The 144,179-nt window shown below is 41.5% G+C and overlaps 1 protein-coding gene across 1 annotated transcript; it reads left to right on the top strand.

Annotated features, from left to right (window-relative positions):
* The first annotated feature begins 24,643 nt into the window (after nt 1–24,643).
* Nucleotides 24,644–131,317, top strand: LOC101400125 (steroid sulfatase). The gene is made up of 10 exons (XM_004440747.3): nt 24,644–25,021; nt 47,933–48,073; nt 51,323–51,444; nt 51,530–51,652; nt 53,068–53,491; nt 65,067–65,203; nt 89,684–89,821; nt 106,455–106,614; nt 113,660–113,781; nt 128,232–131,317. Exons 2-10 carry the CDS (start codon nt 47,937–47,939, stop codon nt 128,603–128,605), a joined length of 1,737 nt encoding a protein of 578 aa, XP_004440804.1. The 5' UTR covers nt 24,644–25,021; nt 47,933–47,936; the 3' UTR covers nt 128,606–131,317.
* Nucleotides 131,318–144,179: the final 12,862 nt, after the last annotated feature.

The raw sequence follows: 144,179 nt of genomic DNA, 5'->3' as shown, positions 1-144,179 counted from the left end.
CAGCTGTTGTCTTATGTTGAGCACCAGGAAATAGATTCTACAAAAAGATCTATGTTTGGAGGATTTGGGGGGGATGAATTCTCAGGATCAACACTTGTGGGGAGTCAGGAAAGGAGGGTGAGGCAGAGGGAGGAGTTGAGCTGTCATGCTGTTGCAACAAAGACCTCAGCCCCTTTCAGAGGGAGCCCTGGATCCAGGATGGTCCCTCATAATTATTCCACTTTGAGGCAAGGAGGGTACACCTTTGGGGACCAGCCATTGTCTTTGGGCTACCACAGGGCTAAATGATCTTTGGGCTATCACAGGAGTAGATGACATCACCTTGGGAAAGGTGGCTTTCTTTGGCTGAGGGCCAGTCCCAAAGGCATACTAGCGCAGTCAGCCATCAACATGACCATTAGCTGGGGGAAGGAGACCTCAGTCTTCACCTGACATCTACGCTCACACTGCAGCCTCCACCAAGGATGTTCTCTTTGCACATTCTTAACACCGTATCCTGCTTCTTTATGTTCAGAAGATGCTTTTCACCCCATTTTCCTTAAGCTTCTTAAATTCCTTCAGTCAATCTTCTGAATATTCACACTGGCCTTCAGTGTTTACTTCTCCGTGGAATATTCTCCGTGGAATATCGCTCTACTTACTTTTTCACGAGTAAGTATAGTTATCAGTTCATCCCAGTTTGCCCAGGACTGTCCCAGTTTGAAACCTGGAACTCCTCAGTCCCAGACAAACTCAGATGATGGGTCACCCTCTGGCAAACCAATCAGTGGAATTTCAACAACTTGCCTTTCCATTTCTTTACCAAGTTACCAAGTGACAAAAATATTTTGGTTCCCAGGGCGCTTTCTGTCTTGGAGTTAAGGAAAAGGGATGGTGGACTCTAACTCCTTCCTTAGATCACTGTCATTTTCAGCAGTATACGACTGAAACCTCACTGGAGAGAGGATGGGAAAGGGGATGAGAATGATGAAAAAATGACCAAGTAAATGACAGTTGTGACGATTATAGATAAACAGACTGGAAGGGATAATGAAGCATGCTTGTTATTTTTGAACTCACAAACTAATCAAAATATAACTTCCTAGTAATAAAGTAGATGTAACCTCTTGATCTTCAGTCGTCTTGTTCTGTGACTATAATTTGGATTATAAATTTTGTCTCTAGAGACTTATTTTCACCCAACTTATCATAGTGATGGTGGAACCATCATTCATAGTTGCTATGTATAATGGTTTGAACAAACTGGATATGAGCCCCCCCACCTCCCAGCTTATTTGTCTAACTCTGTGATCTCACCCACTTTAATGATTATTAGACCAACAGTCTAATGCACAGTGTCTAAACCTTGGCACTAGTGACTTTGAGACCAACTCATTCCCTGTTGTGGAGAACTGAGTGGATGGTTCTTTGTGTTGGGGTCTGTCCTATGCATCGTAGGAGATGTAGCAGTATCCCTGGCCTCTACACACTGGATGCCAGTGGTACCCACCCAATTGTGAGAACCAAAAATGTCTCTAGACATTGCCTGATGACCCCTGTGGTGCAACAATCACCCCTGGGTAAGAACCACTCTAATAGTATTTTGAAAAATGTCTTCTGAGCATGGGCCTCTAGATTTCCCTTGGTGCTGTTTTCCTTCTGCAGGTATCGTCCCTTGTGGCAATACCACTATTGTAGGCATTGTGACTTAATCCCTTTAGATATGTTTCTTCTTCATTACTCACTGAGGGTAGCGAGCAGAATGAATCAACTATGGGTCAAAGGGCGTCCATGCTGATATCTTAAAATCTATTTCTGAAAATAAAAGGTGTGGGCAAGAGGAAGGAAAAGGATGCTTTGGATCTTTCCTGCCCCAAGATGGGAGTCTCCCAGTTGTTCAAATCCACGTCCATACCATCTCATTCTTGCCAAATAATGTCGTGGTGAGTGGGCGGGAGAGATGATTCTGCCCAGCAGTTTTGTCATTCCTGCAGCGGGAGGTTAGAGATCAATGTTGACAGCACACCGTTCCATTTCAACAAGAATCTAACATGAAAAGCCCTGCTGGAAGATTGATTACAGTTTCAAATGCCATCTCTGGGGGAAAAATAACATTTCTGGGACACTGATTGAACCTAAGAAATTGTTGCTGGGAGCTTAACTTCAATAAAGCAAGATCCACATTTGCAAAAATCTGTAGATTCGTAATTTTGCTCTAATGTGGTGTTCTCCAGTGAATATTATTTACCAAGTGGGATTGTACATCATATTTTAAAAGTATAAGCAGTAGATTTATACATTAATAAATTGTTCCAAGGCACATGCTAGTTTTTGTCTAAATATCAACAACTAAAAAATATATATTCTTCCGTAGGTTCAAAGCCATCTTCTTGGCTGTCTTCTGAGATCATTTTCAATGCATTTGTAGGGCTCTATACTACAGGTCAAAATACTTTTTCTGTAAAGAGCCAGATAGTAAATATTTTCAGCTTTTTGGTCCAAACAATCTCTGTTGCAACTACTCAACTCTGACGCTATAGGTCGGAAGCCGCCGTAGATAATAAGTAAACGAATGGGTGTGGCTGTGTTCCAGTATGCTTTGTTTATGGACACTGAAATACGCATTTCGTACACTTTTCACATATCACAAAGTACTCTTTTTTCTACCACTTAAAAATGTAAGAAACATTCTAACTTGGCTACAAAAACAGATGGGGGTACAGTCCCGTACGCTGTAGTCCGCGACCCCAGCTCTGTTCAGAAAATATTTATGAATATTTTCAAACAGGTGGCCCCTGCCCTGTTGATCCTTGGAGCCTGTGGGAAGGACAGATATCAAATAAAAATAAACTCAATAAATCTGTTATCACAAATAGTGATAACTGCTATCAAGGGAAAAAAAGATGCTGTGAGAGTCAACAATGGGGGAACCTTCTTTATACTGGGTAATCAGAGGGGGCCTCTCTGACGAAGTGGCTAGTTGGCTGAGCCCTGTGGATGACTAGGAGTTAGGCAGAGTGGAAACAAGAAACATGCAGGAAGAGAAAGCCTCTGGGCAAGAAAGAGCTAATTTCCTTTAAGTGTTTCAGCAGTGGGTATTCAGTATATGATTCTTCTTCTTTTGAATGAATTCACAGGATGAGCCTGATGCCCCCCATTCGTCTCTGCTGAGAGCCACTCACGTCGCTGTGCCTGCACGTGGTGGTCTCCATAACGTAAGATCTTTGGAGGACAATCGCCAAGACTGTCTTAACTTGTTATCAGAGTAAGGATAAGAAACGCCTGCCTTGTTTTATTTCACTTTGAAAATATCATTGCCTATGCACAAGACGTTTGCCTCACCCAGACGTGCTGACTAAGTCAAATACAAGTGTTGGGTGACCTTTATAATGGTTTTTGGAAGATTCCGATATTGTAAGGGTAACGTGAATTTGAAGCTGCTCTGCTGTTCCTTTCCTTCAGAAAGAACTTTCCAACAAAAGGTCACTTTGCCGAAGGGGAGCATCCATGGGGGCAAACATTTTCCTAGGGAAAAGCTGTACTGGGCCAATGGGGGCAGTGTACACAGTGTAATAAGGAAAAACAGATGGCAAATAATGTGAGAAGTCATGGAGAATGTAGGGGTGGGGATTTTATAAATGGTTTGATCCATATCCTGGCCCTTTGACGTGACTCTAGTTGAATCAAGAAAGCACAGTGGGGGACTGGCCCCATGGCTTAGCGGTTAAGTGCGCGCACTCCGCTACTGGCGGCCCAGGTTCGGATCCCAGGCGCGCACCGACGCACCGCTTCTCCGGCCATGCTGAGGCCACGTCCCACATACAGCAACTAGAAGGATGTGCAGCTATGACATACAACTATCTACTGGGGCTTTGGGGGAAAAAATAAATAAATAAATAAAATTACTAAAAAAAAAAAAAAAGCACAGTGAGAAGGCTGATGGTGTACCCATTGAACTCAACTGCTTTTCTGCTTCAACAGCTGAGGGACAGAGCAGGCTCCCTTCCTGCCGAAAGAGCGTCTTCCCCTGGTGGAGGTGAGTGATGTGGGACAGAGCGGGCTCCCTTCTTGTGTGAAGAGCGCCTCCCCCTGATGGAGGTGAGTAGTGTGTGGTGGTGTTAGGGATAGGATGAGAGAAACAGCTTTAAAAGACCCTGAAGGTGAGAATGCCTCTTCTACAAGCTTCTCTCAGACAGATGCTGCATCTTTATGTCATTCTGCTGTTATGATGTCAAAGGGGGCACTGTGTGGCGTTCAGATCCTGCCCCCTGTAGCAGCAGGCTCAGAGAAATGAGCACAGAGATGCTTTTAAAGAAGATATTGGTTCGCATTGGTATGGAAGGGCTCCCAGAGATGGAACTGTGTCCTGGAATGAGAGAGACCCAGGCTTTGGATCCCAGCTGACCACCCGCTAGCCTCGTGTTCTCAGGAAGCTGATTAACCTCTCTGCATCCAGGTTTCCTCCTCCATAAAATGGAGATAAAAAGGACGGGTCATAAGGTGGTTATGAAAAGTAAGGGATGACCTTTGTTTGGGGACAAATGTGATGAATATGTGGATGATCCTGCCAGCCAAGGTGATGGGAACTGAGACCAGGGTTGCAGGGAGATTGAATGATCTTCAAAACACAGCTTTGGACTCTTGGGTTACTAATGGCAATTGCAAGGAGATTTTGCCCTGCAGAGGGAATTTGGCCAAGTCTGGAGGCATTTTTGGTTTCATAACTTTAGAGGGGCTTTGCTACTGGCATCTCGTGGGTAGAGGCCAGGGATGCTGCTAAATATCCCACAATGCACAGGACAGCCCCACAGCAAAGATTTATCCAGACCCAAATGTCGATAGTGGTGAGGCTGAGAAACACTGCTCTTTGGAACAAGAGACTTGAACTTAATCTTCTCTTTCTTCCTAGAATATTCAATGGTCTTTTACTTTGAGGGATCTGAGTTAGAATGAGAATTAAAGGGAACAAAAATACAATGACCTTTTGGGATTTTTTTTGTCTCTATTAAATTTAAACCCCACAGCAGACGATTCTCCTACTGGAAGAAACATCCATGAAGGCTTAAAGCCTCTGCTTGTATTCGTTCTTAATGCTGAACAGCTTAACAGATTCATTTTCTATTGTTATTTCTGTAATTTGTTCTTTAAAAGGATCGTGTGTTCCTCTTCTCTGTTTCAGAAACAAACTTTTCGGGGGTTTTAAAGAGGAGTTTATTTTCTAAAGTTATTGTTAATGCGGGAGCCGGCTTTGATTTCTGACCCAGCTTTCAAATCTTTAAGCACCTGCTAAGTAGAGTTTTATTTTTATTCCTCTGGAAAACAACTGTGCATTTTGCGGGGAAAGGCTTTGAGTACTTTTTCTTTTTCGTTATTTTAGTCTAGAGGGGAGATTGACACGCTTTAGACCCAGCTAGAAGAGCTCAGAAAAAATTGACAGACTCAGGGGCTAATTAAAAGTATGCGGCTGAAAAGGCCCATGATTAATTCATGATAAACTAATACCGCATTCATTATCCTTTCTTAATGTTCTGCTGTAAAGTGGGAGTCTTTTAGTGGGGACTAAAATATCTGTTCCTAAATACCTAATAACGATATCCATTATATCTTACCAACATAAAGCCATCCTCATGGGATATTTCAATGTACTTGACAGTTCAGAATTCACGGTTCTTGAATACAGCATGTTAAACTCTTTCCCTCTTCTTAAGTGGATGAAGGCTTTCATGATAATCAAGAAAATACTTTTATCTTGTCTCTGGTATTTTTAATTTGTTCCCCTCCAAAAAAGGGTTAGTGATATTAAAATAAAGTTTACTTTTAAAATAGAAAAGAAGAAAAGAGGAAATTTTATTTTTCTGAGATGTCATTTTATTTGACGAGACCTGCCAGCAGTCTGTTGGCTTATTCCGCTTAAATATATACTAGGATAGTCAGTAATTTTTTTTTAATCCTTTGGTGGTGATGAAAGGTTTTTCAAGTGGACTGTAAATCCTTAATAAAGATATTTTATGGCTGCAAATACCCATGATAAAAAGCACATTTTTGGTCAAGATAATCGCTGCCAAAAAATTTATAGTGACTGTGCTGTGTGTCTCAAAGAAAATGAATGAGAGAAGGTTCGTTAAGAGGTAAATTGTGAGAGAACATGGAGCAATCTGGAGGTTGTACTCTACACCAAGAGATCATCAATAATGGGGCACCTTGGTGTCATGTACCTCCTGAAATGAGGCAAAAAGAAGGGCAGAGAAAGCCTTGTGTGATGGCTCTGCCAAAAAGGCTCGACCTGAATCTGTCCACAAGGAAATAAACAGATTAATCCACAGCGTACCACATTGTATAAGATGATTGACCTGGAGTCTCCCAAAAAAGTCAGTGTCATGAAAAACCAAGAAAGGTTGGGGGACTGTTCCAGATTTAAAAAGACTAAGAAACATAACAACAATACCTGAACCTTGAGTGGGTCCTGGATTGGAAAAAAGAACCAGGTGGTGTAATTATTTGAGGATGGTCCAGGAGGTGAGTTGATGGAATCAATGTTAGTCTTCACAGTTGATATTATGGTATTTTGCTTACGAAGGAAAATGTCTTTATTCTGGGAGACCCATGCCAAAGTATTTGGAGGGTGAAGTGTCATAATCTATGCAGCTTACTATGAAACATCATGATACACAAATACTTTCCTTATCCTTTCTTAATCTTCTGATGTAGAAAAAAATATATATGTATGTGGATGCGTAACACAGATGCAGACACACATAGAGACAGAAAGAAAGCAACCAGATGTGACAAAATGTAAGCAATTAGTAAACCTAAGTGAAGGTGTATACCTGTGTTTATTTTTGTTCTTTCAACTATTTTGTAAGTTAGAAAATTTTTAAAAAAAGGTTTTGGGAAAAAATAGGTATAAAAGTTTATTTTGCTTCTCCTATTGGAGGAGATGTTTTAATTCCATTGATTTCATTTTTAAAATTTACTATGGAACCAGTTCATAAAAGGCACAGTTCGTGTGCCCTCCTTTATCTGAATCAGCGGAGCCTGTGCTGGCGACAATGCTCATCATATTCTGGTCCCATTTGTGGTAGAGCACCAGATTGTGTGGTTGTGGGTTGTACCTGGCAAAACTTCATCCTTGTGACTCTAAAGATGATGAATCCATGTTTCTTTGTTGGGTGGTATTTACGAAATAACTCTGGAGCCTGTCATCTGGCTTTTGAGCACATGGTAGACTCTTGTCAAGAGATCCATTCAGAACTTGTCTATGGTAATTCCTGTGCCACCTTCCAGACCTTCCCAACTCCTCCTTTCTTTTACCTGAGAGGGGTTCTCGTGACAGTTTAATCACTACTGAATACAATTGTGGGTGTTGTCTCAGGATGTATATAAACAGTTGGCTGGTTCATGCCTCCTACTCTGCATTTGTCTCTGCATGGTTTGCCGAAGCAGGGTTAACTCAGGCGCTATGGGTCTGTGGATCTTTGCATTACAGCAGGAGTAGCAAAGCCCAACTTGCTCCTTCTTGACAAGCACAGCCTGGCTGCAGAATTTAGATCAATAATTTTATTCTACATTTTAAAAAATAGCATGTAGAAATACCTAAGGAATAAAGGGTTCCATTTATATGAAGACATCCAGAAACACAATCCAGGCAAACACTTAATTTGCAATCTTTACATCCATTCCGTGGAAAACATTTAGAACATTGGACCCGATATGCAGTGCTTGACAAACTGTTCCCGTTGGAACCCTAAGGACTCCCCAGACTGCTGCTACGAGCCTCCTCAGGTCTGGGGGGAGTGGTCCGAGTTGATTCCAGCCACTTCTAGCAAAGCAACACAGATTTTCATCTATATTGGACTTTCTTATGGACAGAAGATCCTGTGACTAAGAACAATGGCGTATGCTGATTTCTCTCCTTGTCCTGTTTTATAACTGAAGACTGTACTGAATCTGAAAGATGTTCATTTATTTACATAAAGATGAGATGAGTCTGTCCATGGCCTCAGCTGTGTCTTAGCCATGATTTCTTTAGCAGCATTACTTTGTAGCCACAGGGATTCACAACAACATCAAAGAGATGCATGGATTATCTTGGAAGAAATTGCATTTAGCCTCCAAGATCTCTCTAATGCAAAAAGATCCGAAGCCCCCTTGCATTTGCTTCTCAGGTGTCTCTTGTCTCTCTATTCCTACCTGGCACACCTTGAGATGAAGAACCATCTTCATCTCACATGTGTTCAGATGTGAAGAACATCTTCATCTCACTGGCCTCCAATGGTCTGTCTGCATCCATCAAGGCCTCTCTTACCACCAGCAGCCAGAGGCACCTTCTCAAAACCCAGGCCTGATCCTGCCACTGGGCCTGTTAGAGCTCTCCAATGACTCCCTGTTAGAAGGCAGATGAAGTTCTGGTACCAGGGCTGGAAGGGTCTGCGTTGTTGGGCTCCTCTGCACCTGCCCATCCCCCAAGCATCTGGCTCCCCCTTGCCTTCCCTCTCCCCTGCAGGCACATTCTCTTACTAAATCCCCCCTGCCAGCCAGGCACTCTTCCCTCTCAAGGCCTCCACACAAGCCAACTTCTCCTTGTACTAGGTCTCCAGCTAGGTAATGCCCACTCTGTGCGCCACACTCTCTCATCCCATTTGCAGTCTCATTCCACTGCTTATGTGATTATTTGTCCAGTATTGATGATTCGAATCTTATCTTTCTTTGCAAACACATTGCAAGCTCTATGAGTACAGGAAACATATAACGCTCCCCACTATATTCCAGCAATGTAGGGTGCCTTGCAGATGTTTAGTAAATAATTGTTGAATGCATGAAAAAAAATGGTGCCAATGTCATATTAATGTTGATGTTAAATGGTACTCCTTGGATTTCAATCAAATAAGAAGGTTACATGCAAAAAAAAAAGAAAAATCACCTTTCTGATATGATTTGGCCTCTGACTTACACCAATGTAAAGAATGATCTTTAACTCTATACAAGATTTCTCAATCTTTGTCTTTTCCAAATATGATGAAGCCTAATATCTGTTAAAGATTATCTCCAATTAACTACCCCAGGATTCCGGAGAGAAACAAAAGCATCTGATTCCTGGAAGAAGCAAGTAATTTTTTTTTCTTTGTAGACAGAAATTTTCTGCCATTTTCCACTGCATCTGCTTTAGTTGTCTTGCTGACGATAATTGAAGAGGTGTATCAGGTCCTTAATTTATGCTGCATGTGAGGTGTTCTGTTTATGATGATTTTTTTTTCTTTATAAGACTTATATTAAACTCTCCATTTTAGGAGTGAGTTCTATGGAAAGATAGTCTACTATATAGTTCTCAGTATAAAATATCATGTTATTTGAAGTCAACCAGGAAATAATCTATATCACAACTTCAAATTCTTCATCATGTTTCCATACAAAATGTTGGAAGACAGTAAAAAATGTCTGTAATTAGATTGATTTTATAAGTTTAAGGGCATGGGCTTCTAATTTTAAGGCGATAATCAGTTGATGATGACTGGTTGGTATATCTCCGTTAACCTATACTAGTGTATATCTCTACTGTTATTAAAATCAACTCTAAGTTTGATGATATAGTGGAAATTTACCATTGAATATCCTGTTTTCCTAATGCCCTGCTTTCGTAACTTAAAACATAGGTTCTTTCTCTGAATTCCACATTTTTGTAACCATTCTTTGGTCTCTGGAAGCCCTTAGATTTTTTCAGTGTGTTTCCAGATCCTGCAAGAATTTGTTGAGTGTGTTTAATTGTACAATATTCCATACCAGATGAATGGGGAGCCAGTTGATTTTATTTATCTGTCAAGTTTATTTGTTTCAAGTTGTCATATTCGGGGTGGGGATTGATCAAATGCATAGCTAAAAGTATATTTACAATAATGAGTCAGAGACCGTGTCCTTGATTAGTTATGTTCTTTGCTGTTTAAAATAAGCATCAGACTAGTTATTCTGGGAAAAAAAACATTGACTCCAGAATAAATTTACCTTTAAAGGACATTTCTTTTTGCTAGAGATAGGAAATTGGCTAGTAACGTTCTTAGCTTTTGGGGACATTACCATACAAGTGCAAAAGATAAGTGTGTTAAACACATTTAATAATACTGAACATCATACTGATACCTAAAAGTAATTTTGAGTTCCTATTTCAGAAACCACACTTTTGAAGCATTAGAGAACTTTTTGAACTTCAGTATTTTTTTTTGGATAATACTGGTCTTTAGTTTATTTGAAATATTATTGTAGGTCATCTTCATTAGGAATGTCAAGAACTAGATTAATCTCCGTCTCTAGTTTTCTTCTTAATAATTTGAAAATATTATCTAAGTAATACTTTTTGATGTCTGTTCTTGCATATTGGAAAGCAGTCAATAGCTATGATGTAATTCCCCTAAGAACATTTTGTATCAGACTTGCAGGAAATTTTGAAATTCTATACAGTGACTCTAGACTCTCGAATCCTCTTACAATGTCTGTGACATTAAAAAGAAAAAACCTTCAGCTTTCCCTACCTTACTGATGTAACTAATAGCCTCACATTGTGATTTCGAGAGGCAGAATGAGTGGAATGGGAGCAGGCTGCAGCCTAAAAACAAAGAAATGAGTTCCCTGCGTTCTCCTGCTGTCTTTGGACTTTTGTTGGGTCAAGCATGAAAGAGATGAGTGTGGGGAAGAGGGAGGAGGCAGGATGAATTTTTGTTGATTTATTTAGTGGTGGTAGTGAGTCTCCAAGAGTAAAAATGGATGCGCTAGAGCCGTGGTTGACACATTTCCCCAGCACTCAGTCTGGTGGTGCAAGCTTCTCTGGATTCACACCAAGAATTAAAGTCTCAGCAGATTTTGCAGCCCATCAGACATACCTGCCCACAGCTCAGCACCTCTGGGACTCTCATTTTTTTCAACCACTTTGCCCCTTTTCCCCTCAGCACCCCAAGCCATATCACGTGCCCCTTATCCCCCGTGCTCCATGGTGGTATCTGTCATTCACATGCGCTTTGCTTTTCCACCCACAGTTTGAAGGAAGCCATCTGTAAAACCACATATGGGTTTTATGCACACACACACACACACACACACACACTGGTAGATATATATATATATAGATATATATATATCTGATATGTAGATATATATATAGTATATGTAGTAGTTTCTGTTTCTGTGCCCTTGTGGTTTCCATGTTGAGAATATTCTTGAGGGGACTCGTTTATGGTGAAATGATCTGAGTCAACAACAAAGATACTCCTTTAAGAACATTCTCAACATGAAAATCCAAACCCATTTTGTGTTTTTTCTTAGGCTCTCTCTTTCTCTCTCACACACATACCCTCCGGACTTTCTTTTTCTCTTTTTGGCAGAAATATGGTTAATGAGTCATTATTATAACTACAGAGAAAAGTCGTCAGGCTCTTTGTCTGTTGGGGAAGATTTCACTTTACATCCTGTCTCCTTTCTGGTTGTGCTGTGGGAAGGATGTCCTTTGATGACATCCATATTACTCTGCAAATGCTTTCTTCTCGATAAAGATCTGCCTGCTGGCACTTCATGCTTTGCTTGTACAGTAGTCCCTCTTTATCCCTGGTTCTGCTTTCCACTGTTTCAGTTACCTGTAATCAACTGCAGTCCGAAAATATTAAATGGAAAATTGCAGAAATAAACAATTCACAAGTTTTAAATTGCTCGCCATTCTGAGTAGCGTAATGAAATCTCACGCCATCCCGTTCTGTCCTGCCCAGGACATGAATCATCCCTTTGTCCACGAGATGCACGTTTTAGAGCCACCCACCCATGAGTCACTTAGTAGCCGTCTTGGGTATCAGGTCATCTTGGGTATCAGGTCGACTGTAGTGGTATCGCTGTGCTTGTGTTCAAGTCACCCTTATTTTACTTAATCATGGCCCCAAAGCGCAAGAGTAGTGATGCTGGCAATTCAGATACGCCAAAGAGAAGCCGTAAAGTGCTTCCTTTAAGTGAAAAGGTGCAAGTTCTTGGCTTTAACAAGGAAAGAAAAAAAAAAAATGGTGAGGTTGCTAAAATCTACAGCAACTTTTATTACAGTATATTGTTATAATTGTTCTATTTTATTGTTAGTTATTGTTGTTAATCTCTTACTGTGCCTGATTTATAAATTAAACGTTATCATAAGTATGTATGTATAGGAAAAAACATAGTGTATATAGGGTTTGGTACCATCTGCAGTTTCAGGCATCCGCTGGGCGTCGTGGAACGTGTCCCCTGTGGATAAGGTGGAATACTGTTTTGGGGGGATCCCAAGCTGCTTTAGGGAACCGTGCTAGAGGTTTGGTGCATTTGTCTTGGAACATTGATTTAAATGCTATATGGGTTTCAGGGACGTGGAACCAGCTGTGATATGATGTAAGAAGGGATAAGACTTTTGAGCGGGGAACTTGAGCCCTCCTCAGGCTAAAGGCTTGCAGTGTCCCGGCTAGGACGGACCCCTGAAATCATGACCACTGGGGTTGCATTGTTCACTTCCTCCTCTGAAATCCATCATGCTCTCAGTTGGAAATAATCGATCTACCTATTATGTCTCTTCCTCTTTTAATCAGACACCCTGGTGGTCATTTTCTTTTTTTCCTGCTAAACATATCAAAAAAAAGATTGCAATAAATGTTAACTATTGATGAAGGTTCCGAAGGTATGCCAGATGCAAGGTTTTAGACCTATGGTGTGTTTGCTGCTGTATTTTCAAAGGCTGGGATACTATAATCACAGCCTTCTTCCACGAGGGAATAAACTAGAGATTAGCAATCTGTGTTAATTCAATTCTCTACAACAAGTGTTTATTAAGCATTTACCATGTGCTTCTGCTTAAAGAAAAAGGACTTAAAAAGATTTCTCTAAAAAGGGAGTCATTTTTTTTTTCCTGATTATATGACAAGGGCCAGCTGCACAGTATTTGACAGAACATTAGTATTTAGATAATAACAACAATAAACAAACACATAGAGACAGAGATTGGATTGGTGGTTACCAGAGGGGAAGCGGGGAGGAAGGAGGGCGAAAGGGATAATTCAGCACATGTGTGTGGTGATGGGTTGTAATTAGTATTTGGGTGGTGAACATGATGTAATCTATGCAGAAATAAAAGTATAATGATGTACACCTGAAATTTATACAATGTTATAAACCAATGTTACTGCAACAAACAAAAAATTAAAAAATAAAATAAAAATCAGAGCTCATCAAACTGGAGTTCTCTAAATCAGGATCTCTTCAGACCAACTGGAATCCCAGGTTCATTTTCTTTTTACTCCCATTAGTACAAATGGTCATATTTGAGAAGTTTTGTAAATTTACTATGACACTGTCTCCATCAGCAGAAAAACAATATGATTAAACTGTACTTTGCAGGCTTTATTTTTCTGGTTATAAAAATAAGTAGAACATTTGTTAAATACAAGAATGTATAAAAAAAATCATACAAAAACCACTGGTAGTCTCACTCCCCCAAAATTAATTGCAAATGAAGTTAAATCATCTTTCTTTCCAGTTATGGATATGCATGTCTATATGCACATATGTGCATAAAACATACATGTCTGTATATAAATATAAATAGTATTTTTAAAATTTGTGATCATGCTCCCTTTATTTAATGTCAGATCTGCCTTTTCCACCCTAAAATTATACCATGAAGCTTTTCTTCATGGCAAAATATTCTTCGAAAATCAAGAATTTTGAGGGCTGCGTAATATTCTATTATGTAATTTATTTAACCTTTCTCCAATTCTCCTAGCTTCACAGATTTCTAACTAATGTTGGTAGGAAAATATTGATAAACAACATGTGTGTGGCTCTCAATATTTTCGTAGGGTAAATTCCTAAAAACAAAAATACTGATTCTAAGAGTGTGAATCTGTTGAGACACTAGCTATCCATTGTCAAATATGCTCCCAAAAGTCCGTCCATGTTTGCACGTCCACAACCAATAAGCCAGATTCCCCCATTTTGCCACCTCTTTTCCAAGATACAGTGTTATCACATCATAATATTTGCCAAATCGATAGGTCAAAAACAGCATTTTCCTTGTGTTTTAATTTTAATTTTTGATCCCTAATGAGGTCAGACATTTTTTATGTTAATGTATAATTGTTTTCTTGTTCATCATTTGACATTTTGAATTTAGGATGTTGATTGCTACCCCTTCTCTCCCATCCTCCCTCCCCTCCTTTTTTTTCTTAACCAGTTGCTTATAATATCCTTCTCCATTCTAAGATCATGGATAATGATAATATATTTCCTCTGAGCTACTTTGTGCCCACACATTGTTCTCCATCCTCGATTCTTCTCAAGAGCAATCCGTTGCCTGTTGTTGCAGAAAATACTGGTGGGCTTGGACATGGGTTGTGTCCAGACTTCATGGAAAAAGGAAGAAGAAATTCTGGATTTGGGACCATCTTCCCATAAAATAGAGCCTAGGGCAAGCATATGATCATCCAGGCTAGCGCAGCGACGAGGAGTGAAGTTCATGCTCTTAAGAGGTTGCTTTCATCCAGTTTGATTACACTGGAAGTAGGGAGTGATTTTCACTGCCCAGCCACCACCACCCTGGTTTCACAGTGGAAAAGAGAAGGAACAGGAATTGAATTATTGCAATTATTACTAACGACGTTTCACTGTTCCCTCAAGCTAAACGCGACATCTCTATCGGTTGTTCTTTTTCGGGGATCTCATTTAGGAGAGTGCAGCAACCAGAAATACAGTCAAGTGGGCATGAATGTTTTCTCCCCACACTAAGTAGCAGGTTCCTTGGAAGCGGAGACCACCATCCTGAGCTGCAAATACGAGGCACTCCGTGTGTGTGTGTGTGTGTGTGTGTGTGTGTTTGTGTGTGAATGGGCTCCATCCATTGTGGCTCTGGGCTCCGTGGTTTGGCTGGTGTAGAACTCCAGGTTGGAAATCATTTTTCCTTCTAGATTTTGCAGGCTTTGCTTATCTACTGTTCAGTGTGGCTGTTGAAAGACCAAAGCCATTAGGAGTCTCATTTTTTTGGATGTAACCCATCCACCTCCCCCGCCTCTATACCTTTATGATGTTCCTCTTGCCCTCAGTGTCCTCAGAATCCATGATAATGGGCTCTGCTCTGAGTCTGTTTTCATTCATCGTTTTGGACACGTGGTGATCTGTTCGATATGGACAGTGTGTCCTTTACTTCTGAAACCATGTCTCATATCATGACTTTGGTCATTTATCCCCCACATGCTTTCTCTTTCTTTATTCCTCTGGTTGGATCCCTGCTTCTGATATCCCCGTTTTCGTATCTTTTTTCCCGCTGTTAGCAATCACCTGCCTTTTTGTTCATTTGCCTTTGAGATGTCCTCAACTTGATCTTCCCGGCGTTCTGCTGAACTATTTCATCTATCATATGCTGCGTTTCCAAAAGTTCCATTTTGTTCTCTAACTGTAGTTTTTCAAAGCATCCTTTATCTATGTACTTACTGATTGATTGGTTGGGGATTGATTGATTTTCTTGGTCCTTTTTGTCTCTGACCTTCATGTTAGAGGTTCCTTTTAAGTGTATTCTGGTTCTTAGCTTCTGCTGATAGTAAGAAGGGAGGTTCTGCACAGCTGAGTTGAAGCCGTGTGCTGATGGGCATGATTATGTCCTTGTGAGTCTTGTCAGAGAGCTGGCCTTTACATCCGTGGCCTCCAGCTGTCAATATCCGTTGTTGGGGCCATCTACTTTCTGCAGAGAGGAATCCTGTCTTCCAGAGAATCAGGACCCCCACACAAGGAGGCCCCTGCTCTGTGGGGCAGGGTGGCCCACCCCATCTCAGTATCAGGTCCCCATCTGCAGCCCTCAGGTTTCAGCCTTTTCTGGGTGCTTACTCAGAAACCTTCCAACATCTGGTTGCCAATCTCCAAAAACCTGTGGAAATTTCTCATCTGCTCTTGTCTTCTCTCTGTCTGCCTTTGTCCAACTGGGTTAATAGATTTTAACGATTTCCTTCTTGGAATTTTAAGTGCAATTCAAGGATCATTGATTATGGTGCATCTGCCATTTTACCCTCAAAGCTCTCATTTGCTGTCAACCTCTCTGCAGAATAGCGATATTTTCTTTTTCAATAATCCCTCTTTTACGATGAGGAAATTGAGACTCAAAATATTTAGGAAATTTCCCCACAGTCACGCAGGTAATGTGTTAGAGCTGAGGCGGTACCCACTTTGGTCTCACTCCTAACTCTACGTCTACTAATTTGAGTCTCTGATAGCCATTCGAGCCCTGTGACATTGCTCATAGTCCATCATTTTTGACCTAGAAGAATGGCTTTTTCAGATGTTTTATTGGATAAAAGATCTTGTCCCATTTATCAATAATTAAAGCTTTTCTTTTTCGTTACAAACAGAACTATAGGATCCAAGAGTGTTAAATAATAGACATGGGTGTCCTTTGTTGAAAAAAATACAAATTCTAAGTTGAAGAAAGACCTAACCAAAGTTATGCTGAAAAGTTTTGTTGTGAATTTATTTATTATTTGATATATCATACAGACCCTATGGTTATCAGAGAAAATCATTCATTCATTTAGGTTTGGCAGGAAAATTGATATTCTTTTCCTGTAATCCATTTTGAAAGCTTAAAATTTTATTAAAAATTACACCTGTTTCATCATGTAAAGGAAACACATTTTTAAGAGCTGCTGATTGATTTTTCTGCATTACTCAGAATTACAATTTTATTCAGAAAATAACTAGCACGATTCCCTGAAATCACCTTGGAATTGCACACATGAGTTTTGTTGCATTGTTTTCAAGCATTTCCATGATATGTGCAAACTATAAGGGTTAAGACACTACCAGGAAGTGGAGGTTTGGAGAATATTTGTTATCGTTTTTTTTTTTTTTATGAGGAAGATCAGCCCTGAGCTAACATCTATGCCAATCCTTCTCTTTTTGCTGGGGAAGACCGGCTCTGAGCTAACATCTATTGCCATCCTCCTCCTTTTTTTCCCCAAAGCCTCAGTAGATAGTTGTATGTCATAGTTGCACGTCCTTCTAGTTGCTGTATGTGGGACTCCCGACATGGCATGGCCCGACAAGAGGTGTGTCGGTGCGCGCCCGGGATCCGAACCCGGGCCTCCAGTGGTGGAGTGCACACACTTAACCACTAAGCCACGGCCCCGAATATTTGTTATCTCTTAACAACTTAGTCAAGAAATTCTCTTATGAACACTTTCAGGCAGGGGAAGGACTGAATTTACAGCTTTCCCTATTGATTGAATTCATAAATATTAATTTGAAAAGTTTTAGTTTTTCTAAATGATGTCAGAAAAAGGTTTTGTAGGCAATGATGAAATAACCAAACCCCAATATTAAAGTTTCACCAGATAGTATGGACGTATTGGTAGACAGAGGAAAGTTTAGAGTTCCAAGTATTTTAATGTTGTAATCCGAATTGGAGCTTTAATAGAAAAAGATAATTATGTACAAATGGACTTGCATGTACTCTTTCTCACATTTTTGTCAACTTATTCATCATTATTAACTGGTCAGGAATCTAACAAGTAACTGAAGAATCATGCTGTAATTTAATGGAAAGGATCATTTATGTGATAACTTATGGCAGGTCTAAAATGATACACACGTCTATTAAAAATCATGACCTATCCACAGATCAGTTCATGACAAATATTTTCTCAGTTCCCCTCTGTCCTAGGAGTTGAGTTGATTGTGGGGGCACAGGAAGAATGATTTCCTGGAGTTCATAAAACAGCAGGAAAACAGTCATTGAATTGGATGCTATTGGAGCCATCACAGAGTTTGAACGGCTCCTTTCCATATGAAAGGAACGCCGCAGTTTGCCTCCCAGGCAGTGATCCGATGGGGCAGCATTGCTGTACTTATGGTATAAACATGCAGAAACAAGACGCAGGTGTTAAATTTCTCTCCAGGAGATAGTGAGTTTTCCTTATCCTTCATCTGTTTGTATTTTATTCTTTTTTTAAGTACGTCTTTTTGCTTGTTTTTATTGTGGTAATAAAAGTAAGATGTTTATTGTAAAAAAAAAAAAATCCAAAAATCAGAAAAATATAAAAAAGGAAATAAAAATACCATAATCCCTTTACCCGTACTAACCACTTGAATTCGTTTATATATATATATAAATATATATATATATATATCTCCCTCCAGAATTTTCTAGGAATAATATATAGAGATGACAGTTTACTGTTTGTTCCATGGTATAATATAATTTTTGTTTTTTAAATTTCATTTTGAATTATAGATTCACAGGTAGATATAAAAAGTAGTACACAGAGGTCTCTCCTATCCTTGACTCAGACTTTCCCAATGGTAAAGAATATTGTTTGCAACAGACATATTTCCTGTACTTCTAGACCTGGAGACTCCTGAGTAATTAAAATTATTGCTCTTTCCACTTCCTTCCTCCCTCCCTCTGTAACTTGCTGACTTTCCTCTTTCTTTACTAATTTCCTCCCTACCCTCCTCCTTCCTCATATTCTTCCCTTTCTTTCTGTATTAATTTCCTGTGACTGCTGTAACAAATTACCACAAACTTGGTGGCTGAAAACAACATAAATTTATTATCTTAGGATTTGTGGAAGCCAGAAGTCCAAAGTGGGTCTCATGGGGCTAAAATCCAGATGTTGGCAGGGCTGGTTCCTTCTGGAAGCTCTAGGGGAGCATCTGTTTCCTTGCCTTTTCCAGCTTCTTGAGGTTCCCACATTCCTTGGCTCCTGGCCCCTTCCTCCATCTTCAAGGTCAGTAGAACTAGCATCTTCCCATTTCTTCCCAACTCCCTTTTATAAGAACCTTTGTGATGACATTGGGCCCGCCTGGATAAGCCAGTATCATCTCCCCATCGCAAGATCCTTAACTTAATCACATCTGCAAAGTCCCTTTGCCACATAAGGTGAGATAGTCACAGGTGCTGGGGATTAGGACACGGGCATCACTGGGGGCTGTTAGCCCACCACACTTCCCTTTGTTTTTTGTGCTCTGAGGTTGGTCCCTCCAGACAATACACCCTGGGCCTTTGTTAGATGCCATAGCGTGTAACATGGAGTTGTAGCTCAATATGCATTTGTAGACAGAATGGAAAAAAAAAGAATTGGATACAAAGATGAATACTGTAGGTCTTCATTATTTTCATATATGGGATATGTAAATACATTGATAAACCAAATACCCCTACCCTAAAATCTCTCTAGCTTTGGACAGGAAAACATTTGCTTTAACATGTATACCCACTGAATTCATTTTCTATTGTTTCATAACAAGCAGTAGCTTCACAGACCACTCATATATTATCTCCCAGCCTCTGTGGGTCCGGAGTCCAGGCCAGGGACAGATGGTTCCTCTGCTCATCAAGGTGTCAGCGAGATTACATTTCCATCTGAGGCTTCAGATCCTTTTCCAAGTTTAGTGAGTGCTGGCAGGATTCATTTCCTTGCAGTTGGGGTCTCAGGTCCCCATTTTCTTGCTGGCTGTAGGTCCTGGGCCACGTTCAGCTCCTAGAGGCCACCCATGATTCCTGGGCACATTGCCCCTGTTGCAGTTCACATCATAGCTGTTTGCTTCTTCTTCAGGACCAGCTGGAGCATATCCCTCTAACTTCTGGACTCAGTACTTTTTAAGAGATCACCTGATTTGGTCAGGCCCACCCAAGATAATTTCCCTTTTGAATTAACTCAAAAGTCACCTAATTACAGGAAGGGCATCCATCATAGTCACAGGTCCTGCCTCCGCCTCAAGGGGAGAGGATTATACAGGGCATGCACACCAGGGGGCAGGATTATTGCTGGCCATTTTAGAACTCTGCCTACCTCCCCACATTTCTCTGGCTTCTGTGGATTGGACCTCATGCCCCCATAGAAAGTTGTCCTCCAAGCTAAACACCCTCCTTCTCTTTCCAACCACTATTTCTTATAGTCCATGATGTGGTACGTCTGTAGCATGCTCCAGTTTCCTGGCCCTCTCATCATTTGCTGAGATTCCCAACAGGCATCAAGGTGTCTGCTGGTGGGGTTCGGGAGAAGGCTGGACTGCTCTTGGACCCAGTCGTCACTGCCTGCCTTTTTTTCTCTTTAATCTCAGAGCTGGAGCAGACCTGCCCTGCCCCGCATGGGTGGAAGGTGTCTCTCCAAGTCTGAAGGCGGGGTGGGGTTTGAATCCAAACCTCTGCAGGTCTTTCTCCTCCCCTTCCTCCTGGGGCTTCCCCCATACGTCCATTGAGCACATAGTTGTCTGCCTGTTCCTTTCTCCTTCCTCATCCTTGGACCAGCCAGAACCATTCAGTAATGCATAATTGAATGCAATATGGGCTATGATAATATTAGGTGTATGCACATAATGTTGTGGCTTAGTGGAAGATTTGAATTGAGAAGGGGACTTGGTTATAAATGCTTACGTTTGTCTCAAGATAGACCAGAGTCTCTTAGACTTTATCTCACGAAGAGTTTGCTATTTATAGAGGGGATTTTACATAATGCTTACATATGCCTTTGCACCTTCTTACCCTCAGAATTGTTTTAAATAGATAACTCCTCTACTGATCCTGAAGATAATCCCTCTGAGATAACCAGAATACTTTCTTATTTACATACGTATAAGCCATACTTCTTCCTCTTTGAGGTAGATGATGAGGAATTGTACTAAGCGGTTTTCTAGCTAACAGAGCCTGTGCTGTAATGAATTTGCATGATGTAATTGTAATCGGCATTAAATGTAATGCTTGCTATTTAAGTATCTACACACCTCCTTCTTATTGAAAATGCTACAATCGAAAGTATTGTTTAATCAACATACATTCTTTTTTTGTGTGTGAGGAAGATCAGCCCTGAGCTAACATCCATGCCAATCCTCCTCTTTTTGCTGAGGAAGAGCGGCTCTGAGCTAACATCTATTGCCAATCTTCCTCCTTTTTTTCCCCAAAGCCCCAGTAGATAGTTTCATGTTATAGTTGCGCATCCTTCTAGTTGCTGTATGTGGGACGCCGCCTCAGCATGGCCGGAGAAGCGGTGCGTCGGTGCGCGCCCAGGATCCAAACCCGGGCCACCGGTAGCAGAGCGTGCGCACTTAACCGCTAAGCCACGGGGCCGGCCCCCCAACATACATTCTTAATGTTTCTTTTTTATGTGTAAACATTGTATCTATCTCTGACCTCGGGAGAGGAAGTATATGCCACCACCCTCCCAGACAGCTCCTTACATTTTTGTGTGTCCCAGTTGGCTTTTTGCTTCCTCCCACCCATCTGAGCATATTTGCTCTAAAGATTGTCTGGTTCGTTGATTGACTACATCAACTCTTTTGGACCTTACTATGTAGAGGACTTCTCCATAAACTTACATCACAGAAGATACTGTGGATGAGGACCGAGAGGGCCACATGCAGAACTGAGTGTGGGAGGCTCAGCGCTTGGGGTCCAATTCCTTTGTATTGGGTGTGGAAATAGAATCCCAATCATAGAATCCGGGAACTGACCACAGGAGGCCGTTGGGGTCTTGGCCTCAGAGGCAGGCACCGGGGCGCTGGAACGGGATGTTAGCAGTAGAGTTATTCTGTCAGCTCTTGGGTGCCGCTCTGGCTTGTATGTCCCATTAAGCGTCCTCCATATTGGTTTTTTAGGGTTCAAGGAACATCCTGTGACAGAGACCTCCGTATTTAGGGTAAATCCGAGGAGATAGTTGTAGAGACCAGTTGGGAGATTAAGGTGACTGAGGCAACATTCTGGACCCACGTGTGGTTCTACAAGATCATTGGGAGATGGAAAACGATTTCTGGAATATTCCATATCTTTTACCAGACACCTGTTTTTGTGCATTTCCTGTGGGGACATAATTATTTTCTTTCCATGGATGGAGTTTCCTAAGAGGAGAGTAATTTTATTTTATCAAAAATATCCTTTCAACATTCAGCCTCTCTGAATTGCCCACCAAAAAATATCACAGGCAGCCTCACGTTGTAATTTAAGGTGGTCATTTCCTGCAGCCTGGACATTTTCTCTGGAATCTTACTCTTAAGTTCTTTGCAATTGCTGCTTAGAGGTAGGATCTCTTGGTGTTATAACTTCAGCCAACACAGCGCCTTCTGCAGACATGTTATATCACATATGGATTCATTTGGAGATAGACTCCCAAGAATTCGGAAAGCCCTTTTCGGATCTGACCCAGTGTGGCTCACATCACCTCTTCATTTTGCCATCAAAATGATACATTCTCTGATCTTATTCTCTTGGGAGGGGATTAAGAGGGGTCATTTCTTCTGGTTGGACGCAGACCCCCAAGGTTGGACAGGCTTGTCTCTGAATCTGTACTTTTTAGCCCTGTGCCCTTGAACAGGTCTCTTAGCATCTTAGAGCCTGGTTTTCTCCTTTATAGAGGCTGTATGGTAATTGTGACTCCATCATAGGGTTCTTCTGGGAGGATTAGATATGGGGCCGCCCTCTCACTCATCATGCACACCGGGGCACTTTTGAGAAGGAAAGGAGGTGCGGATAATGGTGACGCTGGGACAAGCAGTACAGCCCTGGCATGGGGTGGGATTTGTAACAAGCTTGCCACGATGCCTACACCACCGTAAGAGGCAGTGGTAGGTATTGCTGCTGCCTTCAGCTCATCTTTGTCTTCATCACCATCATTTACGTGCAGCACACAGGGCTGTACCTGGTGTTCAGTAGGCACACAATAAATGCTATTTACCTTTGTTTCCACCTGAGAACATCCACTTTTTCTGCTCCGAGTCGCATTATTTTTTGTCCGGTTGCAGGGGACACCCAAAGCAGAGTTGGTAACTGAGGAAGATGTATCTATGCCTGTCCTCTCTTAACTTTTCCATGGAACCATCCCCCTAAATCCTCCATGTACTCACGGTGGCCTTATCATCTCCAGCTGACCGCAATCGAACTCTACTCTCTAGAAAGAATGACTTGCTGTCTTTATCCTTTGGTGGAACTCTGAGTCAGTAAAATCCTTCTCCTATTTTTTTTTTTTAATGTTTTCCCTTGGGTTGTGGAATGAAAGGAGTTTACACATTAGTGGGTAGTGGTGAGGTGGAAAAGGTATTTTGGAGGCAGATAAACCAGGGTTTGATACATGTCTTCATCTCTTGTACTCCTGGACTAGTACGGAGAGCCGGCCCACTAAGCCTCATTGCTCTTCTAGGGGGATGGGAACAGCACCCTGTGATGTGATCTGAGAAACAAGTGACTTAATGACTAGCTAGGACACTCAATTCCTTCCTGTTACCCCTCAGAACCACTTTCCCTCCCCACCCTAGCGTCTTCCCTGGAGGAAGCCCCATAGGAACTATATCAATGGAGGACTCTCTCGTCCTTTGGCTGTGGTGTGTTTGGCCAAGGAAAGCCAAGAAATTGGAAGGGAAGGGGAGTCAGGTCCTTCCCTGCAGGGTTGCCCAGGAAGGGCTGCATTCTGGACTGAGGTTCCCAGCTCCTACCAAGGGTCCTCACTGGCTCTGGTTACCACTCTCTCCCCTTTGGGCACCGGAGTGGCACTAGCCTTTGGGGCCAACACTCTCCCTGCTGGCTTCCCTAATCCTGTCCATACCACTGTCAATCATCTCTTTAGTAAACTCCCCTATAATTTTGCTATTCTGCATGTATCTTCTCTTTCCTGCTGGGATATCTCACTGATTCTGGGCCCTTCCTGGCGCCCCCAGGAAAATGGCAGCCCATTCGTAGACCCACAAGGCCATCCATGGTAGCCCTGAAGAGGAACAGGGGCTGCTGGTTTGAAGCTCAGGTGTATAACAAATAGATTGGAATATGTTGCTCACTCAAGCCGATCAGAGATGTTTCCCAGAGTAACTGAGTAACAGGTTTATCTGCCCTACAACCTAACAGTTATGTAACTAACATCTCACGAGATGGAGCAGGCGCACACCTGCACCAATTTTCATCAACATGATGTTGGTTAAGTGGCATCTGGCTTTCTATAGATGCTGAACAGCCAGGATGCTATAGCAAGGGCTGTGGTTCTGTTGTCTTTCTGATATCTCACAGCAATGGAAGGCTGGTTTTATACAAAAAAATCCAACTTGAAAAGGGCTCCAGCTCTGCTGGTCCAAGAGTCTCCTGCAGCCCACCTGGTCTGTGTGGTGTCCAACAGAAAAACAAACCCAGACTCAGGAAGGAGAGACTTTTTCTCCAAGGGATTATTGCAAGAAGGAAAATGCTCTGACCATAAGGACTGCAAGCTCTTCAAAAGTTAGGCAAATGGTTTTCATTTTATAGAGAGGAGTAAACAGGCTGGAAAGAAGCAGATGTGGGGAAGTGGGGTGAAACAGTGGCCTGATTGAGCAGTAGATCCCCGAATGTTTTACTGTAAGGCCAGTCTGTCCTCACGGGGGCTGAGGGTGGGCCAAAGTTCAGGGCTCTGGGGGAAGGAGAAAAGCTGAGCTAAAGTTTGCTTAACAAACATTTTATTCTGATTGATCAGTGGGGACAAGCAATTCGGTGAATCATTTACAAGACAACAAATGGGAATGCGGAGAGTCTGTGTCTGGCCTTGCCCTCTGTGTGGGGGCCATCCATGAGTCTTATGTGAGTCATATGCGGGAGGGAGATTCTTTGCAGGGAGCCATTTTCCAGAACACAGAGGTGAGAGCATTTCTTAACCGTTGCTGTTTTCTGAGATCAGGGGGTTGGGGGGAGATTCAGCATTTTCAGTGGTATGACTTGAGCGTAACAACCTCTTCTTCCAAGGATTGTTGTTGAGCTGCAGGGGAGAAAATAATCAAGGAACACACCAAGAGAATGTGCGCTTAGTCATATCTTCATCGTATGACCTGCACAAGCAGTGCTGTTGGCCAAGCCATGGCAGCAGAGCAAAACCATACGGTAAAGATTTATTTGAGAGGAATGCCAAGACTTGGTTGGGCAAGCTCTGTTTCCAAGGAGAAGGCTCCTGCTGGGAATATGCTTCTTAGACTCCTGCTGGTGGAGACACCATGAATGGAGGGTAAATGAGTGAAGTTGCTGTCTCCTCGACCATCAGCCCAATGGGTGGAAGCCAGAGATGCCTTGAAGATAGTAAGTGTGCTTTGCTTTTAACCTTGAAACAAACTGAGTTGGGAAGTTCACGGGAGCTGCCTGCTTCTGTTGGGTATTCTCTCAACGTGCATTGTCGTGTGTTTGTTTTTAAAATCTGTTGTTGCTTGGTAATTTCTATTGATTGTAATGATTTTCTGTGAGGCTTAGCAAGGGAAGGTGTAGAAGGGGTTAGAAATGGGGCTAATTAGTAAGATGCAAATCACTTGCATGGCTGTTTCAAAACATTTGAATGGCCCATAATTAAATATGTTGCCAAATTATTTGTTAATTATCATCTTCCTATCAAGTTTATTTCATCAAGATCTCATCCGCGGTGTAATAGGCAAAGGAAAGAGCATTGTGCAGATAGATGCTTTGCAAAGATGGACAAGGGTGCTTGTTTGGTTGGGTTCCTTTCTTACTGGGTACCCTTTTATTTTTCATTTCTGCTTCAGTATATCATAGACGATGAGTTTGCTTGTGGACTGACGGAAACTCCTGGTTGGGAAGGATTACAGCGGTAGTCCCTTTGCCCAAATTCCCTACTTCTTCGTGAAGTAATCCCTTCTACGATATCCCCGAGAGATGGGGATTTTCAGTCTCCGCCTGGTTGTGGCAGGGGAAAGATGTGCTTTGACAGGCTGGTCATTTTGTGGTCTGGCAGCTCTTAGAAGATTGTGTTCCTTGTTTTGGACACAGTCCTAGCTCTGGCCTCTGAGACAACAGCTAAATCCTTGCTCTCTTTCACAGACAGCCACTCAAGCAAATTCAAAGACAACTCTAATGCCTTTTGTGCTCGGGGTGAAATGTTACCAATTCCTGAGTAATCACTTCTGTATAATGGTTTTTGTACCCTGAAGCATCCTGTTTCCTGTCCCCTTGATGAGCCAGTTTATGTCTATCCCTCTTAAATAGCAGTGATCTGAAGTGAAAAATATTATTCCAACTATAGTTTCAAGTGTGCAGAGTCCAGTGGAACTTCTCTTCCTTGTCTCAAAAACATTTCCCTATTAATGTACATAAAGTAGCATTAATTTTAGCCTTTGTGACTTCAAGTCGCTCCATCGCTCACCTGACTTACACTTTGTTGGCAATTAACATCTTCATACGAGTTGCAGTAAGGCCACATCTTAATATCAGTGTTCTTGTGCTGATGATTATGTTTCTTAAATAAATGGATTAGGGGTGTCGCCATTGACTTGAATTTTGCTGGTTTTCATCTTTTGTTCCACTTATCAGGGTCTTTCAGAGACTTCATTCTCTTCCAAAGCACAAACTAACCTGCACATGTTGGATCAATACCTCATAGTTTATTCATACAGATCGTTGGTATAAATTATTGAATAGAGCAGAGTCGCATAGCACGTTCTCGAAAACCTTTCACATTCGCTACAACTCTTTTGCAAATCATCACTCTTCTGGAATGTCTATGTAGCCAGCTACAACTAATAGATACTGTAACCTGAGATTTTCAGATTCCGGGCTAGAGTTGCTATTCATTCTACTGCTGATATTACCAGGAGTGAGAGGTCTGGTAGTGTTACCTTAAGGGATGAGAGGCCTGCATTGTTTCTAGCAAGCTCGGGATGGTGCCAGACAATCCCTGTTTACCTTCTAAAGTGCACACAAACCATCTATAGAAATATTAACTCTGGAATCTTGTGGCAGGTACACCTTAACTAGTCTCTCGTTTCTAATATCTTCGTTTCTTTTACTTAAAAATTATATGGTTGTTTTTAAAATGATGTCATCATACTGCATGCCCCTCTAATCAGTAAATGTATGTCTGTGGATGTTTACCTTATGCATACAGCGCACCCTGTGACTATATTGGGTGCCCTTTGTTTACATTTGCATAGGTACCATCTTAATAAAAAAGGCACTGCCATTATTAGCTAATTAATTAAGTAGAATTATATTCTGTTGTCAAGTACAGTACTCTCTTCTTATCCATGGGGGATACATTCCAAGGCCCCCCGTGGATGCCTGAAACTATGGATGGTACTGAACCCTATATATATGTTTTTTCCTATAGTTACATACCCGTGATGAAGTTTAATTTATAAGTTAGGCAGAGTAAGAGATTAACACCAATAATAATAAAATAGAACAATTATAACAATACACTGTCATGAAAGTTATGTGACTGTGGTCTCTCTGTCTTAGAATATCTTATTTTACTGTACTCACCCTTCTTCTTATGATGATGTGAGATGATACGATGCCTACGTGATGAGATGAGGTGAGATGAATGACATAGGCACTCTGACATAGCATTAGGCTACTACTGACCTCCTGATGAAGGAGGATCTTCAAGCCATGACTGTGTCGATCGTTGGATGTCAGGAGCAGACGATGTCGATGGTTGGGGATCCAACAAAGGGATGATTCGTGTCCCGGGCAGGACAGAATGGGATGGTGCGGGATTTCATCACTCAGAACAAAGTGCAATTTAAAACTTATGAATTGTTTATTTCTGGGATTTTTCATTTAGTGTTTTTGGACCATGGGTAACTGAAACCACGGATAAGGGGAGACTACTGTATAATCATGTTGCTGTTTGAACATGGATCTTCTTGGTTTACTATTGTTATAATGGTCTGTCAGCAAGTGATAAAAAACTTGAAGCTTATGTAAACTCAACATATGACACTCCTTGCCAAGGGCATGTCTGCCTTATAGAAGATGTTCTTCAATTAGGACACCCCCAGTGGGATTGAGCACAAAGAATAAAGCTCTGTGTGGGGAAAGATGCCCTCAGCTGCAAGTGTGATATCTTGAATCTTTTTCAAAATAACATTTAACCCAAAGACAATCATTGTCATTAAGTGTCTTGTGTTACCCAGGCTTTCACAATGTTCTTCATCTCAGTACAAAGAATGCTCCCCTAAAGAGTGGACTGGAAGATAACATTTACCTGAATGCACATCTTCCTTTCAGTCTGCACGTTTCTTTTAGAACTTTTTATTCCAAAGATCGGATCTACTTGTATATTTACTTCAAAAGTACTTTTCAGCTGAAGGCAATTTTGAACTGCTCCCTATTAATCCTATTAATTAATTGACAAAGTCTATAGATATTGTTTATCCAGAAGGTACCACCAATGGAAGACAATGAACACACTTAAATTCTTTTATGGATCCTTTATCATATTTATTATGATGATGGATGTTTTAGAGGCTGTGTCTGATAATTTTAACATTTGCATATCGTGTGCTACTTTACATGTCCTATATATACATATACACACACCTATGTATATATATATTTACAGATATATGTGTATATATATTTTTTTTCTCTTTGAGATCTTTTTTTTTTTTTTTTGAGGTAACATTGGTTTATAAATTATATAAATTTTAGGTGTACATCCTTATATTTCAATTTATGTGTAGACTACATCATGTTCACCACCCAAAGACTAATTATAATCCATCATTGTACACATGTGCCTTTTTACCCCTTTCATCCTCCTCCCTACCTCCTTTACCTCTGGTAACCGCCAATCTAATCTCTATATCTATGTGTTTCTTTGTTATTGTTGTTTTTCTCTTCCTCTTATAAGTGAAATCATATGGTACTTGTCTTTCTCTGTCTGACTTATTGAGCTTAGCGTAATACCCTCAAGGTCCATCCATGTTGTCACAAATGGCACAATTTCATCTTTTTTGTGGTTGAGTAGTATTCCATTGTGTATATATACCACATCTTCTTTATCCATTCATCCATTGATGGGCACTTAGGTTGCTTCCACATCTTGGCTATTGTGAGCAATGCTGTAATGAACATAGGGGTACAAATATATTGAATTAGTATTTTCATGTTCTTTGGAAAAATGTCTGTTCAGATCCTTTGCCCATCTTTTGATTTAAAAATGAGTTATTCATTTTTTTGTTGTTGAGATGTATGAGTTCTTTATATATTTTGGAGATTAACCACTTATCAGATGTATGGTTTGAAAAAGTCTTCTCCCTCTTGTTATGTTATCTTTTCATTTTGTTGATAGTTTCCTTTGCTGTATGGAAGCTTTTTAGTTTGATGTAGTCCCATTTGTTTATTTTTTTCTTTTATTCTCCTTGCCTGGTGAGACATCGTATTTGAAAAGATGCTGCTAAGACCAAGGTCGAAGAGCACATCGTATTTGAAAAGATGCTGCTAAGACCAAGGTCGAAGAGCATACTGCCTGTTTTCTTCTAGAAGTTTAGTGGTTTCAGGTCTTACATTCAAGACTTTAATCCATTTTGAGTTAACTTTTGTGTATGGTGTAAGATAATGGTCTACTTTCATTTTTTTGCATGTGACTGTCCAGTTTTCCCAGCACCATTTATTGAAGACTTCCTTTCTCCATTGTGTTTTCTTGGCTCCTTTGTCAAATTTTAGCTGTCCATAGATGTGTGTGTTTATTTCTGGCCTTTCAATTCTGTTCCATTGATCTGTGTGTCTGTTTTTGTGCCAGTACCATGCTGTTTTGGTTACTATAGCTTTGTAGTATATTTTGAAATCAGGGAAGTATGATACCTCTATTTTTGTTCTCTTTTCTCAGGATTCCTTTGGCTATTCAGGGTCTTTTGTTGTTCCATATAAATGTTAGGATTCCTTGTTCTATTTCCGTGAAAAACGTCTTTGAAACTTTGATAGAGATTGCACTGAATCTGTAGATTGCTTTAGGAAGTATGGACATGTTAACTATGTTAGTTCTTACAATCCATGATCATGGAATATCTTTCCATTTCTTTGTGTCATTTTGATTTCTTTTAACAATGTTGTATAGTTTTCAGTGTACAGATCTTTCACCTCTTTGGTGAAATTTATTCCTAGGTATTTTATTCTTTTTGTTATGATTGTAAATGGGATTTTCTTAGTTTCTCTTTCTGTTATTTTGTGGTTAGTGTATAGAAATGCAACTGATTTTTGTATGTTCATTTTTGTACCCTGCAACTGTACTGTATTCAATGAGTATTTCTAATAGTTTTTTTGGTGGATTCTTTTGGGTTTTCTGTGTGTAAAATCACATCATCTGCAAATAGTGGCAGTTTAATTCTTCCTTTCCAATTTGGATCCCTTTTATTTCTTTCTTTTGCCTGACTACTCCGGCTAGGATTTCCAATACTATGTTAAATAAGAGTGGCAAAAGTGGGCATCCTTGTCTGGTTCCTGTTCTTAGAGGGATAGCTTTCAGTTTTTCACTGTTGAGTATGATGTTAGCTATGAGTTTGTCATATACGGCCTTTATTATGTTGAGGTACTATCCTTCTATACCCATTCTATACAGCGTTTTTATAAACGGATACTGTATCTTGTCGAATGCTTTCTCTGCATATATTGAGATGATTATGTGATTTTTATTCCTCATTTTGTAAATGTGGTGTATCACATTGATTGATTTGCAAATGTTGAACCGTCATTGCATCCCTGGGATAAATCCCACCTGATCATGGTGTATGATCCTTTTAATGTAATGTTGTATTCTATTTGCTAGTATTTTGTTGAGGATTTTTACATCTGTGTTCATCAGTGGTATTGACCTGTAATTTTCTCTTTTTGTGTTGTCCTTGTCTGGTTTTGGTATCAAGGTAATGTTTGCCTCATAGAATGAGTTAGGAAGTGTCCCCTCCTCTTCAATTTTTTGGAAGAGTTTGAGAAGTATAGATATTAAATCTTCTTTGACTGTTGGGTAGAATTCACCGGGGAACCTGTCTGGTCCTAGACTTTTGTTTTTTGGGAGGTTTTTGATTACTGTTTCAATCTCCTTACTGGTGATTGGTGTATTCAAATTCTCTATTTCTTCTTGATTCAGTTTTGGAAGATTGTATGATTCTAAGAATTTATCCATTTCTTCTAGATTATCCAGTTTATTGGCGTATAGCTTTTTTAGTATTCTCTTATAATCCTTTGTATTTCTGTGGTGTCTGTTGTAATTTCTCCTCTTTCATTTCTGGTTTTATTTATTTCAGACTTCTCTCTTTTTTTATTGGTGAGTCTAGCTAAAGGTTTTTCAATTTTGTTTATGTTTTTAAAGAACCAACTCTTAGTTTCGTTGATCTTCCGTTGTTTTTTTTTTTAGTCTCTATTTCATTTATTTCTGCTCTGGTTTTATTATTTCTTTCCTTCTACTGATTTGGGGCTTTGTTCTTCTTTTTCTAGTTCCTTTAGGTGTATTGTTAGATTGTTTATTTGAGATTTTTTTCTTGTTTCTTGAGGTAGCCCCTTGTTACTATAAACTTCTATCTTTGTACCACTTTTGCTGTCTCCCATAAATTTTGGTATGTCATATTTTCATTTTCATTTGTCTCTAGATATTTTTTTATTTCTCCTTTGATTTATTTATTGACCTAATAATTGTTTGGTAGCATTTTGTTTAATCTCCACATATTCATGGCTTTCCAGTTTTTTTCTTGTAGTTGACCTCTAGTTTCATACCAGGTCAGAAAAGATGCTTGGTATTATTTCAGTCTTCTTGAATTTATTGAGACTTGTTTTGTGCCCTAATATGTGATCTATCCTCGAGAATGTTCCATGTGCATTTGAAAAGAATATGTATTGTGCTATATATATTTTTTAATGACGTAAATTGAGCATAGAGGAATAGTGGGCACTAATATGTACCCCTAGAAAACATCACACTCCTTTGTCCATATGACCACTTGTGTGGGCTCCTCTGTCAGTATAGATGTTGTCTGTTGTAGCTTTAATTAGGTTCAGTTCTCCTCTGGCTTCAAATGCTTTGAGAGGGGATCCACACTTGCCCTTTAACAGAGCTTGGGATCTGAGTACCAGTGAGGCTCAGAGGACTTCACTATGCTTTACAGCCTGGATGCTGGCTTGTTGGGTCTTTGAGGAATTCTCCCTGTTCTGTCTCCTGCCCTGGATTTGGTAATCCCACATTTGCATCCTGGCTGGGGGACAGGGACAGATGTGACTGCTCATGGTGAAACTTGGAGTGCCCTGGAGGGATGCCTCTCCCTTTGCTGCCCTGCCCCAGCCATGGCATCCTGCCATCCATGTGATCAGTGAAGACTTGCAGGAATGAGGTTGAGTGCAGATGGGCTATCTGGCTGCACCTCCTCGAGATCCTGATCTGCCATGTCTGCCGACCCACATGCAGCCACTGCACACCCCTTTCCACTTCATCTGAGTGTTTCCTCCTCTTTTCTTCATTCCTTCCACCAGTGATGAAAGCAACTGAGGGTCTCCTCTTTGTAGGAAGGTTCACCACATCCTGGGTTCTAGTTCGTTTAGGTTTCATTGCATCCTCAGCTTTCTGATGGGTTAAAAAACTGTGATTTTATTGAGAACCTCATATGCTGATGAGAAGGTAAAATGGTGCAGCCACTGTAGGAAACCATCTGGCGGTTCCTCAATTAGTTAAACATAGAATTTCCATGTGACCCCGCCATTCCACTCCTAGATAGATACCCCAGAAAACTATATAAACAGGTGTTCAAACACAAACCTGTACATGAATGTTCATAGCAGCACTAGCGAAAATATCCCTGAAGTGGGAGCAAAACAAATGTCCATCAACAGATGAATGGGTAAACCAAATGGGGCATGGCCCTATGCAATGGAATGGCATTCAGCCATAAAAAGAAGCAAAATGCTGACACATGCTACAGTGTGGATGAACCTTGAAAACATCATACCGAGTGAAAGAAGCCAGAATCAAAAGGCCACATACTGTATAATTACATTTATATGAAATATCCAGTATATGAAAATCCATAGAGAAAGCAAATTAGTGGTTGCCAAGGGCTAGTGGGAGGGAGAAATGGGAAGTGACTGCTTAATGGTTGCAGAGATTTCTTTGGGGGTGATGAAAATGTTCTGGAACTAGGTAAAGGTGATGGTTGCACAACATTGTGAATGTGCTAAAAGCCACTGAGTTGTACACTTTACAGTGGTCTAATTAGTGAACTGGATATTATGAGAATTTTACCAGAGTTTAGAAAGTAATTATGATTTTGAGGTTTAATGCTTTATCTTGTCACTGTGAGCTTGGGCGTCCCTTTGGCTTTCTACATCTTAACTGGCAGTGAAAGCTGGTTGCTTTTTTCATATACAATAACTTCTCTTTTTTGCTTTAAATGTTTTCAACTATCTGCATGTCTTGAGTGGACAGAGCCTAGCTGTCAACATTTGCATTCTGGGATGTTGTCTCAGGGAATTTAGGATCCGATGGCAAAGAAGTAGACAGTGCAGATCTGAGGAACCAATTCAGACCTAGAGCCCAGACGTTGGGAGCTGGTGAAACTGGTGTGAGTCAGAAGCTCTTGGGGAAATAGAGTAGAGGCGAGTGGAGGGGTGGTCCCCGAAAGCAGGCGCCATCTACAGGATACATGAGTGAGGTGGCTGGAATGACCACTCGGTTCCTGTTCTACTAACACTTATACATGTGTTGTGGTTAAGAAAAGAGATTTACAGGACTTTATTCCATTTATTTTTAACCACCTTGAGACATGGAGGATGGTTTCAGAGAAGGCAAAGTGACACACATTAAGCTCTGTTGGAATTTTTGTCTTCTTCTGCCTTAGCTTGTGTCTGAGATCTTCTATCCAAGAGGAAGAGGCTGGTAAGTTTGAATTTCATTCAGTTTTTTTTTCCTTTTGCCTAGACCGGTGAGGTAGATGCAGGGACGAGCAGTGTCCCACTTTAATGGGAGAATGAGAAGGCTGTGGCTGCTCACCCAGACCCTGGTACTGGGAAGGCTGATTCCTTAGGCGGAAGGATGGAGGTCAGGCACAGGTCAGGGGGCCATGGTGTGAGCCAATGCTGACAACCAAACACACAGGGCTCTTTTCTGGAGGGTTCCATCAGCTAATCATAGATGTCAGGGAGGCTCACATTACCCTGAAGTGTTGTGGCAGGTTCCCTGCAGACTCACAACCAAGGATGTGATCATTACATCATTTTGGACAAGTTTTACATTGAGTCTTCCTCTGGCTGGATTTTGAACCTGGGAGAACATTCTGATCAGGCCATGCATTTCAGCTGCCCGCCATCTTAACTACCAAAGCAATTTAAGCAAATACCTCTGCATTATGCTTACAGATCCTCACAGCCATATGCATGTGTTTATAGTCACTAAAAAGCAGAGTGATTATGTGATAGCGGGGGGCGGGGGGAGGGGGAGGCGGGCGGTGGCATCCCTAACCCCTAACCTCCCTGGAAAGATGCCCAGGCTCCTTATCATTTCTGTGAAGTGCCTTTAACGCGGAGGGTTAGCCAGCTTGCTGAAGTGTGAGGTTAGGAAGAAGAGCAGGCTGGCCGTCCACTTAGCAGGGATGTCCTCGTTCCGAGCCGTCTTTGTCTTGTTCCCTAAGCTGGTTGTTAAATTGGTCATGCTTGGCCCCGGTTCCTGATAGCTAAAATGATGTTTTTCTTTTTCATCTCAAGTCACTGCCTGGCTGAACAGTTCTCACTCCCATAAAGAAATCTTTAGGACCCCAGAGAGAACCATCCCAGAGGTCTTCTGATATTTACAGCACAGATGACAACATCAGCATGTAAGGAAGCACTTCCCTCCATTCTCAGACCCTTGCTTTCTCTTCTCCTCCAGACTCTCTGGGTATTCGTTTTCTCTCCTTTTACTCTGCTGCCCATGTTGTCGCATGGTTGCCTGTAATGCAGGCCCGTTCCTTAATACCCAATGTTAGAAGTTCAGGTGTGACCGGGTTTCTCTGTGGTGTTCTGGTCAGGGGATCCTGGAATGTGCGAATATCCCAAACCTGTCTTGACCCAGGCTCTGTTCCTTCCCTTGAGGCCCCTGAGAAAACTCTGTGTGCAGAGATGACCTCCGCAGGGAGAGTACAACTTTATTATGGGCTCCAGCCTTGAAACCCAAAGAACTCTAGCAAGAGAGACCAGAATCTGTCCAGAGCTTCTTTCCTGCATATGCCAGGCAGCCCACCATCACCTCCTCATGTGTTGGAGGAGGTGAGGGAGCTCTCTGGGGTCTCCTTTATCAGGGCACTAATCCTATTCATGAGGGCTCCACCCTCATGACCTAATCATCTCACAAAGGCCCCACCTCCTGATATCATCACCTTTGGCGGTTAGGATTCAGCATATGAATTTGAGGGGGACATGAACATCCAGATCATAGTAGTTTCTATATATGTTTTTCTTACAAAATCCTTCTATAATTCTCTATTACCAATAAACAGGTCATCGAAACCTGGCCTTCGCACCCTTTTCTCCATATACCACTGTAATGATCCATCTGTTCACTCTTCTCCAGTACTGAGAACTCTCCAGCTATGGTGACGCTCTCAACATACCAGAGAGGAACGTTTTAGGATGTTCACATACCCCAGAATTTTGAAGACCACTCTAACACACGGTTTTCTTCATAAAATTCAGTAAACTGTATTAGGTTAAGGTTAACCTAAGGTTAAGTAAGGTTAGGTAAGCCACGATGAGTGGATTATGGCAAAGCATTTAGATTTGGAGGCTGAGTAGAGGTATTATTAGGCAGAGCAAGAGAGAAATGGCTTCCTTCCACACAGTTGCCATATGGTGAGCACCGTTTACATCAGTGCCTTGGCCAAAGCACAAAGGTGCCACATAATGGACCTTTGGGATCTCGCTCAAGTAGTTAAAACTGAAGTTGCAGTGGGAGAATCCCGTAACTCACTCAAATTTATTCCAAGTGGAAATGTACTAGCATAGAGGAGGCGTACGCTGTCGTAACAAACGTTATTATAATTAATTCCAGTTGGCTTTATCCATGGTAGGCATCTCCTAATTGCAGAACTTTGAGCCCCCTAAAGAACAACTGTTTTAAAAACATTTAGTCTTTCAAAGCATAGGAAAATGAAAAGAAATTGAAGTACTAACAGGGATATGCCGTGTCAGTTATCCTCGTTTGTGAATGTGCTAGATGCTCTTGATAATGCAACTCAATCACAAAATTCAGCTTTGTTCTTTAGTTTGGAGAAAAATGCAGTTTAGTGTTAAGATAACCTATGTTCTTAAAAGGCAATCCACTCATTATAAATATACTTTTCACTTTTATTTCACTAAAAATGACACTTTATCAAAGCTCCATGACATCAAATATCTTCTGGGGAGCATGATAACATGACTAAATATTTGCTTTTGATAATTATGAATTATTATGTGCAGAGTAGGTGAATTGCTAATCTTCTTTTGTCTTAGAAGTAAGCCATTACATGTAAACATCTAGCTACAAGAGATTCAGCTACTGAGAAGGAAAATAATGAATCAGCAAAGAAAATTTTATTCTTTTGCAAAATTTGGGAGAACATTGAAATATTAACTTTTAAAAAGCATTGATATTCATAGACATTTCAATATATTAATATAAGGTGATATATATATGTGTATAATCTATTTATCAACAGAGACAGATATATAGTTGGTCATTCTATATATATATAATATATTTGTCATTCTCTCTACATATATATATATATAGTATACATAGTGTGTACATACACATGTGTAGTATGCCAAAAAAGCATTTTTGTTTTTCAGTTGTTTAAGAATTCAATGAGAAATTACATGATGAATAAAAGTTTTCATTTGAGTTGTACATAAATGAAATGTCATATTCAGGGCAAAGATAGCAGCATACAGCCCAGAGTGATCAGACATGTTATAAGTGTGTACATTATGTAGTTATTTAAGAATACGTAAATGTTCACAAGTTTTAATCCTATAAATAACCGAGAAAAAGAACTCTGTAACAGTGGTCAAGAGTCCAGGAGTGGAGTTAATGGTGGTTAACTATTTGGTGACTTGTTTTCCATGTTTTATTTTTTAAAATTACATAATTACCATCAACAGATGAGTGGTGATGAAACCAAATGTTGTGTATCCATACAATGGGATATTATTCAACCTTAAAAAGGAATGAAGTCCTGACATATGCCACGTGGATGAACTTTGAGGACATTATGCTCAGGCAAATAAGCCATCCACAAAAAGGACAAACACTATGTGATTTCACTTATCTGAGGTTCCTAGAGCAGTCAAGTTCATGGCGATAGGAAGGAGAATGGTGGTTGCCAGGGCTGGGGGGAGAAGGTAATAGGGAGTTGTTGTTTGATGGGGACAGAGTTTCAGTTTTGCACAGTGAAAATTGGTGGTGACGGCTGCACAACCATGTGTACATACCTAATGCCACTGAGCTGTATGCTTAAGCAAGGTTAAGATGATCAATTTTGTTATGTGGATTTTACCCCAATGAAAAATAATTTCTAAATTACATAATTAGTCATAAATATTCAAATAACCCAGCCTTGTGTAAAGTAAAATTGAATACTTGCTCCTTCAGCCACACGCTGCCCCAGCCCCCATCCCAGGTGGTTACCACAATCACTCTTGGCTGGGCAACTGTCATCACCTTTCTCTGTGGATGGATCTGGAGCCCAACAGAACTAGACTGTGAACCCCACTCTGTCACTCACTTGCCACATGTCCTTGAGTAGATGATTTCACTTCTCAGCCTTGCTTTCCTCATCTGTAAAATGGGGAGAGTGACAGAACCTGCCACATTGGTTGTTAGAAGCAGACTGCGGTCTATATAAGAAGGGCGCCTCTAGGCTAATGATCTGATACCAACGGCAGGGTGTGAGTTGTTATTGCTGCCTTTGCTGTTGGCATCTACGCTGCCCTACTTCTGGGGACGTCTGCTCTTGGTGTTGCTTTTCCCACTGGGGTTGAATCTGTACTTTTCTGCTATTCTGAACTCCAGAGGAGGGGCTCCCTCTCAGCTGCCTTGCCTAAGCTTGGGTATTTCCAAGATCTCAGGACAGTTACTACCTTTGCCTGAGAAATCCCCCAACTCCTGGACCCGGGCTGGAGGTATCTAATCTCATGACAAACTCACTCACATCTGTGCCATAAATCAACCAGAGCCCAGCCGGGGCACCTGTCTTTCAGCATCTCTCTATCTCTAGATGAACAGCAGTCTTGCCAAGGTACCAAGTGCAGGTGGAGGCAGCCAGAGATTTACCCTGACAGTAGGGAGGAGTGCTTTTTAAGAACTCAAACAGGATGGGTTGTCGAATGCTCTTCAGACTCTGTTTCTCACAATTTTCATAGAGTGTTTTGCTTTGTGTCGATGCTTTCGGAGCCTGCCCCTCTCCTATCTAATTAGAAAAAAATACGGAGTCAGTTCCAGGCCGACTTAGAGAAAAACCATCAGGCTGTGGGAGCATAAACATTACAGGATTTGGGACATGATAGGACCCTTTTATCATACAACGCAGAAACAGAGACCTGCGAAGACTGGGTGACCTGTTCTAGTGTTGACAGCTCATTAATGGTGGCACCAGGATGGAGAGCATCATATCTGGACTCCTTGCATACGGCCCTCCATCTTCACCTCATGGGGCATCAGCCGGGCCAAGGAGAGAGAAGAGAAGTGAGTGGGGCCAGGACAGTCTTTGATCTTGTAAAACTCGCTGTTACCCCAGCTGTTCTGAAGATTTCAAATGTGAACGTAGAGGTTGGGCAAGACTTCCTCTTTTTGTTTGTTTTTTTTCGTGAGGAGGACTAGCCCTGAGCTAACATCTGATGCCAATCCTCCCCTTTTTTCTTGAGGAAGACTGGCCCTGGGCTAACATCTGTGCCCATCTTCCTCCACTTTATATGGGACGCCCCTTAGCATGGCTTGACAAACGGTGCTTCGGTGTGTGCCCAGGATCCGAACCTGTGATCCCCGGGGCCGCCGAAGCGGAGTGCGCGCACTTAACCGCTTGCGCCACCAGGCCGGCCCAAGACTTCCTTTATTTAAAAATACTTTTTCTTTATTAATACTCCTAAATTAATATAACTGACTTCAATTCTACTAAGTATAATTGAGTGTATTGAGATATACAAAGACCAGAGCCCCGGCTACTGTCGAAGGGTCAATAAAAACAGATGTTCGTTCAATAAATAAAACATGAATATTTGTTTTAGAAAACTCACAAGCAATTTAAATAGGTATTTAAATCTATAGAAATACCTGTTTAAACACACATTCAGATAGGGTTTTTGCTGTCCTGATTTCAGACTGTTTTTCTTTATGAATTTAAAACAGGACATCGATTAGATAACACTTTGTTAACCAAATTTTATTTATTGTATGTAGCTTGAATTGAACAAAAACTGCATTTCTTCTAAATAAATATGGCTTTGTAATGTAGATTTTTCTCTATTTTCAATAAGCCTCTTTCCCCATGGAGCAAATAGATCAGGAACATTTTTATTGTCGTGGTAAAGTTTCCATTATAGAAGTGCAGGGTTAATTTTCTTTTAATGAACAAATTTAATGTAATTACATCTCTAGTTATGGAAATGTTCTTTTGGCTCTCTCCTTCATCATAATTTTGTTTTAGGAATAGCTACTTTCTCAAAAAGTGTTTTCTTGCTTTGTTGCCAAATTAAGGTGGTCCAGAAAAATAATTTTTTAAGGGGGAAAATTATGCAGTTTTTCGGAAGCTAATGTGCTATGCTCTTAATATTTTGGAGCACTTGCATTTAATTTTTAAGTACTTTTAACAACTAGCTCTGTTTTAATAGTTTGAAACAGCTTTATAAGCACCTTGTTCTAATCCACGCTTGTGGGAAAAAATAAGGTCGGTTTACTGCAGACAGTAATAATTTATATGCCATGGGATTCTAAGTGGCTATTAACAAACAAATTTTCCAACATTCTTAATTGGGCAAGATGAAATTTCTCACCCTAGGCCTAATATTATCTACCCCAGGCACATTTTAGAGGTATAATTAATGATATACTGTCACAGTGAGCTAACCAAAACCATTTGGCAATTCAAAAATTAGTACAGATATTAATAATTACTAATGGGCTTTACCCCATTGGGTTTAATTTTAATAAAAAAGTTCTGCGCCTCAACTAACCCTCTTATCAAAAAGCACAGAAAATTGGAATGAATTTTTCCCAAAGATCACACATATATACAATTGATTCTTACTGTGGTGACGTGTTAACACGGAGCAGATTCATAATCTTAAACCCCAAACATTTTCTGTCTTCATTGTTCTCTTTCACAGCTAATGGCCCCAGTATCTTTCCAGAGAGCAGGGTGAAGTATCATTGACTGCCCTCTCTTTCTTACACCTCATATCCAATCAATTACCAAGTTCTATTGATCGCATCTCAAATCGGTTCTGTTCTCTCCTGCCTGCCCCCACCTAGTCTGGGTACCACCTCTTTGTAGTGTCATGCCCCTTATGTTCACATCCACCCCAGTCTCTGCCCAATCCATCCACTGTGGAGTAGCAGAATGACCGTCTGAGAATGCAAACCAAATGTACCTGTCACCCGCAGGTTGAAATTTTGCCTGTCTCGCCATCACTTCTGCATAAAGATAAATGTCCTTAGTGGGCTGACAGTGCCCTCCATGTCTGACCCCTGCTGTTTCTTGAGACATTTCTCCGTCTCATAGTGAGAGTTCTGTGTGGAAAAACAAAAGCAAACAAAACACCAGGGCACATGGTCGTTGGAATGCTGTGCACTCAGCCATTTACACAACAAGCACAGAAAAAAGGATGTGGAGAGAAGCATATGACCCGAGTGGGTCTCTGAATAGTTAGTTGGCTTATATTTTTTTCTTCTGTACCTTTAGAATAAAAGTAAAAATACAACAAAACAAAATTTATTTCAAAAAATCGTATTTGATTTTTGTGTATGATAAAAGCGTACTAGCCCAAAGTAGGCCTATGAACCTGGATTTTTGGGCTGGATTTTTTGGTGAAACTTTACTTAAGACTCACACAGAGACAGAATTTGGCTCCATTTAATCTCTCTTTCGACCATATCCTTCTGGGATACCATAAGTACATTTTTCCATTCCTGGCATTTTCAACTTTCAGTTGTAAAACAAAAATTCATTTTTCACATAGTTGGTGAGCTGAGCAATGTATCTTTAAATTTCTTATATAAATTCCGACCACTCATTACTAATGAAACATGTTCTTAAAATACATTCAGCATGACCTTTTGAGCCGCCACCATGGAAAGCTTTTTTCAGGTTCTCATTAAGACAACTGAACTTTCCATCTTAAGCTATTGTATTTTGTTTTGGTTATCTACTGCTATGTAACGAATGACCCCAAAACTTTCTGCCTTAAAGCAACATACCTTTGTTATCTCAGAGTCTCTGGGCATCAGGAATCCAGGCACAGCTTGGCTGGCTTCTCTACTGTGATCAAAGTGCCAGTCAGGTTGGTGTTCTCATCTGAAGGTTTGACAGAGGCAGGATCCATTTCCAAAGTCACTCAGATGGTTTGGGGCAAGATTCAGTTCCTTATAGGTTATTGGCCTGAGAGCCTCATATCCCTGCTGGCTGTTGGCTAGAGGTCTCCCTCAGTTCCTCATCACAGGGGTCTCTCCAATGTGGCAACTCACTTCATCAAAATCAAGCAAGAGGAACATTTCAGCTAGCAAGTCAGAAGTCATAGTCTTTTGCAACCTAATCACAGTAGTGATGTCCCATCACTATTTCTGTCTTCTGTTCATTAGAACCAAGTCGCGAGGTCCAGCCACACTCAAGGGGAGGGGATTATACAAGATGTGAATACCAGAAGGGGTGTCATTCTGACCATCTTTTGGTTGGCCTCCCACATCTTTGTTTAAAATTCTATTAGAGTACTTACTATAGTCTACACAAAATTATAATCATAATGCTGAGAATGACTACAACTAACAAATGTTGGCCCCTAACTATCATTCCCTTATTGAATCATAGTACTAAGTATATAATTTTATCTTCACAATAATACTTATAAAGCATTATTATGATTATCCCCATTTTACCAAAGAAAATACTGACAAAAATGCTAGGTGGATGGTTCTCAATTTCACCTCTACCAAGCAGGGGAGCCAGGGTTGAAACCTCATCTGCAGAAGCCACATTTCCCACTCCATCACTCATTTTAGTGGGCTCTGTACTCATGGATTCCCTCGTTTGGCCGGTCAGAGCCTTGCAGGGTGATTCTGGGTCTCATTCAACCGTGAAACCATCATAAGACTGTCACAATGTCTTTTATCCACCTTTTGCCCCATAAGCTTTCGTTGAATTGGAACGGATTTGGTTGAACTGTCAGTGAATTGCTTTTGTTGCAAAGGTATAGATAGATTAAAGCACTCCTAACAAGTTGCATTTGTCTAGCGCTTTATCATTTTGGAAACATTTTATTTCTTTTTCTTTGGGGGCAGGCAGGGGATTGTTCTCTGTTTTTCCACCTCTATTGAGGTATAATTGACAAATAAAATTGTGTATATTTAAAATAAATACATGATGATTTGATATACATATATATTGTAAAGTAATTACCACAATTAAGTTAACACATTTGTAACATCACATAGTTACCTTTTTGTGTTTGTGTGTGCATGGTGAAAACACTTAAGATCTACCATTTTAGCAAATTTCAAGTATACAGTACAGTATTATTAATTGAATTCACCATGTTGTATGTACATTGACCCCCAGAATTTATTCATGTTATAACTTAAAGGCTGTACCCTTTGACCATCATCTCCCCATTTCCCCACCCCCCCAGCCCCTGGCCACCATCATTCTACTCTCTGCTTCTATGAGTTCAACTTTTGTTATTTTTTAGATTCCACATATGAGTGAGATCATACATTATTTGTTTTTCTCTGTCTGGCTTATGTCCCTTAGCATAATGTCCTCCAAGTTCATCCATGTTGTCACAAATGGCATGATCTCCTTCTTTCTCATGACTGAATAATATTAGATCGTATATATATACCATATCCTTATCCATGCATCTGTTGATGGACGCTTAGATTGTTTCCATACCTTGGCTACTGTGAATGATGCTTTAGTGAGCATGGGAGTGCAGATATCTCTCCGAGACTCTGATGTTGTGGGAACCCTTTATTGCCATCATCTCAGTTGATGCCTTACGACAGAGACTCCATCTTAGTAAATGTGGATGAGAGTGAGGCATGAGGAGATCATGCTTCATGCCCAAGATGTCATAGCTGCTTCCCTGAGCCAGGACCAGACCCCTGACTCTTAATTCTCCACTCGTTCCTCTACTCCTCTACAAACAGAGAATAAAAGCCACGGAAGGGAGAGTTAAGGGGAGAGTTAGGAATGAGAGAGTGGCTGCCGGAATACCAAACTGAAGAGTCACATTTCCCTGCTTGGTTATCTTTAGAGGAAGGGAATCGTGGGAGCCGAGTTTGCTTTTATGCAAAGGGAAGATCCTTGAAAGGGAAAGAGGTGAGATGGGGTGGATGGGAAGTAGGTCAAGAGAGAGAGGAAGATATTGCTCCAAATTCCCAATGTGTGAGAGTGAGGATGCTTTGATCGGGGTTCAGAAAGGCGCCTGGCAAGGTGACCATTCGCGAGGATAACTGTGGATGAAAAGGTTAGATGGGGAGAGATGTGCCACCTGGACCGGTACTGACAGGTCAGTAACAGGTAAGGGAGAGATGGAATGCTCAGAACCTAGTCTTCTCTTGAAAGAGCCTTATCCAGATCATTGCCATGTGCACAGGAATTTAAGGGCATCCATAACTGGTGGGGCATGTTATGGCCGAGGAACATTATCTGTTAGCATTTAAGTTGCACTTGTGGGTGCAAAGGAGAAATTCGCGGTTCCTCAGATGGTTGGAGTTTCGAATCATTCCCTAGAAGCCAACCCGCCCACAGATGAGAGCAAAGGAGATGAATAGTAATTATGTTATGTATAGGAGTGATAACTTCACAGACAATTTCATAGCTGATCGGAAGGATGAGAGGCTAGGACTGACTCGGTGGCTCTTAACTGGGCATGATTTTGACCCCTGGGGGGCCATTTGGCAACGTCTGGAGACATTTTTGGTGTTACAACTTGGGATGGAAGGGCATGCTACTGGCATCGAGTGGGTGGAGACCAGGGGTGCAGCTAAACTTCCTCCAGTGAACAACACAGCCCCCCACAACAGAGGACTCTCCAATCCCAAATGTCAGTAGTGCCAAGGCTGAGTGCCCTGTTGACTAACTCTGAGAAGGCTAAGTCAAACATAATTCAATAAACACGTGCTCCCGTGTTACTTTGTCACACAGGTGACTTGATGAAGAAGCACAGTGCCTGTTGTGTACTAAGCACCCAGACAACTCTAGTTTTAAAATAAGAACATAAATTTATTTATTTTCTATATTAAGTAAAACATGAAAATATTAGCTAGCTAGAAACAGACCCCCACAGCATTAATGGCTCTCGCCTTCTCTAGTGTGAATGTTATACGTGGCATTCTTACAAGGACAGGAAGGTATTAAGCATAGTCTTTTCTATATTACTGGTATTAGTTATGGATTTGCTTGCCATTAAATCCACTTAGGGACACCCGATGTGCCAAACCTAAGCATTTCGTAGGCATTACTATTGGGCGCCTTTAGGAATCTTCGAAACTTGTAGCGTGTCTCACTTTATATTTAGAGACGGATGCTAATTTTTGAATCCGGCTATTGCCCGTAAAACCTTCCAACCATTTAAAAAAACAGTTCACGGCCCAGCTTAATCACCTTCTTTGGTTGAGTCAGAGTGAGGAATTTCTAATTCGATGTCAAGAGTAAACGTCAGCTCTTGAGTTTATGCCGTTTTGGGTGACACTTGTTCAACCAGCCGCTGCCCTCATGGTGCCTACAGTCCAGGTAGGGAGGAGAGCAACTTTCCACTCTTGCACCCACAAAGGTTGTCAGTGGTCATTTCCTCATTTGCTCAGTCAACAAATGTTGACTATTTAGTGTCAGGGAGTGTGTTCAGAGAGGAGCGCATTCCGGCGTCCTCCGTGACTCCAGGGGGGCTGTGGGCGGCGAGCGAGCTGGAGTGCTGGAAGAGTAGATGAAGGGTAAGGTCAAGGTGGCTCTGCGAGTGCACACGTTGATGGGTACCTTTGTGCTCCAAAGACCTAACAATGAGTCAAAGCCTAAAGAGAGAACAGAGGCATAGCAGCGCTCACAAGGGGCTCTGACGCCCAGCGAGGAACAGAAAGACAAAGCGATGAGTTCTGGCTCCTAGTCTCAGGGTCGGAGCGGGTACAATCACAGACTTGGCTCTGGGAGGTGTTGGGGGCAAGAAGCTGGCTCGGGCTGGAAACGGGGGCTGGGGGATCCCACCTGCCAGCACTTGTGAGAAGAGGCTAAGAAGAACATTGATGTTGAACATGGTCTGGGGCTGTGGTGTTTCTCCTCACACCTCCCTGCCACCCATCTGGCAACTGAGCCAGGCCTCTCCCTGGCCTGGAGGGGCAGCCTGGTGAACAGCTTCCCCACTGCCACTGCCAACCTAAGCTCTGGATCCAAACTGATAACCCATCACGGGGCAGCAGAACTTCTGGAGTATGGAAACAGAGTGAGAAGAGAGGAAACGACAAAATAAACTAGACAGCCAAAGTCCTCCTGGATGAGAGGGAATCGTCCAAGGCTTCTGGTTCCAGCTGGAAGGTTGAACATGCATGTTGGGCCCCTTCCAAGAGATGGACAGAGAATGATGGAAGATGGCAAATCAATGGCAGAGTAGGCACTGACTGAGCAGGAGAGGGTAAGGGGATACCTCCCTGCCTATTGAAGAAGCCAGCAAGAAGCGTGATTTTAGCACCACAGAAAGGCCCAGGAAATAGAAGCTGCAGATACCTCTGAAGATGGGGTGAGGAGTGGGACTGAAAACCAAAGGACTATTTGCATGTCTTTATGGAAGAGGTTGGATTTCTAGATCTCAGTCCCAAATCTGCAGAGCCAGACAACCCCACACACACATCCCAGCAAGACACAGGCTGGTTCTCTGGAGAAAGTGCATCAGGAAGGCTCCGAGCTCTGGACATCAGGCCCAGCTCAGGCCACAGGGAAGACGAAGGGTTGGAACTGGAAGACTAGTGAACTTCCCTGTCATGAAGGGAGGGCATGCCAGCTCCTTCCCTTACTCTAGCTCCAGAATGCAGCCAGCCACCAGGACCCACACCCCAAGCGGGGGATTGAGGGGTTGCTCGGTGGAGAAACAGGCCCATGAGAAAAGGCTTACAGGGCCTGACTTGGAGCCATCAAGGCCAATGACAGGCCACAGTCCCACACACACACACTTACAGGCCTTTGAGCCAGCTTCCCGGGTCTCCCTGTTGAATATGAGCAGACTGCCGAGGACCCCAGGTATTTGAGCAAAGCCTTAACATGACAGACACGAAAACGTGAATGCCTGATACGTGCCAAGGACCGTTCTGTGCTGTAGGATTGAACAGTGACCCAAACACACACACAACACACAACACACCTGGTCGATGTACCAGGTGAATTGGTTTCCCATAACGTTGTAACAAACTAGAACCATGTCGGTGGCTTAAAACAACACAGATTCATTTATCTTCCAGTTCTGGAAGTCGGAAGTCCAAAATGAGTCCTGTGGGGCTAACGTCAAGGTATAAGCAGAGCTGGTTCCTTCTGGAGGCTCTAGGGAAGCCTTGCCTTTTCCAGCTTCTGGAGGCACCTGTATTCCTTGGCTCGTGGCCCTGCATCACATCGTCTTTCTCCACCTTGCTTTCATTGTCATGTCACCCTCCTCTTCTAATATCCCTCTGCCTCCCGTTTATAAGGACACTTACGATTGTATGGGCCAACTGGACAATCCAGGATAATTTCTCCATCTCAAGATCTTTAATCCCATCTGCAAAATCCCTTTCGCTGTGTAGGGGAACATATCCACAGGATCCAGGGATTTGGACACGGATGTCTTTGGGGACAGGGCCATTATTCCGCTTCCCATGCTGGGTGAGGATAAGCACTATGGAAAACAGGCAGCAGAGAAAGAGAATGGGGAGGACCAGTGTAGGAGTGGCTGGGAAGGCCTCCTGAGTGGGCAGCCAGATGTCTGCTGAGGCCCAGGTTGTTTTCTCAGGTGTGTGCAGACGAACCATGATGGGATTCTTGCTCCACGTGGCCATTGGTGCCTTGGGTGTAGCCCCACAGCTCCAGTGGGATCTACGTGTCCTGGCCCCCTCACATCCCCATGAGTTCCTCATGCCATAGGTTCTGCTAAGGTCTTCCCTCACTTCCCCGGGTCCTGAGTTCTCCCAGCATGAGCAGGAGAGCTCAAGTGGGTGCATCCTTCAGTCTAGCCCTGTGGACATCTAACTGCCCTGTATTCAACCAAGGTGATAGGGCCTGAGGATGCTACTGGCCCCCAGCTGCTCAGAAGCTTGCAGGCTCTCTTCCTCTTCTAATATTCACTTGGAAATTCTATGACATTAGAGAGAGAGTTTCAGGTGTGTGCGCCTCAGCGTCATCCTCCTCCAGATTCCTCCAGCCTGTTATTTTTGAAAGGAATGACTTGCGGTACAGTGAGTGTGTGTTGTGATGACAGCCGTCAAAGATGGCCAGATTCCCTTCCTTGGGTGCATGCACTCTGACCTATTACCAAACACCCAGAGCTGCCCAGGCTACGAACCTCCTGCTTCTTGAGTTTTGGAAAGTTTGCGTATGTTTTTATGTTTCCCTTTGAAAAGCTCCTACACCGGCACTCATAGCTCATTTTAGAAAGGATGTGACATTGAAAATTTGATTGTAATGACCTGTCTGTCTCTCCAGTGCTCAAACAGAGAACTTTTAGCTAATTACAGAACCCGCCTTCTGTAAAGAGACAGCGAGAGGTGGTTGTATTTCCGTTTTTCTAAACAGAACCAATGTTTTGGTCTAGGGTAGAATCGAGAGGCCGTCGCTGTCCACGGAAAAGGAAATATTTGTTTTGGAAACAAACACACAGGAAAGAGGATAAGATTCTTTCTTTGGAGCACACATTGTCTGGGGTGGACAGGTTGTAAGAATGCCCTCTTCTGAAATGTGGGCGAGGAGAGAGGAAAGTTCTAGAGAAGGAGGTCCACCTCGCACCAACGTCCTTCACTTCTCTCTTTCCCCTTGCCCTTTGCAGGAAGATGAAGATCCTCTGGCTTCTGCTGTTGTTCCTGTGTGACAGCCAGAGCTGGGCAGCGTCAAGGCCGAACTTTGTCCTGCTGATGGCTGACGACCTTGGCATCGGAGATCCTGGGTGCTATGGAAACAAGACTCTCAGGTTGGGTGACACGGCTGCTATGTAAACACATGGCTCTGTTCATAGGCGGCGGTCCCCAGTGATGGTGAACACACATTCACAGCATTGCCGAGCACAGCCCACATGGAAACATTTACAGCCCTCCACACTGCACACTTCAATGCATGACTTCATATAGACACATATGGATCTGGGCGTAGGAAGGCAGGGGTGGCTTGATCTGTTTCAGTAAGTGTAGTCAGTGGGATAGACTCAGAGAGATCCCTCGGAAGATACGCATAATAAATCTTTCTTGCTCGCCGCCACTGTGCTGCTGCTTTGATATTCTCCCTTGTTTCTTCCCTTTGGTTCACCTCTTCTGTGCTGACTTCTCTATCTGGCATCTGACTTTGTCCCAGTTGGTGCCCCATCCCATCTCGGCTTGTCAGACACTCACTGTCACCTCCACACCTTCCTTCCCCTCCTTGCCCAGGCTGTTCTCAATCATCAGCCAGCTACCCTGGCTGGGGACAAATGTCAGAAGGACAAGTATCATGTTGGATGAGGGCAGAATTTTCACCAGCCAGGGGCGACTGCAATGGTAGGAAAAACACAATGGGAACTGGACTCAGGGACCGAGGAGGGCGTTTGGTGTCTAAGCCAAACCAGCATGAAACCAGCTTAATGTAAGATATATTTTAAGGACCATTTGGTTTAAAGAGGGAAGCTAGGGGCTGGCCCGGTGGCGTAGCAGTTAATTTCATGTGCTCTGCTTTGGCGGCCCCAGCGTTCGTAGGTTCGGATCCCGGGTGTGGACCGACGCACTGCTCATCAAGCCATGCTGTGGCGGCGTCCCATATAAAGTAGAGGAGGATGGGCACAGATGTTAGCCCAGGGCCAGTCTTCCCCAGCAAAAAGAGGAGGATTGGCAATGGATGTTAGCTCAGGGCTGATCTTCCTCACAAATAAATAAATAAATAAATAAATAAATAAAGGAAAGCTAGTTCTTGTGTAGTAGAATATTGGCACTAGCGTTGCATTTTCTCTTTATAATAAGGAGGAAACCATGACATAAAAGTAGTTCTGTGGAGAGGTTCATGTCACAAATGATCAACACAAACTAAATTAAAGAAGAAGGGGAAAGAGATCATTTGCTTTTATTAGAATTTTCTCGTGAGATCTCTGAATACTAACTGTCTGAAGCCGGGATGGACCCATTGCTAAGTGCCATGGGACACTGATTTATGTTCATGCCATTTCCTCTGGCCTCTTCTTTTCATCATGACAGTTCATCTTGAGAAGTGTGTTTCATCAAACAAAATGTGTCAGATCAAACAAAAATGAAGTAAATTATTCTTTTGAGGATAAGGAGGCTTGTAAGCCATAACCAAATATATATCAGTTCCAACCCGAATCTTCGCATCAAATGTTACTTGTCATTTTTAAAATGTATGCTTACCTAGGACATTTGTTAGATTTGTAAAAGTATGTACGGTGTTAAGATCTGCACTCAGTGCTGTCTTAAAACTTTAATTGACCATGTATGTTTTCTACCCCACCTTTTGCCTCGTTTTGTAAAAAGTTTAGATCTTACTTTTTGACATTTGTGACATAAACCTTGTTAATAATTTAATTTTTCTTGTCAGGGTTATAATTTCTATTTTTTTTCATCTTATATATTATTTTAAATAACATATAATAAATATAATTTTAATATAATATTAGATATAACATTACTAAAATTTACTAAGGGAATAGATTACTGTTCCTACTATGTTGTCTTAGTTAAAAAATTACAATCACGCCTTTAAGGTTCAATTTCTACCAATTATCAAAAGGAAAAAAAGCCTATAAAATCCCAAGGAAGAATTCGTGTCAATATCTACCCTAAATCTGTCTTACTCTCCATATTAGATTTCAATTCTTTCTAAATTACGTTTTTCACTTTATATTTTATCATATCACACCCCAAAGAAGTCAAATTTTTTCGATAGCCCAATGTAGGCACTAGGACGTTTAAGTCAAATACACATGCAGATTCAGTCTTCTGAACCTTCTAAATCTAGTGATTTAAGGCAAAACCAAATATTGACAATTGAAATATTGTCCATTAAATGCATAAACTAAACTCATAGATGAGAGACTAGTTTGACATGACAAATGCGATGAAAAGATCTTCTTTGCATTGTGCATTAATGCAGAATGTGGCTGTGGGGCCACAGTGAACAAGTGGCATGCTCCCACTCCACAGGCCGCCGTCTTGGAGGAGAGCACAATTAGCCATGCCATCCCTTCATAGTGAGGAAGCTGCTGTGATAGGGGAGTATGACTGATTCCCTACACATGGAACAGGCCCCTTCCATAGGCCATAGGAGGCCCGTGAGAATTCCATCTATGCCCGAACTGAAGGACAGAAGATGACCAGCCTGGCGGAGAGACAGGGTCCAGGGTTTCCAGGGGAGGATATGGGATAAGAGCTTGGCATGGTACAAGATCTGAAACACGTTCATTTCTGAATGCCTAGGAAGTCTGGAATGAGTTCCTAAGATGATTGGCCAATCTATTCCTGGAGCAAAGGCACTAGAAGGACTTGTGTTGCATAATGCATCATCCTAGAAGTTAGCCCATAAATAAGTATTTATTAAGCATAAAAAAACACGAGCCAAGAAAGCATGTGAGTGATTCACAGCATGTCGTTTTTTCACAATAGCATGTGTCTCTTTTTCCTGGACCATATTAACCCATTTGTTGATGTTCATTGGTAAATACACATGGAGTCCCATTATTCCCTTCTCCCTGGGGGTGTGTGGAAATTAGGCAGAGGCTGGTGAGAAATGGTTGAGGGCCTCCCTTTGCCTGTGGTTGGGAAGAGAGGAATCAGGCTGCCCTCAGGGCTTTCTTGTTTAGGGGCACAGAGGTAACTGTGGGGACAGGGGTAGGGGAATAGTGAGGCCTTGACCCTCACTCATGTCTCACTCTTTCTCCTTGCAGCAGCCCATTATCAAGACTTGGTCCGTCTCTGCTAAGCCAGAGCTAAGGAGAACAGGAGCTCGGAGTCCCCTGAGGGCATGGGTGGGCCCCCTGGAGAAGTCAGACCTGCATCATTTAGACCTCAATATGGTTTCCTTCTCATTCTGAGTCTCGGTTTTGGGTCACCTCTGCCTTTCCCCGCCCCTCTCCCACCTCACACAACCCCGTGCAGCTCTCATTTCCTGGGAATATTGGGAGGTGACTCACAGAGAAAGCTGCTTTTTCAGGGTCATCCTGAATGACGTAATTCTTTGGTTCTAGGACTCCCAATATTGACCGATTGGCCGAAGGGGGAGTGAAACTCACTCAGCATCTAGCGGCATCACCCCTGTGCACGCCGAGCAGGGCGGCCTTCATGACAGGCCGGTACCCCATCCGATCAGGTAACCTGGCTCCATCGCTGTGACCGTTGTCCTCCTCAGGGCATCCCCCAGCTCCTGTCTTAATGGTTGATTTCTCCTGCTTCAGGAATGGTATCTCAGTCCAGAGTGGGAGTTTTCCTCTTCTCGGCCTCTTCTGGAGGACTTCCCACCAGTGAGATTACATTCGCCAAGCTCCTGAAGAATCAAGGCTATTCAACAGCTCTGATAGGTATGGGCAGCTGAGAAGGGGGAGGCAAGGATGTGGGCAGGGTGAGAGGGAGACTGGGGAAGGCACGAGGGCAGGCTCCTTAAGGATGACATTGCAGACACAGTCGGCACAACTTTAAATAGGGAAGAAATGATTTCAATTCTAAATTACATTCAATTCAATTCACAATGTGCCTGTCTGGGCTATTTGTATGTGTAAATATGTGTCAGTATGTATGTATGTATGTGTGTATGTGTGTAGATGGATGGATAGGGAGAGAAAGAGATAGGTAGATAGATAGATAGATAGATAGATAGATAGATAGATGATAATGAAAGACAGACAGACAGATGGAAGAACAGATGTATGTATGGATGGATGGAAAGACAGAGGAGATAGGTGATAGAGACAGATAGGTCAATAAATGAGGTGGACGGATGAATGGATGATGGGTGGGTGGATGAATGGATGAATGGATGATGGATGGATGGATGATGGGTAGATGGATGGATGGATGGATGGATGATGGATGGATGGATGATGGGTAGATGGATGGATGGATGGATGGATGGATGGATGGATGGATGATGGATGGATGAGATAGACAAGATAGATACATAGGTAATTATACACACACACAGAGCATAAAAAACAACATATACACACCATGCTATTGATAAAAATTTTCATTTTACATTTCAATACTCAAATTGTGTCAGAATTTGTCTCAGTTGATATTCCTATGGATTCTGTTCCATTGGTAAGGATGACATTCCCGTGGATTCTGTTCCTTCTTCCTTTGTACTTGGTAAGCATGGATCTGTAGGTCATCAGATGAATCGTAGAAAATCTCATAGGAGCAAAATGACCATTCTCTTTCCTCTTACATCTTATCATAAAACCATCATCCTTTTTTCTTTTGTGAGGCCCGTATTAATTTAGTATAATTAACATTTTATAAGAAATGTTCATAGGTGTTTAAAATAATTGCTGAGTTATGAGTGTGATTTCCTCATGCCTCAGAGGTTGTTTTTTGAGAAAGGATTCGTTTCAACTTTTAACATTCAAGGAACAAAATCAAGTTGGTTCTAAGACTTTAATTTTAAGGAAATGTCTTTAAAAAGATATCTGCCCCAGAAAAACTTGTGTTTTTCTATGTAGTTTTGTTTTCTGCTTATTAAATATGTTAGGTGTTTGTCTTTTGTTGTCTTTGTTTTTTTCAATCACTAAATTAGTTTCTGTTTTCTGGTAGAGTGAGTAGTTAATACCGTATTGTTTGTGGAACAGTAAGTGAAAACCTGTAGGGTCCTAAGGAAGAGGACTTGGGCTCATAAATATGCAGAAAGATCCTACTTTTCAGCATGTGGGAATCTGAAGCTGATGTTCCAGTCAGGGTGTTTGTTGGGACTAAACCTGTCACCCAATTGTCTTGTCAGGGAAGTGGCACCTTGGGACCAGCTGTCACAACAAAACCGACTTTTGTCACCATCCTTTAAGCCACGGCTTCGATTATTTCCACGGGCTCCCTGTGACCAACCTGAGAGACTGCAAGCCTGGAGAGGGCAGTGTATTCACCACAGGCATCAGGGTGCTGGTCTTCATCCCTCTCCAGGTCATTGCCATTGCTCTCCTCACCCTGGCGGTGCTCAAGTGCCTGGGGCTGCTCCATGCACCCAACCTGCTCTTCTTCTGCCTTCTCTTCCTGGCGGCCATGATACTCGGCCTCCTGGTGTGCTTCCTCTATTACTTCCGGCCCTTGAACTGCTTCCTGATGAAGAACCACGAGATTACGCAGCAGCCCCTGTCTTACGACCACCTCACGCAGAGGCTGACGGAGGATGCGGCCCAGTTCATGCGACGGTTGGTATCGCCTCTTATCCTGATCCTGCCTGCCCATGAAACATAACCCTCAGGTATTTCCATGGAGGTGGAAGAACCAGGGGGCTCCTTCTAGCCGCATTTCCCCTTCTGAGCTTGGTAGACGTCTCCAGCCAGGCCCTGTGGAGGAAGGACGTGGACAAGGAAATGATGCATGTTGAGTTGGTACCAACCACAAGTGGGTTCATTTGCCCAATGCACTATGGAAGAACCAGATGCTGAGGCAAATGTCTTTTGCAGAAAGAAAGGACTTTATTGCAGGCCAGCCAAGCAGGGAGACAGGAGACAAAGCTCTCAAATCAGTCTTCTCCAGTGGCTTTTTTGTGGGATATTTATCAAGGAAGTAGGGAGTAGAAGGAAGGGAGTAGGAGGGCGTTAGGGGCTGAAGTTTTAGGAGTCCTCTGCACAGGCGCGACTGCTTTTCATATTTCTTCATGGGTCACATGTGTAAATTCGGGAGAGTTCCATGTGTTGCATGCAGTGGAATTTTGGCCTATGACATCCAAAGTTTGCCGATCGGTCATTCCGGTCCCTCAATGCACCTGCATGATGTTTAGTTGAAGGACGCTGTCAGCAAGTTATTTATCTGCAGTGTCCTTGCCATTCTGCAAGACAAGCTTAGAAACTTTGGTTAGTGTGTTTCTTACTTTAAGCTTGTAGGTGTGGGGTACGGTTTCAGGGTGGCCTTAATGCATTGGGCTCTCCCCAGAATGGCTTTGCCAATATCCCTCACGTCCTGTACTTCTGAAGCCATGCCAAAAAAATGTCTGCTGGATGACCGAAAGGGGTTCAGATGTCACTGTGGTCTTTAGTCTTCAAGTGTGCAAGCAAGAGAGGAAAGGTCACTATGTGTTGGATAAGAGTAGAGGTTGTCCTTGTGATGTAAACAGTGTGGGGAGATCCAAAAGATTCTAGGCAAATTTCTGAGCAGAACAACTCTGTGAGGAAACGGGGTGAAGTGAGTGATCTCTTTTGGGGTCTGTTAGGTCCGCTTTAGTTCACAGTGTTGGGGGTTGCAGTCAGCAAAGGGAATAACCATCAGCTGAGGGATTGACAGCAATCCTGAGTAGAGTCTATAGCAGGAACACTTGCTATGGAAAACAAGCAAAACTGTTTTGTTCCATTTGTAACTTTAGAGAAAAATGGAAATTTCGTCTGAACATCAGACATTTGGTCTTTGTAGTTACTTGCCATGCCCATGCGGAGAGTTGGTCTAATGTAGGCCCCAAATACTGGAGAAACCAGTCGCTCCTGGGAAAATGGCGCGATGAAAGACATCCTGTGATTCTTAAGGAGGAAGACTATTAAAACCAAAGATGGCCAATCTTACCTCTAGAGATTCCTATTGAGTAGTTCTGAGGTAAGACTACACATCTCCATTTTAACAAGCTCTCCAGAGATTCTAAACCAGTTGTCCCATAGGACACTCCGAGAAATACTGGAGTATGCATGGATTTTTGCTATGAGGGCTAAATGTCAGAATCACTATTACGGCCCTAGATTTTTCTAGAAGTTGATGCTGCCAAGTGTTCCAATGCCAAAGCTTTAACTTTATAAGATACACAGTTGACATCATCATCCAGTAAGAAGTACACAGATATTTCACTGAAACAAAAGTTTCCCGAAATGATCTTTTTCTTACTGGAGTGGTCACTTCTGATTCTTTCTATCCTATTCTGTTTTGTTTTATTTAAAAAAGAAATTATCTGTTTGTGACGCTCAGTTGTGGTCATGACTCAAGCATGGGTCACAGTCATAGTCTACATACGACAAAGCTCTTACCTCATGGGTTAACCTTAGTATATGTTATAAATAAGAGAGCAGCCACTCCAAGATAGAATGGTGTGCCATGGGTTGGCAGACCTATCCATTTAAGCTGAAACACCACAACAGTCTACCATTTGGCAAATTTGCTGAACACTCTCATAACACTCTACATCACATAGCAATCTCTCAGAAACATACAGGGAGGAGATTGATATTATAATGCCCGTTATAAAATGACAGGGTTCAGAAATGATACTCAGCTTCTAGGGTGAGTCACTTTTTTACAACATGTGGTATTTTGACAGAAATGATTGAATCTATAATGTCTAGGAAGACTCATATAATGACAAGGCATTTGATTGGGTTCCTCAGTATATGACTTTGGGAGGGGACCAAAACAAATTTGATTATCATAAGGATATTGTAGCCCAACCGATTTGTCTTGATTATATTGAGGATTCTGCAATTTTCTTCCAGAACTAGAGCTTTAAGGTGTTCTAGCAACACCATAGTTGGAGGTTATGATTATGGTTACTGAGTTATAATGAAAGGGTTTATTCTTCAAAATAGATGATTCCAGCGTAAATGGCTGTTGCCCATATTGGAACAATGCATGCATGGTGAATGTTAGTGAAAATACTAGCATTTGTATACCACAATGCTATTCACAAAAAGCTTCTTACATACATTATCTGAAGGTACAAACATTTAAGGCATTAGGTAAAATTGTCCTCCTGCGTTATATTAGATATCTGATTCGCTGAATGTGAAATCCAAGAATCTTGAGAGAATTGCTATTAATATGCCACCCAAGGGTCAGAACAATGGTGAGACCACCATATTTATAAAAAATGTTTTTCAACGATCTGAAGACACGTTTGTATGTATTAGTTTGTCACCAGAATATCCTGAATAATTTAGGCGGGTTTTACCACCTTTGTGAGAAATGGATTTAGAGTTAGTTAGAAGCAGGAGAAGGGAACCCTCATCAAAGCAATGACAATGTTTGTGAAATTTATTCAGATACTTTTGAATTCGAACTTTCCCAGTTGAAACTGGTGCCTTATTTCGATGTATTAACATGAAAAACAATTTTTGAGTACACAGCTCCCCCTCAGTTCATATGTCAAAGGCAATGAGGAAAATGATTTAAACTCTTATTTCTAAAATTTATATTCTCTCTCTAAGCCTTGTTGCTGAAATGATTTATACTCAAGGGCTTGTTCTCGAGATGCTAACTTGAGATGTGAAGATCTCAATGACGGGGGCGGGAAGCAAAGATACTTCATTGGTTTGAGATGCTCTCAAATGAGGTCTGCCTAGACAAATTTGGGACGTGCCCTGAGATTACAAGCATGGATTTCCAAGCTGAGGAGAGTGATGGTTTGGAATATGTAACCATGCACCCTAATCCCTCATCCTAATTTACACTTTTAGAAATAAAGTTTATCTTGGGAAGATGCTTCTGCTGTTGAAGAGCTAGATAATTAGCTGACCACGTGTTATAAGCTGTGTGGTAATTCAAGAGACAGGTCATCCCTAATACACTTCAATTAGCAAGATGTCCTTGTTGCTTTTACAGGGAGGAATGAATGCAGATTTTTAGAGATCCCCAACCCTCCTTATGCACCTGAATGACGGATCCTGCAATTATCACAGCTTTCTCCCTTTGCCGTTACTATTTTCAGTGCTCAGTGAAACAGGTCGAACTTGGGTGCACAGTGCGAATGGTGGCACAGCACGGGGCATGTTCAAGTGTAACTGACACTTGCCAAGTGGTTGCCAGTTATGCACCAGGATATACAAGTCATCCTGGGCATATTTCACACTCATCACCTCTTTCACACTACAAAATGACCTTGCAAGATGGGTAAAGAGATGTCTTCTTGCAGAGGAGTTTGAGGCTCAAAAGTTTTGAGTGATAGCGAAAGCCCTGCAGCTAATAGTAGAGACTGGACTAAAAACCACAGCTAAATCTCAGGGGAGGCTCTCACCAGGGGTAGAGTGGACCTTAAGGAGGTTAGTGCCTTCTTTGCTCTGCCATCTACTCTGTCAACTTACTGATAAGGTCCAAGTACGTATTAGTTGGAAGAAGACCAGGAAATGGAACAGGTGTCTCACCACCCCTTCTCCAAGTGTAAGAGTCCAGGTCTAATGCCCCAAAAGGAGAATGCATCCTGGTAATTCTTATATAAGCTCTAAGGTCAGTAGTACAGTCATTACCAGGGTGATGGAGAAGGATCTGGGTATTCTGAAAAGAAAATAAAGGCTACATGGTGATGGGTGAATTTAGCCAGTTAATTTTATTCCCAAAGTAGTTTTTCTTTAGTTCAAGTCAAGGCTACATTTAAAAAGGTGTGATGCCGGTGGTTAGAACGAGATTCACATTTGACGTCGTCCTCAATAGAGAGAGGTGAACCTTGGTCATTCTGCTGCTTGAAGAGTCAGGCATGTTGGCCCCTTTCCGCCTTGAATTTGCTGAAAACAATGCCTCATTACTGGGAAAAACATTTCAGTTGAAAGAAACCACTCTGTTTTTCTCTGCAAATGCACACATGTTCACTTTGAAGAGGAAATTTCCAAGAACCATGATGACTTTGTAGACACCCACATAATGTGTGTGGTTTATGGTATCCAGTTACTGGATTTATAAATTCATATGAAATTTACCATGAGTATTCTGTTCTCCAGGCCCCAGTTTATATGTTTTATCAACATATTCAATATATGTGTGTGTGTATTTTAAGAGGCTATAATTGGAAGTGAAATAAATGCTAATAATTTTCAGTTAAGCCTAATATGGGACATCTCTTATGTCTTTAGCAATGGGTCTACTGGAAAACAAATCCAAAATCTAGAAATGACATAGAGTTCTATTTTTAATTTCTGATTGCCCAGAGTGGTGAGATCTCCTTTTTCTGACTTGAACAAACCCTGATCCCTGACTGTTCTCCACAGGGAAGCCACCATGACATCAGAATTATGGAAAGTGTGAGGAACCAGGGGAGACAACATCTACATGGCAAGATTATGCCGTTAGTGGAGGGTCGTGGGGAACAGCCCCTTCTACCATTTTCTGTGGTCTTTAGTTTTACAGTAAATAAATACTTCTCTCTACAAGCATTGCTTGTGTAATCCGAATGTCCTCAAATCTGTGACAGCTGATAAATGTATCATTGGGAGATATGACCTTTTCTCCTCTTCTGCCATCACAATTGGACACAGAGTCCTGAAATGCATTTACAAGGTACCTCCAACCCAGCCTTTCACATTTCCAGCTGGGCCATGGTGTAAGTGGCCATGATGAATAGCTGTGACTTTGCACAAAGCTTCTTTTGAATAAAGGGATCATGGGATGATTTTATTAGCTTAAATAAGAGTTTAAGGCAGAATGGAATAGGGGCGATATTGATTTTAATTCTCGGTGAGAAAAGTAAATCAGATTAAAGATTAAGGGCAGTAGACAGGGACACACACATGTTCAGAAGTGGGAAGGTTAAATAATTAAAGAATTGCCTTGCTCAATAAAGGTAGATACCACTTGACTGGTTTCTAATTTTCATGGGCCACCAGGATACCAATTTAGGAACAGAGAGATTCTTTGGAAGAGCCCCTTATCCCAGGCCAACCAATGCTGCAAGCTGAATACAGTCATGGAAGGGATGCTTGTCTTTCGCCATATTGGGTCCAGGTCCACAGCATTCCCAACTTTATGCAGCGTGGATAAAGGACTCTCAGACCTTCCTTTTTTCATCAAACCCGGAAATCACTTCTGTGCCCTGGGATTATGACCTAAATTGGAGTTAGGAAGCATGAGCTTTGCTATGTCAGGCATTGAAGCACAAAGACACAGGGGTCCATGTTGGTGAGGAAATGAGTGATGAGTGGGGCCCAAGGGCACTGGATTTGATCCAGCTCATTCAGAGTGGTGACTCCAGCTAACTGCTGTCCTGCAGGAATGCACGCTAGAGCTGCTGACTTCCCAACCTTCAAGAGAAATCAGAAATACCTATTTTTTGCAGGGGGAACAATTTTAGGAGAATTTTTTTTAAAGGAAAACTTCTCAATTTTTTAAATACTAGCTCATTTTTTAGCACTTGGTCCCAATGTTGAATGAATTGCTACGCTTTCCGTGCCTTAGAATGGATACCAGTTATGGTCTCTTCCCAGGTTCTCTCTGGTGAAGCATGAGGGTCTTCTGCCTCTGTCCTTCATGGGCTTCTCTCCCCGTCTCCAGGCTGGGAGTGAACCTGAAGAATAGATAATCTATCTTTATATTGTGCATCAAAATAATAACAGAGGTATTCCTAACAGATCAGATTTACTCTGATGGGATTGATATAGGCTATCTTGTTTGTTTTTCTTGGAGGGTCCATCCAAGAGGATGCTCTCCCATCCTTTTAGGGCACTCCTGAGCTGTCTGCATTGCTCACTCAGCCACACTTCCTCTAGCTGCTTCCAGAACAAGTAATGATGAACCCTTAGGCTCGGTGGTCCCCATTCGCTGCTCACCTGCATTGTCCCCAGAGATAACCTATGAAGACTCTTGTGTCCACCTATCCAGGAGCTCCTCCAGAGAGGAAGGGTCTTGGTCTAGAAAGCTTCTAGACTCTACCACTGCGGGGAATGGGCAGTGCCTCTTGTCAATTTGTTATGAATCTTATAATCTTTGCCAGGGACCAAAGAGAACACAGGTGGACTTGAAGAAGAAGGAGGAGGAGGAGGTGGAGGATAAGCAGAAGCAAAAGAAATCATTATTCAGACCATTCTCATTCTCTTCCAGTAGTTCAATATCTAGAAGTTCAGTATCTTCTACTGTCTGGGTTAGGATACTTAATGAATTAATGCCAGGTAATTTAAAACCAGAAGCATCAAAACATCCTCCCTCCACCTGTTCTATCATGGGGCTCGTGGATGAACTCAGGCACTTTAATGCAAGTTCAGAATGGGCTTGGGGAGTTGAGGGTGATAATGGATGGTGTCCCTAGTCTAGCATCCTCAGTTTATTTCACAGTGGGTAAAAAGCCATGTAATCTAAAGTAACATTACAGAACCACAGGCAAGGCTGTCTGTAAGGCATCCTCTCACAAAGAGAGACCAGTGTGAAGCCCCACAAATGAGGCCAATGTAGGGAAGCTGGGATACTTGTCGTAGCTAGAAGGATGCAGGCAAGATTGAAGTCAGGGCAGCATTTTAAGTCTAGTTACGCAAATTGACATGGATGTCTATTTCATCTACTTATGTTTTTGTGGGGAGGAGCTGGCTTTCATAGTTTTTGTGTCTTGGTTTTTACTTTTTAGATATATCTTCATTTTTCTATGGTTATGAAAGTAACGTCTGCAACTTTAAAAAATTAAAGCAGCATAAAAATGTATAAATTAGAAAGTTAGAATTGTTGCTGGTCTTCACTGCTCCACCCTAACCACTTGCCTTCCCCAACCCAACATACAGCAAAGCTGACGTGTTCGTGATATGTTTCTGGGCATCTTTCCGTGCATATGGGTTTTTATTGAAAAACTTATTCTGAATTATTGAATGAATAGTGTGGGGCCACATGCCGTAGAAACCGTGCTTTTAGCTCACCAGGTAAATTCCCAGGATATGTCTCTGACATTGTCCATTTCCTTATCTCTGAACATCGTACATGGGAATAGCTCAGACCCCAACGTTCTTATGGAAAGCATTCACATACACGGGCACACTTTGTGAACCTTTGCCATCGGCCTCTCTCCAGGAGCAAGTTCTGACCCCTGCCGGGTTGAGATATGTTCTCCTTCTCTCTGTCCATCATCTGATGCGCTCTCTCATGGCCCCTAAAGCAGCTCAGACCAATCATTAATGCTCTTGTCTGGACTGTGGGTTGCTGATGGCAGGGTCCGGTCCAGATCACCTTTGTATTTTTAGTGCCTAGTATCATGTCAGCAGAACATTCTTTCAGTAGATGCGAAATGCGTTGATGGAGGAAATGAACAGTGGGATGTATACATCTATCTGCTGTACACAGTGGTGGTCACACGAGCTCCACTGGGTGGCTATTGAGGCCATTATCTGCTTCATGCCATACTCTAATCACCAGCATCCGAGGGCTCTCAGAAAGAATCCACAGATATTCCTATTTGCATTCCAATTACTTCCTCTGCTGACTCAAGTTGGGACACCAGGTGAATAATAAAGGTCAAACCCTCAGCTGAGAAATATTATATTCAAGACCTCCGTGGCAGACAGAAAAAAATAACACCATAGCCATCTTCTTGCCTAGATCTTTCACTCTCGCATTTATAGGATGTAAATCCTTTGATTCTGAGATTGAAATGATTGCAGGTTGCTGGGAAGGCGCAGAGCTGCCTTCTGTATTTTTAACAAATAGAGGGAAGGCATGTAGCGGCTGAAAGTTCTCTCTTTTCACACAGCTTGCAAGACAGTGGCAATAAATTTTCAAAAGAGTTGTTTACTGAAGTGCTCCAGCTAATGAAAAAGGAGTTAAGCTGCTATTGAGAAATCTCCCTCCCACCTACTCGTTGAAGTGTCATTCAGTTTTCAAGGTTGTAGAGACCAAGGGAGACCCAGGCATCCTGAGCAAGCCTGGCCGGGACTGAAGTGGCCTTTCCTGCTCTCTTGAAGGATATTGCTAAACGAGAATTCCTTCGCCTGCGAGCAAGCTGTCAGTCACCCCCAGGTGTGTGAAGGGCAGCCGATGGTTTGTGTCTGTCTAGCCCACATTCCACCGCTGAATATACCTCTATTCCGGAATGGTAAATCTTCATGGTATGGTGTTTTTGCAAGCTGGGTATGCTTTTCTACATTTTCTGGGTTTGTTTTTGTATATAAAACCTGATCACTCTGCTTGGACACCCAGGACCTCGGCAGGTATCTGTGCTGTTTAGTCTACTGAATGAAAACTGGTGCTTTGCAGGGAGATGATAGAAAAAGAATTCTATAAATATGCATATTTTTATAATAAACGCATTGATGGCCTTTGCACCTTCCACTGAGGGACCTTTGCATTCCAAGACAAAAGCCACATTCCGTGGCTTTGATTGAACTCCCAGGTGGTGCGTCTTCCACTTGAGTGCTCTTACTACCCTCATTGTGAATGGCGTTTATCTTGGGCTCCCTTATTTGCTTGTTGTGCCAATTTGATCATTTATTTTTTCACGCTCACCTCACATTTAAAGTGTCCCGATCACGTGATCCTGCCAAAAATGTTGACTGCTGCCTCATTCTTCTTCTTCTTTTTTTTTTTTCAAGCTGTTGAGAATGGAACAGCTCTTCAGTCTCAGCAAATTCTATCAGTTACATCCTGTGTTTCCGGCCATGACCATATACGTGCTTGGAAGATTGACTTTTTACGCTTCCTCATCCATTTTCCTGAACTTTAAATCCAAAAATACATGGGAGAACAGATGAGAGTGAAATTGTACCCATACATAATGTAGCCGTCTATTTACGGACGAGTATAAAGAGTGTAATTTCATGTTCATTTTGGGGAATCGAAGCCAGTGTTTAGGGCCATGATCTGCTTCTTGAGAATGAGGTGCAGTTTGTCCAGGTATGAATAAATTTCCCCCAGAATGACTAGGATGGAGGCTTAACAGGCTGCCCTGTGTGGCAACAGTCCATAATATATCATGGCTTATTTTCACTTCTTCCAGGTTCTTCAAGGGCATCTACCCTTAGAAGTAGCCAAAGGGATACCTGAATGCCTTGGTAGACATCCACATGTGTAGATCCTCAGCGAGGATGATAGCTCCAGTGGTTCCATCTGGTCATTTATGTCTGTTGTTTTCTTTCTGAGTAGTGATGGTGAGAGGTATGGACCAGATATTATGGGTTCTAGTTCTCATGCCTTCTAATTCCAGTTAATGGGAGAATTGGGACAAGCCACTTATAAACTTTTTTTTTTTTTTTGCTTTCTTAAACATGAAATAATAACGAAATTCCTTCGTTTTATACTCTTGGGGAAAAAAAAGAAGTGACACAATTCTCCTCCAAGCCCTGGAGCTGTAAAGCACTACACAAATGATTAACAGTAACTTGCTGAATTTGATGTGTTTTCAGAGAACAGGAGGTGCCTGGCTCACTCAAAGTGTGATGTTGTGTGCTTATTTTGTTTCAAAAGATGAGGAATAGATCAATGCAAGGAGCGACCTTAAAAGGAAAGTGATAACCTGTAGATCTGAGGAGCTGACCCACGAGGTGCTGTGTGGGCTGAGGGAACCCAAACTATATTCATGCTAGGAAATTAGAAATGCATTTAGGAAAGTATGCATCCGCTTATTTATCAGAGGTCAAGTTACTAGAATTGTGATACTCAATTCTAAATTTGAAATGTTTTTGGTTATCTTGAGGAGTTAAGGTATGAAGTAAATATATAAAAGCAATGTTGATTTAATTAAATAGATTATTTCTTAAAAACTTTTGCTGGTTGGCAAAGATGCTCAACAAGGGGGATGATCCCTTCAAAATGACCGAGACTTCTGACTTAGGTTAGAAGCCCAGAGACATATATATATATATAATAATACCTACTCTAGAGCAACTTTTACATAAACCGTGTTGCATTGATGCATTCCCTAAGTTCACTGGACTGCTGGGTGCAACTGCCAAAGCTGAGAGAGCTGTTGCAATATTTCATCGATTAACAGAAGTTTACTGTACTTATGCTACCTGCAAATCACCGTGCTGGTGCCAGGAACACATAGATGTAAATGACATGCCAGGTCTAGTGGGAGAAGGAATGCACACAAATTATTCTTAGGTAGTGCAGCAAATGCTTTATTAGAAATTGCATTCGTCCATCCATCCATTCATTCACTCACTCCTTCATTTGTGCCCCAATAGCCTTCAAAAGGGCACTCACTCAGTACTCCCTTTTAGCCAGAAAGGAGTTGCCGATGCTTTCCTGGACAAAGATAAAGATTGAGTCTATTATGTGAAATCAAAATGCAGCAATTAAGTGCATTTCTCAGAGGTCAACTAGATGTGAAGAGGAAGTGATGTGACTTATTGATCCCTTTCAGAGACTTGGGCATGAACCTCTTGACCTTCCCACAGTAACCGGGCTCACAGCAGTTGTCAAAGGGGCCACATGTTGACAGTGACTCATAACTCTTGAGCATCTGTGTGTTCTCACCAATTACAAGAGACTCGGTTTAGGTGCACTCTGAGTTAAGAAATGCTTTTGCAATAACATGAAACTCTGCAGATTATAGATTTGGGTCAGTTCGAAGAAAGTTCCATTTAACCTCCAAGATTTCAGTGTTGACAACTGCGTGTTCATTTTGGGAGATTTGTTCTATAGTGGAAGGGGGGTAATATGGCAGAACACAGAGTTGAATTGGCAATAGAAAGGTGTTGATATAAGAAATTGACAACTCAAGATTCTGTCTTTACTAGGTAGTAGTGTGTGTGTGTGTGTGTGTGTGTGTATTCCAAAGAGAATACTCTTTTGAAGGTGCTTGATTTCCTATTAATCGCTGTATAGAAAGGGAAGAATAGAATTCAAGATAAAAAGCAGCCCGTCTCCACCACATTTCTTCCTGAGTTGTGTCATCAGAGAATGTCTCAAGGACGTAGCACTTCAGTCTGCTAATCTGTAGAGGGTAACAGTGAGTTGCTTCATAGAGACACTGTGGAGACTTCCCTTTCTCTGCATAAAAGGTACAATATTAGGCATCATTTTGTGGTGTTTTCTGAATTTTCAAATGGCATTGTGTAATAATAGTTTGATCCTAATCAGAACAGTGGCAAATGTGTTTATATTTCTCTTGGGATTTTTTTTTTGCCCCAGGAATGCCGAGACACCATTTCTGCTTGTCCTGTCTTACCTTCACGTGCACACGGCCCTCTTCTCTTCCAAGGACTTCGCCGGCAAAAGTAAACATGGCGCTTATGGGGACGCTGCCGAGGAAATGGATTGGAGTGTTGGTATGTGTCTTTATCTTCGATATATACTTGAAAGGTGGCTGAGTCTTTTCCTCCTTCTAGCTTATTTCCTGTGAATTTCTACCTGTGTTCCTGATGCCTTTATAGAAAGCAAATATGGTTTGTTTGTTTTTTTCCCGAGAAAGGTAACCAAACAAATACTAATTCTGAACAGTAAACAGAATACAAAAGGCATCTTCAGCCCCAAGTGCGTGATTGAGGTTGTCGATGGATGCATTGCCAGGGAAAGTCTGGGCCTGTGGGCCGGTGATCAAAGACATTGATGGAGAAAAGGATCCAAGGCGTTAGTCCTTAGCATCACTTCTTCTAGTAACAATTAGATATGAGCAACACCTCGTCTTTAGCAAAGTTAGGTAAGTGGTGGATTTGGGATATCTGGAAGAGTCTCTCAAGGCAGCAGCCGAGGGGTCTTCCATGGGTGCTCTTATCATCGCTGCAAAAGTCCATTGTGTTTCCTTCTTCTAGAGGTTGTGTTCTTCCTGCTGCATCTCTGAGGACTGCAAAATTCCCATGTTCTTCTGTTCCCCTCCTTCTTCCTCAGCAAATTACCCTCTTCCTGAGGAATGTGGCATTTTGTCAGAGGTACTGAGAAGACTTCTTATTGAGGCTGTCTTTAAACAATAAATCTTTCTCATCTACATGACATAGTCGTGGCCATGCTTTCCTCGAGTTTCTTTTGCACAGCTAAGCAGTCTCGGGTCGATTCCATAGTGTGGAGGAGAAGTCTTAGTAGCGGGTTAGCAATAGGATGGAAAATCAGTGGGCTCCGAACTTCTCGTTCACTTCCTGTCTTTTCTAGTGATATCGTCTCTCAAGATGACATTGTTGGTCCATCTGGACAAAATTGTCCAAAGGTCACCAGTCAACCAGGTTGCTTAGGCTTTTCATATATTTGCTTTCTTTTCCTTTTTTTTCCTTCTCTCTTTCTTGTTCTTCTTTTTTTCTGTGGACTAAATTAATAGTTTTTAACTTTTTAATCTAAGTGTTTTGGAAATACTTGAACATTGCCACAGAGTGTTTTTGGTTGGTTTGTTTTAAGCAGCAAATTGAATGTGATGATGGTCACCTAGTGTGGTGATCGTAAGAACAAGTTTTGTTTTGTCTTTTAAATCATGGAAGGAGTACCATCTTAAGAAACAAGAAAACAAGACCCTTATTCTAGCTTCTAGCTCTTCAACTGTCTCTGGAGACTTGAGAGATGTCTTCAGTCTCCAGGTCTCAGGGTCCATCATCTTGACATGAAGGATTCAGACAAAGCCAGTTCTAAGTTTCTTTCTTCTTGAACACTCTGTCATCCTGTGAAATAATATAAGTGAGTACACATGGTGAACACAAGGAAAAACAAAACCAGAGCATTCCCCCAAATGAGATTGATAAGAAAAATCCATTATACTTAGAGCTTTTACATACAGCAATACAAGCCTGCCTCCTTTTATTTTTCTTTCAAAGTGTTGCACGTAAGTCAATTTACATTTTCCACACTGTGGTAGTGTAAATCAGTAGACTATTTTGTAGTGTGAATCAGAAACTAAAGGAATAGTTTATCTCTTTAAAGAACACTCTATTTTAATGTAATAGGTTTCTTATACAACTCTAAGACATTGCTTGGCTAGCAAGCAAGTTCATGCTGGTATCATCACCCTTACTGATTAATTTTTATTTAATTTTAATGGCATATATACCTACACTGACTCATTAAGAAGTCTAACTTCCAATGTTTTTCTACTATGAGTCCCTCTAGAGTAGAATGGAGAGTATTTTTCAATTTTCAAGATCTGTATTCAATTCTGATATAATATTAATAGATGATTGTGTTCTTTCTTTTTTTGCCAAAAAATAAAATCCTTCCCCTAAGCCACTACGTTAATTTCTCAGGATATTTCTGTGATTGTAAGTCCAATACGCCCAAGCGTTTTGAGGAACATTCCTTCCCTCCAAGAAGAGCCTTTCATTATTACACAGAAGGGTGTAGCATTCTGAATAATTATGTAATAAGATAAAATGGGGATATTTGCTCAAAAAGAAATGCTCCCTGCACAAGGGGTAGCTGAGATAGAAAGAATTCAACAGAGAGGGCAGACCTCTGTCAGTCAGAGCGTTTTCTTTCAAAATTTTTGGAGGCAGCCTGATTATATGGAGCATAGCTTTCTTCCCTTTCTCCAGGTACCTGTAAAGGCATATTTGTAACAAAGAACCTTTATTATTTAATTGTCCATCTTGGCCAATTCCACCCCATGTCATCACGGTTTACTGCCTTATCCTTAGCTGTGGGATTGCTCTATCTTGTGTTGTTATAATAACTGAGGAAAGACTGACCACACATATACGAAAGGGGCGTTGCAGTAAAACCACACGGGGGGGAGCTCTAATACCGCTATGCCATTCGAGGGGTGGTCAACACTCTAATAGTCACAGCTACCACCTGTTAAGTGCATGTCCCACACCTGGCCCCAGACGGGCCTCACATTCATTCCCTCCCTTTGTGCTGTCAACAGTCCATGCAGCAGGTAACATGGTCATCATTCTTATTGTACCGGTAAGGCGGCGAGGCTTGGAGAAAGTTAAATACACTTGCCTCGGGTTACAGAATTAATCAGGGATGAGCAGGAATTCAAATGCCCAGAGCCTGAAGTCTATACTACCTCATTCCACTGCCTTCCATGCAATGAGAAAGGCTGCGTCATAGTGGTGTACAGTCAACAGTGAATCACAGGGAAAGAGCTAGTTCATTCATTAGGCACGTTTATTGGATGCCGACTGGGTGCCTAATTTTTTGAGGGGGAGGGAAGGATGCAATAATGATAAGACCCTTGGCTTAAGAGAATTTAGGGGCTACTGAGGGATTTAAGATTCTTCCAGGAGATCTTATAATATCACAGAGCAGAAATGGAGGAATGGATGTCCCAAGCAAGGTGGCAATAACGTACCTGAGCAGTTTGGAAAAGGGAAGGGCAGGCGCCTGTGGCCAGTGGATGCAGCCAGCCCCATCTTTTCAGCAAGACGCACTGACAGTCGAATCCTTTGGGCAATCGTGCAAAGTCTGATTTTCAATCCCTATTAATTCTGAACAACGGAGCACTGGGGAGGAACAAATGGGTAAAATCTCAGTGTTTTCAAATGCTCACCAAGGATTTTGGGGGCGTGTCATTCTAGCTGTTTTTCTGGAAATGGAGTGACATTTACCAGAGTCCTATGAATGGGTCAGGGGTGGAGGGGGGTGTAGAGGGTGCACGTGGAGGGATGGACGTTGTTCCCACCAGTGGTATCTTATTTGTGGCTGGTACCTTTGCAGTGGTCACAGCTCGTCTGTCAGGTGGAATTTTGCATGCAATCAGCATTTATTTAGAGCCCTGTGCTATTAATAGAACCACAGGAAGGAATCACAAATCAGTGCTTGCTCAGGATCAGACTAGCAAATTCTGTATCCTACAAAGAGAGATGCAAGTCGAGAACAATTAAGGTGAATGCTAAAATAAATCTCTGGCTTCAAATCAGACCTTTGTATTAAAAATATATGTAGATGCTTGCCACTGCTAAGGGTTGGGATCCAGTGGCTTATGTGGGATTCTTTCTTTCAAACAAAAACTGTAAGCCTTTTCTTAAGTGGAAGAAACACAAACCATCCTAGTGGGACTCCTGAAGTCTTCAGAAGGAGTTTGATTTCCGGTTGTTCAGGATCTGTAATGTGGTACCCCCTAGTGGCTGTCTCTGATAAGGCAACCCTCAGTTTCTCCTCTTGGTGTCTTTCCCTCTGGGGCGCTGGACCTTCTGTGGGTGCAGGATGAAACAGAGAACCAATAAGAAGGAAAAATAATGGATGGATTCATGGAAAATGAACTGAGGGGAGGGTACAGAATGAATTCCTCTTTTCCATGCCTGACATATAGTTAAGCATGGGCGACATAGCATCAATGGCCACACATCAAATCTGTCTTGAGGAATGGAGAATAAATTGGAGGGCCTCATTTAGCAAGAGGTCAGGAGAGTCACAAGAACCTCAGGAAATACAAGAAAACTCTGCAAATGAGGAGAGTTGGATATTGCAAACATACAGTATAATTCTAACTAGGGTTTGGCTCATTGGATATGAGTCTAATGGATTATCCATTTAAAAATGGACTCTTTCTAAGACCATTGAACTAAAATAGTTGTGGGAGCCTGAAATGCAGTGTGTGATAAATAGCCCCTCCATTAATAGGTTTGTTTACCTGGGCAAAAGTACTCTGGTTGAGTTTATGTAGAAGATGTCTACTCTTAGAATGCTATAGACCAGGCCCATGGTAGCTGCTCCACAAGTAATTTTTAAAGGTGAAATCATGGGGACCAGGTGCCTGATATTTGCAAGGCCCTATCCAAGGTGCTGAAATGGCTAGGAAAGCATGGCTTCTGTTACATATGTGGTCCAACTGTGGGATTGGATAAGATTGCTTTGCTAGAATATTAAAAGTGGTTGAGCAGCTTGTGACTCAAGATTTATCTCCATCTAAATCCAGGGTAAAAGTTTAGAAATCAACCTCCATGTTTTTATTCCTGGAAAACTAATGCTGCAGGACGTAAAAAAGCAATGCCAATATTCTCTTTTTCATTCTTTCATTCTTTTGTTCCCTATAGAATGTAATCTGAGCCATAAGGCTGTGTATTTCTCTTGGGATTCAATATGTCAATTTTCTATGTCGAATTTTTTGAACGCTCTTATTCTTGATAAATGGGACCTTCTTTAAAACATGAAAATAATGTGCTCACTTCTGATGCATACTGAAAATGGAAGGCCCACCAGAACATTCAAAGGAAGGGCAAAACAGGGAGAATCCCTGAAAGAAAAATGAAAGAGCCACCAGAGACAGAAGAAAGACTAGGAGAAGTGAGGTCATGGAATTCAGGGGTGAAGAGCATTTCAAAAACGGTGATCAACACCAGCTAGGACATCTGAGGCATCATTTAAAGAAGGGGTGAAAAGGGACCGGTGGATTTAGTTACTATCAACTTGAGGATTGTAGTGGCTTGCAGAGCGAGTGATGTTTGAGGAACTGGGGGTCAGCGAGGTTGGCTATCCCTTTCAAGAAGCGTGGAGGAACTTGGGCAGAGGAATGACTTACTGGACTGAGTCTGAGCTCAGCTCTGCTTGGAGGGAGACCAAGAGTCAGGGGTTGGCATCAGTGTGTGGAATTGTGCAATTTTCAGTCCAGTGCTGGGGCAGAGAGAAAGATCATTGAGTTGACTGATGATTGAAATTTTGCCGGGGAGTGTCACAAAAGATGAGTGGGCATGGGAGTTTGGGTGATGAGCAAGAGAACAACTGAAGGAGGTGGCAGACTCTGGGAGGAGAATGAGGAAAGAAGGGGCTGGTGGCTTGGGGTGATGGATTGGAAGTCCAAGCAAGATTGTAGGAAAGGTGTTGAAAGGCCAGAACAAGGTGAAAGTGTTTACATTCAGAGGTAGAACAATTCCGAGTGTTCACAGACCCGTGACATGCATTTAGGACAACGAATGAAGGACTAGAAGGCAAATTCCTTGTGTGGAGCAGATCAAGGAACTGGGAAGGCAGGGCGTTCAGCTGGCGCCTTCATTGTGACAGCACACAGGCCCAGGAGGGCAAGCTCGGCCGTCCTGTGATTGCTAGGGCTGATTACCTTCCTTTGCTTTCAGAGCAGAGGTTTATGAGTGGGCGGGGAGTGTGGAAGGATAATGGTCCACTTTACAGAGAGGAATGTAGAGCCATTATGGACCACATGTTCATTAACTGAGTTTCCAGTTTATCAAACACTCGCTCAAAATTGAGGCTTGGAAATTATTTCAGTGGTTAGTCACCAGCCCAAGTTCCAGGTTTTTAACAGGTTTCAGGGAGGAAGGGAGGTAATTCATGCCCACGGGCTTCCAGCTCTGTACAGCAAAGCCCTATCTGTCTCCTCAGTAACATGAAGGCTATGTGATGAGAGAAATGCTCATAACACACGACTCACAGTCACTTTGCAGCTATGGTGTGTGTCACGGTGAACTGTGCTGGGGATGCGCTTTTATGTGATCTGAACCAGAACGTAGAAGTGTTCTGTCATAAAACTCTTATGCTTTAGAAGGAAAGCAAGCAGTCTTCTGCAGCAAAAGTTAGATATGGAGTAAATTCTTTTTTTTTCTTTTTGTTTTTTTGCTGAGGAAGATTCGCCCTGAGCTAACATCTGCTGCCATTCTTCCTCTTTTTTTTTTTTGTATGTGAGCTGCCACCCCATCGTGGCCATTAACAGATGAGTGGTGTAGGTCCACACCCGGGAACCCGAACCCAGGCCACCAAAGCAGAATGTGCCGAACTTAACCACTAGGCCACCGGGGCTGGCCTGGGAGTGAATTCTTAAATGTCTTTTTAGTTTGCATTTTTGTTTAAAAGTATGCTCTGTAGAGTTTAAATAAAAGTAAATAGTGTGGCCCTGGCTCCAGAGTAGACAGAATGATGGAAAAGAACAGGAAGCCCAGAAAGAGAATCTCATGTAAATTTAAAGGTGGCATTTCAAGGGAGATGGCTGAGAAGAGATGACACATTAATTGCAGTAGGATGATTAAACTTTTGGGAGACATTATAGTTACCTCACTGGTGCCTGGCGCTGTAGTAAGTGTTTTCCATGCCCTTAAAAGATGTGATGATGGTGACAGTGATGATGATGAAGATGAAGATGGTGATGATGATGATGATGGTGAAGAAAATGATGATGAATGATACCAATAATGATGAAGATGATAATGAAAACAATGAAGATGAAGAGAAGGAGGAGAAGAAAAGGAGGAAGAAAGTGCTGATGGTCAAGATGAAGTCAATTTTACAGGGAACTGAGGTCTAGAAATGAGGTCATATATGGTGGCTAGGATTTTAATCTTGTTCTGTCTTCCTTACTATATGCTATATGTGCTATACTGCTGTTCCCCATTTATCTAAATAAATTCCCCATGCAGATTGAATTTGGAAAATGGAACTGCTAAAGAATGCAAGAAAATATAGTGGGATCTATTTATCTGGTATATAGTTGAGAAAGGTCTTTCTAAGCATAAAAGCAAAGGAATAAATAATAAAAGAAAAAAATTGCTGGGTTTAATGACATAAAATCTAAAATTTCCTGATGTCAAAAAAGCAGTAACAGACTAAAAAGACAAATGACAAACCAGTTAAAAAGCATGTGCAGCATCTATGTAAAGTAAAAAGAAAATCCTCACGATAGAGAAAGGGCTCATACAAAGAAATTGATAAAAAGATAATACTAGAAAAAGGAATTATTTATACTAATTTATTGTATCAGCTAACTACACATTTGCTAGCAATGATCATTACGATTTAAAACAAAACAAAAAAATCTTTGCTAATATGATGAATGAAAGAGGGCAACTCTTTTTGAAAAGTTATATATGCTGCATTATATTGATTCCTGAAGAGGTCAGACATTTTCCTTGTTTTGTTTTTTTTCAATTAAACAAACAAACAAAAAATGTATTGAAATTTATCAAGTGGGGTTGGCACGGTTTCTTAAGCCCTGTACTCTGAGGATGACGTGGTGAAGAGCTACGGCACCCGAATCTTGCACAAGTTTGCCTCTGCTAACCATATCACTTTGCTTAGCTTACAAGATGTGTTTTAAATATTCAGCCAACACTTTCTATTCCTGAATCCCAAGGCGTTTATGACGCAATTATTAAAACACTACTCAAGCAACAAATTGGATTTCATTTTCACACTGATGCTTTTCTTTATTGAAAATTCCCTTTTTGAATTTTCAAAAGACTTCAACTTGTCTGGGAGTGTGTGTGTGTGTGTGAGAGAGAGTGTGTTTGTGTGTTTACACATGGTCCTTTTGCATTGTTTCTCTTCAACTGTATCCTAAATACACACTTTTTAAAAATGCGTGAGTTTGTAAAATCTGCCTAATTCAATAACTTCAGTGTGATGCTAATTCCCCAAAGTGGAAACTGAAGTTAAAAAAAAAAGGAAATCCACTAGTTTATCCCAGACTATCAAATCTTGAATGTCTGCTTGGAATGGCAGCTGAGCTCTGAATCAGATAAAATATGACCTCCAGTCCTATCATTGTAAGCTCTTGTGGCCGAGATCGTCATGAACTAGGGCCTGCGGACCGACAGGATCTTCCCAGGGACTTGGGACAGGGCCTGGTAGTACAGCACCTCTGCCTAATGAACAGATTTTTTATTCAAGCAGATCTAGACAGGAGAGAAATGAAATCGTTTCCACTACAGACCCCTGTTTCCCCGAATGCAGGATACATAATGAGGTTTTGAAATGTCTAGGAAATGCTGACAACCCATTAATTGTAAAGGAATGGCTAGTACAGACCCACCTAGGTATAATTTTCTTTCCACGATTGTCAAGCTTGTTTAATGAGCAGACAGTATAAAAATCACATGCTCGATGCAAAGGTATACGCTAAGCTTCAGGACATGTGCCAAAAAATTGAGGGGAATGTGCTGTTGTGCTGTTGGGGAGTTCCTAATGTGTGCTTTCAAAATGCAGGGCTTCCTCAAATAGTACATGTGATGTTGTTACTGGAAAATACTTTTATTTAGGTTCATATTCCTTCCAGCATTGAAGGAAAAAAAAAGAATTTATGATAAATGAAAATAAAATTACCCATGCTGGGATTTTCCATTCTTGTCACTCTCTGAGATGTATGTTTGGGGAGTCTTTAGTGCCAACTGAGCCTGGGCTGGAGGACAGTGACCAGTGACATCCTGCTTCCTTCTGCGCTTCTATGTTGGGGCAGTTTTCTGTTCCTGCAGGGGCCGTTCTGCATCAGGACAAGGGGACAGCTGGGTTCTAGGCTCTGCTAGTTCAAGAGCAGAGTTCTGTGGTGCCTGTCCAGGAGTATTTCACACGTCCCTTTGCAAGAGAAAAAAAGTTCTTAATTGTTGCCTCTGTCATCTGTGTTTTTTTTTTTAAGTTGAATATTTTCGCACTGTGTAATTCGTTTTCTTTTCTTTTTTTTTTTTAAACTAGAAACGCAAATAGCTTTATTTTTTTAAAGGAAGTATTAATTTCTTAATTTCAGTTATTGTATGAGGGTAAACTTGTACACAGGTGTTAATGGGTAATACTTGAAATTGGATACAAAAATAAAAGTTCTCACTTTATAGAAGCTACTTTCTTATGGAGGCAAAATACTTTGCTTATCAAAATCCTTCCTTTGTTTTTTTTGTTTTTTTTTGTTTTGTTTTTTTAATTTTTTGTCTATTGCAGTAACATTGGTTTATAACATTGTGTAAGAAATAGAAGTATAATGAAGTACACCTGAAATTTATACAATGTTATAAACCAATGTTACTGTAATTCGTTTTCTATTACCAAAGTAATCCATATTAAACACAAATAGAAAGGGAGTGCCCCCTAGGATCACATCCCTAGTAGGTTACCTCATTCACGGTTTACTGTGTTGGTTTCATTTTTTATGTGTTGCCAATGTTATATAATAGTATTCAGATGTGATCTTTATTATTATTGAGTATTTTACACAAGCTCTGTACACTGTTTTACAGTTTTCACTTAACTATATACTTGGGCGTTTTTCAACTTCAGCATTTCATTTTTCGTTTCATCTTTCTTATACCACAATTTACTTAACCATTCCTCTGGGAGGGACATCTGAGTCCCACCAAGTTTTTGTTTTGTTTTTCTATTTCAAGTGATGCTATAGTGAATATTCTTCTCCGTATATCTATGTGAACTTGTGGGAACATTTTTCAAAAAAAAAATTCTCAAAATTAAAATGCAGGATTAAAGAGTATTAAAAAGTGGAATTTTGGTAGATAGCGCCTAAAATGTCTTACCCTTTTTTCCCTCAACAATGGGACACCCATTGATGATCTGTGAGAATGCTAATTTCCTCATAATCTTAACAAATCTAGATAGTGTGATTCTAAAAGTATGTTTACTTTTATATTTATGAGGTGAAAAATGCTATTTCACTATTTAAATTTTTCTTTCTGTTGCACGTGGAGTTGAGACTATATATTTTAGTCCACAGTTGTCTTTTTTCTCCTAAGAATTCCCTGTTCATATTCTTTGGGCACTTTTCTATTGGATTGTTTATCTTTTTCTTATTGATTTGTGGGCTATTTACATATTAAGGACATTAATATTATTCTTGTATATTGCAAATAGTTTTCTACATTTTTGTTTGTCTTTTCATTTTATTTATAGAGTCTTTTTTGATGAATTCCTATGATCAAATTTGATAGCCTTTCCTTCATGACTTTGGGGCTTGATGACTGGCTAAAAAAGACTTTCTTTACCCACCAAATTATTTACCTTTTCTCTTGTATTTCCTCCCAGTGTCTTTATGGTCTCATGCTTCACAGTTAGATAGTCTATGGAAAGGAACATGTGTGTGTAGGATCGTGTGTTGTCATTTGCTCATTATTATGGATACTGGTCTTGGTTGGTCCACACTCTTGGCTGGTATGGGACCTCCTAGAACTTCAGGAAGATGGGGTTTGGTGGCCTGATGCTGCACGTTGTCGCTGGGCAGTAGACCTCAGGTCAGGCCCTTTCTGCAAGGTCTAAGCAGAGTTCAGAATAATGACGCCCCCACAGCCCACTGTAAGCCAGGTGGCTGTATTCCGGTGGTCTCTTCCCATGGAGACTGGCACAGGACGATTCATCAGGCAGGGTCTCCTCTGTGAGTGGCAGTGTGGTGGGCTCACACCTGTCCTGTCACCATGGAGGTGGGTGTCAAAGCATTTTAGGGCAGGCCGGGATGGCGGCCACACCAGCTCCACTACCTGTTTCTCTCTGGCGTTACTCTTTCGCCTGGCCAGGGGCACAAAGCCTTGGGATCACTCAAGAGAGGGGCTGTCCCCAATTGCCCCCAAAGGAAGATTCCTCCTTTGCTCCCCAATGTCCTCCCGGGCAGTGAGGAGGGAGCAGCTGGCTGCGGCTCTACTGCCTCCTGCCCTCACCTGTGTGATCCCACCTGCGTCCTGAAGCTCCAGGTGTGTGCCTGGGACTCCGCTCTGCTTTCTCTTGGTGGACGCGCATCAGTTATGTTTCTTCTAGATTAGTTGTGTCACCTTTGCAAAGAGTTAGAAAAGGGAAGGAGGTGGAAACTGGTGTATAGCCACCATGTTTCCAAATCTTCAAAAACCAGAGTCTTTTGAAGTGTTAAAGCTATCTTGATTTTTACAGTTAGAAGAGGAAAAAAAGTAAGGGATCATTAGAAGACATTTATACCACATGATTGTGTGATTTAGTCAAAAGCAGGCAATTCATGAGCTGAGCCCTTTCACTTAATAAGACTATTCTCAAAAGGCTGTTAAACTGTTCTTGGCTGTGTAAGTTAGAGGTTTGATGTCGTGGACTGGCCTTGCCTTGCCTCCCAGCTCTTCTGGTTTTCACTGCCACTTGAGACTTTGTCCCGTTGTCACACCACCACCTCCTACATCGCTAATAATATTGATGCTACTGATAATAAGCATACACATCTTCACTTGGTGGCCACTTACTCTCCAGGCGTTATGTATTCGTTGTAGTCCTCATGCAGTCCTCTGAGGGTGGGACTATATTACCCATTTTACAGATGTCTAAACTGAGACACATAGGGTGGAAGTAGCTTGTCCCAGGAGACTCTCACAGCTTGCAAGTGGCAGAGGCAGAATTCAGACCCAGGTTCATGTCCTTATGCCCCACGTGGTGTTAAGTGGGACATATGGGTTCTGCATACTGATGGCAGTAGGAGTGCCAAGGAAGGGCATAGACTTTGGGGCCAGACACCTGAGGTTCCATATAGCTCCACCACACCCTGGCTGGTAAACCTGGGCAGGTTACCTCTCTCACTGGGGCCTCTATTTCCTCATCTGTAAAATGGGATTATAACATTGCCTTTCCTGCTGGGATGTCTTGAAGAATGCCCGGGATACATTAAGAACTCTACAGATGTTCGTCATTATTATGGTAGCTCCACACACAGCTTCCATTGACTTCCTTCTCTTATTGTGTGCCTTGACTTCACCATCTCTCCTCTAAGTATACTTTCTTATGCTCTTTTGGGGAAAAAAGGGAGCAAATGGCCATAGATGTCCCAGGGCACAGTTTCATGTGTTAGAGTCTTGTGACCTTTTGTTGGTTCCATATCTAGCCATGAGAAAATGGAATAAATGGGATCTTTCCATAGCCTTTGTCATCTGAGATCCTTGGAGCAGTCTCTCTGCCCAGTCTGAAGGAGCTGCTTTTCCAAGAAGCCTTGTGGAGTGGCAATTCAAGATCGTTCACAGAGTCTGCTCAGAGCTAACTGTCTGTGTTCTCTGGGCTCACCCATTTGGACTGTATCTCTCAACCTGGTGGACAGAGCCCTGGGTTGGGGGCAGTGATGACTTAATGTTCTTCTGTTAACTTAGGGATATAAGCATTTGAGAAGGTAAGTGTCTTGACAGCAGGACTCTGTAAGTCATTTTATGTGCTCCCAGGCAGTAGAAAAAACTGAAGGCAGGTTATAAAGTAGCATATTTTCATCAATGACTCCTTCTCAATGCAACATAGATCTTATCCATTGGGTACCCCAGATACCACTGGTGCAAAAAATTAAAACAGAGCAAACCTCTGTTGTTTCCAGAGTTAACTGGGTGCTTGCTATACTTAACACAAAATTTCATTCATTTAAGGTCAGTCACAGCAGGCGCACCCATTGGCTCTAATTTAGAGGAAGGTGGCCTCTGAGCTTTATTACTTAAATTTTAAAACAAATCCTCAGTGACGTTCATCTACATAATCTCCTTTTAGTCAGCCATGGCAAAATATGACTTCTGCACATGTTCACATCCCCAGTTTATAGGAAATTGTTAGAGAAAGAACACTGTTGTCATAATATTTTTTCATTCGGAGGTAAAGCAATAGCCAGAAGAGAACAAAAATGACAAAATTACAGCATTTTCAGTCTTTTAACTTTAATCATTTGAAGGTAGAATTGCCTGTCAAATACTGTTGTCGACATTGCTATTTCTCGCCTGCCAAATTTCATCAGTTAACAACCGTCTCATGAAGGCATTTATGCATCTGATTTTTAGCAAGTAAATATACCATACTTTTGGAAGAAGAAAACCTACAGAAAATAAGCTTCTTTGACAATCTTTGAAGCTTTGAGTACCGACTGTGTGAAAAACCATTTTGCTTTGTGTACACAACTTGACATTTCGGTTTTGTTTAGTGCTGCTTGCAATTAAGCAAAGGGGAAGAAGAGAAGAGAAAGGACATTCTAATTTATTTTGAAACAGAAGGAATCGCCATATTCGCAGATAGGGTAGCTGTGTCCATGTTAGTAATTCTTTGTCATTGTCTCCTCACAGAACTTTCGAAGTGGGCATCCCAGCATGGGGGATGCTTCTGTACAAAACACATCTGTTCCAGACAGGAGCGAGTCTTGCTCAGATGCCATTGGCCAGCGAGGGTGACAGTACACTTGGTTTGGGTGAAAGAAAAGGAATCTTTGACCAGAACAGTATAAGTAGGCTTATGACAAACACAAACATTAGTGGGTACTGACAGAATCCACACTGTAGAATACACATCCATCTGTATGTGGATTTGCGTGAACATGCAGACACCAAACTACAAGTAATATACTACGTATTTTCTCCCACCCTGTCTCACCAAAAGCTAAGAAATACCTTAACTACCTGTGGCTCTGCAGATGGTCTCTGCTTGCTTTTCTCCATAGCTTTCTTTTTCGTGATCTTGTTCTGCATTTCATGCCATACGCCATGGTGACCATCCTCAGAATGGCCATTTCCTGGCGTAGGGTCTTTATTCTCATGGAAGAAAGTTCTGCTTGCAATTACTCCAAAGTCCCACTTGAAGCCTTTCTTAATTCGAAGAACTGACTGCTCTGACTTTACTGCTGAACAGGTCTAGGTGGTATTGGAAATGGAGGTCATTGGGCAGGGTCATCTCTTCCCATACACATTGTCTAAAATACCAGTTGCCTGCTATTTTACATCAGTTTCTCCTTCTGCTCTTAAAGCAACCGTGACAGAGGTTGTAGGGTTGCCTCTGTTTCAGGAGGGAGAAGAATGACTTCCAGATCTACGACTGCCTCAACACTGGAAGTCAACTCTACAAATCTCATTGGCTCTCTGTTGCTGTCTACACCGCGGGATCAGAGATCCGTACATTTGGGCAGCCTCCTGGTGTCTGATAGTTGACCCACTCATGCCCACAGAACGTGAGCCCCTCAAACATGTTTATCGGCTTCTTTACTTGGTACTTCTTGAAGAGTAGAGGAATGGAATTCCTAACAGAGCCTAATTCCTAACAGAGCTTAATGTGTGGTTAAGACAAAGGCAAGTTATGGCCACAGGGGACGTAAAAATTAGAACTGTTGAATTGTCCCTCTTTGCGTGTCTTGTATGGGTGGTGGTATTGAAGTTCTTTTCCACTCTATTTCCCCATGACCTCTGTCTGACTCATTTGCCCACCAATTCAACACACCACATACGTGCTGTAGTCAGTCCTGGGCTCTGTTCGCACTGCATTAATTTTAAATGCTTTATTCTTGCAGATTAATCCTTATCTTCAAAAATGCGTTTTTGCTCCATTAACCTATTCTTGATCTGGTATGTGTGCTTCAGGTATGCGTATCTGGAAAGCTTAATGTAAGTCAGGGTATCAGAAAATCCAGTGATAACGGGGCAGCAAGAATAAAGGAAATATACACTGTGTATGTTTTTCTTCCTCTTCACTTTCTGCATGAGTTTCCAGTAAATCTGCATTTGACACAAAACAGTAAATTTTCTGCAGAATGAGGTTTTTGCAACCTTAGCCTAGAGATAAAAACACTGAATACTAGGACAGTTAGAAGGATTGGGAGGGGGCACCAGGCAGGACCAAGGCAGAGCTGGCAAGCCAAACAAACTTTCAGCCATAATATTTAGTTGGAAAATCATTGTGTAGAATATTGATTTTGGTTCTCTAAATTAATTTAGCTTATAAATCATTAATGTCTGGGTTTCATAAACTCTGTAACAATGTTACCATTTTTACAAAGCCTGAAGCTTAATTTCATGTTCTGGGCCCTGAGACGTATATTATTTTACCTTGAATGTATATCTCAAATTAAAATGAAAAGTTTTTAACACTGTTTTATAAAACATTTCCATAAAGAAGATAACATCATAAATTATCAAGGAATCAAGTTGCCCAATTAATTCCAACAGGATTAATAAAATATGTGGTAGCATTTTAATAATATGAATAATAGCAACAACAACCACAGCAATAATAATAAACATTATTGACTAACAATAGCTAAAATGTAAAAGCATTTGGTATATTCTAGTTACTTATCGAAACATTTTATGTGGATTGTTTAGTTTACTCCCCACCACTACACTACAAGACATTTTAATCGTCATCTCTAGTTTCCAGGTGAGAATGTGAAGTTTCGAGAGGTTAAGTAACTTGTGTGAGATTGCCCAGCAACCACTATGTTACCCCACTTCTCAGTAGCATGAAAAGATTTCTGGACCATTGAGTTAATTGAGACGTTAGACCTGTCTGCTCCTCTCCAACTGCAGATCGTCTCTGAGACAAACCTGTTCGGATCAATGACTTCCAATGGTTTTCTTCCAACTCCTGTGTCCTAGGATTCCATCAAGTCCTGTGTTCTTCAGTTTGCCTCGTATGCTATAGGGTATAGATGTGGCTATCATAGGGAAGTATTAGATACTACTTACTTCCTCCACCTTCAGCCCCTTCCAATTAGCAAATTTAATTTGCTAGTTAAATATTTCAAGGCACAGAAAGAAAAGATATGTTAGGATTCGGGAGACTGTGTTAAAGCAATGTTCAAATAATATTCCACTGACTACCAATGTCTATATTTGAAAGGTGAGGTCAAATTTAGAGGTCTGGAATAGATTTGAATACCTGTTGCTTTTAAGTCATGACGCAATTAAGACTCATCAAAAAGTCGAATGCAATAGTCCCCCTTCATGGATTTATTCCACCTGCTTGAGTTAGTTGAAGGAATCAGATGAAGTCATATATTTAGAATAGCACGCTGCCTGGCATGCAAGGAGGGCTCAACAAATGCTAGCTGCTATCATCATCATTATTATTATTCTGTCTTTCTCGGATGTGTAAAGCATCTTTGCTTAAAATCTACATTGGCCCCCCCCACATTACATTGAGTAGAAAAATCATGGATGAGAATAAAGTCTATGATGGAAAAGTCAACACGTATTTGCACCATCTGTGTTTTTTTATGTTATTGCTACTATGTCCCCTTATATTTGAGATGTCCCTGTGGACTCTCCAGAATCATCCACCTGCCCATCCGCTCTCCGCAAAAATCAGCACATCCCCCTGGAGTCAGGAGGACATTGCAGGGGAGCTGCAAATAGGCAAACTGCAGGTCACATTGATTAGGAGCAAAACCTAGGAGAGGAGCCTGGTGGGGTGTCAGGCAACATGTCCAGGTTTTAATCTGAGTGGTGAGGAGTGCTTGAATCTGTGATTAACGTGCAGGGTGTCAGCGAAGGGAAGCATAATTTTCAATTTTGTATCTTCAGACTTATAGATGGTAAAATCCAATGCAAAAAAAAATCGAGCCCTAAAATAAAAATTAGTATGGACGGTATGGTAGAGCATCACAAATAAAGAAAATTCTGAAGGGATTAGTTTCCTTGATAGTTGTTGCTTGTCTCTGGATATTCTGTACTCACAGCCCAGCTCAGACAGGAAGTTTGTGGCTATCTGATGTCTCTGGCATCAGATGTTGCTGGAGAAGTACTGGCTGATCTGTTTCCAGAGCTTTGCGTTGGCTTCCATCATGGCTATGGTCCCTTGGGGGACTGGGCAGCTTGGTACTCCATGACAAAGCCTGGATAACCTCCCAGGGCAAGTCCAGCCAGTGGCCATTCCAAAGAGCAAACGGCTGCACCAGAATCCCCAAGCCTTATTGTCTGCAAGACAATAGAGTCCAGGAAATAGAGTGGTCTAGCTGGCTCAAGAGTGGGAAGACTGTGTGTTCACTCTGAGCGCTGCCCTTTCAAAATATTTCCTGCCAGTCTGACGGCCTGCCGTTTGGGTCTGCCAGCCCATTGTAATGGTGTGATTCCAGGGAAGCGGTGACCACAGGCACTGACCCAGAGTGGCTTCCTCCAACTTGCAGGCACGCCGACTTTGCGTTTTCTCCCAGACACACAGGTGTAATGCCATTGATCAGACACAATGACCCTGTTCTTCTGTGTGCCTTGGCCTCATCGATGCAGGAGAACACTGGCGTGCTCCAAGAGAATGAGAACTAGCTGGAGTTATGCAAATTATTTGCAGCAAATGCAGCACACTGGAAAAAACACAAGTTATTGTTAATCCAGGAAGATGGCTGAGTAGAGCCTTGAAAGCAGCCCAGATGGTGAGAGCTGATGCGGGAGCAGGGGGATAAATCACATGTTACCACTGTGATTAGGGCAGAGATGGGTTTAATGGAGGAAATCACAACATTATCACAACAACCAGGTACCACACAAAATAAGGATGAATGTCCTGCAAACAATATGAGCGCAGACAGGAACTCACCAAAGAGGGAAACGCCAGCAAAGGGAAGAAAGGGACATTAGTAGAAAGGCGGCATTTCAGTCTTACAGTTTTCCGTTTCTTAGCTACCCTAATGATCCTAATTATCCTTTTATTACGTTTATTTACTGTGTATAAAAGTTATGTGTTCAATTGTCTGTAGTTAAATCTCATTATCAGTGTAGTTCTTGAAATCTGTAAAATGCCAACCATCTCCTTTTATTATATGTCAACATTTATTAAACATTTAGTCACACATAACCTGTGTTCTAAAAGTATGGTCCTCGGACAAACACCATTTAAGAGCTTTTCAGAAATTCAAGTTCTCAGACCTGACTCCTCCAGATTTACTGAATCAGAATCTTTGTTTTAGCATGGTCTCCAGTGGATAAACAAGCACACTAAAATTTGAGGAACACTGATATATAATATGAACACCCTAGGGAACTTATGTTCTAAACACAAGGTCTTGATTATTAGTTTGGGTCAGCCAGAAGAACAACAACAAAAGAAATGCATAAATTAATGCATAAAGTAGCTGAATCAATTCCTTAATATCACATTTATTTACGTTTCCATAGCTATTTGGAAAATGATTAGAGAGATCTTTTAAACATGTTTGGAGTGAAATATTTGTGTAACTTAGGAGATGTGGAAGTGAGTGAAATATTAAAGGGATGATCCCAAAGTTAATGGACATGGTGAATCTGGTTGAAGAGAAAACACACGAGATCTGGCACTGGGTACGTTGATGTGTAATTCACCCACGGCTGTCGGGGAAGGGTTTATCCTTTTCTTAAAGGCCTTCAAAGAGGATGGTTCCATGGCTGCTCCATCATCTGCTTGTGGCAGGCATGTTGCATGCTACATAAATTGCTTGTGATAAAGTTTGAGCCCCTTTTCTCTTGCTCATTCATTGGTGGAGATGGGAGCCACCCTTCTCTCATCACTGAGGATGTGGAAATACCCTATGGATGTGGTAGAATTCATGCTCTGGCTCCCAGTTTCTTAGTTCCTGAAACCGTCTTGCAAGAGTTTCATTTTCAATGCCTCCTTAGACCTGGATTTCCAGGTGGCGTCTAAGTAGTTGAGTTCCAGACTACATTTCATGCAACAGTTGCATTGGATCCCAGGATAATAAGGAGAACACCACATCTTCTATTTAACTATTGCAATATTTTGTCTGCTTCTCTCTAAAAATACCCTCAAATCAAGAAACAAATGAAAAGCCATAGCAAACAACACCAACTCTCCCCCCTCGCACTCCCCGAAAGCCAGCCTGTCATTTTTGTTTCTTGACCACCTTATGGAATGCAGATAAATAATCCGATATTAGGACTTCCATTTTTGGTCATATACTATTTTTTTTCTTTTATATGTAGGCTTTTGAACTTGATTTTATACTATAGATAACTTGTATGCTTGTAAATGTCCCATCTGTGGGATCCCATGAGCTCCATGTTATGGAGAAGATCAGGACTTAACGTTTTGAAAATCTCGACCATTTATTTTGGGAAGGAGTACTAGATCAAGTTTACCTGCATTAAATGGACATTGCTTCCCCCTGGAGACAATAAATCTATTTGTATGCTGACAAATATGCCCTGATGTATGGGATGTTGGTAATGCTTCTAAGCCTACATAAGCTAACAAAGAATTGCCTTTCTAGGGCCAATGACAACAGAATTTCTCTGTGCCATTTAATAATTCAGGACAGCATCAGAACATAGGTTAACTAGCTTCCCAAAATGACACCAAGCATTTCACGTGCCTCATGGAGAGTCATGGCCACCACCAGGTCCTGCAATTAGATCCTCTCCTTTGTCTTAAAATTTTAGCCTCAGAGGGAATATTTGAGTCCCACCATTAACCTGTTGATCAGATAAAGAACCTACATAGTTTTAGGGGAACTTTTTAGGGTTTCCTGTGTTTTTTAGAGTTACATTGAGTAGGTGGAAATTCTTTCTTAATTATGCATGGTGGGTGGCTGCTTAAGGAGATATTTTTTTCCTTAATGAGCCCAATGCTTCCAAAAGGGCAAAGAGTTACTTCACGGCATTTTGCTCCAATATTTTGTCTGAGTCAACCTACCTTGTAGAAGAAAAGGGAAAGCCAAATCAGCAGAAATAGCAAGGCTTCAATAATGCAAGCCCATTTTTTAACTCCATTTAAGAGCTAAGGTGCAATGAACACTCGTAGTGTGACAGTCCTGGGCTAAGTGTTTTGGATGCAATTTTCCTTCATTCCTCATGGCAACCCTCTACTATTATACCTTATCATCCCTGATGCAGAGGCAAAGAACCCCACTGAGCAAGCCGGGGACCCAGGATTCAAACCAGGTCTGCTTCTCTCAGGACCCAGAAGCCAGAGCTTGAGCGCTTAGTTCAATGCAATAGCCCCTCTCTCATGCAAGACCTAAAATTCTGCCTGTGCATTGAAACCCTTCTCTCTCCTGCATAGCATATCCCCGCCCTGACTCTAAATATTGGATTAACACTTGTTTGTGGGGGGAATAAATGGAATGAATGAGCTCTCTAGAATTTAGGCTTCCTCTGCAACCCACATTCACACCTGAAGGAGGAAGGAGTCAGATTTTCACATTTCGAAGTTTTCTCCTTTGGAATTACAACAGTCTGGTAGGAAGTCCTCATTTTTTGGTAAGCTCGCTCTTGTTGTCTCCAGTGAAATAACAAAATGCTCTTGAAATGGCTTATTCCCTGTATTTGTTTCATTCAGGGAACAACGTGAGAAAGCTTTGGAAATAGAACATTTCATTTATAAGCTATCCTGCAGCCCACCATCGGTAATTCAAAACTCTCCTCCTATATAAATTGGTATCATTATACCTTGAGAACCTTACTGAAGAATAATATTTGCAGACCTCTGACTTGCAATGTATTGCTCTGAAAGCAAGAATAACACGACAGCATTTGTTTCCACAGGAGGTTTTCTTCAGAATTTTTAGGAGAGAAATATGTTAGACCTTTATAGGATCAATCTTATGAAAAATTAAATGGTTAATGGGCTTTGGGCTTTACAAATGAGATTCTGGCATAAAACCTAAACTGTGTGGGATCTAGAGTGTGTCTTTTGGGAAAAAAAGAACTAAAAGGAAATCATAAATCTGACAGTTTTTCCACAGGTTGAGCCAAAATCTCCACCATTTGTACATGCACGGTAGCCTCAGCTAGATTCTCTTGTATTAATCCCAACCCAGTCCTATATGGTGCTTTTGATGAAATGATAAGTAAAGTTATCCCTTGAGGCAATGAATAAGAAAAATTGGTGGAGAGAAAGTAAATTTCTTATCAGGGTCATCTGAAATATTGGAATTTGGAGGAACTATCAAGGGAGGAGTGTTAAGATGGAAAAGGATGCAATATATATTTTAATAGCAGGAATCTCTATGATCAGCGCAGCTGCAGGTTTATCTGGAGAGGAGAGTAACCTGGAGGGGAAACTGTAAATAGATGTAACCGGCTTGAACAGAGGAAACGAGTCATCAGGAGGCTTTAGGAGAAGGCGTGGCCTGATACTCTGCCGTGCCCCAGCCTTTAGCGCGAAGCTCGTGTTCAGTTGGTGCTTCGTAAACACATTATTGAATGCACGGATGAGGAAGTCTAGGGGTCAGCATTGTATTTGAAAGGCATGTCTTACAAATTAGTAGACTATTATTTTTTTAGCAGTTTTAGGTTTACAGAAAGTAAAAGTAGAAAGTACAGAGGGTTTTCATATATTTCCTTTCTTCTGCACACAATTTCCCCTGTGGTATTTTGTATTAATGTGGTACATTTGTTGCAATTAATGAGCCAATATGGATACGTTATTACCAACAAAAATCCATAGTTTGCCTGAGGGCTCGCTATTTGAATTGTACATTCTATGGGTTTGGACAAATTTATAGTGACATGTATCCACCATTACAGTGTCATACACAATACTTACCCTGTCCTAAAAATCCTCTGCGCTCTGCCTATTCATCTCTGCCTCCCTCCAAGCCTGTGGCAACTACTGATTCTTTTACGGTCTCCATAGTTTTGCCTTTTCCAAAATGTCATAGAGTTGGAATCGTGCAGCAGGTAGCCTTTTCAGATTGGCTTCTTGCACTTAGTAATATGCATTTAAATTTCCTCAATGTCTTTCCATGGCTTGATAGCTCGTTTCTTTTTAGTGCTGAATAATATTCCATTGTCTGGATGTACCACAGTTTATTTATCCATTCACCTACTGAGGGACATCTCAGTTGCTTCCAAGGTTTGGGCAATGATGAATAAAGCTGCTGTAAACATCCGTGTGCAGGTTTTTTGTGTCCATAGAAGTTATCGTGGAAACCACATTTTTTCAAAAGGCACTTCTTCACAGGATTATTATTATTTTCTTCATGCTAGGATACTTCTAAATATATGAAAGGTGAATTTCATTTGAAATGGAGGTGCATAGTCGCGTGTGCTTTTGCAAAATACTAATTACAACACAAAGAAGTAAAACTCTCAATACTCTACTCTCTGCCCAGTCTGTATTATTTTATTTAGAAATTGTCATATGAGCCAAAAGGGGCATTTTTCCTTCATAGTATAAGCGGGGGTTATATCACCTTATCACTTCTTCCTAAGTCTACTCATTAAACTACTTACCATTTTCAAAGGGATAAGTCTTAAATGAGTGTCAGAGCCGAATAACCCCAAGCCCAAGTGCACAGGTGGTTTGCCTAGCTGGACCAATAACACCATAATAAATGTCTGCCTGATAATGATTTATCATAGGAGACAAACTGCTGAAATGGCCCTCGTGCATCTTATTCCTTGGTTCTGAGTATGACATTCATGTATATAATGTGGCTTCTAGGAATGTTTATTATTTGAGTTAAAAAATTGAGAAAGATTGAACGTACTCTAGCCTGTGGCATTTGCAATCAAATAGCAAAAATATGTCTTGTAACAAACGACTTGTGTCTTGCTTTTGCATCAGAAATCATCTCTGCCACCTCTGTGGAGAGTTGACTCTGCAGTCCTTCTCTCCCTTTTCTGGGCCAAGTCGGTGAGGGTGCACCTGCAGGGCAGAGGGCCTGTCTCCACTGGGGCGTGACCTACCTGCTGGAGAGCATGTATCCATATTCGGTTGTTATTTCTGCTGCAAGTGATACCTGGCATCCTTGTAGAATTCCAGTTGATGCAAAATTCAGTTCCCATGTCGAGACTAATGATGCCACACCCACAGCCAGAGGATGTGAAAAGGTTTGTTGGCCACATAATGAGGCTCGCTGGGGAGAACAGGGTAGCTTCTAAGCTGGTGTGGAAGAAGCTTAAGAGAGATGGGCAAGGAGACTGATTCAGCTTTCATGGTAGGTAGGAGTTGGGGATTTGGATGAGGATTCCTGCATGCCGGCAGGAGCTTGCCTAGTTTGAATCTCCCATAGGCACTGGAGGAGAGAGCACCCAGGCTGTCTTATCAGCTTGGGGGGCACATGTGGAAGAGGGAAAGGTGAGGCCTAAAATCTCTTAGCAATGAAACATCAAAACATGGAGTCACACCTGTTAATACTCTCAAGTATAACTGCGTGCATTAACTTAGTAAATTAAACTAGCAGTATTTCGAGTACATAGATCTCTGTGGAAATTATAAATTGTATACCTCTGGTTTGACTATCATTTTCTTCTGATTTGAGAACTGGTGATAGCTTCCTAATCAGAGTCCGTGTTTCAGCCATTTCTCCAATCTTCCACTAGCTTCTATTTTTTTTTCTCATGGAAAATTTTAAGCATAAGCAGAAATAGACAGAAAAGTACAGTAAACTCCCATATGCCTTTGATCCACCTTTAATGGTTACGAACTCATGCCTAACCTTGTTTAATCTCTACCCCACACACACTTCCGTTTTTCATGTATTAATTTGAAGAAGACAGCAGCCATCGTATTGTTTCATCCGTGGGTATTTCAGTAGGTGTCTCTAATTTTTTTTCCCTTAACGTCTTTTTTTACTGCTCTGATTCTCATTGAGCCTGTCCACTTAACTACACAGGGTTTGAGAGTCTGGGTTTTGGAATCAAATTTAACTCTTACTTTCTGGCTCTCCCACTTGCTATGTGGCCTTGAGTTGGTTGCTGATCTTTTCAGACCATTGTTGCTCCCATCTGTAAAATGGAGCCAGTGCTATTTACCCATAGGTTTTAGTGTAGTGTAAACAAGAGAACGTGTGATAAAGTCCTTTGCACATAGAGGGGGCTCAGCAGATGGTAGCGGTTATTCTTATGTTGATATTGTTATTATTTTGAAGTGTTGTTTTTTGGGGGTAGTAATCAATGATAGTTTTGGGGAAGGAAGGTGAGGACAAGAAAAGGAAAGTATGAGGACTATTGATACTCAAGATGGACAGTTTTAGACTTGGGTATCTACTGTAAGTGTTAAAAGAGGACGTTCATCATAAAATATTTGTAGACATATTTGTTCATGGAAGAGGAACATTGATGGTTTGTTTTTTTTCCATTCAAGAAGTAAAAATAGTCGACTTCATAACCTTAAGACTATGGCCAGCTGGTGACTGCAACAATTTGGCTTCTCTCTTTTGACACCTTCCTCCAAGTGGCTCATAATCCATGAGCCTGATGCTTCTAGAGTAGTTTAGCAGATCTCTCTACAGAATCACTCCATGATGCCTAGAGTTTCAAGTGATGCTTATAGGTGACACTTAATTCAGTGACTGAATCTTCTTGTCTTCGCCAAGAACCCTGCCACAGTTAGTCCTCCTGATTACGTTGCATCTCCTGTTGGGATCAGCATGGGAGAGCTCCAGTGTACCAGAGCATCTCCTTCCCACCTTGAGAAATTAACGGACAAGTTGATGAGAGCAAATAATCTCCCTTTCTTTTGTAAAGATTGAACTGTTTTAAAATTGAGTATTTTCTCTCCTTCAGGGCAGATCTTGAATGTTCTAGATGAGTTGAGACTGGCTAATAACACCCTCATCTACTTCTCATCGGACCAAGGAGCACATGTGGAGGAAGTGACCACCAAAGGAGAAGTCCATGGAGGGAGCAACGGAATCTACAAAGGTGAGAAATGCTGATGTTGATAAGCTCTGTCCTCCTGGCTCATCTGGGTCACCTTCTCCTTGATCTTAGAGCTTTGGCATTGTCCCTCTGCCTCTTGTAATATACAGAGCTTCATTGTGCCACAGGCACTGAACAGTCAGATGGCCACAGTGGCCATTTCTCGTATGGTCCCCACAGAAATTCAAAGCACACATTCTAGGTCAAGACATTAGAATGAGGGTGTTTTCACCCAAAGGTAAATACAGCCCCATATTGTATAGCTGATTAAAACAAGAACCCCTCTCTCACCTGTGTGTTAGTTTTCTATTGCTGCTGTAACAAATTAACACAAACTTCCTGGCTTAAAGCAGCACCAATTTATGAACTTACAGTTCTGGAGGTCAGAAATCTGAAATGGGTCTACTGGTCTAAAATCAAGGTGACAGCTGGACTGCATTCCTTCTGGAGGTTCTGGGAGAAAATCTGTTTCCTTGCCTTTTCCAGCTTCTAGAAACCACCCACATTCCTTGGCTCATGACCTCTTCTTCCATCTTTACTTTTTTTTTTTTTTTGAGGAAGATTGGTCCTGAGCTAAGGTATGTTGCCAATCTTCCTCCTTTTTCCCTTTGTTCTCCCCAAGGCCCCAGTAGATACTTGTATGTCATAGTTGTACATCCTTCTAGTTGCTCTATGTGGGATGCCACCTCAGCATGGCTTGATGAGTGGGGCATCGGTCTGTGCCCGGGATCTGAACTGGCAAACCCCGGGCCGCAAAAGTGGAGTGCACAAACTTAACTGCTATGCTGCCCTTCTTTCATCTTTAAAGCCAACAATGCAGTGTCATCAAACCTCCCTCTCTCTCTGACCTTTGCTTCCATAATCCCATCTCCTTCACTTACTCTGACTCTCTTGCCTTGGATTTTAAGAACCATTGTGATTATATTGGACTCACTCGGATAATCCCAATTTTCCCAATTCAAGACCCTTAACTTAATCACATCTGCAAAGGCCCTTTTGCCATGGAAGGTAACAGTTTCTGGGGGATGAGGATGTGGACATCTTTGAGAGGCCATTATTCTTCCTACCTCAACCTGCAATAGCATTTTGAGCTGATACTTCATTCTTGATGCAGCATCAGCTAAGTCACCACTGTGGTGGATCAGGCATCACGCTAGTCCTTGAGGATCTTACATAAGACCCAGCTACTGAGCCCAAGTTACTTATACAGTGTACGCTCTGCAAATGCAAGACATACGTATCTAATTATAATAAAATGTGGCCTGTTTCACAAAGACTTAGATGAGATGCCTAAAATGGCATATCAATGCTAAGGGTTAATACACCTACCTGAATCTGCAGTGGGTGTGAGTTGAACGTACCACAGGAAAGGATGAGTAGAAGTGACCGTGCAAAGAAGTGAAGTGTGGTGTCCCAGACAGTGGGGGGCACCTGAATAAGACAGGAAGATGCACAAGACATAGAAAAGCACGTGACCATCAAATTTTGCTGGCTTAAAGCGATAAAGTGCTTTCACGCTCTTTCATTATTTATTCTCTCGTGTGGATGTTTCAGAGATTCCCAGGGACTCTGGAAATCAGAGTTTACCTCCAAAGATATGAAAGGATAATATATGGAATGCTTTCATCTATTAATTGGTTTAGCAATGTTGATTGAGCTGTGTATCTGGCACTGGGACAGAGGCAAAAATAAATGCAAAATATAGTCTCTGCCCTGAAGGAAGATTAGCTGGTGGTTAATTGGGTGGGTGGGTGGTGGTGAGAAGCCTAGGGAGCCCCATGCGGTTTAATAGGGCATCAACATTTGTTTGTACAAGATGCTAGTAGTGCACGCAGCAAGGAGGGCCTCACTCAGCTGAGGGGGCCCAAGAAATGTTTCCAAAGGAAGCAAGGCTGGGAAGGAGTTAGGCACAGTGTGTGCTCAGTCTCTTGTTCTCCTTGTAGCTCTTTCCGTCCTCCCAACCACTCATCCTCTTTAGTAGTGCTGGCCATGAGGAGAAGCAGCAAATGGCTTGTTCTGCAGACTGCAAGGAGTTGAGTAATGCCGAGTCACACCATGCCTGAGGCAAAGAGATGGAGAAAAGGTAGTCTGTTATCCCTCCCAGTGGTGGCATGTAGCCTATGAAACTTTATACTTCAAAAATATTATGTGCATATCTGGGATCCTATTAAATTCTAAGCACCTTGGGGCAGGGACCATTTCTTAGACCTTTGGTTGCCTGGAGTCTAGGAGGAAAGGATTCCTGTTCACTGCTGGTCTGGACAACCTAGGAGGAAAGGATTCCTGTTCACTGCTGGTCTGGACAACCTAGGAGGAAAGGATTCCTGTTCACTGCTGCTCTGGACAACCTAGGAGGAAAGGATTCCTGTTCGCTGCTGGTCTGGACAACCTAGGAGGAAAAGATTCCTGTTCACTGCTAGTCTGGACAACCTTCATAGGATTTTCATACTGCTTCCTTCCTTTGCATCCCATTGTTATCTCACCACTGCAGGACACAGGAATGATATTTAATGTGGGTTAAATGAATGAACTGGTATGTTTAATGTGAACGGGATTAACCCTACTAGGCTGCTACTCTTTCAGCCAGCCCTGTTCTATTTGCAGCCTTATTTTTCAGCAATAAGAAGTGAAAACTTGTATTCCTGTATATTAAGACTAGCTGTTTCCGTTGTATTTCCATGAGGTTATGGCCTGTGTGGAGAGAGTTGTTTTTATTTTCTTTTATAGATGACAGCGTCTCTAAACATGGAGTTACAGACTGCATTTCATGCACTGGTTCACCCATTTATTCCTTCGCCCGCGGAAAGCCTGTTGGGTTCCCAAGTAGCTTAGTGGCTGCCGATGAGACACGTACATAAATCACAGTAATGGAAGTGGTTAGAAAGTAACACGTTATTTAAGAAAGTTACATCTACAAGGCTAGGGAGCCTCAGTTCTGGGAGAGATGACCGGATGACCGCTGGCTGATGAATCTGAAGAAGGCTGAGGGCCAGGAGGAAGTGGCGCTGGCATTTGCCTTTGATAGCTGACTCTTGGGAGACATAGGTGGTATGGGTGGGAAAGAGAGTGTCCAGGGTCCTGAATGATGGTTGGGAACCGGGGTTATCATACAATCCTAAACGTATGGCAATAGCTGCTCCATGATATTTTTTCAGAAACGTATTGGATGTGTTAGAAATGTTTTGTTTGACTGCTGGAAATACTACCAATGTATGACACTGTATTAATAGCTCAGCCACTACTCTATTGCGAAGCATTATCCCTGTGTCACATTTAGTTGAAATCAAGTTCACAGTGAAACATTGTTAAAATGCAATGCACTAAAAGAAAGATGCAGTTTCCTTCAGCTGTGGGAAATGACCAAAGACCTCTAAATGTCAAGACATCTTGTTTTCTAAAGCTGTGGACACAAACATACTCCTATGGTTTATGCAAACACAGAGGAATCACGCTATTTAAACTCCCTGATCAAAAGAGCATTTTTTTCTGAACAATAATGATGTCTACTCTCAATCAAAACCCTTCCAAAAGATCTCTACTGTTTGAGCCAGTGATTCTACTTTATTTCCCAATCAAATCTGTTTCACTAGTGAAATCTATGGGCTAGCTTGATAGAATGGCTACAATTAAATCATCTTTCCACAGAATTCAACAGGTTATTCCTTTTAATTGTAGGAACATTAGATCCCTGCTGTGGTTTGCATTTAATAAATACTAATTTAATATTATAGGGGTGGCGGAATGGTGACACCCCAAATTGTTTCTCTTACTTTTTCGTAATGAAATGTGTTTGCAACGTTAGATTTAGATATGGATTAGATTTAGATATGGATAAATTTATATTTAGATATGATAAATTGTATCTTTGTCAAAAGGCTCCAGCATAAAAAGAAATTGGGAGATAGAGGGAGGGTCCAATGTGCACTTTGAATATAACTCGAGTCAAATTTCAGCAATCTTGGCAATGTCTTTCATATAATAGTTCCTGAAATATTTACTTCTGAGAACCTTCTAAAATAAATTTCCTTCTTCTGTCCACATGTTCTGAATGATTGTGTCAATCTAGTAAAACCATTTTACCAAGTCATAATCCATGTTTCCATTTAAGACCTAAGGAAGCCTTGTCTCCATTGGAGCTTCTAGTTAATTTGACAGTGTTCCCATACTGCATTATTAGGATTTTCATTGAGAGCAAGATCAATAAATAAATAACAACGACAAAAATCCCATCCCCTTTACGTTAGCCTGTGACCACTTACAGCTGTTAAATGTTAAACTCCCATCAGGGCTGTTGAATGTTGAAAATGTCCACATTGCTACTTTGGGATGCGGGAATAGGAACCCCTGCTTTAATCTAACAGAGGATTTATAATTTCCTTACAACCCTCAACTATCTCTAGGAAACTCAGGTTATGGCTCTCAGTTTGTGTAACTGCACCATCGGCAGGGATGGGGTCCATTTAGATCAGTTAGGTGGGTGAGTCTTGAGAAGACTCTTTATTCTGCACTCTTACCTGTGTCAGGGCATCGTTGAATAGGAGATCAGGACAATTGTCCTACCAATTGCAGTTTTCTTATCAAAGGAGCAGGGGTCACCAGCTTCCCTTGATGACTAAGTCAGGGTTTTAAGCCCTGGGGCTATCTTTGCAGAGATGGTGGGGAGGAATTTATGGAAGCTCCCTCTCAACTTGATTGCCAGCTCCTCCTCCTCTGACCTACCTCTCAAAGTTGGAGACCTCCAGGGCTCTGTCCTGGGCCCCTCCCTTCTTTATCTACACACTCACCTTTGTGATCTCATCCAAACCCATGACCTCAACTAGCATTTGAGTGCTGGTAACGCCCATGCCCAGCCCTGACCCTTCCTTGGAACCCCAAACTCCTCTGTCCAGTTGCCCACATGACATGGGATATGGATACTCAGTGGGCACATCCTATTTAACAGATGCGTTCTAGGGATTTTACTTCCCAAGCCCACATGTCACCCGACCTCACTAATCTCATTTAACTGCACCACTCTTCACTCAGTGACTCAACCCCCACAGCTGGAGTTCTTTGACTCCCTAAAGCCTATTTCTTTGACTCCCCCCCAAGCCCCATATTCCAACAGCATGTCCTATAAGCTTTATCTTCTAAGTATACCTGACTCTGAGCCACTTTTTCATGTCTGTCAATTGTGGCCTCTTCCTGGCCACCATCACCTCAAACTCATCTCCCAATGGGTTTCTTTGTGGTTTCTTTTGCTTCTTCTTTGTTGTCTGCAATTCATTCTCCATCCAGGCACCTGGATGAACTTTAATAAACATACTCTCAATGTACTGTATGGGTTTCCTAAGGCTGCTAACAAAGTACCATAAACTGGGTGCCTTAGAAACAATAGAAAGTTATTCTCTCTCTCAGTCTGGAGACCATAAGTCTGAAATCAAAGGTTAGCAGGACCATGCTCCCCACAAAGACTCTAGCGGAGGATCCTTCCTTACCTCCCTCAGCTTCTGGTGGTTTCCAGCAATCCTTGGCATTCCTTGGCTTGTAGATGCACTAGTCCAATCTCTGCCTCCTTCTTCACATGGCTTTTCTTCCTTTCTCAAAACACTCTAGTATATTCCCAGCTGCTGAGAGTAAATGTGAAGTCGGCATCCTAGCTGTACACGGTCATGTCGTGACCCAGCTCTGGTTCATTTTCTTCCTTTCTTTCTGGGTCCCCCGACACCTTAATCTTGTTTCCATCTTGGGACCTTTCCATGGGCGGCTCCTTCTGTTGGAGAGCTCATCCCGTGATCTTTGCATGGATTTGATCCTTCAATCACATGTTGCCCCTCTGAGATCTCCATGGACCACCAAATCAGAAGTTCTTCTCCCACCTCCTCACCACCAGTACTTATCATGCCACCTTATTTAACCCCTTGCACATCTGGTATTTTACCTGTTTATTAATTTATTTGCTCATAGTCTGTCTGCCCTATTATGATGTAAGTCCCGTGGGAGCAGGGATCTGGGCTGCCTTATTCGCCACTCTATCCCTGTGCCCAAAATAACGTTCAGTAAATACTTGCTGAATGACTAGTGAACACTTCCCAGATTTCTCTCCCTTCTGCTCCTGGTACTCGACCTGAGGATTTCCGTCCGCCCTTTTGCCTAAAAGATCCTCCCTTAGCTGGGGCCAGAAAGACTTCCCTAAGATTTCCTTATAGTAGAGTTTAGAGTTTTCTGCCTCTTCCTCATAGCGGAAAATTTCCTGTAGTCTTGGGAGGGAACAGTTAAACTCCGAGTTCTGGCTTCATTTCCATTCCACTCCCAAGTCAAGGTCACCCTGGGGGAGGCTCTCTCCCCACCTCCCTTTGGCTCTGCCTAAAGGCAAGTAATAAATGTCAATGGAATGGATAAATTAACTCCATAGACGGTGTCTGCAGAAGGATGGGAGGAGTGGAAATCTTATTTTCCTGAGTGTTCAAGAATGTAGGCTTTCTCCACGTGCAGGCAAATGCTTTCAGAATTCCCTGATGCCCGCATCGAAGACACTGCAGCTTCCTGCATTTCTCCTTTACCTTACGTGCAAATTCCAAAAGCAAGTGATTGGCTTGAGTCCATATTGCTTCTGAGTTGCTTCTTACAGTCACTGAATTTGACATCTCTTTCTCTCATGCAATAGCACAGCTTTCAGAGACCAATTGATACTTTTGTTAGAAAAAAAAAAAATAACAGCAAGAAGCTCTGGTAGTTTATTAGAAGTTGGTTATGTTCAGGTTCTATCTTCAGATTTTGGCAAACGTTGTTATCAGCTTCTCAAGAGTGGACGAAGCTGCCCCGTCTTTCTAGTATCTGTGTTATGTATTCCAGGAGGCTTTTTCACCTTTGAAACAAGCCTACCTGTTATCTTCATTTATCAGTTCACTCATTCAGTTAAACTTGACTGACATGCATTCATGTATTGACTGTATACAGTCGGCCAGTCATGGGGCTAGCCTCTAGGGCATAAAGGCAAAGAATACAGGATCCCTGACCTCTTGTAGCTTACATTCTGTTTGTTGAGATGACTGTCAAACGAGATCATTTCAGAATAATGAACTGGTAAGGGAGCTGTTACTGGTAAATAAGGGTTAGAGGTAGTTAACCCAACCTGGGAGTGCGGACAACCTCCTGGGAGGAGCCGACCTTTTGCAGACTGATGTTTTGAAGTGTTGGCTAGGAGAGGAAAGGTGGGAAGTGTATTCTCAGCAGGAGCAAGATGCTCATGGTGGGCAAGAAAGCAGCTCCGTATTGCTAGAGATGAAACTATAAACAAAGGGGATCAGCTGATGCAGCTGGTACGGTGCCCTACATCCAAGTCAATTTGTCCACTAGGAATGAATATATATAATCTTGGCCATTTGGGTAGTACTTAAAACTGGAGGTGAAGAACATTGCCCAAAGCCAGTATATGGAAAGGGTACAGGAGTGGGAATACAGATAAATTGAGGAATAACTGTATATCAGTTCCCTCCTCTTTAGAATTGGAATAATAGGATTGTTATTATAGGAATGTCATAGAAGATTGTTGTAATGGTGAAAAAGTCAATATGTAAAGTGTTTGTAAGTGCACGTAGGAAGGGCAAGCTATCCCTATTACCCACTAGAGTGTAAGATCTATGATAGCAGATGTGTTATTATACCCACCTCTGTATCCCCAGAACCGAGAACAGTGCCTGACATTTTAAGAAATACTTTCTGACTGAATACATAAAAGAAAAGGATACTTGAGCTTGGGTTTGAAGGACAAATAGTTTAACTAGATGAAGAAGGGAATGGAAAAGCATGGTTGCATTGGTAAATCTGTCGGTACTGGCAATTGATTGGATATTGGGTTTGGGGGAAAGGAAGCATCAAAGATGTCTCTCATTGTTTTGGCTTGCATGATTGGGTAGGTAGAGGTTCCCTTTAGGAGTTAGGACTCATGGGCAGAGACCTAGATTGGGTTGGCATGTGGGGAGATGTATGAGATCATTTGGTATAAGAAGAGAAGAGGGTCAAGGACCAAGCCTTGAGAAACTCTAACAAAAGGTGCGATGGAAGATGATCTAACCAAGAAGATATTGAGAGTGATTGGGGAAATGAGGAGAAAATAGAAGATTCAGGGAAGAGCGTGGTCAGTAGAAATGAATGCTGCTTAAAAGTCAAGTAAGATGAGGACTCAAAGACTCCATAGTATTTATTACACATGTGATGCTAATAAGTACATTTTCAATGGAGAGGGAGGGGCACAGGCCAGACAGATGGAAGGGTAGAGGAAGGTGAGAATTTCTCAAATACTTTTGAGAAATTTGTCTATGCAGGGATGCAGGCTATAAAAGGAGAATCTTTGTAGTGAGAAAGATTGGAATATATTTAATTCTCTTGAGTAAACTTTTATAGAGAGACCATTAAGACACAAGGGACAATTGAGAATGTCAAATTGCTGAGAAGATCTAGATTTATAAAGAACACATAGATATTTTCATTGAGGGCTGGGGTCTTACTGGAGAGGTGTGAATACATGTCACAGGTTCTATGGAATTCAGTGCTTTGGCAAGAATGTGATGGAAATGGTGTGTTATGTGATCTGAGCAGGTAGTTGGGACCAGATAGGATAAAATCAGCAAATATCTCTAAATTGAAGTGCCATTTGGAATGATGGGGACTGTCCACTTAAGCAGAGAATCAAACTACTGAATGATCACAGTGCCTTGACAGAATGATTTGATTGCATTGGTTTCATTTGGCAAATCATGACCGTGATACCACAAAGTTAAATATTACAGCATTGGGGAAGGCATATCAGAAGGCAAGGGGTTGTGGTTGGATGATAGGATGTTTGGATTACTCACTTGAGGCGGGGAAGATGGAAGTGACGTGGTCTAGTGTGGTCTGTGGGAGAGGGAAGCTGAGGGTGCATGGCGTAAAAGTGTTGGGGAAGTGAGAAGGATGTGGCCACAGTGGATAAATTGAAGTCTGCGAGAGCAGGGAGTTGAGGTATGTCATGCTCATGAACTCATTTTCCTGGATGAAATGGAAGATGAGGCTCTGTTTTGAGAGTAAGAGGATAAGCTGTTTGGTAAGAGTCTGGAGGAGAGAACTTTTGGAATGGAACCGATTAGGGAAATGAAAAATCCTAGCAAAGCTGAGGCACAAGAAGTGGTTGTAAATATGAATTTATAATCACGCTCATGTGTAGGATTGTCTTTTTCCCCCAGCAATACTCTTCTTTGATTAATCCATTATTTCATTCATTTAATAAATATGTTGGACACTATCTATGTGGAAGGTATTACACTGTGGACTTAGTTGATTCAACAGTGAATTAGAGTTTATTTTCAAGTACTCTTAGTCCCATTGGAATGATAAGATGTGCATAGAATTGATTGTCGGACATCCCATAAATGAGGAACTTGAAAAATGCCAAAGAAATGGAAAACAGCAAAACTTTACCTAGAGTGGTGGTCATAGAAGGCTTAATTAAAAAGGAGGGGCATGTTATCCAAGCTTTCAAGGATTTGTACAGATGCTTTGGGGATTGGGGAAAATCCTAGCGGAGCGTACATCAAGACAACAGAACTTTCCAGAAGGCGAGATAAGACGAGCTGTTTACTGAGGCACTTAGGTGAGACTCAGATCAACCAAGGTGTGATGTTGCCAAGGTGGACCAGAGCCAGGACATGCTTAGCTTTACATTCTAGGCTATGTTTTTTAGTTTTTTCATCTTGCAGAAGATTATTAAAAAGGAGTTCAATTAAGTGAAAAACTAAACTGTTATAAGTGACAGCGACATTTCCCCCCTATACTGAAGGAGTCAATATTGTGGAGTAAGGTCAGGGTTGATGCACTCACCCTACCCCAGAATCTAAATTCACTAACTATGGCACGTGGGCCATATCCAGCCCGATGCCTGATTTTGTCGATAAAGTTTTATTGAAATACAGCCACACTCATTTGTTGGTGTCTCGTCCATGCTGCTTGTGAGCTATGACAGCAGAGCTGGGTAGTTGGGAAAGCGACCCACAAAACCTAAAATAGTTACTATCTTGCGCTGTAGAAGGAAAGTTTGCCAATCCCTGACTCAGATGGTTTAGCGGTTTGATGTATTGCTTAAGTAGTCACTCTTAACAGTTCAAACAGTGTCAACTAATTTTGAGGGTGTTCTTCAATTCTTTACCCCTCATTTGAATACCGACATCAGCAGACCATTGTTCTCTATGTAATAGGTTGATAGAACCTGGATAATTTGGTCCTATCTTCCATCTATCATTTGTGAGTTTTAGTCCCTGCAATGAATAAATCAAGGAGAGCGTGAAATCTAGCATCTTGGGCAAGAAAGCATTTAGTGCGAATTTCACTCATCATATGCTTCATTGTGGTTTGCATCAGTCCAGGGAATCAGTGTCATCTGGGCAGGGAGACATGCAAGAGGAGAAAAATGACAAATGGAATATTTCATAAAACTCTATGCCCAGATCAAGCATAAGAATGACTAGCATATGCTCTTGCCATTAAGAGTGATTTGACCTGATGGGCGGCAGCATTTGAAAGCACAAAAATAGAAACCTGGTTTGGAAACAGCTGTTCCTAAGAAGAGTCTCAGAGTAAATTGTAGAAGAGTTTTCTCTGCGCTTGCCTGGAGAGATTAACTCAGCCATCATCGTTCTGTGACTCCCCACCAAGGCAATGTGCCATCGAGATGTTAAAAGTGTGAATTTGACAATTACTCCATCAAATTTTAAATTTAGACTGTGCTTTTTTCTCTGCTCGTACATTTTCAGAAAAAATAATCCAGGTTCCCTATCATGTTTTTCTTTTACCTCTTGCAACACCATTTCCTGCTTTGCTAACCTTATTTCTCCTCTGCAACGCAGCTCAAAGTCTGTTGACTCAGGGCAGGTGATTCCGGGTAAGAGGCATCCTCCTGCTTTTTGTTGGCCCCCCGTCAGATTTATCTGTGGGTATATCTGAGCTATACTTCACGACTTCGAGTTTCTGTGGGGCGAGATCCTTGTTCATCTATCTATGTGTTCCCTGTGGTGTTCTGAGAATTGGTGAAACCTATTTAGTAGCACACATTCTGGAGTTGCACCTGATACCGTCACTTACTTGCTGTGTGATCTTGGCCAAAGTGTTCTCAACTGTGAAATGGGGTCCCTACCTTGCAGAGTGATGGTGAGGAATGAATGAGTGAATATCCGCAATGAGCTTGAACAGTTCCTAGAACGTGGTAACTCCATCATTATTCCTGATCATAGGAAGTCATTGCTTAGTAAATATCTGCCAAGTGAATGAAGCCTCCAGTGCTCACCATTTGAGTTCCTATGAACGTAATTCAGTGACAGTCATAGCAGTTCCTGGGAGAGCAGTATGCTGTACTCTTAAAGCCTGATGGGCACATTTTATGCATGTCCCTTTCCACGGAATATGGAAGGAGGAATAAGACTCAAAGCTACGCCATCTGACAAGCAAGTATATTTGCTCATCAACGCATGCTTGGAAATGTGTGATCATACTTCTTCAAACATGTTCTTCCATAGGCAGAGTGTGCCCGGGTGTGTTTATCATCTGTTAAAAGTTTTACAAATATTTTTTTTACCATTGCTGTTATAAAAACACTCCTTTTACAGCTTTAGAAAATTGCATGAGATTTTGTGTATTGATACATTTCTTTAGTTTCTGAATATAAATTAAGAACTATAAGATGAGAGTCTTAACGATGTTCCACACAGTGGGTTCAGATTTTCCCAATGGAGCATATCCCGAGTATGATAGTTTGTCGTCAGAAAACTAGTTGGTGATGAAAACATACCTGGTGCTGCCACACCTGCGTACAGGCAGTCAGTAGGTAGCTGGGTCTGGGGGCTGCAGATGCAACTGCCCCCCACAGTCCCGTGCCTTCCTTGAGGGTGCTCGAAGCATCTCACCTGAGCAGAGGTAAGCCCCTTCATTGCACCCGTGCAGAGCTGTTCCACCAGGGGGCTATTGGTGGCTTGGAGCTCTCTTGGGGATCTCAAATCTCTAGCAGTGTGTGACATTTCTTGGGTTTCCCTGGGAGTTTTGTTTTGTTTTCAAAGTGGTTGTGCATCGAGCCATGCTCTCATAGACTTTTCTTCCATCACCTGGAGGTCTGGGATATCAGCAAAGTCCCCAGAGCAGAATAGATCCCTGATATTTGAATCATGATATACACACACTCTGGTTGCACCTGTGGATTTCTGTGGCACCCTCTGCTTCACGTGTGTGTGTGTGTGTGTGCACGCGCGAGCATGCACGCTCTGCAGTATTATCTACTTTCAAAACACTATGTATACGTGGATAGGCATTTATATAAATGGTAATAAAGAGGGAAAAACTATTTTGTTTTCTTATGGTGAAATTGAGTCACTCTACCAAACAAAAACAAATATTTCCATTGATAAATTTTTTCAGCTTTCTTGGTAAAATTGACTAATAAAAGTTGTATATATTTAAGGTTTCCATCTTGGTGTTGGGATATACATATACATTGTGACATGATCACAATCAAGCTAATTAACATATTCATCACTTCATGTAGTTACCATTTTCTTTTTTTGTTTGTGGTGAGAACACTTAAGATCTACTGTCTTAGCAAATTTCAAGCATACAATACAGTATTGTTAACCATAGTCACCACACTGCACATTAGATCTCCAGAACTTATTCATCTTGTGTAACTGAAATTTTTTACCCTTTGACCAACATCTCCTCATTTTCCCCTCCCCACAACCCCTGGCAACCACCATTCTACTCTCTGCTTCTATGAGTTTGACTATTGTAGATTCCGTGTGAGATCACGCAGTATTTGTCTTTCTGTATCTAGCTTATTTCACTTAGCATAATGGTCCATCCATGTTGTCACAAACGATAGGATTAACTTCTTTTTAAAGGCTGAATAATATTCCATTGGATGTATAGACCACATTTTCTTTATTCTTCCATTTATGGACATTTAGATTGTTGCTATATCTTGGCTGTTGTGACAAAAGATAAGTGTTAGCTAGGATGTGGAGAAAAAGGAACCCTTGTGCACTGTTGGTGAGAGTGTAAGTTGGTGCAGCAAATATGGAAAACAGTATGGAAGTTCCTCAAAAAATTAAAAATGGAACTACCATGCGAACCAGCAAGGCCACTTCTGGGTATATAGCCAAAGGAAATGAAGTCAGAATCTCAAAGAGGTTTCTGCACCCCTGTGTTCATTGCAGCATGATTCACAATTGCCAAGATTTGGAAACCACTCTCTGATTTTTAACCACCACGCTTCTCACCCACTCTCTTCTGTGGATTTGCAGCCAGGTGTGCCCCTTACGTTCACCTGGTGAGCCCTGGACATTGTCTTTTGCCTTAAAGATGATGTACGTATTAACTCCTGGAGGGAAAAACATTTGTTCAGTGTCACAGTCCTTCTTAATTCTATGGTTCAGATTTGTCGTTGTGAGTTTCTCAATCCAGCCTGCCTATTGCCTCTTCTGGCAATAACACAGACAAGTTGGCATCAATTATCATGCTGCGGAGATCAAGTGGTACTGATGAATTGTTCAAATTCACAGACAAAGCTGGATTATATCTGCACTCCGCCACTTACTAGATGAGTGACCTTCACTACGTAACTCCTCTCAGCCTCAGATGTTGCATGTATTAAATGGAGAGTGATGGTAGCACCCTCATAAGGTAGATATAAGGATGTAATGAGAGGAAATGCAAAGCATGGTCCATCAGATTTTGCATCTATAAAATGGAGAGAGATAGTAGCACCCTCGTGGAGTAAATGTAAAGATTTAATGAGATGAAATGCATATCATAGTCCATGTTACATAGTAGGTGATCAGTTCAATTTAGCCATGAGAAACGATCCTTATACAACCCTGTGATGTAGTTCACATTGTTATCTCTACTTTGACCTAGAGAACGCAGAGCAGTTAGTCAAGTGGGGAAACACATGTATTTGTAGCTCTCTCTGTATCGTCTATATCTCTATCTGTATATGTAGTAAAATTTTTCTTTTGAAATCAGTTTAGATTGACAGAAGAATTACAAGGATAGTAAAGAGAATTCCTGTATTCCCTTCCTCCATCTTCCTCAAATGTTAACTTTCTGCATGACCATGGTGGATTTGTCCAGAAATTAACCTTGGTACATCACTATTAACTGAACTTTAGATTTTCCACTAATGTCTTTTTTCTGTCTCAGGATCCAATTCCCAATGCCACATTGCATCTAGAAGATAAACTTTTACAGGATGCCTTTTCATTCTTTTAGTATTTTGGTCTAATTTCCCATTTATTTATTTTATTCTATTTTAACCAGTAGGGCAATAAGTATATACACTAGCTGTTAATTAAGCTAGCTCCTTTATGTTGTGTTGCAACCACTTATTTCGTTCTTGTTAAATTTAGAGTGAAAATACTGTGAGCTTGATCTAGTAGAAGGATAAGCAGGTAGGAGGGCTGCTTGATCTAGTAGAAGGATGATCAGGTGAACGTTCTATGAGCTTGATCCAGTAGAATTATAAGCAGGTAGAGACGCTGCTTGATCCAGTAGAAGGATAAGCAGGTAGAAATGCTGCTTGATCTAGTAGAAGGATAAGCTGGTGAACATTCTATAAGCTTGATCCAGTAGAAGGATAAGCAGGTGAACTATGAGCTTGATGTAGTAGAAGGATAAGGAGGCAGTAATTCACATGTTGAGATTCTTTCTACAGTTTGCTCTGCTACTGCCAACTTGCATAAACTATGGCAAATTATGTAAACTTCCCATTTCTTGGATGTGATGTCTGTGAAGCAAGCATAATTGTATTTGTCAGATAATTACCTTAAGGTAATGTTGAGAAGGTGAGGTAAGTGGAAGACTTTTAGCTTTCCTAGGAGGCCACCATAGAAACTACAAACGATCATATGAATTTTTATATGAATTGTCCCTCAATGTCGGTGCATATAAACTTATGAGTGCCTGCAGTTTAAAGATCTTGCCTATAAGGGGAATTCAGTCTACAACCATCAGCTACAATTCAGTCTACAATCGCCAGAATTCAGTCTACAATAGTCAGAAACTAGCATTAAGAAATGACAGCTTGCTTCAAGATCCCTTAAACGTCTGTCTGCAGAATTCATTTTTTAATTCTGTCATTTAAATGACATTTATGTCCATTGTGAACTACGCATTATATCTCTGCTATGAATCAAGGTTCTCTTTCCACTTGCTTCATTTATTTGAATGCTTTGTTTTTAATTCTTCATACAATTGTTGGTTGAAAATGTATTTGTGAGTAGCTGAACTTAAACTCTGTCATTCCTCCCAGCCTAACTTCCTGAGGTTATTACTCCTGTGGTGCTCAACTCTATGCTCATCTTATTATAAAATCAAGGGGAGCTGCTTTGGGGGAAACAGTGCATCTGTTTTTCCGTCCATCCGTGTGCTACCTGCATGGCCTCAGAGACTCCAGCCTGGTCTCTCTGAGCCCTAGGCTGACATGTCACTGTCTTGGTCCCCCAAGGTCCATTAGTTACAGGCCTTGGTGAGCATCTTCTGTGATGTGCCTGTTGACATTGTGACCCACTCCCAGCTCACCCCTCCAGCCCCTCCCAATACCCCTTTCTTGCTCTATTGAGTTGTATTCTAATCACCTCCTATGTACAAAGCTCTTTTCCTCAACTAAACAGTAAGAGCTATCCCGATAATAAGATAGTAGCAATGATGACAATGGCCATTTTTGGTGCTCTTCCTCTCTTCTAGGCATTAGACTTGGCACTTGGGATCATAATCCTATGTAATACTCACACCTAATGTGCTGGGAATGTGAGGCACAGAATGGTTGATCCATTTACTTAAGGGCACAGAACTAGTGTTTTCATTTCCTATGGCTGCTGTAACAAATCACCACAAATTTGGTGGCTCAAAACAACAAAAATTGATTATCTTATAGTTCTGGAGTTCAGATGTCCAAAATGGGTCCATTTGGGCTAACATCAAAGTGTCAGTAGAGCTATGTTCCTTTCTGGAGACTCTAGGGGAGAATCTGTTTCTCGGCCTTTTCCAGTGTCTAGAGGCCACCTGCGTTCCTTGGCTTGGGACACCTTTCTCCATCTTCAAAGCCATCAGCATAGCCTCTTCCAGTCTTTCTCTCTGACTATAATCTCTGCTTCTCTGATTCCCATTCTCCTGCCTCCTTCTTTCCCTTTTAAGGATCTGTGTGATTACATTGGACCCACTCAGATAATCCAATATCATCTCCCCTTGTGCCATATAAGGTACCGTATTCCCAGATTTCGGGGGTTTGGACATGGACATTTTGGGGCACCATTATTTTGCCTACCAGAGCTGCTAAAAAGTAGCAATGGAATTTGAACTCCCCGACTCCAAAGTCATTGATTTGAGTCAGATGTTGCTCTGAGATTTGAGTCTCCCTGATTATAAAGTCATCACTTATGACCACCAGGCAATGCTGGCCATGTGTCATGCATAGTAGTGACTATGTCATATGTATTTTTCACCACAACATAGACACTATTACTCATGAAATTCTCATTGAATCCATGTAATTAGATCACTTGTTTCTTCCAAATTGGCCACCCCACACTGAGCGCTGAAAAGACTTACAAATCTCCCTGCGGCCTCTCCTTTGGCATTTTAGGGGGCAAAGCAAACAACTGGGAAGGAGGTATCCGGGTTCCAGGCGTTCTTCGATGGCCAGGAGTGATACAGGCTGGGCTGGAGATTGATGAGCCAACAAGCAACATGGACATATTTCCTACGGTGGCCAAACTCGCGGGGTCACCACTGCCTGAAGACAGGTACTGTGACTCAGAGGTGCTTAGTATGGTCTCATTCTGATTTTGCAGGCAAGTGTGTTCTGGTTTGCCTGCATGATGGCATGCTACCTCCGGCTGGACTTATTATCACTGTCCAGTTATGGGCCTTACTGGTGGATCTGCTGAAGTAAAAACCCCTCTGTCAATCCCGTTATCACCGTGGGAAATAAACTGCCAGGCATGATGTGGATGGATGGCCTTGAACCAAGACTTCCTCTTTTGACACCTGCTGATCCTCTTTCCCATCTGTGCCCATTATCGGCTTACCGAAGGGCAGCTAGGCAAATGCCCCTCTAACCCCCCACATTTTAATCCCATACCTTTCCTTTTGCCCCACTCAGCAACTCTTTTCTGCAGCAGCAAGAAAGGCAGCTGGTTTCCCAGTTAAGGGCGCTATATCCCAGCATGTCTTCTGAATACAAGTCCTAAATGAAATGTCTTTCTCTTAAACTTAAATACAACTTCATATGACATTGCCAATGGTTTCTTCTTAAGTGTTATTACCAATATGAAGAGTTTTAAGTGAAGCACGTTGATTAATAGTTTTCATTAGTTTGGTGGCAGGCCAGGCTAACGTCACACAGGCAGGCTGCAAATCTTGTGTAAATTCAGCTGCCAGCAGAACGAAGAGGAAACAGGAAACCAGAGACTAAAACAACAGCTTGGCTAGAGCTGAGTACACAGATAGGTGCTCACCTCCATTGTTTCCAAGCTTGTTTTACTGTTTATGTTTTTCCTTCTTGTTTTCAAATTTCTGCTTTAGGTATACCTTCCCCCCAGACACACACACATGTACACACAAATGCAAAAGGCAGCAGTGTAGAGTTCAGCCATTCTCAAACTTTGTGGTCTCAAGACCCAGGTACACTCTTCAATGACTGAGGAACCCAAAGATCTTTTGTTTATGGGGGTTATATCAATTAACGTTTCTCATATTAGCAATTACACTTGAAAAACATTTAAAACACAAAAGCACCCAAGCACACATTCCATAGGCTGACAGAGCGATGATGTTATCACTTGCCATGTAGCCACTGGGAAAGTCCACTGTATGCTCCTGAAAAAGTCATAGTCCAAAACGCAAAGAATGGTTCCTATTATTGTGAAAATACTTTTGACCTCGTAGACCTCTTGAAAAAGTCTCAGGGATCCCTGTGGGTCTCTGGACCACACTTTGAGAGTAGCTGGTCCCATGGATAAGAGCAGAGATCGAGAGCTGTACTGCTTGGGCTCAGGTCTTGGCTGGTTAAGCTTTTAACTTACTGGGCCTTGGTTCCTTGTCCAAAAAGTCGATTCAATAAAGCACTGACCTTATGGGGTCGATATGAGGATTAAAAGCATTGGTGCATGTGAAGTGCGGTGTAAAGAATGCATGAATATTTGCCATTTTTGTTTCACCCGCCATATTGAGAGGTCAGATGTACACAAGTACAGTTTTTTCCTCTTCCACATTTAACATTCATCCAGGATCCTAGAATCATAAAATTTGGTGGCTGAAGGGGACTTTTAAGATCTGCTTTAGTCAAATTATTCTTTTTCTGCCTTAGTGACAGACAGAAAACTTGGCAGCAGTAACTCATAAAAGATCTTTTCTTATGTAAAGGCAAAGCTCTCACTCCTTATCTTATCTACTCGTTCGCCTTGGTTCCTACCCTTGGAACAAAGATGAACATTTCCTTAAGTAGCTCATACAGAATGTTCAGGTAATTTCGTTAATTACATTTTTTTCTCATGACTCATAACATTAAAATCATCACTACTCTTCATTTTCACAATATCTTTAAATGGGTTTCCATCCAATTCGAGAAAGATGAGGGAAGGAAGAAGTTCAGAGGCAACGAAGAAAATCCATAAAGGGAAATCTTGCTCCTGGACCTCCTACCCACCCCAGTCTGAGGCTGATGGAGGTCACTCTGTTTTGTTTTTTGTTTTGGTGAGGAAGACTAGCCCTGAGCTAACATCTGATGCCAATCTTCCTCTTTCTGCTGAGGAAGATTGGCCCTGGGCTAACATCCATGCCCATGTTCCTCTACTTTATGTGGGATGCCGCCACAATATGACTTCACAAGTGGCGTGTAGGTGTGCGCCCAGGATCCGAACCTTTGAACCCCAGGCTGCCGAAGCAGAGCACGCACACTTAACCACTGCGCCACCAGGCCGGCCCCAGAGGCCACTCTGTTTTTCTTGTACAAGCCCATTGAAGAAAGAAGGAGCCTTCCTCTTAGGCAGACCCCAATATTTTGTGTGTGAGCCAGTGTCTTCAGTAGAACCCATTCTCAATATTAAAGGGACACTTGTTGGGACTTTGTGACACTTGTTGACCTAAGTTAGCCCAATGATATTGTCTCCAGGTTCAGGTCCAAGGCCCAATAAATACCATCAGCATCCTAAAGACAGCACAGATAAGAAAACAGAAATCTGCTTCCAAGCCCCTTGTGGGAGTAAAGTTATCACACAGTATCTTACTTAAATCATGTTACCAACCAAGTCCAGAAACCATCTTTATGTATCTGCCCTGGAGACTTTGAACATCTAAAGCAATGATTCTCACCCAGAGTGACTATTCCCCCCAGGGGCCATTTATCAAAGTCTGGAGACATTTTTGATTGTCCTGACTCAGGATGCTACTGGCATCTAGTGAGTGGAGGCCAGGGAGGCTGCTAAACAGCCTACAAGGCACAAGACCACAGTCTACAACCAAGAGTGATCCAGCCCAATGTGTCAGTAGTGCTGAGGTTGAGAATTCCGACTTGAAAGCTTGTTATTGCTCGTTTATGGAAAATGTTGTTATAATGTAAAGCCTCATCAACACTTTTCAATAAAAGCATCTGGATAATATCCTCATATCTATATTTATCTACAAATTTGATACACAGATATCTACACTTTAGAAAACATCCTTAGCTCTTTCCCACTAAATTGGTGGAAATCAGCTTTCCCTATTTCTTGCTTGAGCAGTGTTGCATTGACATGTTTCAGGAGAGTAAACTCAGAGGGTTGGATCCAAGCTGTTTGAGGAGCACTTAACGAGGTGCCCTCACTTCTTTCTGCATGTTTTGTCGGAACAAGAGGATTTCCGTTCAGAAGACACCTGGCCTTCAGGTGCAACCTTGTAATTCTCAAGAAGCGTCTTGTGCCTGGTGGATGCCATTTCTGACCAATCAAAGCTTGGTAGGAGGTGAGAAGCCCTTTGATGCAGAGTTTCTACTTAAGTAAAAAGAGCAGTGGTCCAGGGGTACACATAAGAGATTTTCCCTTTGCAGAGTCTCAACACTTCTGTGAGAATAGTTCTCTGATTCGACCCCATGGTGTGCCTATATGAGATTCCTCTCTGTGGTGCATTTTTCCTCCATATATACTTCAGCGATTCATTTGCATTTTGTGGCACAGTTTATCAAAAGAATTTTCGGTGGCCATCACCCCAGGCATATTTAGAAAAATCATTCCCCCTGTGCACCAAATAAGCTGATTCTGGAAATAAATGGGGAGCAACCTTTTTTTTGTGATAGAAAACATAGGCAACAGGGCCTTACATAAAAGAAAAGTATAATAGCTAAATATATTAACTCATTAAAATGAAATACCTTCCTGTCAGTCTCATCTTTGCTTGCAGATAGAATATTTCTGTAGTAACTCTATGACCATGCTCCTTCTTATTGTTGGTAATAAAGGATTGCAAAATGCCATAGTTGGTTAAACTTTTGGAAAACATCTCAATTCTGGCTATAGACTATGCAGCTGGGAGGAAAGGAAAGGGATGCTGACATCCTGAAGAATCAATCACCTCGAAAATCAATCAGTTTTAGAGGTGAAATAGTTGTGTCCTATTCCATAATTAAAATAAAATTAAATTTGATTCCATTTTTTTTTCAAGTTAGGAAAAGAAATCAACATTTTAATGCTCGATATTGCTTTTGTCTAATGAAGATAACAGAAGGGACTTGGTTCTCCCAGTAAATTTTGCTGACGTGTAGCTAGGCAACTACGGAAGACTTCTTCAATAGATCACTACAAATAAAACAGTCAGTGAGCTGTACGTAGTTCACCTCCGTTTTGCAGAATAAAAGGTGGAACTCTTCATGTACCTACAACCACTTATAATAGTTTTTGCTTTATATTCAAATATAGCAGAGTGTTTAATGTTTACGAAAGGAAACATTTTTTTTTAACCTAAAAATGACTTTCGGGATACTTGGGATTCCCTTTAGTTTATTAAAGATCTACCTACTTCCTCCTAAAAATGTTTCCGTTCCTATTACTTTCTACATTGAAAAAAATCACTTTATTTTGAATAACGCATAGGTAAGTCACAAACATTGTGCCCCAAATTAACCACTTTGTCAGTCGCCAAAACCTTCCCTTCTGTGTCCCCCACACAAAAACTTTCCCTACTCCTGTGATCCCTAAATCCATCCCAGAGTTGGCCAGGCAAAGCAGATGGGAAGGACGTGCCAAGTAGAGGGTTCAGAGCTGAGAGAGAGACAGCACATTCATGGAGGAATGTGGTCACCATAGCCCAAAGAAAGTCCCCAAAACACGCTCTTTTCGGTTATGTGAAAGTTGTCCCCAGGCCATCGAATTCAACCTGAAATTCAAAAACGAAGCTGCTTGGAAACGAATTGTGGGTTTTGCTACCCTTGTCACGAGTCAAGAACGCAAAGAGAATATTCTCACTTTCCAAATTAAAAACCATCTCAAATGAAGACGTGTTTCAGAATCAAGCAGACACTACAAAAGAACTCATCTAATTTTCTAACAGTGGCTATCTGTGTAAACTTGCTATGAAAACTTGAATTGGTTTGCAGAAAAGCCCAATTAGATGATTCCCATAGAAAACAGTGATGCTTTGTGTCAACTGAAAGTGCATGGGCCCCTCTCCCACAAATCGTGACGTAATGGAAACATCCCTTACTAGCAATGTCAAGGAAATTGTGCCATCTCTGGCTTATTGCTGTGGTTAACTGTGACTTGCACATGTGGTTTAAAACAATCCCAAGTATTTTGATAGCTTAGACACCATTTAAAATTTTGGCTCAATAGAGTCACTTTCCATTTTTCATGGCAGAAATGATCCTCTTTTTGACAGCCCATATTTCTGCAGCACTGTGAAATGGTGGCTTTCCCTACCTGGGTGATTTATTGCTAGCTTCTAGGAAAGAGCATGTTAGGTATAGGATATAAAAAAAAAAAAGAGATCCATCTCTGCATTTGAAGAAAAAGAAGTTTGCAGAATAGACTTTGCTTCCCTCCTTTAAAAAGCAAACTTAACTGTTTTGCTTTTAAGTAAGAAAAAAAGTTGTGAGACGTGGAGTCTTATTTTTTTAATGGAATCCCCCTCCATGTTATCATGACCCAGTTGAGTTATGAAATACCAATCTGAAGAAACCACTTCAAGCTCCTGTGTTCTTAAATCAAGTGTTGAAGTCTTGTTGGCTTATGATGAAAAATGGCTTCGAGAAATAGAGGTAGAGATTTTGTCCAAAAAACAGAGATTCATTCTTGCTCTGGAGCAGCCATGGAAAGACCCCCTCTCCACTTGGAGGTGGAGGTGGTCCCATCTCTCCAGGTTATTTTTTACCACTGGCGGCTTTTCACGCTCAGATACTCAGACCTGCACACTTGTCCCCCCATCCCTTCCTTTTTTCCCACCCTACTCGGGATCTCATATTCTTAAGGACTGAGTCTTTCTCGAAAGGGATTTGAAAGGAACAAGGCACAAGACCTACCATTTCAGTGTAGAAATCGTGTTTCAGAGAACACACTGATTCTGAATAGAACCGTCTCTCTACCTTGCTTCTTTCTCTTCCTCTCGTGGAGAAGGGGAATGCAGGCTTGGGAAGGGAGCCAAGGCCATTGTTTGTTCTTATTTTTAACTTATGATAATAGAATATTTTCAGTCCTTAGACTTCTGCAGAGCACGTGATTAATAACAAGAGTTGAGGCCAGACAAGTGCTAAGCAACGAGGCTATAATTACATTACGGGGTTTTTAGTGACACCAAAATAAACCGCAAAAAAAATCCTCTTGAGAACACTTACCGAAATTATATAACCAAGTTAAACTTTCAGTTTCTAAATTCCTAATAACAGAGGATGACAGGGATGGAGTGTTTTTAATCAGAGAAAGAAAATCCTCAAGTTAAGTAATCTAACTCTTTCATAGTAGCTCTCTGCCCCTTGTTTCCATGGCAGTGGCCTAATGTATCAATGACTTCAATTCCTCTAGCGGCTGTTAGTGTATGTTTAAATCAAAACAAAATTTGGGGCTTTTTTCTGTTATTTAAACTCCAAATCATCTTCTTTTGCTCATCACCAATTGTAAATAGCTATTGTTTGCCATCTGGAAAGTTCCCCTTCTTGCCCTAGTTTCATACCCAGTAGTAGAAGAGATATATTTGCATTTTGGAACAATCTATTTCCAGATATTTAATACCATCATCATGATTATTTACAAATTAATTCATTCTGACTTAGAAATTCACTTTCATTGGAGTCTATCCAATCCAAGTTGCCCTATGCTATATATTAACTTTTTTTTTAACCCAAATTGTCAGGCATTCTTATTTTCAATAGAGCTATAGTTCATAATTAAAGCTTCCCCTTTGCCAAGGCAGTAGGCAGAAGATTGGGCTTAGGAAAAGCAGTGGGGAGAGCAGTTGAGAGCATGGATGTCCAAGCAGCTGGGTTTCAATCCCGCCAGCTCTTACTAGTCACATGACCTTTGATAAGTCACTTATGCTTTCTGGCCTCCGTTTCCTCATTTCATCATCATAGGAAGATAATGGTCCCAACCCATGGTGCTGCTTGGAGGATTAAATGAGTTCATACGTGAGCAGAGCTGGCCTCGCTGTGTTGCATATGGCACCCAACAGGGGACACTTAGTGTTCCTTGTGTTGGTTACTTAATCACAACTGTGTAGCTCTATCATGCTCTCGTTTGCTGGAAGGACAACTCAGAATTCGGGCCATTTTAACCCGAGGATGATGTGGCCATTCACCAGCTGATGCCCACCTGATTTATCCCACAGGATCATTGATGGACGTGACCTGATGCCCCTGCTTCAGGGGAAAAGCCAACGCTCGGATCATGAGTTTCTCTTCCATTACTGCAACTTCTACCTAAATGCTGTGCGCTGGCACCCGCGGAACAGTGAGTAAACAGACTTTTCCATGCTTCTAGTACTTTGTGCCATCAGTGCCGTGTGAGTAGATGAAAGTGCAAGAGGGCTTTGCTCTACAGAGGCCGTGAGATGCTAAGAGTGCCACTGTGCTTGGCTTTGAACTCTTCTTCCTCCTCTTGTCTTCTTTTATTCCTTCTCATCCCATAGTTGTCCAGGTAGGGCGTCATCGGACCCCGGCATGTGCCAATGATGGCTCCTCCTTCCCAGCAGAGGAAGCTCAGGTTCTCAGCAAGGCACTGCGCCACCTTTCTTCATGCCCGACCAGCTGCCTAGCTTCATCTCCTGGCGCATCTTGTTTCACCCTGAGTTTCAGCCCAGCAGTCTCTCTGCTCTGTGCATGGCTGACTTGTGCTTGTAGCGTCCTCTGCCTGGCAGGACCGTTCTTCTTTTCTTTCCTGGATGATGCTTGTCAATCCCCACAAAACCCCACTGAAATGCCGCCCCCTTTGCCTGCTCTCAAAGCACTTCCCACAGTCCTGTGACTTGGCGCTATGGCACTGAAGGGCGTTGAGATGTTTACCCTGCTTTCTCTCTCCAGCCTCAAAGATGGCGGGTGGTGACTCATCAGTCTGTATTTTGTCACAGATCATGTACGTGTGCTAGATTTAGATCTTTAAAACAAAGTTCAAATACTTTGATGTTATCATATTTCCCAAACCAGGTCGTCTTTAAATTGTGCACTCTAATCAGTAACAGGATCTAATTTGGGTTTTCCATACCAGTTTTAGAGTTGTATTTCTAACAAGCATAAGGGAAGAAATGGAACCAAATGATAAGCCTAAGTGTAGTGATAGGTTTCAGATATTCTTTTTCATATATTTAAACTTAGAATTACAATAATGTTCATATCACTAAGATGCCGAGGGGTCTATGGAAATCCAGCCGCTATTTATAAGTATTGTACGTGCCAGAGGTGGATGTTGAGGTCAGACTGTCAGTCCACTCTTCAGAGGTGAAGTAAGACTCCCCTTTTCTCTATTGTGCTTTGGGGTTGTGTTCCTGGAGGCTACTCTCTCCCAGGACAGCTAGTAACCTCCCAGCTGATGGCTCATTCTTAAACTCAGGGTGAGTCTGGTACCAGTTTTCAACGCATCTCTCTCCCCACTCTACTCACTCAGCCAATTTACCAAAGACATCATTTAAAGGGCATCCTCCCCATTATTTTTAAAGAGGAAATTTACAACCTTCCATTAGCCACAGAAATCACACCAGGTTTACCCTTCAAAGTTTCTGCTTTAAATCTGGGCAGCTTCCTTGCGCTATTTTCTAGAAGACGAATATGACACAAACACGAGCTTAGGATTCTAGATGTGGAAGGATTCTGTTTACCTATCTCATCAGTGTGTCCATAATGCCAAATCCCATAGGAATACTGTTTCTTTTTTAGATTAATTGACGGTGTTTAGGTCTGAGCCATCTAATACATGAGAGCTGTACTCCTCCCCACTTCTTTTCATATGGAGCCTGCGAGAAGTGTAAAGGACAATGTTCTATGCCTCTTGGGCATTTAAAAAAGTAAGATAGCATACCCTGTCCTGAACCTGGCAAAATCTCATTTAAATAAAACCAAGCCCCCATTTAGAGAAGCTGGAAGGAACATATTGGATCAGGGGCTGGAGAAACACATTATATGGAGGAGTAAAGAGAAAAAGGAGAGGAAGAGACAAAATAGGAGTAAGTGAGAAAAACAAGACCCAGTTTCTGATAGGCAGCTGGCCCTGGGATAAAATTTGCTTCTTAGGCAGACACAGTGACATTTCCTCTTATACAATTCCTTAAAATCTTTTGCCTTGAACCAGCAACAAAAGAGGAGAAATCGCAGTATTTCAATGCTGCAACCATTCCTCTAGGTAAAGGGTCTCAATAAACCATGGATTTTATGAATCATCTCATTTATTTTTCAGGTTGTATCTGAAACTCAGTAACGATGGTTGCCGATGGTTGGCTATCAATGGTTGCCATCTTGGCTATCACACATGGCTTCGTGGTTATTTATTCAGTATCTCATCTATTCCTTTATTCTACAAATATGTGTTGAGCACCTACTATTTGGTACCTGCTGTGCTACGGTCATCTAGTGAGCAAAACAGACCAAATTCCCTGCCCGGGGGTTGTTTACATCTTAGACCATTGTGTGCGTGATCTGTGCGATGTGCTGGGGATGTAGAGATGGAAAGTGTGACTCTCATCCGTATGGAGTTACCTGTCAACTGGGGAAAACAGACATGAAACTAGTACTGGTTGGAGGAGTCTGCTTAGGTCACTCAGGTCTACCTTGGTAGAAGATTGTCAGTAATCACCGGACTACATCGTGGGACACTTTCCATAATTGTTAGGGATGAGAGCGTTGCCACCTGACCTCAAAATACTTTGTTAGAAAAGAAAAGAGAAATTTAGTAACAAGCAGCCGCATGCTGGAGCCAGTTCCCAATTGGTCAGGAGTCTTGCCAGCTTGTTGTTAAGCCGTTGCTAACTCCCAGCCATGCTGGGAGTATTTATACAACGCAATTGGCAGGTTTCATTCCTCCCTCAGAGAGGGCTAGCTTAGCAGGACTTCACTGTGCCAGAAAACTAGAATTGACGGGAAATGTTTTAAGGTCTGATTACCGTTTGTCCTGATTAGTTGGAGGCCTAAATATTACAATTCAAGCCTTATTTTCCAAAAACTTAGAGCTAGAATTCTGTTCCCACTCTTTTCAAACATGAATCCCTTTTAACTTTTACATATGTCTTCTCTAAAATTTAATAATTCTATAACTATAATGTAATAATTCTATAATTTAGTTGTCTCGGCAAGTTGAATGGCATGATTTGATTATGATCTGATATCATTATTCCCATTACATTTTAAAAGAACTCACAAAAGCATTATTATAACATGGATGACTTTTTTTGCATTAAAATGGAAATTTTGAGTTAAAATTTCCTGTACAATATCTGTTAAGAGTTTTGGCCTTAATTTTTGACGTATGAATCAATGTTATTAAAAATTCAATGAAATGATAACTTGATTTTATGGGTAAACTTTATCTTAGAAGGTGTAGATACTTGGCTCCAGGCTTTTGTTTCAGATTTTCGAGCTGATGAATATAATCTGTAAAATAAATGCTCACATTAATGTGAGAAGCCCCAAAACAGCTGGTCATACAGAAATCCATGGGATGGCTGTGGGCATATTCTGGAAACAATGGAATATAGTACATAATTAATAGTTCAAAGTATTTTCTGCCAACACATATGGAATCTTGACATCATCTAGAAAAAAATGTCACTTTTATTTGAAATTTTGTGCTTCTGTGAGGAAATGGGCTCTTCAGGAAGTTTCGAAAATGGGGTGAGGAACGGGGCACTGACATTATTGCTGCCCCTGGAGAAAAATGTGACCGTCCTAAGGCTGAACCCGTAGGGCCTCATAAATCCTGCCACGTTTTCAATTCAAGTTTGTTGGAAACTTTTTTCTGTGATTTAAAAATAAAAATCATTTTAAAAAATCACAAGAAGGAGGAGTAGGATAATATAATTCATTCTAAAGGAATGTGTTCATAATCCAGCTTTTTAAAAGGTACTTTCTTTCCAAAATAGAGATACGTAAGATTTAAAATCAAAACAGCATTACCATGGTAAGGAAAGAGAAATGCTTGCTTTGTTCACTATTTAAAACTTCCACGCAGTTAAAAATTTAATTTTGCCTCCTAAATACACCTAAGAAAAGAGGGAAGATTCTAATTACAGCTGCTTATGGCTTATGAGTTAACCAGTGTAAGAATAGCTTAAAAAGAAGCATACATATTTCAAGGGTACATTTTAAGTCGTAGGATTTTTTTTTTTCTTTTTGAATACCTCAACCACGTGTTGCATCCCACAAGCTTTTGGCCTTTCAGGCATTCACCCAGTAATTCTTCTCAGCCCAGGAGCCAGAGACAATATGTGTACACGTAACTGTAGCAACACATGGTAACTGTGTCCCAGGATGGATGGAGTCTGCTTTGGCAACTTAGGAGGGGTGACATAGGGGGATGGAGAAGGCTTTCTTGAAATTGTTAAGGTTTTATTTAATTTATTTAATCTCATTGTCATTCAGGCTCCTCAGTAATGGGCTTAACTTCTCAACCATTCATTTTCTTTAATGGAAAAAAAACCTCATAAATGGATTTTGTTTCCTCCAACTTAGTCTATTAAACGGATATTTTCGTATGGCGTTTTGTATTACCTTATATACAGTATTAGACAATTTTTGAGATAGACATCTACTTTACTACTAAAGTTTTCATATGTCTGACCTAAGGTTACATTAATATCATGGATAGAAAAAGTGCCGGCCATGACTTTCGTTAATTTGCTACAATGCAAACTTACTTCCTTACAGAGACAAAATAAATCAAAACTGAATTTTCTTCTTGGAATACCAAAAGAAAAAACAAGCAGTGTTTCTGAATGCTCAAACACTTTTCGTCATTCTTAGCTCAGCACGTAGCTTTCTCTGATCTTACCATAGGTCACTTCTTCTGCCCTTTTTTCTCTTACGTACCCAGTTCTACCATTTCATTGATTTTCTACAATATTTTGCACATCTCTTTTCTTTGACTTCAACAAGGGGCATATCTCAGTTGTCCCAATAGGTCAGCTTATGTCTTTAACCCTCGCCTCATTTACCCCCATCTGCTTTCAAACTTGGTATTTTCTACAGAGACATTTTAGTTCTAACCAAGGCATGTCGTATTTGATAACTATTTGTCTTCTTCATCTTTGTATCTTTATACAAAAATGCTTCATAGGTGGTTGTATACTTTCCCCATGTTAATCTCTTATTCTAGAAATTTGTCATCTTTTTTATGCAACCATTGTATATCTTTTGAAGACATACTTTATGACAATAAACCCTTCCATTTGTTCCATGTCTACTGTTTATCAGACACTCTACTAAGCACTTTACATTTTTTTTTTTTCTGTGAGGAAGATCAGCTCTGAGCTAACATCCATGCTAATCCTCCTCTTTTTGCTGAGGAAGGCTGGCTCTGAGCTAACATCTATTGCCAATCCTCCTCCTTTTTTATTTTCCAAAGCCCCAGTAGATAGTTGTATGTCACAGTTGCACATCCTTCTAGTTGCTGCACGTGGGACGTGGCCTCAGCATGGCCGGAGAAGCGGTGCGTTGGAGCGCGCCCGGGATCCGAACCCGGGCCGCCAGTAGTGGAGCGCGCGCACTTAACCACTAAGCCACGGAGCCGGCCCTAAACACTTTACATTTGATATCTCTTTCAATCCTCATAATTAAAAGAGATTTTGATTATATTAGTATCATATTTGGCTGTGAGTAACAGAAAACAAAAAGTAACAGTAGCTTACACCAGAGGGACGTTTATATCTCTATCTCATGAGTGAAGTGTAGAGGTGGATGGTCCACAAGTCTCAGGAATGCAGACTCCAAGATCCCCTTCACCACCTGGAGGATGCAGCAGCGTCCTCTTCATGCTGAATGATGGTAGTTTCCACCTAGGGGGAGCACGATGGAGGAATGGATGGAAAAGATGAGAGGAAAAGGGTGCATGTCGGTTATCTCCCAAGGAAGATGTCCGGACTCTCCCAGTTAAATCTCATAGGCCAGAAGTTGGTCACCTCTGCACACCCAGCTTCAAGGGAGGCTGGAAAGTGGAGTCTTCATTGTGGCTGTCTGAGTGCCCAGTAGCACTCGATGACTGTGGAAGCTGGGAGAACAGCCAACGGTCTCTCCCATCTTATTTCTCCCATTTATAGATCGGGAGACAGAGATGTAGGAAGTCACATAATTGGCATACAGTAACAGAGTTGATGGCAGAGTTGAATTTGCAACCAACACTGTCTGCTTTCAGAGTCTGCCCCTCTGTTAATGGGGACTTCTTCACTTAAGACAATAAGTTCTTTTACTCACAATCACAAAGATAATTCTTCCTCCTGCCCATGTCTATGTGGGCATCCACAACTCCCTGGACTGTTTCTGGGATTCATCCATGTCATCAAATTCCCTAAGTACAGTCATGCGCAGCATAATAACTTTCTGGTTAACAATGGACCACATAGATGACGGTGGTCCCATAAGATTAGTACCATATAGCTTAGGTGTGTAGTAGGCTATACCATCTAGGTTTGTGTAAGTACACTCTATGATGTTCGCACAACAACGAAATGGCCTAATGACACATTTCTCAGAACATTTCCCCATTGCAAAGCAACGCATGACTATATAGCCATCCTTGGGGACGTCAGCTCTGGTGTTTCCTCAACTGGCTCCGTCCCTGATCCACACCCTCTCAACTGCCGTCATGTCCATCATCATGCCCCTCCATGGACATTCTTTTCTGAAGGCACAGTGACTTGTGCTTACCACACTAATTCCTTATGTCTGCCCATTTTTCAATGCCAAGAGACCCCGAGATAAATGTATTTCCAAAGTCTCTGACTTCCTCATGCATTTTTCTGCCATTCCCAAATGTCTCCGTGCAGGCTGGATCTCTGTCATGCTGGGGGCTGTGTTGGGCACTGAATGAATTTAGACAGGATGCTCTGGCTCCCAAAGAGAGTCAGTGGAATGCACCAGGCTTCCTGTCTGCCCACACACAGGCTTTCATGATGACAGCTGTCTTCTTCCCTCTCTTTCAGTCCCTTCCTGCTCATCTCATCATCTCACTTGTTTATTAATTTACCCAACAAATTTTTATTGACCATCTATTCTATGTCAGACACTAGGTACCGTGCATTTAAGAGATGTGAGAGAGACAGTTGTTGCATTCAGAGAGTGAATAACCTAATGAGAGAAATGGAGTCCACAGATGGTGATAGAACTTAAGGGCTGAATGCATGGTGAAAATTGGTGAGAGGAACACTGATAATATCTGGCTGGAGATTCAGACAGGCTCACAGAGGAGGAGTTGTTATAGGACCTTGAAGGATGGGTAGGATTTCAATACACAGAGGCAAAGAAGGGAAGGGGAGTTTGGTGTGCATTGTGTACCCACTTTGTACCAGATTATAGATTTCTGTCCCCTAATATGCAAAACCGAGGCTTAGTCAAAGGGAGTGTTGTGCTTTTGGACACTCAGGCATCAATTGGTGGAGGTAAGAATGCTCTAAATCCTGCCTGGATTTGAAGCAAGTGTTCTTAGCCACAGCCCTTAGCCACTTTCTCTTCCTTCTCACTCTTCATATCATGCGTTCCCATGCAGCCAGCCGCAGGAAGCGGGCAGGACTTGATCCGTAATCCATTATCCCAGTGCTGTATCCTGGGAGGTCTGGGCTATGGAGAACAGGTAGGAATGAGCCTCCAGGGTAAAGAAGAGTACCCGGGTCCACAGTGCTCTGGGATTATGTGTGTGTACTGAGGTAGAAGACACTGGTGCCCTAGGGCGGCTCTGGGTGGGGCCGCATCATAAGATCGTGGGGTCTAAGAAAAGAGCTGGGGCATTGGTGTAGGGTGGCTGGCTGAGGATAGGGAAACATACAGAATGATGTTTGGCATGTATGGCGGAAGCCAGGAGGTCACCATGGGCTTGTGGACCATGGGATGGATTTTCAGACATCAAGTTCAATAGAGGACATCAACATGACTGAGGGGGCCAGCCTAGGGACCCTTGGGTGTGGGTCCCTCACAATGGGAAAGCAGAACAGTATTTGAAATGGTTCTTGAAGAACTCCAAGATGGCGGAAGGAAACACTGCCAGGACTGAAAACCCAAAATGTCTGCGTGTGACTTCTATGATATAGACATGGAATCCTCCAAGCATGTAAAATAAATCTTGCCAAGACTAGCAGTTGAACAACATTCATCAAGGGAAGTCTAAATCTGAGTGATAAATTAAGAGCCAATGTGTTGAGGCCATTTACATTTAGTTGTCCATGTTCTTTAAGAATCTTTAGTGGAAAAAAAATGTCTTTAGACGTGCGTTACAGTGGTAACAGATTTAAGAGCAGACGGAAACCAATGTGTTTGTCGCTTAGATTGACTGCAGCTTTATAGTCACAGCTAACGCATAGGTGGCCTTTAGTATACACCCGGTACTGTTCTGAGAGCTTGACATACAGGAACGAATTGTTAATCCTCACAGCAGTCCCACGAGGCAGATACTGTTATTGTCCTCACTTAACAGAAGAGGAGACTGGGACACAGAGAGGTTAACGGCCACGCTCAGCATCACACACTAGGGAATGGCAGAGCTGGGATTTGAACCCCAACTGTCAGAGCCTGGAGTTAAATGTGAATGCCAAGACAAAGGGCAGTAGAGTTAAAGCAAATAGTACCAAACAAGCCGCCAAAACATGAAACGCTTCTGAACTCAGATCAAAGATGTCTACACGCAGTACTGGTCACTGCCACAGACCCACACGAATACTGACATGAAGTGAGATGTGCTTTGAAAGGTGGACTGGCATCTGTTGTGCAGAGTTAAGCATCTTCTGAATGTATCTGCAGAAGGCGCTTCCAATGCCTTCGTGAATGGTGTTGGCTGCAGAGTGAAAGGAGCAGAGTCTGGGTGATTTTTTATACCCCAAGAGAGGTCATCCATTTATCCCTTAAGGACATCCCTTTAAAAAAGTTCACCCAAGCCCCTGCCTTCTGACCGCTGCATTCTCCCTCTATCTCTCTCTTTCTCTCTCTCTCTCCCTCCCTCCCTCTCTCCCTCTCTCTCTCTCTCTCTCTCTCTCTTTCGACTTACCCTATATACAAGTCTCATGTAGCAACATCAGGCTAAGTAAAGACATCATGTCTAACTTTCATAAACACATCACTGCCCCTTGGAACAAAGGAGACCCTGAGCCCATGCACCACCCCCCATCTCCATTGTATTTTGCTTGGAACAGCATAGCAAACACATTTTCTTATGTCTCAGGCTCATCTATATGTCCATAGTTCTGTGGCACATTTTCTCTCCTTTAGAGCTGGTAGTTCATTCACGTCGGTTATCGCCAAGTCTTCAAGACTTATGGTGGCTGCATATCTCAGTCCGGATTCTGATTTATTTCATTAAAAATAAAATCTGTTGGGGCTGGCCCAGTGGCACAGCGGTTAAGTGCGCCTACTCCCCTTCAGCAGCTGGGGGTTCGCAGGTTTGGATCCCGGGTGCGCACCGGCGCGCTGCTTGTCAAGCCATGCTGCGGCGGCGTCCCATATAAAGTAGAGGAAGATGGGCATAGATGTTAGCCCAGGGCCAATCTTCCTCAGCAAAGAAAACAGGAGGATTGGCATTGGATGTTCGCTCAGGGCTGATCTTCCTCACACAAAAAATAAATAAAATCTGTTTGGGGCCTGCCCCATGGCATAATGGTTAAGTTTGGCATGCTCCACTTCGGCAGCCCAGGTTCATGGGCTCAGATCCCAGGCACAGACCTACACCACTCATCAGCCATGCTGTGGCAGCAACCCACATACAAAATAGAGGAAGATTGGCATGGATGTTAGCTCAGGGCTAATTTTCCGCAAGCAAAAAGAGAGGAAGATTGGCAACAGATTTCTCAGGGAGAAATAAAAAAATAAATAAAAATAAGATTTGTTTCATTTTATAGTTTAACTCTCAGATATTATCTGAGTATGGAGACGCTAAGTTATACCATAATAACCTTTAGCCCTGAGATCTCAGGGGTTCGACCCAGCAAAGGTTTATTCTCACTCCTGCCATATACAAGATTTTCTCAAGCTGGGCACCACTGACATTTGGGACCAGGTACTTCTTTGTGGTTGGTTGGGGGGGCTGTCCTGTGCATCATAGGACATGGAGCAGCATCTCTGACCTCTACCCTCTGGATACCAGTAGCAACCCCATCAGCCCCCAACTGTGACAACCAAACTTGTCTCCAGACTTTACCAGATGTCCTGTTAATGGTGTAGAGGTGGGTGTCTAGGAGGAAGGGACTCAGCCATCCTGAGTCACTCGGGGGACCACCCTGACAGAGGCTCTGTAAATTGCAATGTCACCAGCAAAAGAGATGGCTTTTCTGTGCTTTGGCCTGGGAAAGATGTGTCACATTCTGCTCTTGTTTGGTAAGAACTCATCACAGGGCCTCACCTAACTGCAGGGAAGCTGCGAAATTTGCAGGAGCAGGTGGGTTATCTGGGGACTCCATCATCTCCAGGACAGAGGGAAAAATCTTATTTTTGTGGCATCAAAGTTTTAGGTTGGGAGCACCTTTCTTCATCCTGCATAGGTTAGAAACAGGGGCCAAAATTGCGCTGTAGTGATGTGTGACATTTCTGCTCATCTGCTGTGGTGCAACATTTATACTTGCACACAAGAAGAGTTTTCCCAAATCGGCTCTATTTTCTCTCATACGGTGGCACTGAGACTTCTGCAGGGCAGCAGCTTGGAAATTCAAAGGGGCCTAGAATGGAGAGTGTCCTGGGGGCCTGGATTCTGCGAGCTCTGTTGAGGGCTGCTACTGCTGCCAAATCCAATATTCAGGATGCAGCGCGAGATTCCTGTCTCATCATGAGAGGCCCGAAGCACCCAGGGTCCTTGGGATAAAGACGAATGCAGCCTTGAGGACCCTCTCCAGGAGGACATTATTAGATTTGTAAGGAGCGGAGCGTGATCCGACTCGAAAAGGTCAAGAAGGAGCATGTGCTGCATAGTGATAGTGATTTTTTTTTAATTTTAGGACATAACTAAATTTCAGGTTTGACGTTTCAGCTCCTTTCTTTCCAGAGAAGCAGTAGCGTTGCCATATGCACTTCACATCCTCTCTGCTTTTCTCCTTGGGACCACGTCTGCTCATTCTTGGGGCTTCTCTGCCAAGTGGCCCCAGAACTCCTTCCTGTGGCTGAGTTCCTGTAACCTGGAAGTAATCAAAGTCACAACAATTTTTCCTGTTCTGGGATCATACGCCCCTCAGATCCCCAGGGAACCCCAAAACCACGTGATTCAGCTTGTCTCATAGCTTATGTTCATTTTGATGAAATAGTTGTTTTAGGATTATACTTGGAAGTTGCTGAATCAGGGTCTGACTTTTCTCACTTAAGTTCTATTTGCCTTTCTATCAAAGGACTATAAACTTTCTTTTGTGAATTGAATCATATTTTGTTAGTGGTGATTTTACATAAAAATGTTTCACCAGATGGGTGGTGATTTTCAGTGTTTTGTATTACAGTGACACGGCAGTAGTCTAACTATAATATGTCATTGACATCTTTGCCTGTTAATTGTGACAATTATTTCTCTTAATTTTTTTAAACCTCAGTAGAATATTGTTCTCATCACTGCTTAGAATACTTTTTAAAAAATGTCCCATTTAAGGGGCCGGTGGTATAGTGGTTAAGTTCGCCTGCACACGTGCTCCGCTCTGGCGGCCTTGGGTTCAGATCCTCGGTGCACCCCGACACACCACTCATCAAGCCATGCTGTGGCGGCGTCCCATATAAAGTAGAAGAAGATGGGCACAGGTGTTAGCCCAGGGCCAATCTTCCTCAGCAAAAAGAGGACGATTGGCAACAGATGTTAGCTCAGGGCTAATCTTCCTCATCAATAAAAAAGAAAAAAAATGTCCCATTTAATTTTTCTGTATTCTCACTATAAAATTTAATAATAGTTTCTCCAGATCATTGGATCTCAGTTATAAATGAGTTTAAGATCCCATTGTGGTCAAAAGATATATCTGTTACAGGGGTGAGAAAGAAACAATCTTTTTTAGAGTAGACTAGAATTTTAACAGTAGAGAAAAAATATTTTTTAAAAACCCAACATTTTCCTAGTATATTGAGAAATCCAGGATGAAATACATTATCAAAATAATTTTGGAAGACAGAACTAAATATCACCTATTGGAAATGTGAGATGACATCAGGTGCCTCCTATTTTATTGCATGACCAGGATTTACTCTTTTCCTTTGAACTGACGCCTTTGAAGATGTCCATACCTGGGTTTCTGGTGAATAACAGAACAGAGTCCTGAAGTAAGTCCCCATATCTTGTGAACCTACAGGCGATAAAATGCAGTCCCACTTCTCTCATTTGAGCAATTCCAACCTGCTCCAAAGAACTACTATGGAGAATAAGCAATCTATCTTTTTATAAAAAGTTTTAAAAATTCAAAGTAGAAGATAAAAAGGCAAACACCCGTATAGCATAGCAAACAAATCTTCAGGAAAGTCAATTGTTAATTCTACACTCATCCGAGCTACGTAGCAACACCAGTGCTCTTCCCAGGCAAGAATGCCCAAGGTTTACTGACTGGCCTTTCAGTCGGTCTTCCAGTTCACATCTGGGCAGGATTGAGCTAAGGCTGTAATAACAGAATCCATGTGAGTGGCTTTCAAAAGTCAAGTGGGAGATACAGGCCCTTCAAATGAATTTGTTCCAAGAGCCTGCACTCTCTTGGGGTTTTAAACACACCGAGACTTGACTCGAATGTCAAGTTCGAAACACCCTCCAGATTTGCAGCACTCAGAGAAAGAGCAGAAGAGGCTTCTTCCCACACGCCTCTCTCTGTAACAGCCTTGCCCCAGCCGACCCTGACTGAAGATGGATTCTAAGTGGCTGCAGTGTCACAGAAGAGGCTTCTAAAGGAAATCTGTCGTCTCTGGGAGGAAAGGGGAATGAGAGGAGTTGATGTGAAGAATCTTAAGGTCACCCACTTCCTTTTTAAACTCTGCTACAGGCAGTAACTGTGTCCAGGAATTCTTTCTGCAGCATAGCGTGTCTGCACGTCAGCCTGACTTGTCTTTAAAAGGCAGATGTGCGGAGCACGTGTAAATTAACATAGACGTTATGTCCTGCCTCTCGCAGCGTTGACTAAGCCACAGATGGAGGCATCCTGTTACAGATCCCCTTCAATAGAGTCATCAGTAACATATCCACGTTGCTTGTGATGTTTCCTAGTTCTTCCCCAAAAAACACAAAGAGTCTTGCGTTCCCTTGAATAAGCTTGTCTGAGGTCACGGGCTCTTTGGGGACTACACAGACACCCAGAACAGTTGTTTTACATTGATCCCATTAATTTATTTTGTATTTGGACCAGTTGGTCACTAAATACCTATAATCACATAAGTCACCATTGTCATTATACAAGCAAATTATCAAAGCAAATTAAATAAGTGTGTGATGCTACCTAGTGGGAAAATCTCTATGATTTTATGTCAAAAAACTGTAAGGATAATGCGAAAAAGGACGTTCACATTCCGCACCTAATTCCAGTTGGTTTGTGGACGTTAATTCTCTGTTTTTATCTGCCACCTTTTCATACCCAGGAAGCAGTTTTTAGGCCTCTATCAGACGATGTTTGATTAGCAGTTAGCTCCTCCGAAAGTCATAATATTGTGGAATAAACAGGAAATCAATTATTTCATAATTGTTTGAAAATCAATTTTTTCCTAAAAATTTGAATATTTGGGGGTTTAATGGAACACAGATCTTACACTTTAAAAACTATTTAACCCTCCTACTCTTGGGTCAATGAATTCCCCTAATTTGGAATTTTTAACACCCTTATTAAGGTATAATATACAGATCATAAAATTCCAATTGAAAAATTTTTTGGTAAATGTATAGAGTTCTGGAACTCTAGTCACAATCTAATATGAGAACATTTCCTTCACCCCCAAAATATCATCTCTGTTAACCATCTGCAGTCCCTCCCCATCCTCACTCCTAGACTCTCTTCATTCTGGGTTTGATACATTTGGGCTTTCTCAAAACGGGGAAAATAAAAGGTGAACTGAGGTCCTAGCTGGTTTGAGATTGTTCTTGATGGCTCCTTGTGTGTGTGTGTGTGTGTGTGTGTGTGTGTGTTTGTGCACACGTACATGTGCAGTTTTATCATCTCTCATGTACATGTTAGCATTGAGACTGCCTCTGCCTTCCGTTTTGTTTTCTACAGAAATACAGGATACAAGTTTAAAATGTTGAAGTTTGAGTGGAAGAGGTGGCACAGCTAGGAGCTTATAATCTGATAGTCAATATATATTTATTGAGTGTCTGCTATACATTCCCAAGCTCTAAAGTTTATTAGCCTAAAATGACAGTCCTGTTTGAGTTCTGTGCTCAAACAATGAATAGGCTTTTTCCTCTCTGACCAGCACAGCATGGCCTAAGAATTTAGGGACTGTGAAAAGGGAAGAAGGAGGGAGAGAGGAGAGAGAGAGACTCTGAATAAGAAGATAATGCCATGGTTCTAATATGTCTAAATTTGCATCATGGCGGCTATCACTTAATCAGTTGGATCTTGTATTCTTTCGCAGATAATAATGCATGTTTTTTGTTTTGGGGGTTTTTATTATGCTATGGCTCTTACTCTTTGGAGCCTTAAGCATGAGAAATACATACATTTCATCCACATTTGAATGATAAATTCTTTGCCTTCTTAAAGCACATAGCAGCGTGATTTCTGTGCATGATCTCATGTGTGGTGAATATAATGACGCTTTCCACATGACACGAACTTCTGTCCTTGTAAACCGCAGGCACGTCCATCTGGAAAGCCTTTTTCTTCACACCCAAGTTCACCCCCGAGGGCGCCAATGGATGCTTTTCTACACACGTGTGTTTCTGTCATGGGCATTTCGTCACCCACCATCACCCACCTTTACTCTTTGATATTTCCAAAGATCCGAGAGAGAGAAACCCAGTAACCCTGACGACTGAGCCCCGGTTCCAGGAGATTCTGGACGCCATGCAGCAAGCCGCAGACCACCACACCAAGACCCTGCAAGAGGTCCCCAATCAGTTGTCACTGGGAAACATCCTCTGGAAGCCATGGCTTCAGATGTGTTGTTCCTCCTCCGGCCTATCTTGCCAGTGTGACCGAGAAAAACAAGATAGAACAGTGAGCCATTAGCCATTGTGCGTCTGGGGCCAAGAAAAATGCTCGGTGCCCGCTCCAGCTCCTCCATTACAGACGCACATTGGGAACGGCACTGGGTTAAAGCCAGCTCTGTCAGTACCTTGGATTAGGATCGATTCTCTATCTCATCACCTGAAGGCTCCACCAAGAGCCCCACAGTTACCCCAGAGAAAAAAATCAAGGTTTGCAGTATATAGAGAGACAAATGTTGACTTATGCCTTCCATGGCCAAAGTTCTTGGACTCACTTAAATGAGATAGAGGGCATTCCAATGAGTATGTCCAACACCAGTGCAGACGGATAGTAGGAAGGTGCAAAAGGTAAGCTGTTCACCCCTCAGCAAATGTCTATGATCAGTGGTATGAGGCGTCTTTATTCCACAATCTGATGTGAGGCAATGGCCCACATGATTCCCTTAGTGCACCAATAAAAGTATTCTGTTTAAAAAGTGTTTAGTAAATCTTAACATATGCAGCTTGATAATGAATAAAGGACCATCTTCTTTACCAATAATAGATGATGGTATGTTCCAATTTAGTTATTGGAAGGCAATTATTATCGGTATTATTTAAAACACATATTAAATGCTATTGAAGATATTTATATATATTTTTATATACACAGTTTATCTCTTTCCTAGAGAAGGTTAAGATATTTAAAATACGGAACTAGAAGCTTATCAGTATTTAGGTAAAAACAATAGAAGCTCACAGATAGGTTTGTTTGTGCAATGGACTTTTTGTGAAATCCTTCAGGAGCAATAATGCCAAGACAAATCTTACCTGTACGGATTTCCATCCCATAATTTGTAGTATTATATTTGGTTTCTACTGTTTCTTTGATGACTGGAAATTCTGAGCTAGAAGGCCATTTTGAGGGTGCTACAATTCAAGGAATCCCTCCCAACATAATTCAGAATGAATGGCACGGAAAGTGTGGTATTTTGTTGGGAAAAAATAACACTCGCAAGCAGTCCATGATCCATACGCATGAGGGTGATATCTTTATTTCTTGCAGAATTTAATGATGTGAGAACAGTACTTAATGTAAGTGCTTTGTTTTGTGTGGTCTTATCCTGTGGCTGAGAAATATCTATGTTTCCAATCTGCAGTGAGATGTAGGTTTTGTTTTAATTCCATTTCCCCCAACCTCAGTAATTAAGGGATAAGGCATAGCTGGGTCACTGAGGAGATTGGCTGAGAGTGGCACAGCTGGAGAGAATGCCGAAGTCTGAACCACCAGCCCCTCCCGAAGAAAGAATTCACCTGTGTGGAGAGTGTTCTTGTCACCCCTTTAGACGCTGTACATCCTGCAACAATATCACGTGGATTCCTTTAGTGATGGGTCGAAAGGGACTGCCGTCCATCTGCCTACCATTAGTCTCGTCTGTGAACACGTCTGAGCATCCCACCTTCGCCCCTCGTTTGTTCAATTCCAGGAGAGTACAGATAAGTGGAGTCCCCAGACCCCACGTGGCCCAGTGGAGAGAATGTGTGCTGCGTCCTAGACTTTCTGACACTGGACTCTAATTTCCTCTGTTTCTCACTGAAGAATTTCCAAGATCCAACAGCATTTCCCCACTTCCCCTTTAAGGTCTGCTAGTTCAAATTTTAATCTTTGTTTTCTTTTTCTTAAAAAATAGAAGTGAGTTTTTACCCTCCCCCGGGAATGGTTGAAAGTTGGAAAGCAAATAGGATTCTTATTTCTAATGTGGATTTCTCATTCGAGAAATTGCCAAAAATCTGTCGTATTGTTTTAGGAAATATTCTTGTTCAAGAGCGCGCCAGCGTGTTAATAATGTGTTAGGATTATTGCTGATCTTATTGTGGAAAAACTATTTAAAGCCACTATAAGGAACTTATGTTTTAATATGATCATGTTTACTCTAAGTTTAACATATTCTAGGCACATGCACTTTCAGAAAACACTTTATGATGTGGGAATGTGTGTTGGAGGATTGAATAACTTGAAGCACTTTTATAGATTATGTGAATACATATTTATGTATAGAATTAATTGTTTAATCTGTACAGTGTTAACAGCAAATGAAGGACACATACACCTCCAGAGGTAAAACAAACTTTAAAATATTTGCTTCAGAGTACCTTAGATCACCATTATGTTTCAGAGGATTTGAAAGTCAGGTTTATTGGCAATAACCATTATTATCTTAGATTTCAAACCATTTACCATGTGAAAGTTTTGGTTGGAATGTACAATAGTAAATATGAATTCTTTTGTCCAAGAGAGACCTAACCTTCTTTAAGACCTGGATTTCTTACAAAGTGGTAAGGCATAACTACTTGCTTTCAAAGCATCCCCTTGGTATGACCTCCTGAGGTGTATGTCCAAACCTTTGTGGGTTTTGAAGCTTTAAACAAATTATCTAAAAAAAAAATCTTTATATTCCTAGCATTTCATAGATGTTACAAGCTAAGCAGTTAGTAACACATAGACAGGCATTATTTTACAAGGTCAGTAACGCTGCATGAAAAGCAAAATCACAGCCTACGTATCGAGGTAGTTTAAAGGATTCAAGAAAGGAAACAGACGTCAGATTTGCCCCGAAGGGCATACAGGGAAAAGTAAAGAAACAGGAAAAGTATTTAGCCCATGTCTGAAAAATGCTATCTGTAAAGTGGTTGTATCAGGTAAAGTTTTCTTAGAACTTTGTTCTAATGTTAATGCAAAATTAAAATAAAAATTTCCTTGGCAATTAAAAATTCTGTGCTCTGATGCCATGCCTTGTCACATGCTTCATGTCAACAAGCGTGTGGAGGGTTTACTGTGTTTCGGGCGTGATGTTAAGCGATGAGGAATACAAGTTTCAGTTCAACAGATATTTCTTGAGTCCCCAAGGCTCCAGAGAGAGAATAAGAAATGCAGGGATGGATGAGAAATAAAATAGCCCCTGACCTCCATGATTAGAGGGCAGGGCAAGGTCAAATTACCCATTACACACACTGCCATAGGCCTTCTCACGGCTCACAAAAAATACCTTAACATCTTTTAAAATTAGAAGAAAAAAAAATGAACTCTTGGGGTTGAAGACCATATTCGCATCTGAAGCAGCACAGTCGTAAAATAGAATTTTCGTATGTCTTAATACGTTTTATGTTTTTATGTAATATGTCTTTATCTTAATATCTTTATATGTTTTCCTTCGTGGGCCGATGAAAGCCTTAATAGACCCTGCACCCAAGTGAAGTGAAGCAGATATTTGGAGCAAAGAAGTTTAAGGAGTCTAAATGTTGATGCAAAAAACATTGTTCTCTCTTCTCTGTCTCTCGACTGGATTCCTTAGGAAGTTGGAAACACAGTCAGGGTAAACCACGGGAGCAGTAAGAAGGAGAAGGAAGCAGTGCAGTAGCACTAGGACTGCGATGGGCTCTCATTTGGTCCAGCAATTCTGGATAAAAGCTAAAACATGTCCCTGGGGAGGCGGCCAGACAATGGATAATAGCAGGGAGAGAGAGCGTGGACGAAAGATGTTCGTTGGTAGAGGCTGGTGTCTGGCTTTCAAGTGATATAAAGCTAAGACTCATTACCTCCTCTTTAGTCCTCAAAAATGTGATATGTGTTGTAAATGACCAAGTCCCCCTTAAATCCGGGCTTCCCCTGGGACACCTCCAACCTGTCTGGGACAGCATGAGTGTGGGACCTAGCACCCTGGCCATCCTTGGCTTTCTGATACCATGAACCTCTTCTGTGTTACTGGAGTTACCTCTAGCAAACATCACTTCAGACCATTTCTTTCTTTAATGGGCTCTGAATAAAGTGATCGTCATTTACCAATAGTTAACAGTGTGAAATATTAGTTACAGGAGCCTTTTCAATTAAGGAAATGTCAACTTTCCTAATTAGAATACTAGCAGCTTGAAAACTACCCATGTGTTAGTGCAAAGGAAACATTGTCAAGTGGCGATTTGTCAGTTTTCTAAGAACTTAATGGACCTTCAGTGTAGGAGACCCTTCAATGGTTGCCCTAAAAGTGGTTCTTCTCATGAAGTCCAAATCCTCTAAATGACTTGTCCTGATAATGCTAAGTTTATCTCACCCAGAAAATACATCACGTCTTCAAAGAAGCAAATGGTACAGTGTTTGGGTGTGCTTTACCCAATAAGCAAACATAATCGTTTTCATATTGAGGTATAAGATATAAATTGGCCTCACTGATTATATGAGGATTGCAGGTTTCAAACTATATGACCTGTGCTGAGGGATGGTGGTGTTTTTCTAAAGGCAAAATTTCCAATGAGTATATCTTTATAAATATGCCCTTTGAATTGCCAATAAAATTTATATTGTCTAAATTTAAAATGGGGTGTAAAAGTAAATACATAAAGTGCCATATTTACAAAGATATAGCATATTCCCTAGTGGACAGGGCCCCTTTGTAACTACTTTTGAACCAGAAACCATCTCATGACTCAGATGTACAGTTTCATCTCAATGGGTTAGGGGCAAGATAACATTTCCCACTTACCTTATAGTTATATTGGGACCATGTGAGACACTCAGGCTGGCCAGAAGTTTCCCTGCACAGTCCTCTTATGGCTGCTGAATGCAGAACATCCAGGTAAGGACTCTGAGAAGGTCCTAAGGAATGGTGATGTCACAATGGTGATGCGGGAGACTGGATCCCTGAGTCACCGCCTGGGGCAGCTCCAGAGAGCTGCCAGATCAGCAGGCGACTGACCTGAACCAGATCTAAACTTTTTATAAGCCACTGAGACTTGGAGAGTCTTAGTGAAACAGCAGCGAGAGGTAATTACCTCGACTAATACACTAGGTGGGCCACACTATATAAACCTGACATTTTGTGATAGTTTTTTGGATTTCAAAAAGATTTTTTGACTTACTGGTGCTGCTTTAAATAGAAGCCTATGCATTCAATTCTTTTTTTTAATTTTAATTTTAATTTTATTTTGGTAAGAACACTTAACATGAGATCTACCCTCTTAACAGATTTTTATGTGTTCAACTATAGGCACAGTGTTGTATGGCAGATCTTTAGAATTTATTCATCTTGTATAACTGAAACTTTATACTCACTGATTGCAAGTCCCCATGTCCCCCACCCTGTAGGCCCTGGCAACCAGCCACCTGGTTCTGCTCTCAGCCTTGATGAGTTTGACCATTTTAGATACCTCATATAAGTGAGATCATGCAGTATTTGTCCTTCTGTGTCTGACTTATTTCACTTCGCATAATGTCCCTAAGATTCCTCCCTGTTGTTTCATATTGCAGGATTGCCTTCATTTTTAATATTGAAAAGTGGCTATTATGAAAAAAAAAAGCAACAAGTGTTGACGAGGATGTGGAGAAATTGGAACCCTTGTACACTGTTGGTGGGAATGCAAAATGGTGCAGCTGCTATGGAAAACAAATTAAAAATAGAACTACCATGTGACCCAGCAATCCCACTTCTGGGTATTTATCCAAAAAACTTGAAATCCGAATCTCGAAGAGATATCTACACTCTCATGTTCATTGCAGTATTATTTATAATAGCGAAAGATGTGGAAATAACCCAAATGTTCGTGGATGGATGAATGGATAAAGGAAATGTGACATATGCATTAATTCTTTAGACTATCAATTATGTGAGGGTGGGAATCAGGTAAACTTAAAGAGAAAAATATAGTGGGGACTGCCACCGACTGACGATGGCCCAGAATGGAGGATAAGTGATTCTGCCACTGCAGTGTGGGTGAGTGAGAAGGCAGAGCTGGGTACTTTACACAACCAACAAGCTGATGATTACTTAAATATTGAGGCTCTTTCTCAAAGTGGAGCATTATATGTTGCTTCATTGATTATATTAAGATAGCAGATTTCAAAATATATTGCATATATTGAGAGACGATGGTATTTTTAATGGCAAAATCTCCCAGTGAATATATTTGTATAAAATATTCTTTGAATTCCCTACAAACTTTATCACTTTTCAAATACTTCAGAAAATATTTCCTGTGCGTATGTAAACGAGTCCAGCGAACGCGATATTTTTGTTGTGTTGATCAGATTTTAGTCTGAGAAAAAGATCAAAAGATGATGTAATGTTTTTAAGCCAACTCCTTTCAGCAACCTTTGAAATAACACCGTGTTACTCGTGTTTAATATTTCCAATTAATTCATGAGATTTTTGCTGCTTGTACTTTTCTTTAAAAGTCAGGGTTGAAAACATGCAGTTAATGCAAAGCGTCAGCTCCGTGTTAAAATCTGAGGGATGTTCCGCAGCGAGATTTGAAAGTAGCATTGTCTAGTGCCTCTCAGAGAAGGTGACAAGTGCCATACGAAAAGGGTGGGAGAAGTCAGAGTTTCTGATCATTCAGGGAAGGGCACGCATGGCGTTTTATCAGGCGGGGAAATGCATGGGGTCGCTAACTGCTAAGAGAAGGTCTCAGACAGGCCATGCATTAGTATCAGGGAGACTGTTCCCAGCTATCACATTAGGGCAGAGATGAAATGAGCTTCTGCAGCACATCCCGTCTCACTGAAGGTGAGGCAGAAAATGGTCCCAGGGGCCATGCGCCGATGTGGTAGGCTGGAATAGGGGACGAGGTTGGTTAGACTCATTTGTCCCAGGCCTGATTCCAAGTGCTTTTGTGGGTTCGTCTATTTAATCTTCACTGCACGTCTATCAAATATATGTTATGATTTACATCCTGTTACAGACGCGGAAACGGGTACAGAAAACAGGACATAAATAGGCTGCTTTATGCTTAGATTTATGTAGTGATCGCTTGGGTAAAAAAAAAGTAAATGGATAGATTTTCATGATCTTCATGTATGACTGCACATACTGTGTACTGCACAACTCCAGGGGTGACATTTACACCCCGCAGTGGGAAGTGTGCTTCCTAAATGTGTGCAGTGCACAGCCTGTGCCACCATATGTAGCAGTATTTGTTAGACTGTAACATTGCATAAGTAGATGGATACATAAGTCATTGATAGAACTTATTACCTTGATCTGCCTAGCAAGAAACACAGGAGGACACTGTGTGAATTAAACCCATGGGTTGAATCCATGAGCTAGGATGTAGACTTGACACATTTCCAGAGTGAAAGAAGCAACCTGAGTGTACTGATCGTTACAATAGAGTTCAAATTAGTGCAGAATTGATTCATTAATGCAGATTTTTCTCATTCAGAGAAAAAGACACATGGTTTTGTGTTTATCTGTTTGTTTACTATTATACAGCCGTCACCATGGTGTCTGCTAAAGGTTTCCACCTTGCTCCATGGTCCAGGCTCGTAGTAGGATGGTGCTTCTGGCCTCTCGTGAGCCGTGAGGAGACACATCCTGTGATACTTCAGAGCTGGAGCATCAGTTGCCATTATAAAAATCTCCCAGCAGTTTCTCAACACAGACAGAAGCTGCTCCCTTGGGGTGAAAACGACACTGAGCAGAGCCCGACGTGACTCATGGTGACCGTAGAGGGGGAGCCAGAAATAATCCTTTGTTGCTTAAGCCACTGAGGTTTGGATGTTGTCACTGCAGCGTAAGCCTGTGCATCTTGAGTAACTCACGTCACCACCCTGTTTCTGCAGAGGAATAATTATTAAATTTGGCAAAATTTTTTTGTCTCCCTTAGAGAATTTGTGCTAAGGAATCCTACAACATTTTAGACCCTGGAATTTTTGAGGCTTAATCAGTCTTAGAAAGATATTTTAGATCGTTGGAGGAGAAGATGAATGAGGATGGCTTCAGGCCAGGGTAAAAAAAAAAAAAAAATTAATGTTTAGGTTGAGTGTGTCTTCAGAAATATACACATCTGCTAACATTGCCTGAATGAATGCGTATTAGGGAGGTAAATATGACTTCACTGGGTAACATCTTAGGTCGTAGGGAAGCTTAGCGACCATTCGGCAAGTTCAAATCCCTTTGCTTTAACAGTAACAACAAACCCTATATTCTAAGGCCAGTTTCAATGTGTTTAAAATGTTTAATTGTATGTTAAAAAATTTCGACACTATGTTTAAAGTCAAAAGACTATATAGTAGGAACAATAATGTTTATTTGCATCCTGCTGTTAGCACTTTGAATGCAAGTAAACCATCTTGACCTTTTCCCATATGAATTGTTTGCCCTTTTTTTCCCCCACCCCCATAATGTTTAGTGAATTCTGGTTCTAAAAAATTATGTAGCGCTATTATCTTCTGTGACAATGTTTTCAAGGGCAACTTGTGTTAGGGAAATATTTAAAGCCATGTTGTGTAATTTCCTTCACAGCAAGGCAATAGTAAAGATTTTCCGGGACGATAAGTGGTTGCTCTCAAGTATAGTTGTTTAAATTCAACAGTGATGACAACTAGAGCTATCAAGCAGAAATGAGACAAGGAGTTATGCATTACGATGGGAGAAGGGAGAGGAAGGCAAGAGGAAGATGAATGTGCGATATGGAAGCAAGCTCTAATCCTCCCCTCTTCTGTCTGTGAGGCAGTTCTCTTAAAAGATGATAAACAGGAGGAGGCGGAACCAAGTTGCCATCGGTCTCAGGGAGGCAATTACCCAGTCATCGTCCCTCGTCGATGCTCTTAGATAATTCTTGGGGAAGCACTTGATAAATGCTTCTGTCCAAACATCTATTTAGCTCCAGGGCAGACAGAAGAGCCAGAATTTCAGACCTTCACCCCTCACTGTCTCATATGTCTAAAATGTGCAGGGATCCAATGTCAGCTCATCACTTACTATGCTTTAAAAATACGTATTTCTCTGCAAAAGATGATCTCTGTGTTTCTCTGCTACAGAGAAGTTTTCTAGAAATACGAGAAATCTCTTCTGAAAATACAGAGATTTATTCTAGGAAATGACAATGCTCTTTGGATTATCTTTTGATGAGATTCGGCCACAAGCAGTGTCCCTAACAGCTAGCTGGCATCCTGCCCTTTCTGGAAATCAATGACAATGACAAAACTGTTTTTGCTGCAGCCCAGGCAGCTATGTTAATGCATACTCTGTGAATGCCGTGGATACCTAGCATTGCCCATCCATTTTGAAACATTCGATAATAGCAAATAGCATGGAGCTAGCCCTGTTCTCCTTTTTTTCTGTTGTACATCTAGACTAACTTCCTTGTCTGGGCTTCTAATTTCTCCTTTTTGCAATATGACCACAGAAATTTGCATACTTTGGAAGGAAAAGGATTTAACCTAGTGAATTAATGTTACCCTAAATCAGTAATTTTGAGGATGTAATTTCAACATAAAATAATTCAATTTCTGAAACTTAAGAAATTCCAGTGCCTGAGAAGGGAGGATGGTGAAGATAGTGGTAGCTGAATTTTAAGGCATCATTGTGATTAAACACAATTATTTTATATAATACATTTTAATTATCCTAATAAGAGAGGATTACCCAGTTAGAAAATGTTTTCAACAGTGCCATATTAAGACCCATTTTGATATCTCTTTCCTACTGTTTTAATTGCAGTTTGTAAGGACAAATGCAAACTGAAATAGTACTCTAAACCATTTCCTCTTTGGTTGGTCAATATTTTCCTGAACCATAAAATATGGATTTGCCAATGTAGAGAGTTAATCGTATTTCCCTAGATTTTCTTTTATCTTGGCAGAGAAATAGAGAGTTCTTTCCAGCATGGAACTCAGTTCTCTGATTACTTTGTGGTCCGTTTTAGCTGCCAATACCTTAGGTGTTACAAAAGCAAGACATCTTCATCAAACACTAAAATATGACATGGATTTCTACAGCGGACTCTGTGCATTTTGCATTTTGATGTTAAATGTGATATTAGTAAAGATCATTTACTTATAATTTGCATGGGGTTGCATTGTGCTTCTGCTGAAAGGAAAATGCTTTCAATTTGCCTACTGGAGCCTCAGCAATTTGGAATGAAAGCTTAGAATAAAATAATGTAATTGTGTTTCTTGAGAGAGGCACAGATGGAAATTTTAATTTTAAAATCCAGTCTCATCTCTGCTCTTCCAAATGGGAAGACAAGATAGAAAGAGTGCATTGCAATTGCTAACCATATTCTTTTTTTTTAAAAATTGTATTGTGGAAAATTTCAAACAAACACAAAAGAAGAAAGACTGTAATTTTGAACCCTCCATGACCTTATCTCCCAGCTTCAAAAATTATCACCATTGTGCCAGTCTTCAAACACAATTGTAGTCACAATATTGTAAAATTTTGCATAGTCATCCATAAGCAGAACATAACAATTTTAAGGTTTCAAGATATACTGCATAAATTGCTATGATGATATTTTTCTCCAGAGTGTATGTATTTTCATAGGAGTAAATAGTGAAGAAGATGAATTTACTAAAGACGTAAACCATATCAGAGTTCTCTGTGTTTCACACCATCTCAAAACTTAGTGGCTTAAGACAATACCCACTTATTTAGCTCCTGATTTTGTGGGTTGACATTTTGGCTGGGTTCAGTGGGATGGCTTTTCCTGCCTAGGCTCAGCTCAGCGGATCTTGGCAGGGTTGCTCCAGCATCTATAGTCGGTGGATGAACAGCTGGAGTGACTGGTTTATTATGGTCTCGTCTGTGAAGGTGAGAACAGCTGGGGCCTCTCTCCACGTGGTTCTCTCATTCTCCTGCAGGGTAATGCAGGCTCGTCCCCAGGGTCGTGATTCCACTGCTTTCAAGATCAGCAGGAGAGGGTGCAGATATCAATGTTCAGATAATTGCAAGTCTCTGCTGGTGTCTTATTTGCTGCTTTCCCTTTGGCCCAAACAAGTCAAATGGCCAAACCAGGTGCACGACATTGATAAATAGTCCTCAACCCTTAAAATAATAGCTGCAAAGTCACATTGCAAAAGGACACGCGTACAAGGGGGGAAGAATCTGTGGCCAGTGTTACAATCTACTTCATAAAACTAAAAGTTTTGTCAATGAACACAAAAAGCTATGGCATTGATATCAGTGAGAATGGCAAAGTTAGGGCCTCCAAAATTTCTCTTCTCCATAAAATCAGTGATACAACTGGAAAAAGTTGTCAGAAGTAACTTTTGCAGGACTCTGGAAATTAACCAAAAGCTTGCAGCAACCCAGGGAGCATATATTCAAGAAAAATGCTTGAATCTCAGTAGGAACAGTGTGCTTGGTGGTATTTTAACTTGCCTAGTGCAATCTGCCATTCTTCAGCTCCACGCTAGCCTGGCAAAACAACAGCCCACGGCTTCCTGAGCAGGCAACAGAAGGGGCAGCACGGGGCTGGACCTCTATCAAGTCCTCATTCCTAAGGGATGGTTTGTTGGTCTGTTTTTGACCTGACTTGGAGCTTGCCTAGTACAGAAAGCCTTTTCCTGGAGAGAATAACGTATTGACACATGCAACATCATGAATGAGTGTTCAAAACATTACACTAAGGGAAAAAAGCCACAGACAAGAAACCACATATTCTATGATTCCATCAATAAGAAATTTTGAGAACATGCAAATCCGTAGAGATAGAAAGTAGATTAGGGGTTGCCAGGGTGCAATGGACTGAATGTTTGTGTCCCCCCGAAATTCATATGTTGAAATTCCAACCCCCAGTAGGATGGCATTAGGAGGTAGGACTTTTGGGAAGTAATTAGGTCGCGAGAGTGGAGACCTAATGAACGGGATGAGTGCTCTTATAAAGAGACCCCAGAGAGCGCTCTCTCTCTCTTTCCACCACGTGACAACACAATGAGAAGTCTGTGAACAAAGATGTGGATCCCCACCACTCCAAGCTTGATCTTGGACTCCCCAGTCTCCAAAATTGTGAAAAATAAATGTTTGTTGTTTAAGCTACCAAGTCTAGGGTATTTTTCTTATAACAGCTCGAACAGACTAAGACAGACAGGAGTTGAGAGGAGGGTTGATGGTGAGTGATCTCTAATGGTACAGGGCTTTTTGTGCAGTGATGAAAATGTTCTGAAATTAGGTAGTGGTGATGGTCACAGGACTTTGTGAATAGACTGAAAGCCACTGAATTGTCCACGTTAAAATGCTACTATAATGGGATGTGAATTATATCTCCATAAAAAAATGAAGTCTATTATTTCATAAATTTTAAAAAAAAGATAAAGTAACTCTCTTTTAGCCTTCAGTTATTCAAAATTGACTCTCCGGATGGACTTCTTTGCAAAATTGTTTAACTTCTGCACCGTCTTTAGGATGGAGTCACGGACTTCCCATGGTACTGTGTTCCTTGAGTTTGCCTTGATAAGAAAGCCTACATGTCTATGTTCCAGCTACTTTCCATGCCTTGAATACTCTCTTCTCTACCCACTCACTGCAAATTTATGAGCTGCTATTTATCTTAGAATTCTCAGTTCAGTCATCTCCTCTCTATGAAACATACTGTTTCCCTCTTGAAACCCATAACCGCTACTATTATATCTTCTGTAACATGTGGTTTCAACTAGATGTTTTAGACTGCCAACTCCTTGAGATATGGGCCAGGTTTTATTCATCTTTATATGTAGCATGCACGGAACGAGGCCTGACACCTTCACAGGAATATTTTATCTTTTCTGAGCACCAGGAAGGTTATGCTCCCCACAATCTCTGCAGCATTTATCCTGGGGCCAGTCCACAGTGACCATGTCTCCTCCTATGCTCACGTTGTGGAGGCAACCGACAAACAGAGTGGTCCCAAAAGAGGTGGAAACTTACATCCACACACAAACCTGCACGCGGATGTTTGTAGCAGCTTTACTCATCATTGGAAAAATTTAGAAGCAACCAAGATGTCCTTCAGTAGGTGAATGGGTAAATAAACTGTGGTACATTCAGGCAATGGAATAGTATCCAGCGCTAAAAAGAAATGAGCTATCAAGCCATGAAAAGACATGGAGGAAACTTAAATGCATTTTGCTAAGTGAAAGAAGCCTATCTGAAAAGGCTACCTGCCATATGATTCCAACTATGACATTCTGGAAAAGGCAAAACTATGGAGACAGTGAAAAGATCAGTGATTGCCAGGGAGTGGGAGGGAGGGATGAATAGGTGGAGCATAGAGGATATTTAGAGCAGTGAAATTGTACTCATACAGAATAGATATTGTAATAGAAACTGTAATCATACAGAAGGGATACGGTAATGGTAGATACACATCGTTATACATTTGTTGAAACCAATAGAATGTACAACACCAAGAGTGAAGCCTAGTGTAAATTATTCACTTTGGGGGTTATGATGTGTCAATCAATGTAGGTTCATCAGTTGTAACAATGTAGCACTCTGATGGGGGATGCTGATAATGGGGGAGGCCATGCATGTGTTGAGGCAGGGAGTGTATGCGAAATCTCTATACTTTCCTCTCAATTTTGCTGTAAACCTGAAACTTCTCTAAAAAATAACATCTTCAGCACACAAACACAAACAGATTGGCAATAATTGGGCTGCAAGCTGGCCTCCTGTGTAGACCCGTTCAGCTTCTCCTGGGTCCTGAGGTACAGAGTGAGTTTTCCTATCCAGAGAGCGTTCTCTGTACCTGACTTGCATCTGAACCCCAGCGAAGAGGCATCGCAACTTCAGGGAGTATATTTCACTTTGACTATGTGAACGAGACTCTGCTTCTGAGCACACCAGAGAATACACGATGAGCACTGCCCCCGGGGGGTGTGCACCATAGCTCTACTCTGCTCTGGTCTATTCCTTTTCTCCAAATCTCTGGCCATCTCTGTCCTACCCAGCTTCTCTGGGGCTCCAGCTGGCAACTTCAGGTACACAAATTCTGGCCACTCTTCTCTGGGTGCTCCTTCATGATCTGGCTCCGAATAATTAACTTGGTTCCCCAGCTTTTGTGCTGAGTTTTCCTTATGTCCCCCAGTTTGGCTCAGTACTCTAAACTGTGTGGTGGATTTGCCCCCCTGCTCATAGTTATGTTTGTCCCCTTTGAAGGAAAATGTATCCCCACTTTGTCGTGCTCACTAGCTGCCGTGATTCTCTGTTTGCCCCCTGTCCCTACATGAGTCTTTATCTGAACCTCTCTATGCCTCCCCCATATGATCCAATGAGTTCTGCAAAGCAATCTGGAAAAATTCTTAATAAGTCAAGGTGCTAACATGATCTATCAAAGAAGCACACATTTTCGGACCCTGTCCTCATCTGAGACACCAGGAAAGTGAAGATCACTTGAGAGACCCACATCAGCTCAGCTACCATTCACAGTGGTGTGAATTGCCTAAGTGAAAAATGACTCTCTTACAAATAATTATTCCATAAGAATCATAATGATCTAAATTTATATATCCAACACATTTATTTAATTTCTCATTAACCCCAAAATCTCAACTAAATGACTGCTTTTGTTCATGTACTTTTGTTTCCATTTCCCATTTTAGCAGACAATTTCTTATTTTTCTTCAGGCTCCTTTGAAATAAATAAAACATCTCATGGAATGTCTCATAATATCAGATTCCAAACTTTCTCTGTGGTCTCAAATCTTAAATGATATATTAATGTATTTGGAAAGTTAGATTTTTAGCAATAAAAAAATCAAAATGCAAACTTAGCTAGCTCTAAGAATAAAAATACCAGAGCCATGAGACCAAAAGTGATTTCTTTGCAAATAACACAGGCTTAAAATAGCTTTAACCCATGTTTGAAGATAATAATAGTTATAGGGCCTTGGCCTAATTAAAGTCACTCCAGAAGATATATAACATACATTCAACTTTCAATTATCCAAGAGATCACATACTCGGGGGTTTGTTAATGATGTTTAAACTTTAGCTGTAGAATTAAAGTCTTAAAAAAGGGCAAAACAATTTGTATGTGTTTGCTCTACTCCTTCAATCAGATTGATTGGTTAATTAGTCCCTTATTGTTTGAGCTGTTTTTGCATTTTGGGGATAAAAGACATGAAACAGTTTTCCTGAGGCTTGATGTTCTGAAGGAGGTGTAGATTTTCCAAGTACAAACTGGAATCAATCTGAGCTGATGTACTGACTCTGGCATCCAGAATTAAATGACTGGCTTTTACTCTCTTATTGAACTGCTAGGCGTATCACAGGAGGACTCAGCTTTCTATAAGTTGTTAATGAATGAACTTCGTAATTTTGGTGCCTTAAAAAGGTAAAATGTCTTGGGCATATACGATGTTAATTTGTGTAAACATTTATGTACTTTTGAGTTTGTGGCGTTTAGTGGATCTGGTTCAGAACAGAACTTTATTTGCATGGGTTTATTTTCATTCTACGGTCAGTTGCTTGGTTTGGGGGCAGTTTGGCAATCTTGGGTCTTCTACTCTTTGATGCTAGTTCCTCGTTCTATTTAATTCCATGTGGCACAGACCCACAGGAGTAGACCTTCAGAGAAGTGTGTCAACTCTGGCCCAAGTCTCGCAGGCTTTTGCTTACCAATGACCATGTACTAATCAACTATTTCCACAATAACGCTGTATAACAAGCCACCTCTGACTCAGCGGCATAAGAATGCACATTTATTTTCATGCTCGTTGGTCTAGGTCATCTGGTGTGGCTCTGCTGCATGTGTTGCATATAGAACCCAGGCTTGAGGAGCAGAGGAGAGACGCACCCAGAGGGGCAAAAAGAAACACATGCTGTCCTTCAGATCAATGCCTATAACTGTCATTTCCATCCACATTT

The sequence above is a fragment of the Ceratotherium simum genome, chromosome X (assembly GCF_057802395.1).
Source record: "Ceratotherium simum simum isolate JZ-2026a chromosome X, ASM5780239v1, whole genome shotgun sequence".
NCBI lineage: Eukaryota > Metazoa > Chordata > Mammalia > Perissodactyla > Rhinocerotidae > Ceratotherium > Ceratotherium simum.
The sequence above is the reverse complement of the archived record's forward strand: the minus strand, read 5'-3'. Positions and strand labels throughout refer to the sequence as shown.

Bases quoted from the DNA above. Each gene is read 5' to 3' on its own strand.
- LOC101400125 (XM_004440747.3), top strand. From the start codon at position 47,937: ATGAAGATCCTCTGGCTTCTGCTGTTGTTCCTGTGTGACAGCCAGAGC. The intron at 48,074-51,322 runs GTTGGGTGACAC...CTTTGGTTCTAG, and splicing joins TATGGAAACAAGACTCTCAG to GACTCCCAATATTGACCGAT. The intron at 51,653-53,067 runs GTATGGGCAGCT...TTGTCTTGTCAG, and splicing joins CTATTCAACAGCTCTGATAG to GGAAGTGGCACCTTGGGACC.